This window comes from Vidua macroura, chromosome 6 (assembly GCF_024509145.1).
Source record: "Vidua macroura isolate BioBank_ID:100142 chromosome 6, ASM2450914v1, whole genome shotgun sequence".
NCBI lineage: Eukaryota > Metazoa > Chordata > Aves > Passeriformes > Viduidae > Vidua > Vidua macroura.
In genome coordinates, this window is record NC_071576.1 from 10,027,121 (window position 1) to 10,145,688 (window position 118,568).

Consider the following 118,568-nt stretch of genomic DNA (forward strand, 5'->3'; position numbering starts at 1 on the left):
CTGCTGGGGCTGCCAGCGTTCCCAGGCTGCCGGGCACAGGGTGCCTGCCATTACCGGGAGCTGGCCCAGCCGTGCTGGGCTGGCACTGCCGATCCAGGGGCCGTGCTGGAGCCGGTGACTGAACATGTCCAGGTGGGCAGGAGAGGAGAGGTCTCCAGGGGGAATGGACACAGGAGGGCCCTGGAAGCACTCTGTGCTCAGCAGAGGACATGGAGATGGCTTTGTCTTGGATTGTTGCTGTAACAGCCTCCAAGCTGGAACTTGTCTGGGGAGAAATGGCTCCAGAAATACTTGTGGGAATATGCATGACAAGGGGATTGCAATGGATGGCCCCAGAGTTTCAGCTCCTTTCCATGGGAGAGTCATGGCTGGTGTTTTTTGTTTCTTTTTTTTTTTTTTTTTTTTTTTTTTTTTAATAAGCCATTATTTTAAGGGAAAATGGTATTGAGCATCTTGAGGATGCTCTTTTCCTCGTGGTTGGAATGGGTACCTACCTCCTTCCTTCTGACTCTGGCATGTCTCCCCTTTGCCCCTGTCAGTGCCCCTTCCCCTCCTCCATCTGGTGGGTGGCACAGGGTGCTCCCTGTTCCCACCAAGGGATGGCTAGTGGGGCCCTCAAACTTTGCACTTGCCTAAAGCGTGGGAAGGGCCAGGAGAAATCAAACTGCTCAGTTGTTTCAAGCTGCTGAGAGCTTCGGGAGAGGCTTGAGGGTTTCTTACAGCTGTCCTGGAGGCTGAGGAGAGCTGAGGAGGGAATGCAAGGTCAGGTGTGCAGGGGCTGCAGTGTGCTCAGCTGCCCCAGTGCTCAGCCTCTGTGCCCACCAGGTGCTTGGGCACCTCCTAGATCTGCCTGTGGCTGATCCCCAGCCCACAGTAGTGCTCACAGCATCCCACAGTGTTCATGCTTCCCACTTCCCAACTCTTTTTGAAGCCCTATCCCAGCAGCAGGAGTTAAGTGCTGAGGATGGATACATCTCCCCACAGCCCCAAAAGTCCTGGCCAGAGCCCCCAGCCAGTGGTGACAGTACAGTTTCTCACTGCAAGCCACCTCCTGCCTGCATTAAGTGGAAGAGAGCCAGGTGGATGATCATCAGCAGGGCTGCTCCAGCCAGCCCTGGGCAGGGCCGTGTGAGAGGCACCTAAAGCAGCAGCTGCTGGGAATCACACCTTGCTCACACCGAGCAGCATCCACCTTGGGCAGCAGCTGAGCTGCCCACTGCCCATTTACTGCTGCACTTGCTCCCCCGCATTCCCTGGGGTGCTGTGAAGGGGGGCAGGGATCACCTGGGCTGAGCCAGCAAGCAGGGACTGGCCAGCCCAGAGCCCCAGGCTGTGTGTTTTCTGTTACTTGGTGGTTTGGCCTTCTTCTTTTTCTGTGTGGTTTTTTTTTGTTGTTGTTTTTTGTTTTTTTTTTTTTTTTTTTTTTTTTTGCAATGAACCCTGTGCTTTGCACAGACTTGTCAGCAGGACAGAGACCTTGCAGCTTAGCGTGGGGGGAGCTGCCTGCCTCAGATTGCAGGCAGCAGCCTGGGTCACTGCTGAGTTGAAACAGGGTGCTGAGGACAACCTCAGCGTGGCATGGAGACAGTGCATCTCTGCCTGACCTGTCCCTCGCTGCAGCAGGGCAGCACCCCTGGCACATGGGGCTGATCCTGAGTGTGTCAGTGGGGAAGGGGCCCTGTGGCAGCACGGGACTCTGCCCTGGCTCATGTGCATCACTTCCTGGCAGTAACCTAAATTTTGGACAGAACCAGGCCCCAGTCCCACTGGGAATCATTGGTCTGGCTGCATCCATGGAGCATCCAGCCTCTCTCCCTGCTGGCAGTCACAGATGCTTGGCAGCATTTCGTACTAGTGGTCACTTGTGTCCTCACACAAGCAGCAGGACTGCATGTTTTGGGATGCAGCCCTCAGCTGCTACCCACTACTGTCAGAAAGAGATCGTGTCCCTCTCCTCTCCTGGGGGTACCAGGATGTTTGCAGGGGCAGAGCACCCCTCCCTGCAGCCCCCTCCTGCTCCCTGGAAATGCCTTGGACTCAGGTGGCCCTGCTGCTTGGGCATGACACCCCAGAACCTGTGTCTGGGAAGACCCTTGCACGTGGTATAAGATGCAGCTTTAAAAGCAGATGGAAGCTGTATTTTGTTTTTCCTCACAAGGAATAAAGGATTGTCCCTGTAACAGTATTTATGAGAAATTGCACCAAGCAGTGGGTCAGCTAAGGAGGCAGATGGCCAGTGTATCTTTTCCAAATACTTTTATATGAATCAGTGTCAAACCCAGCAATGACATGTTTTTGTGGTTGGTGTATGGTCTCCATCAGCCTGGACTTTCCTGGGGTATCTGTACAACTGACATGGCCACATGGAGATTATTTTCATACTACTTCAAGACTGAAGCCTCCACCAAGAGCAACTTCCCTGGAGAGCCATCATCTTCTACAGGAGTCGTTTAAGTGCTCACCTGACTTGTCTTTCAGCTCAGTTTATTCACTTCCAGTTAAAGCCAGCCCTGAGCAGGGACCACCAAAGCCAGAGATAAGATTACCTAAAAGGGATTTGGAATAAATGCATCAAAAAGATACAGAAAACCAATGAAATGCATTTATAAACCCAAGAGCTATTTGAGGCTGAATTGGCATGGGGACATGTATTAAAAAGACTCAGAAAACTAGCAAGTGAGGTAAAACAATTTTAAAGGTACTAAGAAACATCTACCAGCAAGGGGGGAAACACTTTGTTGTTGGCCAGCACTTTTAGTCCCATGACACTTCCAAACACAAACCTCCACCATTAAACTTTATTAATCCTCCCTTCTGACTTCTGTGTGGGTCATTTAGAATTACTTAATACTGAGCTTAGGGGAAAACCTAATAAGCCAACCACTAATCTTTGAACTTGGCATAATTCTCTTGGCATAATTCTCTCCTTGCTATTTCTCAACATGTTCTGTCTTGTCCTGCCACCCCACTGAGAAAGCCCCAGAGTGCTGGCAGAGGTGGCCAGTCCAGGCTCACACTGGCACCCAGGGCACGGTGGCCATAGCCAAGGGGCTCCAGTTTCCAAATGAACTGTTGTGGGAGAGGTTTTGGGACTTGGTTTTGGGACTTGGAAATGAACCTCTCAGAAAGGGTAACCTGTGGTGAGAGACTATTGACAAGACTGGGATCTTTGGCAAGTAACACAAGGAAATTAGAGATGTATATATTTGTTTAAAGTAATGGCACTATACTCTGCATGAAGCATGCTTTAGATGCAGATGAAAGCTTGACAGCATTTTCTCTCCAAACTAGAAGAGCCTCCTGACACAGCCCCAGGTGCTGACCCAAGTGAAGGAAATCCCAAAGTCTGTTTTGGAAAACAAAACAAGATTGCTCCTTCAGCTTATGCCAGGCTTAGTGCTAACAGTACTTTGTGCTTCTGTAATGTTGCATTTAGCAAAGCATCATTCAGGCTTTTAACCAGCCCTTGGAGAGTGTCTTAGCCCCATCTCACAGCAGGAAGGAAGCTGCTTTGCTGAGGCTGGGGACAGGGTGACAAAGGTGGCTCTTGGACATGATCCTCTGCTTTGCTGAGGCTGGGGACAGGGTGACAAAGGTGGCTCTTGGATATGATCCTCTGCTGTGCTGCTCACCCTCTTCAGAGGTGAAGGTTAACCTGGTCACTCTTCTTCTCCAGATGGAACATAGAGAAAAGATAAAAACTCCTGGTTTGAGATGCAGAATCCTCCTTTAGCTGAGTGTCTCTCTCATATACAAACTCACCCACAGTGCTGGGCAAGGATTTCAACAAAGTATTTTTGTCCCAACTAGCTGGATTTTATTTATGCTCCTTTTGGTCTGTTCCTTCCTCAAGATTAAAATAAAAACAACAACAAAAGTAAAAATAAAGTACAAAGGTCTCGAGAGAGATCAACCTTTCCTCTCCCTGCTGCCTTTCCTGCAGAAATAGAAAATTCCTGCAGTATTTCTCTTGGGAATGGAAAAGACTGTAAAAAGCAGGCTATCAAAGGTGAAAAGCTGTGTGGTCCACTTGCAGCTGGACACCTTGGTCCCTCCCAAAGGTCACCTCCCACCAGCATGAGGAGAGCATCGAAGGGGGCCCCATCCTGCAACCCAGCTCAGGACAGATCCCTGTGCCAACCCAGGTGCTGGCAGCAGTATCGCCCTACTAGAGATGTGCCTGAACCCCAGATGTGTCTGCAGCCCCCAGCCTCGCTGTTTCAGACACTGGGCTTTATCCTCCAAGCTGTGCCCATTTTGGGGGTGGGACCCTTTGTGCTCCATACCTTGGGGTGCTGGTGGTGGCAGGATGGGACTTTGCTGCCCCAGGAGGGCTCAGAGGGCTTGGAGAGAGCGGGAGAGGTTGCAGAGAGCAGGGGCCACAGCAAGGGGGGACCCCCAAGAAGGAAAGGGGGTAAAAGCAGGGAAAAGCTGGGGAGAAACCTTGCGGGCTGAGAGCGGGGTCAGAAGCCAAGGCCAGAGCTGAGCTGCCGGGGCAGGCTGTGCTCCCATGGAAACAGGAGCGATGCCCACCCGCTCGGCTGTTTTCTCCGGTTATTTTTAAAGGCAGCTCCCGTGTACGCAGAGGAGCGTTCGTCAGCCCCTTCCCGGGGAGGAGCAGGGCAGTGCCGGGCACAGGAGGGAGAGCATTATCTAATCGGGACGGTGGGGGATAAATGGCATAAATGCCATAAATGGCAGCACCGGCAAACCCCGGCCCCGCCGGCCGCGAGGCTCTGGCGGGGCGGGGGCGGCTCCTTGGTCTGCTCTAGGTCAAAGTCACAGCCGGCGGAGCCCAGGAGCAGAGCTGGTGTCTTTCGACTTCCCCTCTACACTGAGCAGGCCAAGCATCCTCTAAATAAAAAAAAACCTCCCTTGGCCTCTGCGTAGGAAGCAGCCGCATTTCGAGCAGCTGGGTCGAGCAAGAGACTTCCAAATCAGGGCATCCCAGTCCGGCCGCGGCCCGGGCGCTGCTGCGTGCGAGCCTCGCTGCAGAGCGCTCCCCGCTCGCTGCGCTGGAAGCGGGAGCCTGCCTGTTCCTATTAAAGGACATTGTTTAATCTCCAGCTGGGCTGCTGCTCACGCAGGCTGGAAGCTGCAGCCCAGTAGAAATCCTTGGCAAGTGTCATTAGGACGTCAGGTCAAACAGGCCGGGTGCTGCTGCTACAGCCAAGGGGGCTGAGCCCCCTTCCCACTGCCTGTGCGGGGCAGCACCCCCTGCCCTGCTCTGGGATAGACCCACACTGGTGTGGGATTGCGAGACCTGCAGCTCTGAGGGATGCTCTGTGAGCCTGGATGTCACTCTGCAGGCGACAAGACCACGTGTCAGGAGAGGGACATGGCCCCCTGAGGTCCGGCAGGACAAGCTCCACCATGGGGGTGACAGGTCGGGTGAGCACCCACAGCCACAGTGTACATTGAGGGGTCACAGCACTGCACCAGGAGCCCCAGCACCTGGCTGGATTTGGGCTGGGCTCCGGGACACTGGGCTGGGCAGGGGAAAGCTGCCTGCACCACGGGCCGTGATCAAACAGTGCCAGCAGGAAGGGCACAGACATTCATTTGACCAGGGTTTCCTGACCTCCAATTTCGCTGCTTTCAGCCCAGGCTCACCCCACAGCAGCAGGCTGTGGACAGGATTCCGCTTGCCTTTGAAGTTCTATTTCCAGACATTCACCTGCAGGCCACATACCTGAGGCCACCATGAGTTACTGCAATTTGTGACTGACCTGTTTTAAACTACAAATGGTCCCTACTGTCACTTCAGAGTCCACCAAGCTGAGTGGGGCCAAACCTGACACCATGTGTCCTGCAAAGCATTAGGATTTCTGCTGATGTTTCACCTCACTGAGGTGTAGTTTGGCTCAGAGGTTCACAAAAGCTATAGCTGATGCTCTCCAGGAGCAGTGAAAGGGGCAAAGAGCTCCCTTGCTTTTTCCTACTCACACACCAAGGCATCAAACTTTGCCTTTAGTTCAGGCACAGCCGGGTCTGGCCACCAGCGCACTGAGCCACCTCCATCCCTCCTGCCCCCTCCTCCTCCCAGCTCCCCAAAGGCAGGGAGGGGTGCAGGCTCATCACAGGAGCAGATGACTTTTTCCACAGAAACAGATGCCTGCTTCAGCCAGCACATTGTCTTTGTGTTGAGCTCGATCCCACCTATTCTGATTGTCACTGTTGTTATTATTTCCATAACTGTTTTTCCTCCAGACTTCTGGCTCCAGGAACAAATTATTTCAGCCCTGCCCACTCCCAGGGCTGTGAGGCTTCAAAAGATGTCTGAAAGACCTGTCTTTCCTGGTGACAAGTGCTCCTTCCTTTGTATTCTCCGGGGACAATGTCTGCAGCATGTCACAGGTAGGGAGGAGCTGCCCAGGAGAGCAGGACCATGGCTGTGGCCATGGCAGGAGGCTCAGAGTTCTGGCAGCCAGCTCAGGAACAGCTCAGGATGGGGCAGGAGGGGAAGGGGTGATGCTCCTGGCTAGCACCAAACCAGAGGTGGCTTCTTTTCTTCTTTGCCAAAGGAGAAAGGTGCCTGTGCTAGAGATTTTTATGGATCACTGCAGGCTAAGAGATTCACAAAACAGTTTGCTGCTTCCTTCAGCAGTGGAAGTGAGGTAGTCACAGTTATCCATCCAGGGAGACTTCAGCATGGGTCCCCCAGCTCCCTCCCTGGGACATGCACAGGATACCCCAGGTCCAGCTGACACAGGCAGCCACGCTTCAGCCACAGCCAGGGCTGTCCATGAGATGCACAGTCCTTTTCAGCAGCTTCAAACAGACACCAGCTCTGTACAGTGCAGATCTGAGGCACTTTCTGGCTCCCCAGAGACATCACTGGCTGACCCTTGGAGCTGACTGAATATTTATGACCTCCAGGAAAAACAGCAGCAGTTTGAACGCCGGACAAATAACCACAGGGCTGTGGTATTGTGCTTCCTCCTAGTTCTTTGCTGAGTCTTATGACTATAAAACAAACCTGAAGGTCCTCCTTGTGAATCCCTTCTCCAGGAGAGAAAATTTCAGGAAATTGTGAAGATGTATCATCTCACTTTGCCGAGAAGAAAATTTGGGACCTTCTCAAACTACTCCACTTACATCTACCAGCAGAATGCTTTTGTTGTCCTACACGTCAGCACAGAGGCCAGACAGAGATCTAACTTGAGCCTTGGGAAAGTCTGACTCCTACTCTTCCTGCCTTGTGACAGACACTTGTACAAGCTGCACCACTCCCTCTGTGTGAGAGAGCAGGACCTTCCCTTCCTCTTTCACACTTGCACCAGTCTTGGCATTGTGGAAGGGCAGCAGAAAAGCATCCAGCCAGCCAAAGAAGAAGTTGGTTTAACAACTAGACAAGAAACCAGAGCTCAGAAGTGTCCTGGCCTCAACCCAGTGTATATTCAGACCAGAACAGAGAAATGAAAGCAGCTGAGACAGGAAGACACTTTTTGCTATCATCAGGCAGAGTTTTGTCCTTCACCCTCCAGCTCGCCCCTGTCTGGGTCAGCTACCACCCCTTCCAGCCAGAGCTCTGTCATACACAGCAGCAGACCAGGGTGCTCTTCTGTGGAAAACCACACCTAGAGAGGGATGTGCCAGTGCCTTGTTTCTTGTGGTGCTCCCCAGGACTGCCAGGCTGGACCCTTGCTGCAGGAAGGAGTGACCACTGTGATTACACACTGGTAGTGGGTCCCTGTCATAAGCACTGGGAGGAGGAACAAGTGACTGTCCTAAAAACTGACCCCATCCTCCAGCAATGCCTGGGAGAAGTGTGCCAAGGGAAGGAGCTGCTGCTACTCCTTTTTCAAATCCGTAGATCTATTCCACCTGCTTGAAAATAGAAGCCAAGATTAGATCACCCCAACCTTTCCTCCTCTAGATTTGCCTCCATTTCTGCTCAGTCTCCTCCATCAGGACATGGCCTATTTAGGGACCCCCATCACCCGCAAAGACAGATTTTAGTACCTTTCCCTAAATCTCAGCACACTCTAGGATTTTCCACATGGCAGCTGGTGAGTGGGATTGCTGGCAGCCCTTTTTGTCTCGGTGGCATCAAGGCTGAGCAGGGCTGTGTTCTAGCTCCTACTGGGTTTAACACCTCATTTCCTTTGCTGTCTGCCCCAGAAACATGAGGAAAGGAGGCTCTGTGCCCTTCAGGCTCAACAGCAAGTTGTACAGCACCCCACAAGCACCAGCAACTATGGGCTGAAGAACTGGTCTGGGAGCCCAGGTTTGCTAGAGACTGCAGACTCTTTGCACATGCACTGATTTCTAAATGAGCACAAGCAGCTCATTGGGTCCTCCCAAGCTGCACAAATTTGGTCTACGAGCTGAAGAATCTGCTCACAGAGTCACAGAATGATTTGGGTTGGAAGGGACCTTAAAGACCATCTGGTTCCACCTCCCCTGCCATGGGCAGGGACACCTTCCATTAGACCAGGCTGCTCAAAGCCTCGTCCAACCTGGCCTTGAACTGTTCCAGAGACAGGGCATCCACAACTGGAGATGGCAACTTTTTCCATGGGCAATCTGTTTTTACACCTCTTGCACCAGAAGCCAGGCTAGAGGGTACTGTGCAGCCAGGTGGGTGTTCAGTCCGCTTTGAGAAGAGACTGAGGCTTAGTTCTCAGCTTGAATGCCATGCCAGCCTTGGTTAATCACCATCAGGACTGGGGGTGCCTCCTCTTCTGCATTGCACTTCCACACCTACAGCCTGGCTGTGAGGCATCCAGAAAATCCTCCAGCATAGCCAGTGTAACAGGTGCAATCAGCATAACCACAAATTTCAATGCAGCACCAGGCTGATCCAGAGCTTTACTTCCAGGCTTTTGGTTTTTCCTTTAGCAGCATGTCTATCTTTGGTTCAGTCCCAATTTAGGACTTGTTTTCATGCCCTGCCTTCCCTGAACTCTGCTGCTAGATCAATGAAACTCAGCTTTGCAATGAAATGTGGAATGCTACTGCTCCCAAGACAAAAAACTGGGAAAAGGCATCATCTGAGTGACAAAAAAAGGCAAGGATGAAACATTCTTTATTCTTATATGTTGTTGGAGGACAGAAGGGGAGGGTAAGGTAGAGCTAATAGTAAGTTAATGAGAAATGCTGGATGCTGGTTAAATAAACAGCATGTGTCTGTCCCTAAAAACCTTGGCTCTCATCCCTCTGCTTTATTTTTATCCTTGATGAATGCTTTTGTCACTGCCTTTACTTCTACTGCTTTGCAAAGGTGGTTCCACAATTCCCCACTTGTCCAGCAGAATTAGCCTGACATAAGACCATTTTTTTGCCTGACTATTTTGCATCATGCAACGCCCACCCTGGCAGACCCAGCTCATAATGTCAGCAGTAGACAGAAAATTGGAGAAGCATCTTTGATATTTTAAACTACCCAAGTTGTTTGGTGCACAAACCAGAGCTCAGCTCCCCTTTGCACCCAGCAGAATTCTTCCCTGTTCCATCAGGATTCACCCCAAGTGCAGCTCTGACCTAAAAAGTGACCTTTAAAGATGAGATGCCTCTTGGCCAGCAGCTCTGGTCCCTGCTGTGAACTGTCACAGTTTTTGGGCTGGTTTCCCAGAGAAACAAGCCTCATCTAACCACACACTGTGTGTGAGAGCTTGGGCTTCTGTACGCTCAGTCTATGCCCCCTGGAGCTGTGGCACCTGCAAGTGAGCAAGGCAGAGGGGTTGGAGGGAAAACTCCCTGCTTGTGCCCTGAGCAGAGCTCAGAGCAGGAATGAGCCCCTCCATGCAGCTCCTGTGGGCTGCAGCTTCACTCCAAGAGCTGTTTGTTCCAACAGACTGTGAGACAATATGGGAAACTGTGCACTGAGCTCCAGACTCAAATCCACACCAGCAAGGGGCCCTTTGAAGTGGTGCTCACTGAGCTCCTCTTCTGTCACTGGTAAGCTCCCATCATGTCTCCCTTTTCACCTTGCAGTTTTCATTTCCATGTCTAAGTGGAGCTGAAGGGCAACCAGGAAGAAAAATGGATGTGGTTTCCCACAGCAACATGGCCAGGACAATTTTTTTCCTCCTGCTTGTGGCAGCCTTGCAGCGAGAGCCCTGTCCGTGAGCACCCAGAGGCCTCCCAGCCCTCACTGGGGTGTTCTGGTGATGTGCTCCTTGCCCATCTCTGCCCCATGCATTACAGAATACACCCAATAAAGAGCGTTCTGGTGAGGTGGTTGATTCCCCAGTGAGAAGACTGGGAAACACCCAGGAACTGAAGGCATCCAGAACTGATGAGTCTCTTTCCCCCTATCCCAGGGACTGCTTTAAATTCTAGATTAATTACAGCCTTGACTTTAATTGAGCCATGCCATCCTGCAGGTCTGGATTCACTTCAGTGACCGAACACTGAGGAGATCCCGTTGCTCTTGCCATGCTGTGCACCATGGACCAGCATGGAGATGCTTCAGGGACCCCAGAGCACTTGTACTCTTTCTCCAGCTGGAAAAGCACTCACAGATCTGGTCTGTAGAGACTGGTGGAGCTCTGGCACCACAGGAGACCTTAAAAAGGGACTGTCCCTTGAAGCAAGGCTTAGCTCAGAAGGGTTGAGCCAAGGCTTGTCTCTGGAGATAAGGAGTAAGCAGCAAGTTTTGAAAGCCAAGGATAAAGAGGTTCATCAAGGGGTCAGTTAGATAAAACCACTAAAATATATTTGACCTAACAAAGTTACTGTGGTGGCTGCTCCCAGATCAGTGATGAGGAACAGAACTTCCCAACAGCAGAACTCTGCTACACACAGCGGGGTGAACCCTGTGCAGACCTCTCACCACAACCAACACTCCAGGAATTGCCTTGGGAGGCTCACAAAAGGGCTCAGCAGCAGCCCATGGTTCTGGGACTGCAGGAAGGAGGGGATGAGACACAGGACTCCTTCACAGAACAAACACCAAGGAGCCTGAAATAAATAGCTTCTCCATTCCCACCTCCCAAGTCCAAACACCCCAGTGATAAATATTAGTACCAGTCACTATTAATCCCACAACAACAAAACTTGGATTACAATATAAGTGAAAGCTGGAGCAAAATATGCAATTTGAAAAAAGCTCCTGAGCAAATAAGGAAGTTTCACTTCTTGCCTACTTGAAGCACATGTGACATGATTTGTTTGAAGAATAAAATAGACTGCAGGCATGGAAAATGCCAGGCATAAAGCTTTAGAGAGTTACTAATACTGTGGAATATAAATGGCAAGCAATCCCAGATTATTTTAGAAAAGGCTGGCTGCAATTTACAGCCTTGATTAGACTGATTACTGAAGGATAAACAGCAAAATAACTTCAGTAATTAAATTTCCGAAGAGGAAACTGAAGGTTCTTACTCATAAAATGAGCAGCAAATGAATTTAAATATTCAATATGACTTTTACCCTTCTCAGGAGAAGAGCATGCTGCCTGACATGGTAATTTTCTAGGAAAGGAGACTGAACAAGGCTTAACAAAGAAGTGAAAAAGGGCTGTGTAGCCCTATAGGTTTTCCATGGGAAAGGTAAAGCCCATTGGAATTACACTTCAGCTCAGAAAGCAATACAACTTAATGGAAAAATAAACATATCATTAGGGTGCATTTCAAGTTAAAAATACAGTTACCATCAATATCTTGTGGTCAGTTTTCCTCCGTAATTAAGTGAAAATTGTCCAAGCAGATGGCAACACCGATAACCAATGTGAAATCGCAAGGAGAGAGTGATCCATGGAGTTCTTTTCTAAAAAAATTCCAAGAGAACCCCAACCAGAGCTGTTTCTGCGTTTGGGAGACATCCTGTGGCTGCTGCAGACACTGCACCGGCCCTCTGCAGCTCGCCTTGCCGTGCAGAAGGGACCGAGCATCCATCCATCCATCCATCCATCCATCCATCCATCCATCCATCCATCCATCCATCCATCCATCCATCCATCCCTCCATCCCTCCATCCCTCCATCCCTCCCTGCCAGGCACCCCTGACATTTCAGCAGGTACCCCCTGCCACCAGCCCCTGCTCCTCTGGGCACCACAGACACAGGACCATTGTAACAATGCCTCCAAGCTCCTATCACTGTGTTTTTCCCATCCGTGTGAAAACACTTCATTTCATGCCTTTTTACTGTGTGAGCCAGGGGAGGAAATTATTCCATGCTCAGAAACTTTGCTGTTTGTAGTGCTCCTGCTGAGGTCTTGGTAAGAGGCACCTCCAAGCAAACAGGATTTTACCTCAAGAAAGGCAAATGACTGAAAACCATGTGATTGAAATGCCAGTAGAATTTTACTTTCTGATTTTGCATCCCCATATGTTTTAACAGAATTATTTTCGTGGTGAGCTATTTTGTTATCTGATTTTATTCACCTAATACATTCAATGTGATCAGCAACTACAAGGAAACATGAACTGTACAAATATTTTGGTTTTATGCTCTGAATTTTTTAAGGATGTTAAATGATAACATAAGTGTATAAATGGAATGAGAACTGCAACATATCTGTGCCTTGAAACTCCATGCTGTGGTTCCCACAGCAACCATAACCATGGCCACTTCTCAGGGATTTTACATCGAGTCTGACGCTGTTCCAAGAGCTCAACACACATAAGCAAAAACCAAGAAAAAGCATTTGTTTTCCCTGCAATAAACATCTTACCTGCTAAGTCACAACCACCACAAGGTGTTAATGGCACTCGTAGGTGAAGGTAAACTCCCAACAGCTGACAATTAATGCCCTGAGTGTGGCTTCTGTGCAGAGATACTTGCAGGATTCATAGTGTTGGTATTGACACCCTTCTGTTTTCTGTTATTGCTGGAACAAGAGCCTTGTACCAAAGGTTAAAGCATTCTTAGAAGGCTAAAAGAGAGCAGTTAAGGGTCTTTCAAATTCTTTTATTTCAAATACCAAACTACTTCAACTTCAGAAGCACTGAGTGGTCAAGAGACTGTTCCTCCATGGTTTTGCTCATTTTATCCAGCCCTTTTGCTTGTAGGCAGTACCTGGTAGTGCACTAAAAAGACACTGGCAGAAACAGGAACACGAAAACCATCAAGTTATCCAAATTTACCGTTTGCCTTTTTCTGCTCTTAAGTTTGTCAAAAGTAAGGAGTATGCACAGAGGCAGCAATTCCTGCATCCCCTTGTTCTTGGTTTTCTTTAAGCATTTACTGCTGTTGCAGTGCAGGACTCTGATTGGTCTTGGGTATGAAAAAGTTGAACTTCCAACAAATTACTCATTTGTCTAGGTTTGGAGTTTTATCCAAAGCTCATGTCCCTTCCTGCTGGATAACAGTTTATTCTCTGAAGTGATAGAATAATTGTCAGTGGTGAAATCAATGAAATAATTCACGGCTACTGGAGGGGAAAAACTCCAGTCAAAGGTGGAATTTTCAAAACTCCACTTCATCAGAATGTCAAATCAGGGGTTTAATTGGCAGCACCAGTGCCCTGTAATAGCATGAGGCTGTCTTTACTGGAAATCTCCAGGGCTTTTCTATGAAAACTTACAGAAGTGAGATAGCATGGACAGTTACAAGCCTACATATTTAAAATTAAATGTTAATCCACAGTGGTACCAGCTTTCCAAAACTGTATTTATTCCTAAACATCTGCAGTGTAAATCAGAAACCAAAATGTTACATTAGTATGACCCCCCCACCCCCACCCCAGATGGCAGAAATACCATCAACTACTGAAATTCTCTAAATATTTAACTCTTTAGGTTACTAAAGAAAAGATGTGGTCTTGGATAGCACAGCAAGAAACACCCAACCAGTCCCCCCCTGAAATACAGAGAGTGACACTGGCTCAAGGGGCCTCTGCCCACCCCCAGGAGGCACCTGAGCCCCTGGGGACAGTGACCACTGTGAGCCAGCAGGTTCCAGCCCAGGGGGCCGGGCACACACTGCTGCTCCAGGGCTGCACAGGGAGAGCAGCTCTCTGGGCTGGCTGCAGGCCTAATTAAATTGCAATCCACAACATGGTCTGTGACACAGCAGCTGTGGGAAATACTGATTAAAAGCATCTACACAATAACCCAACGGGTCCATGTTTAGCTGAGGTTTTAACTGAATTGAGCTCTTATTTAAATTCCAGATATGCCACAGTCTTTCCATATGACTGGGAGGACTACTGAACCCTGCACTTCATTTCTGCAACATAAACATGTAGATATTAATTCCATATTTTTGGAAATAATCTAATTTATCCTGAATTCTGTAATTTAAAAAAATAGGATATATATTGCTATATTTGATCTTGAAGCCTCAGTGTAATGCAAGACAAAAAGCTAAACCTTGCCCAAATCTGTACTAGAAATCTTCAAATCCACAAAGATTGGACCAGATGCCGTAACTTGAACAGAAGCAGTGTGCAAAACACTTAGCCCAGCAGTACTAGCTGTTCCTCCAGCCTACCTCTCTCTCCTTCTTCTCAATACGGTCAAGGACCTCAGGTCTTGTAAAGAGGTCAAATAAACTGAAGTGTTTCAGAAATCCTAAGTACAGGGAAGGTTTGCATAAGAAAAAGTGTATCTGAATTTGTTCCTGCTCAGTGTTCATTGTTTTATGTATGCATCTTTAAATGCTTTTATTAATAAAGTGAAACCCTGCCACCCAAACTCTTAATACATTTTTCTCTGCCAGATCCAGCAATCCAAAGATGTTATCGGTGCTGGCTGACACAGGTTTCAGTGATGCAAACCTTCAGCCATGAGCCCATTACAATCAACCCCTAACACAGCACTTGGACCACATGTTCCAGGACACAGTCATGCCATGAAATAAAAACGCTTCTCGGTTGCTCTTCATGTGTCTCAAAACACCGAGATCTGCTGCTGCCTCCTCACCACACACTGACCTCTGATTATTTTTAAAACTTGCCCCTTAGGTGAGAAAAACCAGGTGAGGTTCTGCAGAGTCCCCTCAGCAGTGGTGCCTGCAAACCTACAGAGATTCCCAAGAAATAAGAACAGGTAAAAAGCCTGTGTTGTGAAAGCAGTTCATCTTTGGTTTGGAGAGCTGAAGAAAGAACTTTCCTTCCCAGGCAGTTCCCAGAGGCTTGAACACCAATCCTACAGGGTGCTAAATATTCTCACAACTTGGTAATTTTACAAGGCATTTGGGAAGGAAGCTGTTAAAAATAATTTTCTGATTATAATAAGTGAATTTTTTAATACCTCAAATAAAGATTTACTGAAAGAACCTTTTGAGAACACTTTAAGAAAAATACCAAAGTACAAACTTTAAATATCCAAAGTATGATACTGGTGCACTTTTTAGAAACACTTACATACTTAACAGGTGAAGTAGGAAGAGAGTATTTCAGAAAACATTTAATATGAAACCTTTTGGAACTTCCATCGAATACAGATTTACATAATTTATCAGAACACCTTTTCAGTTCAGACAACAAAGTGCACTGCCAGGTGAAAAAAATACATTTGGAGGAGTGCTTAAAACGTAGGGAGTGAAAGGATAGGTGACCATTCACCTGAGAAAGTACAACGACTGCCCTGAAATGTCTTATTGCTATTACAAAATGGAGTTTTCATGGAAAAAAACCCATACTGAGCAGCACAGGCATGGGCAGAGCACTGAAAGCCAACTGAACTCTGGTAGCACCCAGAGTTCTCAAGCCATGGCATGATACAGAATATACAGAGAATAAAATGCAAATTCAGGAATATTTACTACATTTAACAACTATGATTACCCTTTAAACTAGCATAATCAATATCAATGCTTAGGGGGAAAGAGAGGGGAAGTCTGCTGCCTTCACAGACTACAGATCACAAGAGCTAACTTGCAAAATATTAAGGACTTTGCATTTTCACCTCGGGTCAAATCTGAACTGTGTACTATGAGTAACTATTAGCTCACTGCAAATTTAAAATGCAAATTTAGGCTCCAGTTTAAAGCACATGTTAAGTACATGCGTAAGTGCTTCACTGAAATATAACCACAAAACATTAATACAAAAAGTCAAGTAGATAATGCAGGATATTATCTACACAAGTCCTCGATGAAATAAACCGAGTATCAGTAGGAAACAACGCGTGAAGAAACCTCCTTGTTGTAGTTTCCAAAATCAAATCTGTTTCACCGCTGTGATGGTTAAAAAGTGGGGGCTATCCCAGAGCAGCTTCACGTCCTACCGAAAGCTAGTTGGCCACCAGAGTTCATCGGGGCAGGTTGCACACTGCACAGGGACAGGGGACAGGGGACTCCCTCGGCAGCACGGCCAGACACGCGCTGGCACAGAGCCATCCAAAGCAGCACAGCCGGAGCCAAGGGAAGCACACTGAAGAGAGCTGCAAGGAAAAGCTCCAACTGCTCCTGCCTATGGCTGTAGTTCAGCAAGCTGGATGTTTGGCCAGAGATCAGTAGCCAGTCTGATTCCCACCTTTGGGTTTCAATGCTGAGGGTGCCCGGAAGGCGAGGGACAGCACGGCCCCATGTGCAGCAAGGCCTCGAACGCACGGAGGCAGGACTCGGACCTGGCCGAGAATGGCCATGGTTTGAGAGTCCCTTTGTGCTTTGTATCAGCCTGACCTAGTCTAACGTGGCAAACCTGCTCTGAAAGAAAACCACTACTCAGCAATCAGCACCTCCTTTTACACTGCCTCATTCCCGAGAGGAACAACAGAGAAATGTTCTTAGCTGCAATCAATACTCATAAGCCAAAAGGACAAAGATACAGTTTTAGTAGTTTAGCAGAAGCAGAAGAATGGAAGCGTTTACCCAAATATTAATGCACAAATTAACTACATTATTAAACTTTGATTCAGACTTAAATAATAAATAGGTGGGCAAAATATAATGCAAGACTTACTCAGTAGAAGTGAATTTTTAATCATCTCATGAGATCTACTTAGAAAACAGAACTAATAATGTTCACAACCATAAATCCAAACCCTTCACACATTTTTTTCTTAACACAGCAGTGAACTGTAAACCTGCGTTTACTGGTTATCGCTTCAGTAATTTTAAATATTAACTCAAGTGTTTCCTCCTTGGCCATTTCAATTTTTAGCACCAAAATCAGCCCAAAAAGAGGTACTGGTACAGCTTGATGTTGTAAATGAATTGTTTACATATAATACTTTATATATTATACACACATACTGTACATTCACACATCCACACAAACAGGAGGCATATTTAAATGAATATATTCTGTGTTTCAATTTGTTGTCAAAGACTTAGGAGCAATGGAAATAAAGCAGAAGGGGTAATATTTTACATAGTAGGCAACTTTAATGCTGTAGTGCACTTATAAAAAAGTCCAACTCTCCCTCCCAGCTCAGCAGCTTTTTTTTTTTAATATCACTATTCAGAAGGATGCAGAAGTTATTGCCTAAATGTTATTCTATACATTTCCATCGGAATTCTCAAAAACACTTTAAATTGCTAACTAATTTACAACTTAACTATTTTTTCTTGTTACAGCTTTAACTCATTGGCAATTTTGGAAGCAATGTTTTTGAAAGCTATGGATGTTCCCGATATCCGCTTAAAGCGAACTCCGTTCAGGGACAGTCTTGGCAGTTTACACACCTCCATCTCCCACTGTACAAGGTTTTCCGCGTGCCCATCTCCATGGACACAGAAAAGCAAGAAACGCTCTCTTTGTTCATAGTCACAGTTATTGGCATCCAGGACCTTTCGTATTTCCCTCATCATGTCATTGGGATCCATGGAGCTGGTGGTTTTCATGCTCCAGGTAAAACGCAGCGACCGAGGCTTGGCTTCCTTGTTCTCGTCCTTCTGATCCACAGCTACATTGCGGCTGAAAGACAGGAATTGCGGAGTGAGCAGGGCCAGCCCCCCCCCCAGGGGCCACCTGAGCGAAGCCCCCACTCAACGCACCCCACCCGGATCAGAGCAGCGCTGGAGGCTCCGGCTGTGGCCAAGCCCCGCTCCCCCAGCTGCTGCACACACACACAGTCAGGGGAAAGCTGTAGCTGCTGGGGCTGGAACAAAGGAATGGCACGAGGTGGGACACAACTGGCACTCACTGGATTCAGGAGCATGGGGGCAATGACCTTCTGGAGGCAGAACTACATGCAGCACCTACAGCTTGATTTTCAGGCAGGTTCTGCTCAAAACTCTACTCTCAGACCACGTGGGCAGCTGAAACATCAGCTCTGTGCTAGAAGTTTCTGGAACATTGAAATAACAGCTCCCTGTGGCAGGAGGGTGCTCAGCCCAGGCCCTGGGAGGTGCCCACTTACACAGAATGGGGCACAAAGGTGCTGGATATTCCTCTGCACCTCCTCCTGGGCAGCAGCTGGACACTGAGCCCTGGGAGCACCCCTGGAGCCCCACAGCAGCTGGCTGCAAGCAGAAGGAAGGACAGCAGGATCAGGGTCACCCACCTGCTGCCCAGGGTCAACCTGAGCCCCCAGACCTGGGCTGGCTCAGTTACACTCTGGCCTTCCTGCACTGGGCGTGTTTGAGATGATCCCTGGGGACACACCACGCTGCAAGCTCTGGGGGCTGCCTCAGACAGGAGATGCTTCCTCCTGAGTTGGTCAGTAATTCATTAAACACTGACCACTGACTGAGGTAAAGTGATGAAATCTTCTGCAGCTACAAGCTCTGCAGTTAAGTGCCTCTGAGGGGGATGTGCATAAAGAGAGCTGGAAGTCACTACTAGACACCTCTTCAACATAGCTTGTAAAGATGATGAGAGGGTACCATTATTGTCACATTTTTAAGAGATGAAACACAAAATATTGAACACAAAATTTGTGTTTCCCAAATCTGCAACTTTTTTTTTTTTTTAAAATACAAAAGCTTTTATTTGGTATGGGTAAGAGAAGTTAAACAGGACAAAGGAAAGAAATGTTCCAGAAATTTCTAGTTTGCAATTATTCTTCTACTTAAATTAAAATCAGTAGTCATGCAGCTAAAGAATAAGGAACTACACTTGGACCTCCAGGGACAAAACACAGATTTGCTTCGTGAATATTTGTACACTGTCAGTCACCTTTTCAAATTTAATTAAATATATTGACTGTCATACTTAACTATTAGCTAACCTAACTGACCCCCAACCATGCAGTTTAGGTCTCATGTGGAACCTCCATATTAAGCCAAGCTGCTCTTTGAAATAGATGGCAATGGTTACACCACATTTTATTTCTACTACCATTAAGCAGGCAATTATGAAAAAGTTAAATAAAAAGTGATAGCAAGGCCACAACTAAATAAATATATTTCTCAAATATAACCCATTTCATAATTATCCTATTAAAAGATTTCTTGTGACTGTGAGAGTCATAAGACTATGCAATGTGATTTGCCAGGTGCTATAAAATTCATCACACAAATTAAAGAGTATTTTGCTTTAAGGTTTTAATTTAATAAGGCTGTAAAGGGCCAGGAAAATCCCCAAGTTTTATTCAATGTTTATTTTATTTTTGGAAGCTTTTTCTACTTGAAAACAGTTGGCAAACCCAGGAGTTTGATAATTTCTATTATTTTTTTTGATATGCTGATTTTGTGAGAAGAGTATAACATGAAAAATATTTAACTACCTGTGATTTTGGAGATGAGAAATATCTTATCACCTTTCAGTGGTTATTCCACACATTTGCAGCCTCACTGGAGACCACTTATCTACACATCTACACAACAACAGCAAATTACAATGACTAAAATGCAAAAAAAAAAAAAAAAAAAAGAAAAACCACACAAGGGAAAAGGCAACAGGAAAGATGAAAGTTTAGAACCAAGTCAGTCAGTGCTTTAATAGCTGTTTTGCAGACAGAAATGCTTCTTTGTTTAGTTCCAATGACTTACATGAAAAAAAAAGCTGCTGCCTGAAGCCACTATGCCACATAATCAAGGGAAGAAAGATTCAAACTCACCTAAGCAACGTTTTAAACAAAAATTTTACCCTCACCTTGAGCCCTCAAATCTCCCGTTCCTCTCATATTCAGTCGGGAGCCTCAATGAAAAGAATGCAGAAGCAAAAGGAAGTGGGAAAGAGAAGACAAATCTTATACTACAATATATAATATCTGAGTAGTTGCTAAAAGATACTGCAATCATACCAAAGGTGTGTTAAAATACAAAACAACAAAGATGTAAAGAACTTGGGAGGTTAGGACAAACTCAGAAAGCAACATATTGTCAAACCAAATGGAAGTCTATAAATTATAGCTTTTAAACTGACCATAACTAATTTTAACAGTATATATTTGTGTATTAAATCTGTAGAACTCACAGAATAAATCTGAAGTTCTAAAAGCAGAAAATGTGAAACTAAAGTTACAAAGCATATTGAAGAGACTGTATTATTTACTAAGTACCTCCTAAAAGAGAAATAACTCCCAAATATTTTTAGCTAATGTTATTTAAAAGTTTTACCTGGAATAAAGTATATATTTGAAAAAATCCCCATAACTGTTTACAGACAAGTCTGATCACCTTGTGTATTTGCATGCTCATCAGATCTGTGTGTTCAAACAATACCAAAATACCTTAATGCAAAAGAAGAAGATGCATATATATTTTAATGGAACTTTAAGAGGTAAATCCAAGATTTCTCAAGCTGTGGTAACTCCATCCTAGTAATTCCACACTGATGCATCTTCCCCACCCAGGAACAAGCTTAAGCTTTCTCTCTTCTTGCAGTGCTTAAGGCTACATTGCTGGTCACTACCATGTATTGAAAGCCCAGGGTCAAGAAGAATTAACGGGAAAATTATCTTTCTCTACCTTCCCATTGTTGAAGGAGGATGGCTCAACATATCAGCATTAACTCTGCTCAGGGGGATGCTGCCTGTACACTGCTTTCATCCAGACTAAGGCAGTACATGGCTTCCCTGAGTAAACAAACACAACAGTTTGGGTGGCAGGTGTCTAGGGACAGGAATGTATGACAGTAACCTTATTTTCTGCTGCAGAGTGATATTTATATCAGGGTGTGGGGGGTGTTACAAGGCGTGATTTCCTCCTTTCCTTCCTCTTGAGAGCTCTGGTGAGGGATCAGCCTTGCAAGGTGACTCTTGGCAGTCTGTGTCACAGGGGACCAGGAGCTGTCCTGGAACTGTGAGGGGCAGGGGGGCAGCAGAACCAGCCCAAATTCAACTCAGGGGCTACTGCAAAGCAACACTGCACTTAACAGGAGGGCAAAGTTGCTCAGCTGAGAGCTGCTGGTCATGGCAGCATCCAAGGAGAACCCTGCTCTCTGAGGTACCACACAGCTCACGGTACAACAGGGACAATGTCACTGGCAAATGAACAGCTGTAAGCAAAAAAAGATACAGAAAAAACGAGAAGAAGACAATTGAAAGTCCCAGTGTAAAGTGAGCAGTTACTGAATTTATTTTCATGAGATCTTGTGCTACTAATCTATGGTGGATATAAGAGAAGGTGGAAAAAGATTTTTCATGCCTGTATATACCAAGAGCATGAAGTCATCCCCTATGAGCTCTACAGGACCAAAAAAGGGGTAGGCAGGAACCACCACATCTGCCAACTGAACTGAATTGATCCTCCCCTTTCAGATGATTGTTTTACTGGGCAAAGCAACCAACAAGTTAGAAAACACTCCTCAACTGAAATATTAAGAGTACTTTAACTTCAAGGAGCCTTCTGTGCTTCTAGGAAGTGGAGGATGGCAGCTTTAAGAGCTGCAAACATTTACAGATTTTTGTTGGGTTTTTGGTGTTTTGTTTTGAAACTTGCCAAAGGTTGTAGAAAATGGGAGCACAACCAGTTTCCCCAACAATGAACAGCTTTACTATTGCTGGAATTTGTCCAGAAAAGTCTGTAAAGAAAAATCTCTAGCGATGCTCTGACACACTTTTCAGTTTGAAATTAAGCCAAAGTGTTCAGTTTGTAAACCACTGTACTCTAAATCTAAGAAAGGTCATTATGTAGAATATACCTGCCACTTTGAAATAATAAACATTCTCATGGAAGCCTCTCAGAAAACCCTCACTTTGCTCAGTTTTTCCATGCATCAATGTTCCATTCATTGAGCAAGAGGAGCTGCATAAAGTGACACACAACCTCAAATGTGAGCCATCATGCCAAGCTTAGGAGAGCTGTGCCAGTCTCTCAAGGTGCTCCTTCCTTCATGACAGACATGGGGATGGTCCAGCCCTACAGCCCAGCACTGCTGCTCTGGGGACAGGCACTTACTGTACTGCCAGGATTGTTTTGGTTGGGGTTTGTGAGTCAGATGCAGCCCTGAGGCCTCCTCACTTGCTAATACAATCTTCACTTCTGTGCTAGTTTATGCTGCTCTAAATTTTCTGCTTTTGCTTGTGTTTTCCATAAACTGATTTTATGGACCAAGATGCTTCTTGGTCTTGAGAATGGAACAAATATACAGACAAGTTCTGTTCTCATTTGTCATGCCATGCCTATACATTATCTACCTTATGGTTTATGAAGGGCTTTCACAAATCTGATTGTTTCCATACATCTGTCCCAGATTATGCTGTGTTTCCTGTTCTTTACATCTTTGTATGCTGTTTTAAATATCCAAGTAAACACAAAGAAAACTGCCTAAAAAGATGCTGAAAATCAACAAAAAGTGCAAGATGATAAAATAAGATCAATTTATAGAAATGGAGAAATGATGCTGCAATAAAATCCAAAACATTGATTCATTTTTGCTGTCGGAAAAAAAAAAAAAGAAGTTAAGACTTCCACAATATGCAGATCGGCAAACACAGTGCATAGTACAAGATATATATATATATATATATATATATATATATACTCACACATATATATATATATATTTGATACCTCTGTATACTGAGCACAATATTAAAACTCAGCAGTTTAACAAGCAGTGACTTTTATCTTTTATTCTTTCATTCAGCTCCCTAGAACTGATGCTGTGGCACTATGTATACATGCTACTGGGTTACTGTAGTTCTTTCAGAACTACAAAGACAGTGAGCTCAGGTAGGATTCATAGCAAATATAGCCAGGAGAAACTGCCAAAATCCCCAGTATTTTCAGTTTTTGTACCTACAGACAGATCAGGTATGGAGGGACATCACACATTCTTAAAACAGAATTTAAAAAGCACACTGCTCCTGTGCAGGTTGTGTAAGACTTTACAAATTTCTTATTCAAAAAGACACATTCATGGAAGCTGTAGCAGATATTTCCACCATGGTCTAAGACTCCTGGCCTCAAGTCAAAGGTAATTTTTAAAAAATTACTTAAAAATTACCTGAAGTCTCAAATTTAAACAGTAACTTTCTAGTTTAAAACTGTACTCATATTATCATTTCCCATCTTTCTTCTGAACAAATGTAGATGCATCCAGCTGTGGAGGGTTGCACAGATCACAGTCCTTTGTTTTAGAAGTGGTCTACACCCCACAGCTCATGATGCATGCTGGGTTAAAGCCACTGTCCCTGCTCAGTTCCAGCTGTATGCTGAGTTGCATGGTTTCTTTCCTTAACTAAGTTGTTGCATTTTCTCAAGTCAGCTGTGACAACGCCAGCCAAGGCAACCAACACCAGTTCCAAACATGGACATGTTTGGAAGAGCACTGATTATCATCACCATGGCATGGGATTTACTCAGTTAATCAGGTGGGGTACCTTTAGCCTTGCACTGTACATAATAAACCCACATTTAGGCAGCAATTTACATACGTCAGGACTCCCTAATCTAAGCATTTCCTTGAAATGGTCTAACTCCAAATTACAGTCACAAGCATAGCCTTGTATTCCGAAGGTTAAAACAGATGCCTGGTTTTTGGCCCCATGTCCCTGGTTTTGATCAGTAGTAGGAAACTGGAAGTACCACCCTTTCAGAAGTTCCAAGATGTGGTACAACTAAACAGGCTATTACAAAACTCTACTGGGAAATTTACCTGCACATCAAAATTGTGTAAGTGATTTTCATGAATCATAGTGGATTAATGAGAAATACAGCAGCTTGATTCATTCCCAAATTGCAAAACTAAATTCAGTCCTTTGGCTTGAAATGTGAATCAGACTTCTGAGCTTTTCCCTTTTGTTGATAAATTTGCATAAATGTTGTACTTTTTGTTTATAACTAAAGAGCTCTATTTGCACTTCAGCTGCAATTGACTTCAACAAATGCACCCCGTGTTAAAATAAATACACAGCTATTGAATCTTCATTCAATCTTTCACACAGAACTGTTCAACTCACAGCTGTGCTCAGCTGCCGGCAATGCTTCAAACCTTTTTTTCTCTTCAACATCATAAAACAGAGAGATAACATAAATTCAACAACACTTACCTTTATTTGCTTGCAACCTTATGTTTTGTTTATACTTTCATCATTGTTATCAAACACCTCATTCTTCAAACATAAGCATGCTAAGTGTATTAGTACAGAGAACAGAATTACTTTGGCACTACCAACTCTATCAAAGAAAGAAGAATTCACGAGGCATGCTTAGCATCTTGTTATACAACACAGATGGTGCCACAGATTCTTAGGTATCGTCATGAGTTAATGGATTTATTCTATGCTTTCCTCTGAAGAAAGAAAGTATTTAGTTCTCAGCAGGAAGTTTAGTTTTCAGAAAACCAAGGCTAGAAAAGCCAAATCTTTTGTTAATTGCAGGAGCCACTTTTTTTTAAATATAAAGAAATCCTACCTTTTGATAAACCTGAATGACATGTTTCTAAAAGAAATTAAGCCAAAATAATAATTAACAAAAAAATTTGTACAAAATAAATTGAAAAAGGCATTTAGAGTGAAACATGCAAAAAAGATCTCATTTTAAATGCACAATTAAATTACACTTCAATATATTCTCAGATTAGGCAGATGATTTAGGGGCTGAAGAGTCAAACTCCTGGCACTGTTACTTTCAATTTTTCTGGGAAATATGTAACCAGTATTTATTATGAATTAAAATATGTACTGGTGTCAAAACATTTTAAAACTCAAAATCTGCAAGGTCAGGTAAAAATATGCTTGTATTTTCTTCATATATTTACCAAAGAACTCAAAAATCAGTAACACTACCATAATTATATCCTGAATATCTTCAGAGTTAGGATTCTTCCTTTCTTCATAACATTAGGTCAGCCATGTTGTGCCAAAAACAGCCTTAAATATTTAGCTATTTTAGTGGCAGAAGCTGTAACAATTCCCTACACCAGAACATAAGTAGTTCATAACCAAAAGAATTCTGATTCCCCATAGAGAATGCTACAATAAATTAATGAGCAATAAGGCTTAAAAAAAATTATTTAACAGGAAGAAACATAACCATGTCCTTCAGTGGCACTATCCACCTCCTCAGTACAGCACTGAATATAACAGAGCCCCAACTGCAAAAGATCCGCCAAGAGCAAACTAATCATCTGTAACTGTGCTATTGTGTTATAACTGCATGTTATTTAATCAAGTCCAGATGGAATTTAAACTACTGTCAAAAGTCGTGGGGAAAGACTTCTTCAAGAAAACCACACTGCACTGCAAAAGTTGAAACTGTGAGGCAATGATAGAAGTTTGAATGCTGCCTAAACAACTGAGTGAAAAGTTTGCATGTTCACAGTTTGAGCATCCACATTTGGAATGTCAAATGGAAAGTTAAGTAAGGATATTACAAACAAAAGTACAGAAAGAAAGATGTGCCAAAAGGATGTAGCTGATTAAGACTTCACTTGACATAAAGCAGATGGCTAACACTTAAAAAGTATTCAAATTAAATTTCTCTCTCTCTCAACATAAAAAGGAAGGGAAAAAACTCAAACCAAATTTCCTACAGCACTGTGTTTCCCAGAGAAGTGTTACCTGGCAGAGAACTGAGCAAATTAAAACATTTATCAAAGGCTAAACTGTCATGTTCTTGTATTGCCAAGAAGCAACTTCTACATTTTTAAAGAAATTCACTCTCTCAACTGAAATCACCCATTTGTGAAAAACTGGAGTGTGGCTTAGCATTATTTTGTAGGAATGGGAGATTGCAAAGGGGATACTGAGAGGGAGGCATCCATAATCATAAAGTAGACAGGAAGGAAATGGCTTGCTGCTGACGTGGTTTAAGCTCAAAACAAAAGCTAGCAGGCCAAGATCCGAATAATCTTGTCCAAAAAACTTAACCTGATAAAGAGTGTACAAAACCTTGATGAATATCTTCATGCAAAGACAAACAAGCTCTCAATTCTGCAAATTCAGGTTGTGGAGATCAATGGTCTGAAGTATGTGGTATGGGAACAGACAGGTTTTAAATACAGAAGAAAAAAGTACAATTTTCAATTTCAGGGTTTGTAGTAACTAATCTAAATCATACATGGATTTGAAACTAGAAGTTCAGTTAGAATAAAAACTGTTAGTGCAGGAGCAAGACCTGCTGAAGCTTGGCTTTGGCTGGACCACACACCTAACACAGAATCTGCACATGAACTAAAGGCCAAAGCAGGAATAAATTTTTCAAGGTTTGACCAGATTCCTGTCTAGACTGAAACACTAATGCTGCCATTCTTTTAAGATGGCCTGTGACAGCACTACTGCCAACAGAAGCTTTTGTCTCCTGCCCCTACCCTTTCACCAGTGATATTTCTATTTCTGTGTTGCCAGCAAGGTTATGCTGGAAACACTGATGGACTAAGTGACTGGGAAACACAACCTGAGCTTCTAATGCTACATCAAATATCTAGACTGGGCTCCTAGTTTGTGCCATTTACTCATGGACTATGCAGCCACTGAGCAGCTTTTCAGCTGAGCTGAAATGTTTCATCTCTGCAGCATTCGTACCTCAGACATGAGGCTGAAGAGCACAGAAGGAAAGCACAGACCAAACTGTCTCCCATTTAATCCCATTTGACTCAACTCCCAAAAACAAATGGCTTCTGTAACCAAAATTGACCTATGAACAAATCATAAGCAACTGCATTTTAAGTTGCAGAACTTCAGCCATTTATCAGTGAACGTGGACAAAATCACCTAAGCAATGAGGTATTTCTAGTACAAAAAGGAAAAAAAGACAGACACAGTGCAGTAGCGTTTTTAAGAGGCTTACCTTCTCGTCAGTTTAGAAGTTAGTTTGCTGAAGAGGTTGGTGGAGCCGCGGGCGCGGGTCTGCGAGAGCGGCGTGGCCTCGTGGGACAGGCTGGGCGAGGCGGGCGGGCCGTTGTAGGTGGCGGTGCGGCGCTCGCGCAGCTGCCCGTGGAACGTGCTCCGGCTGGCCGTTCCTCTGGGGAAACGAATACGGTCAGGGGTGGTCGCACTGCTAATGCTGTGGGTTGAAGCAACGGGAGTTCTCTGATCGGGAATAGTGCTAGGGCAGAAAACAAACAAACAAAAAAACAATGCTAGAACGCCTTCACACGGGCACTGCGGCTCAGCAGGAAACACAAAACACTACGTTCTACAGTAAAGCATAAGCAGACACTTTTATATAGGCCAAGGTTGGGAATACCAACATTATTACAGCACTGTATGGAATCAAAACTTGCAAGAAGTTAGGATTAAGAGGCTGCCGAAACAGAAACCTACATAGGCAGAAAAGTGCAACAGGAGTATCCTGGAAAAGACCAGATAAACCAGGCCTACAGAGTTTCGCTGAGAAGACTGATAAAAGAATAGACCAGTAAAGTTTCCTCCCAGGAAAGAGAATAGGTAACTTTAATGTCTCTCCCTCCACATTCTGTACATACATCTTTGAAAGTCTTGCTAATTTGAAAGTATCCTACACAAAATTCTCTACAAGCGAACTGCTCCAAGTAGTGAAGTCCTTCGGGATATACAGTTAAAGTCTCCCACAAACTTTGACAATAGGGAATGTCCAATACTCCTAACAATAGGAAAAAATTAAGGTTCACTATTGCAGGATTATGTCACAGACAGCCTGACACACCACAAGACAAATGTAAACGAGACTAAAAAAATGAGGAAACACACATCTTGTGGGCAAAATATACTAGAACAATCTAGGACTAAAATTCCACAGCACAAAGTTAAGAAGCAGTGGGTATAAGTTAGTGTCACAACGATTTCTGGTTCTTACATAGGCCTGAAGTTATCTGCGCCATTGTCTATTGGAGGCAACATCATCTTCGTGTGCACAGAGGCTGACATGGACATCGACTTCTGATGTCGCAGCCGAACACTGGAGAAGGATGTGGTACAAACTGAAGCAGGGCTAGCTGCGTAAGCGAACATTTCTGTCAGGCTGCGAGGGGGTTTGGGTTCAGGCAGAGGCAGAAAGAAGAGCATGATGGACCAACAACAAACTACTGCATAGGAAAAAAAAAGCAAACTTTTCCTTCTATTAACTGGTTTATCAAAGAACACGAACTCTAACAGCCCTCCTCTTCTACGTAACAGCAGTAACTGCCCTACACTCCCCTTAAAGAGCATCCTTACATGGCACTGGACATCTGTAAGTGACCATGCTCTTACCATTAGCATTAGTCTGCAGTGATATCCTCCTTGATGTACAGAACCTGAATAACTCAGAATTCTATGCCAAAGCTCTACGATAAAGCACTGATGTAACTTGTATTGCTCTTAACAGTAAACAATGCATTAAAACCCCCACCAAATGCACTTTCCAAAAGACTCATGATAGCTCCAATACTACAGCAAAATCCTTTGTTTTCAGAATGTATCCATGTTAAAAGAAATTAGCGAAAGTTGGGCAAGCTGTCAAATCTACATGAGATAACTGAGAGATTTCACAGGTACAATCAGAACCAAAATACCATGATCCTTAACAACTCCAGAGAGGCCAAAAGAAAAAGGCTGCTAATAATGAACCTGTATGTGTAGTAGGCACTGAACATGCTTGCTGTTCTCTAAAGAAAGAATGACAGTTGAAGAGCATCTTGTATTGCTTTGACCATGAACATTAAATTCTCCAAATTACCATTCAGGCTTTGAAGGAAAGTATAGAGCACTGTCTTAGCAGAATGGCCAGTAAGCTGCCAGCTGCATAATAGTATGTTCAAATAGGAGCATTAAATTTAGTTATTTATTTATTTAGGCCAAAATACTCTTTGCAGCCTTCACATTGTCTAGTAATGATAAGGGTAGGAGAAAAATGAGAAGCCACAAGATGTTTTGGGCCTTTCAGACTACAGCACCACATCATTCATCTGAAGTTTGCTCTAAAAGTAAGATAGCTATAATTCAGAAATTTTGCTCGAGGTTAAGAAATCAATAATTCTCAGTGACAGTTTCATGACACTGCATGTTCACTTCCAAATTACTACTTGGTTATACACAAAATCTCAAGTCCTGTTACCAAATTCGGGTACATCACACTCTGGAGAGAAGAATGCTAGTGCAGCTACAAGTGTCAGCTCCTCCACTTTTCAGGCTTGGCTGCCAAAGCACCAGTGCAAAACACCACACAGCTCAGACATCTGAACTGCTAGCTAAAATGCTTAGCAAAACATACTTGGTTTTGGTTTGATTTTACCTTTGCGGGATCTGAAAAACTTCATTTGAGTCATGCATGCATCTCAACAATGCATAATCCATCAGGATGACAGATACAAGCACTACTTACAATGAAGCCTTCAACACAGGCCCAGCATTTACATTACCCCAGGGTTTTAAGGAATTTTCAGAAAATGAACATTCATCTCAAAACTAATACCCTGAAGTCACAAAATTGGTCACTAGTATCTCAAGCTCTTCCAGCTCATTTCCTCTCTATTTACTACAAAAGATAAAAGAATCTAGTTTTACAACACAGGACCCAAGTTTTTAGTCACCTGCCTCCAAAGATGTGACATCTAAAGGTGTCAATAAAGGACCTTCTCCTCCTCTGATGCTTTGCTAGAAATCAGCTTCTTTGGATTACTGGCCTGGGAACACAGGAACCGTGAACTAACATTCACCAATTACTGCCAAGGCTTATTAAAAATCTGAAGCTGTTGTAAATCATTTGTGTTACAAATGATTTAAAGCAATTGCCTATCATTATGAAGAGTGTTTCATGAGTCCCCAAGTGTGTTAATTAATGCTCAGGCTTTGGAGGAAAGCCAACAGAGTTGTCTCCAGCAGAATGCCTGTGTCAGCCACACAATGTGTTAAAGCAGAGATGAGAGACTCAGAATTCTTTGCTTCTACCAGTCTGGCATGGGTCTTCAAGATTACTCTCTTCAACATCAGACTTACTGACTATTGATTCTTTAAAGTCTCCATACTTTCAGAAATAGTGCCTTCTCAGAATTCAATGTGCAAGATAAAAGCAGAACAAGCAATGTTTTAACGCTTTCTCTACAGAAGAAAAATAGAGATTTTAAATGTGTGCATCTTGCCTTTTATGGCAAGTCTCACAGGTTTTCACTGAGTCACAGTCAGTATCTGAGTAGCTATGGAAAATCTAAAATCTAATCTGTAATAAACCAATTACAGCAATTGCTCTAGCTTGTAACATTTGCCACCAACAGACATTTCAAAAGCATAGAAGTAATTTTTAACTAATCCTTGGTTATGTACAAAGCGCAGGTTCAACTTCAGATCTTGCTTTACAGAAGAAAAAAGAACAAGTTTCTAGAGTTACTTTCTGCCAAGCTGAGAGTACAGTAACATTAAAGATTAATTCTGAAGAGCCAGTCCCATCAGTCACCATGTTGATTTTTCCTGCATTAAAGGTCCCTGCATTTTATGTGACCAGTCAACGCTTTATCCAGTTACAGCAACAAAATACATTCAGATGTAAATTCTGAATTCTGTGCCAAATCACAGTAATCCTGAAACTGTGCCAAAATGAACATGCAGTTTAGTATTGAAGTATTTCAGACAATGAAAGGTCTCCAACTGTAATACAATTAGCAATGTATTCTCATTATCTTTTCTCTTTTTGACCCTCTATAAAAAGTAATGAATGTAGTAATCAAAAAATGCATGATAAAAGCTATAAAGACATTTTTTACCTGTGCAAATATAAATTTTCAGACATTTCAAATGACCCAAATAAGGCTAGTTTGTAGAAAAAGCAAATTATGTTTAAATATCATATTGACAATAAAAGGCAAATTACACATGGGTACCAATTATGAATATAAACCACAACTAATATAGTTGTCAAGTGCTACTCAGTCTTAACTTTGAGTTTAAGGTCTATGTGTGACAAACCAGAAAAACATCAGTTTCTTGAGAAACTCAAAGCTGGGGAAATAAAATTACTTCAAAAGATAGTTCTTTATGAGTATTAACTTACTCCCAAATTAAGGGAACATTTAAATTCCTAGTAAACAGTATCTAGTAGCTTTTAAAAACGTAATAAAGAAATTGTAGGCAAGATATTAGTTTAAGGATGAACAAAAATTGTATTAAACCAAGTTATGCAGTAATAAAAAATTATCAAAACTATTATGGACAGAAAGATTCCATTTTTTCAAAGAGTGTTTGGAAAGAAAAAAAGCTATTAACATATCAAATCAGAGAAAGGATGGTGAGCTTTAACCTAAACAACTTGGTAACATTAACAAGGAGTAACCAGTGAAGGCTGAGACAGACACACTAAGGGACAGTACCAAAGAGCTGTGCTGTACTTCACAAGACAGGTGACTGCAGGCCCAGCTGGCCAACTACACTTTTAGCAGTCTTCAAACTTATATTTGACTCTTTCCTTAATCACTTTCCATTTGCAGAAAGCTAGGAGGAAGAGACAGGGTCAAAATCATGTTCTTTATCCCTAGGTTCCAGGAATCAAACAGGGAATAGACAGGCTTTCCATTCTACATCACAATTCCTCATCAGCTGCCAAAAGGAGGGAAAAAAATTTGTGCAAAAACACAAGTTAGAAAATAGGTATTTTCTTCCCACCCTTTACAAAATAGCATAATATTAGGAAGGGGTGGAGAAAATTGGGAAGCATAGTAGAGGGGTACACATTATTTAAGTACCAGCTATCTGAGTGTTCTCCTGGCAAGGGTTAACTACTTAATTGTTACCATCTTTTGACAGCAGTAAAATTCTGACAAGAAGGGCTGGAAATTAAAATACCTCAGCCAGCCAGGAAATTTGGTGATTTTCCTCTCAACTGCTACTCTGTACCTGATATCTATGTTCACTGTAATATTATTTCTGACAGCCCTCCTGAGTCTACACAGGATGGCAGTAGATGTGACCACAGTGCCAACACATACAGTTGTTAGCTCCAGTTCCACTGCATGCTCTACTCAAGCTTTCATTCAGTAAATTAAAAAGAAATTTGTTATTTCTCTGACTGTTTTCACTCAGAATATGGAGATACCCTGAGGAGGGAAGCAGCTGAGTTCTGTAAATCCTGGGAAACAATTAGACTGCCACAGTATTATCAGCAAGGAACACTCTTAGTCCACTGTTACTAATGGTGGATCACCATTTCATCTTTGCTCAGAAAAAATTACCTTCTCCCTGAGACTTTATAGCAAAAATGGTATTTCAACTAATCCCAGTGAAGCAGAGTTAGAGTGAAATATAAAAAGAGAATGGCTCAAGAGGGATGGACTTTGTAGTCTGACACTGAACAAGGCTCTTCTGCAAGCATATGCTGATTGGCCACAAGAGTTCACAACAGATTTAAGATGAAGGCTGCTACAAATATTTCATGCATTTAACCAAAAATCAGAAACTTCCTTTTAAATTCTAGGTTTAAAGATTATAAAATTAAATATAGGAAAAAACCCCAAGCCCCAGCATACTTACAGGCACTCCATAACCAAGGATCTGTACTCACCTTTCATTATGAATTTCATTAGAATATCACTTATTTTTAAATTAGACATGAGAATTTTTTTGGAAAGGTGAAGACAAGTGACATACACCATAGGAAGACATTTCATATACCTGTTCTCCTTGCCATTTTGTATCACTGAATGCCTATCAGCAGTGGTTCTTTCACTACAAACATATGTGTTGCGCCGCGTCATTGCTCCAGGGGTAGTATTATTCTACAATTAAAAAACATAGGTTTGTTATTCCCCACAGAAGGCTTTTCGGAGGTAAGTCTGCATATAATTGAAGGCTTTTTACTTAATGCTAGTTCTACACAGCTCTAAAACTTACAATAATTAAATAACTTAATATACAAACTCCATCTAGTATTTGTAAAGAACACTGCAATCAGAAAAAATAATTCTAACAAGTTGTTCTTGTATTTCAAATTGATGCCTCAAAATTAATATTCCTTAAAGTTTTTAATTACAAATGTTCTGAATTACAAATTCTGAGTATATACAACATTCTTCTACATTGGCATAGCCTGTGTCTTTATAGCCTATTTTTGAAATACTTTACCACTTGTAGCTTGGAGAATTTTCCTTTAAGTTAAAATCATACCCTTAAACAAGATAGGAAAAGCAAAGACTTAACAAACAAATGTGGTAAAATTCAATGGGAAGGTAAACATGGACTTTTAAATATTAAGATACTATGAAACAGTAGACAGGTTTTGAAAACAGGGAAGAATAAGAGACAAACTGCAGAGAATTTTAGTAAGACATTTTTTAAAATACACATTTCAATACAAGCATAATACATTGAGGACAAGAGAACCAGGGGGACTTAAACTACAGACCTTACTTTAGAGGGGAGAAAAGAAATAGAATTACTTTGCCTCTGTCTTTACAGAGAAAGAGGGTGGAGATATGCCCAAGTTGGCGGTCAATTTTCCAGGAACGACTGAGAAGCTATAGGTAATTCACAGATAACAGAATTATAGAAAGTTAGATACAATTACTGTAGGAAAAGCAGGGTGGTCCAGACAAACATGCACCCCCAGGTCGTAGAGGAAGTAAAAGCTGGCAAGCCTTTGTATTTTTCTCTCCCCACCCCAAGAACAAAACACAGGAAACTGCAAATGGTTGAAAAAGTAGAAAAAAAAACCTTTAAAAGTTTTCTTTAAAGAAAAGGATCACGGGGCAAAGCAGGAAGCAAAAAAGGCTATCAACTTCAAACATCACTGCTGGGGAAAGTCTTGGAGGTCAGCTTAAGGGAATGACTGGTCAGCACCTGGATAAGCACATGTTGAGTAAGGAGGGCCACTAAGAATCAGGCAGGGGACTTCATGCTCAACTAACCTTTTGGAGTTCTTTGAAGAATTATGCTATGGCAGACAAGGGAAACTCAGTGGATTTTAAAAATAGCATTAAGAAAAGGTTTCGCATAAACGGTCACAGGAGAGAATCATGGCAAGAAGGATTAAAAAAAAAGAAAGGAAAAACTAGTTCAAGCACAAAAGCAGAGTAGCCAAACCTTTTTTGTTTCCAAACCTGAAATAAAACTGTTAAAGTGGAGTATTCTCAATACCAAAAGATCCTCCAGCGCCTTAAGGCAAAATATCTGCTATCTAGGGAGTCTCAAGCAATACATTCCCTGAGCTATTTAACCTTGAAGCCATCTTGTCTAAGAGACTGCTGACCTGTTTGTTACACATCTTTTTACACAAATGTACAAATTAAAATTCAACAGTGAAGTGCACAGCCTCCTGGTGTTAAAAAGTACAAAGACATAGGATATGTTAGATGGACAGAACAATTAATTAAATTGTAAGATGCATGCAGCTGTCTGCAGGGTTCTCAAGTATTCTTCACTAGATATTCCTTAGGGATAAGCATGTGCCAAGCATCAGCAGAAGCCTTCCTGGCCCTTTCCTTGTACTTTATTCCTTATACATCCCTTGACTTCATATACATTTATTTATTTAAAAAAAACCCACCACCAATTCTTCCACTTTGACATTTATCACTGTATAAACTGCTCTCTCTTTCTAAGCATGCCAGCAGTGAAAGCTGTGCACCTACAGTGAGTTTTTGTTTATCTGCTCTTGGGAGGTCACACTGTGCAGGACACTTTATGGAGGCTTCACAAACCAGTGAAATATTGCTTATTAGTGTTTGCAGGTCATTTTGTTCTGTGTTCTGAACACACTAGAGGATGAAGCTCCTAAAATATCCAACACTGGTCTTCTGGTGGGAAATAAGCACAATAATCAGTGGCTTCCTTTCCACCTGCTCCCTTTGAACATGCAATATTGGTTTCCCTTGAGAAAACAACACATAACATTACAATGTATTGTCATGTGGCACATCTGGAAAGACAAGACTGCAATCTCTGTGCTGGACCAGACTTTTAAGACTATGCATTTTCGTGTGTGGGAGCAGACAAGTTTTGGTATTCATATCTGAAATGAGAGGACTGCAAGGACACACTCTCCCAACTCATTCTGAAATGCAAAGATGGAAGCATCAGTATACATTTTTTTCCTGTTTGACTCAGATTTCAGAGGTCAGAGGAAGAGATTAAGTACTTCAAGGTTTCAAATTTCAGTTTCAGCAAGAATAGTCTTGGTATTGGGGCCTTTACACTTTCTAGTGTATGACCTTTCACAATTCATCAAGGAAGCTCTTCAGCTGTGACTTTTTGTTCAGCCAATCTACAGACTGTTAATCTCTGGACATGACTAAATAGCACAGGTGCACAGCACTGGAAACTGGTGTGAGCAGCACCTCATTCCCTGATGGAACAGCTCCCAGGGTCAGGGTTAGCTGCCTAAGTTCATCTTCATGGCAGTTCATCCTCTGCAGGAGGAGCTGACACAGCACAGCACATGTTGAGACTTGTGAGCACATGCACAAGGTCCAATCGCAGCGCAAAGGATGAATTTGTGGTACAGAGTCCTCCTCTTTTCCTAGAGAGAGTCTTGTGTGCACTGCTCAGGCAGGCTAGTTCCCATTAGGAGACACCAAGGCAAGGACTGATGAAAAACTTTCATAAAAAACTTCTGACTTAAAACACTGAGCCAATCTATTTAGTTAAGAGCACTACTGTGGTATTTGGTCCTGGATGACTGTTCAAATGTACCACCTAGTCCAGTTTTCTCAAAGCTATTGTAAGGGTTCTGGGACAGCTTTATTACAGCATTGAGGAAAAAATCCACAGCTCTAAGAAACAAACAAGCTCTAAGAAACAAACAAGGAATTATTAAAACACAGATATACCAGCTCCTGCTAACTTTCCCATGTCTGTAGCAGGTTTTCATTATTAATTTGGTATTTGCCCAAATAGCTTGAAGATTTTTGATGTGTACTTGTTCAGCTTGCAGAACAATTTTGTTTACAAGAATTTAAACGCTCTGTCAACTTTAGAAGTACAGCTTGGAGCCCCTCACTCCAGTCCCAGACTCAGCTATCTGCTCTCCAAGCACAACTCTTATCCTTAAGTGCAGGCTTTTACTCTTTGTTACTCAATAACAGTAACACACATCTGACTAAGGGTCTCCAGCAAGGACTGGCTCTACTGCTTTTGCTGTTCTGTCAAAATATTAATTGTTTTTATAGGGTATTTTTCCATCTCTTCAGTGCTTTTTCATCATATTACAGATTTCAGGACTTCAGTGCTCAGTAAAACAGAAACTTTCTTCACCTCAAACTTTTTTCAAACTCAGGACAATATGGTAACTCCTATTTTTTTTTTTTCCTTCTAGATGCATGCCAACACTGTAAGAAACAGAAATGCTGCAGAAAATGAATAGAAACTCAATGCTTCCCTTCATTCCCAACAACCAGAAAGCCAAAGTTTCATCTTTGCAGTCTTTTGCAGGGGAGAGAAAAAGGAAAGAAAAAAAAAAAAAGAGTTTGAACTGTCTGGTGTGAAGAGCTGTAAAGAGAGACAATTTTAAACACTAATTATTGAGTAACAACAAAAATCTGATTTCCTGTTCACCACCTGGTATCACTGCTAGTAAAAGATCTGCTGGACCAGGTGCACACTGAGTCAGGGAAGCATCATATGGTTATGAGCTGAAATTTTATTTCAGGTACAGTAGTAAGAAATTTGAAATAAGCTACTGGAATAAATCCCCAGTATTTGGAAGTGGCACAGAACAGCAGATGAAAAGATACTGAATGCAAAGTATGTTGTAACTGTGACACAAATCTTTGGAATAAGGCACCATACAATACCAAGTGAAGTCCAATGTAGGACAAAACTGATTTGATTATCCTACCATTTTGAGATTCAATAGCTAAGAACTTTCTTTTAAGAGAAAACCAAATCTGAATGGTTTCTGGACTGATCAAGAACAAAGGGAAACTGTGAAGGACCACAAAAATAAAAAAAGAGTCCCCCAAAATCTTGAGTTCTTGTTCACATTTATGAATAACAGCTGTTATAGTAGAAGATGTGTTTTTCCAAGGAAACTCTTGGGCTGATATCCTCGAGCCAAGTCACTACTAGCCACTGACAATACAGGGCCAATAAATTAAAACAAGTTTCATTTCACTTCTTTTGCTCCAGACTGTCCTGCAGCTCAGGAAGTAATGTTCTCATTTGTTGTAAGTAATGGTGCTAATTATTTATATGACCAAAGAACTATGACAGCCTTGTGGGATGAGTTAAGTTAAAAAAAAAAAAAAGTTCTGTTGCAAGTTGAACAAATTGAACAAAAGGACTGAGAATTTTTTCTTCTGAAAAGAAGGAAGTTTTAGAAATGTTACATGACTGAAGCATTATGTGAAAACAGATTTTTTGAGGGAGGAACCACAGAGAACACAGGTTAAAGCCAAAGTGAACAAAGGATTTTCTTTCTTTTGGCACAATGCCTGTTGCTAAACCATGAACATTCACTACTTTTGCTCCTTTAAATGTTTTTTTTTTTGTTGTTGTTGTGGTTTAGAGGCAGGTGGAGGAAGCCCACAAGGACAAAAGCCAGGCACACTCCTTTTGAATACAGGCTGAAATACATATTTGAAGGGTTTTTAGAAGTACATTTCTTTGATAATCTTAACAACATAATTATGACTTAAAATTGTAATGTTTGAGGACAAAGATTAGGTGGCTCCTTATACACATGAAACTATAAAACAGGATAACAAAAATAGAGATTTCATTCTTATGTACAGAGGCCACAGAGGAGTGGTTGGTGATATCAGGAGTAACATAACTAGCTTTTTATGGTTTTACTTTTTTTTAATACCCAAATCATGTCTGTTTACCAAGAGCTACAAATGCTAATTATGAATACTGACTACTTCAAGACTATTAAGAGGTAATGTGAATAGCTGACACTGCAAGGGAAAAAATGCCTACATTTACTCTTGATAAATGAAAAGTAAAATCAACACCACCGAAATCACAAGTTTAACATTTTTTTTGCCTCAAAAAATTAATGGTTTTGATAAATAAACATTTCTACTTACACTAGGGACAGCTGAACTTTTCTTACGTTCAGGAATATCAGCCTTATTGGGATTGCTGGCATTTCCAAGCATTGGGCTAGCTGGTGCAATTCCTCTTCCTGCAACAGCACTACTGCTGGATTTTCTTGACTGAATTCCTTCCTCTTTGAGGTCACTGTCTGTAGTACTAGTCTGGCTTCTTTTAGGATATGCCACTACTGAGGGGATGGATGGTCCAGCTTAACAAACAAAAGAAACAGGAAAAGGATTTTTCTTCTCGGAAGTTCAGTAACTATTTTTTATCACAATGGAAATATATTCACACATGAGAACCAACATAGTTAACACTGGGAACCAGAGTTGCAAAAACATAATTAAATTATTGATATAGATGTATTTCAGGCAACAGTGGAATATTGTGAAAAACAAAAACCTTGTAAGGTGAAGGTATAACTTGATTTCCATTAAAGTTCCAGGAATTTCATTAAGGTTTCTCATTTGGCTTGCTAGAAACTTTGGCTTGCTCCATTTTAGAGACATCTTAAAGACACTTAACAAGTAACTGACTCATTCAAACCAGACCATCCCTCATTAGCACAGTGCTGCCACGAGCTGTTCAAGCCAATTTCCTGAGACAGGCAGGTGGTGACACAGCCCTGGGGCACCAGCAGCACTGATGGCACAGGCACTGGTTCACCACCAGCCTCCCCACGTGTGCCAGGAACAGACAACTGCTCTGACACCTGAGAATCAGGAAGCCCCTTCAACAGTGCCAAGCTCCCTGTTGCTGTAACAGCCTCCTGGACACTGGGCAAAGCCTGTGGGGGTGGGTCAGGATGGTGTTTTCTGACATCTCACACCTCTGAAGAGCTTACATCAAATTACATCAACTTCTTAGTTAAATGTTTTAATTAAGAATTAATCTAAAAGTGTATGTATGCGTATACCCACATATAAAGAATACATAAACATATAAATACATAAACGAAATACATAAACATATAAATATATAATATGTAGCTAAAACATATTTTACAATTATCAAAACCCCCATAATTGGCATCCCCAAGACTCCCCAAGGAAAGCAACCTCTGAATACAGAGAATGTAGGCCTAAACTGGGATTCCTTTCATGAGTTAAGTGTCTGAGCAGGAGTAAGTTTAAGACATTTAGAAAATTCTAATCTACTATATTGCACTCTCATTAAGCAGAAGAGTTTTAAGTTTGTCAGAGTCATTGTTCTTTAGAAATTGAATTCCTGAGGGACAACCAAGTGACACTACCCTCAGGAAACAGGAAACCAGAAATATTGGCAAACTGACATTTCTTCAAGTTTTAGACACAAGCTGACCTACTAGTGTCAAAAGAAAACAAAAGCTGAACAGACATACAAGAGCATGGGGGAGGAGTGCTGTGCTTTTCATGAAAAAGGGGGTTGCAACATTCTCTTCAATTTGTGTAACAAGACTTTGCCAGCACAGTCAGGAATATAAGGGACAACACAAGGCAGAACAAGAGAATTAAGTTGGTGTATTCAGTGTTCCTCTAAAAGCTCTTTTGAAGGCTTTTTAACAAAACCAATTTTAAAAACCAGTTATTCACTAAAATATTTAACCGTGCTGTGAACTATGCTGTTGTCATGCTCCTTACACTTGGGGGATGGAGGCAAATCCAGAAACAGAGCAGCACTGAAGTCACTGTACTCTGCAAGACTGAAAATGAGAAATGCTCACCGTGATCACTGTACCGCCGCTGCTTCTGGCTAGAAGATATGCTTCTCTGAACTTTGTGATGAGGAGATTGTCCAGTGCTATTGTTAAGATCACTACTTGGCCTAACTTTGGCAAGTGAAAGATTGCTGCTGGAGCTTGAATCACTTGCATCCAACTACAATACAAACGAGAGTATTAAAACAAAAAGTTCAGACAAAACGAATTAAAACATGCACCACATTCTGGGAGCAGGAACAGGGAGGTGGAAGATGGCTCTGCTACATGGGAAATTACTGATGGCATGGGCACTTGCTTAGAGGTCCCACCTTCTTTAGGGCTGTTGTACAACTGTCATAAGTAAAACTCAGTGGAATTTGCAGCTCCTCAAAGGATAATCAGTAAAGAAAACCCATTTGTCCTTTCAGAACTCTCCCTTTAGAGTTCTCCAAGATTTTAACAGGAAGAGAGGATACACTTTGTAGAGGCCACCAAACCAACTCCTCCAGCAGAGGAACCAAGAGCAGCTTACTGATGCTGAGCCCTCTCAGCATTGTATGGAAAGGTAATCTACAATGCAAGAACTTTTTCAGGTTGGTCAGTCCTGCTGCTCCTTGCTTCTCTTAAAATAGTTACAGCTGGCACATTCACCTGAGCTCCTAGACTAGCCAGGACAGAAACTGCTGAGCAAACAGGGCAGTTCTGGAGAGCCTAAAGGCAAGAGTTCACTGGCTCAAAATCAGGTGAGAACAAATCTGCTTAATTTGGACTGCTGATGAGTAGAACAACATGACTTTTAAGTGCAATGGATTTTTGTGCAGGAATGCAGTGCCTACAGTAACTGACTTAATTTCTGCTTCTAACTTTGCTAAGGACACTTTCTGATTTGCTTCTTTGCAGTTTTAAGAATGATACTTACCTCTGATGACTTCCTTCCTAGGAGTAAGTATGTAGCTGTGATTTCATCATACTTCATTTTACTAAGGGATTCTTGAATTTCTTCTTGAGAATATCCCATTCCTACCATAATATCTAAAACCAAGCAGACATTCTGTAAGTAACTGAAACTCTCATGTTCAGGCTGGCTGAGTGTTCAAGAGAAAGGATAGAACATTTAAAGAATTAAACCAGAATTATTAATTTTGAGAACATAAACCTGATCAAGTATCAGTTTTAAAGGATTAGTTACTTTTTCCTAATGTCAAACAAATACAGAGTGGTGGTGGAGGAAAAAAACCAAAAACACTCCCACATCATGCAAACAGTATTGTGGTCCTGGAAAGTACTCAATTACCTATTCTTTTCTGGTCCGAGATGTCTAGTTCTGGTTCAACAAAAGGTTTAAGTTCATCCTCCTCATGCCCTGCATTTATCCACCTGTCCTTCATAATTTGCTATGAAAAAAAAAAAAAAGGTTTGTTAGTACAGTACGCTTAGCAGCAGAGAAAACAAGCTGTGAGAAGAACAACTTCTTTATGCAACAAACACTAAGGTCTTTCCTAGTTTTTATTTTCCAGAACATTTCCAACACCTATTGCTTTGCTCCAGTGAGGAGAATCAGCTGTGCACATCAAGCCAAGCTTCTGCCCAGTCAGCTGTACTCCAGCTCACAGCTGAGAGCCAAAAGCCTGCAATACAGACCAGGAGCAGTGTGACAACTTTGACATGGCTTGGAATTCCAAGCTCCACCAACAGAAGTCCAGGGGAGCCCTGTTTTGGTCTTTACTCCTCCATGAGGGTATAAAAGGCAGGCAAAAGTCAACTACAACAGCCAGTACCTCCAGTTCACAACTGAAAATGTGGAAAACAATGTGGTGGATCATCCATTAATGCAGAAATCCACAAGCTCACCACCAAGAAAAGTTATATGACATAGAAAGCATAGGGACACATTGATTTTGAAAGTAAATGGAGTCAGGTGTATTACAAGCCCAGTAAACAATATCTTTGAAGAGTCATGTGCTTTCATCAACAATCCCACCTCCAAAACCCACCCCAAATATGCACAGGAACAGTATGGAAATAATAAGTTACAGCTCAAAAATGCAGTTTGCAAAATATGTTGAGCCTTCTGATGCACCTCATTTGTGCAATTACCTCTAGAGTGCCTCTTTTTGTTGGGTTTAGCACCAGGAAACGTTTGAGGAGGTTTTCACAGTCTGTGGACATGTAGAAGGGAATCCTGTATTTTCCCCTTAGCACTCTTTCTCTAAGTTCCTTGGTAACAGAACAAGAACAGATAGTAAGTTGTAAGCAGCAAGTCACTTAAAATATTAGATAAAATATTAGCTAAACATGTCCAACATAGTCTACCTTTAAGTTCTGTCCATCGAAGGGAAGAGATCCACTCACAAGAGTATAAAGAATAACACCTAAACTCCAAACATCTACTTCAGGTCCATCATATTTCTTCCCTTGAAAGAGCTCTGGAGCAGCATATGGTGGGCTGCCACAAAAGGTGTCCAGTTTATTTCCAACTGTAAACTCATTGCTAAAACCAAAGTCAGCTATTTTAATGTTCATATCTGCATCTAGCAATAGATTTTCAGCCTGGAAGAGAAAGAATGGTTTGTAGATGAATAAAACACTTGATTTAGAATGCTATTGGTTGCTTTTATTCATTCTTAAAGGCAAGAAGCTGAAATAGCCATTAACATTCTCTTCCTTGCAAGATCTTTAGGTGTGCTTTAGTCAATCATTAGCATATCCTGTTTTAAAAATCTCTGTACAATGGCTTCAAACTATGGGAGCTGTTTCACTGCCTGAAAACTTGTTACCATCTGTTTTTCTCCACAGAAATGTATCTTACATTTTGATCTATTCAGATGAAAATAAGATATAGCCTCACTATTCATACTTGATTGCATGTGGTATTCTTGCAATAGTTTGGTAATAAACATAATCTTTAAAGTGTTTTCAAGTGTTCTTTTTTTTAGTGGTGGTATTGTTTTTTGCTTTTTTTAAGTTACAAAGCTAGACAAGTTGAACAACCTATGTAGCAGTACTATTAATATAAAAGTCACAGTTTAAAGAAGAGATATGCTGTTTCATGCCAAGCTACAAAGAAGCCATACTTCAGTTTCATTATCACTACTGGTAAATCATTCTGTTCAACATCAATTCTTGTTATATCTCTATCAAACTACCACTTAAAAAAAAAAACAAAAATAAGATTTCTCAGCTAACACTGACCTGCATCAGATCTGAATGTGACCGCTGGGGGAGAGGTTATCTTTCAGCAGCCCTTAAATGTTTGCATTTAAAAGCCTTATAAATCCTCTTCCTTTTATTTAAAATGGTTCTAAGCTGCAAATATGTCTCAAGACTCGCTATAACATAGGTAAATAAATAAATAAATCAGAAAGCTCAGTATAAACTGTATTTTATAAACAATAAAGGTCACACCCACAGGTACAGAAGCTGACACACATACACTGCACACACTTTTTCCTACTCACCTTGAGATCTCTATGAACAATATGCTTTTGATGGCAATACTGCACTGCAGATACTATCTGGATAGAAAACAAGCCAAATTATGTAAGTGACATCTCAAAAAAGCAGGAGCTTTTATCAAAGATTTCAACATTTATTACTGAAGCTGACATGAAGTTATCCTGTCAGAGCTACATAACCAATTCCTACAGTGACCAGTATATTTGGGAAAAAGCTGCTGAATAACTTCAATGTTATTTGATCTATTTGCTTTCTCCTATACTTGAACGAGGATTTTGTTTTTCCTGTGGGGCTAATTATAGACCAGTAGAAGCAATGACTTTCAGAAAGGTTACTGAAGTATTTCCATTCCAATACTGTATACAGCTATAAAAGCTTTCCCCCTTGACTGAGGTTTTCCAGGCCCTCTCCAAAGGTGATTTTTCATGTCATGCCAGAGAGAAAAGGGTAAGAAATGGGCTTTGGTTACTTGAGAAACTACTGGGAAACAGCTTGTTTGTTAAAATTTATGCCATGAGAAGCAACTATGCATCTGACAGAGATGTGCATATGGTTTAGTGTATTTTGTATACCATAGCAAGCTCAATGGAAAAACTCTCTTATGTCTCTCAAGCATAATGGAATAATTTCTTCCATGATAATTTCCAAATATCATAAAGTTTTGCCTGCTTTATTTAGCAAAGCATATAAGCTGTTTACAGAGTGCAGTGTCATAGTACATTGCTTCTTAGAGCATTAGCACATTGCTTCATAAGCATTGCTTCAGAACTTCACATGTATGGAAAAGCCGGATAAAGTATTATTCTTACACGACCACAAATGCAGTCAAATGCATTTTGTCATGCATGCATGGTCAGAATTGAGGCAGGTGCTATGACTTCTTAAAATAAGTGGAAATACTTCTTAAAATACATAAAAATAGTAACTACATTTAAATAAATATATTTTCAGTCTTCATTCAAGAGTAAGAAGGCTTCCCCAGCAGAAAGATGAGGTAGCATTACTGTTACAAGAAAATAACTCCTGATCAGATCACCAGTTTAGTGTAAGGATCCCCTGTACTGGTAAAGGAGCAAGGGTTCTCTCCCTCAGCATTTAGAGCACATGAAAGGTGTTGGTAGGATCTTGGTAGGTCAAATAACTGATGCACCAGTAAGTTTTGTATTTGAAACTTAAGCACCAAAGTGATCTTTGTGCCCTGTAATATTGAATCACTCACATGCAGAATGTCACCTTAAAAAGCAGAAGGTGGCAAGTTGAAATACTATTTCCATTCCCTACACCTTCCTTCTGGTTTTGCTTTTTCCTTCATGTACTGGCTCCCTCTTTCAGACTCCAAGTTCAGCCTTTTTCAGTTACTGAAACTGCCAAAGTGCTTCCATGCCAACACTTGTCCCATTCTTTTGGTTTCCCTTCCTTTTCTCTCTGCTACCATTATCTCAGTGCCAGTCACAAGCTCACCCTGCAGGGGCTTCCAGTGCTGACAGCATGACAAACACCTCAGGCTTTATTCAGGATTGCAGAGACACAGCACCATCACCACTCACTCCTGAACTGCTTTATTCTGCCTGCCTAAGAGCAGAAGGCTGAGCAGATGATCAATCAGTAGCTTCCTTTGGAGATGCTTTTGAACTCCTCTGCATTGCAACAGGATGGCACAGAGACTGCAGAAGTGAGTCCAATCCACGTGAAGTGAAATAATGAAATGTGTAGGACATTAATAATTGAAGAACATAACTGAATGAAAAATAGCACAAAGCATGGCTGCTCCAGACTGAAACCCTTGTCCTCCACTTTCCATCACTGTTTCCATTGACAGCTCCCTCACTTCTTAACCTTCTTGTGTGAGGAATTTTCTGACACTTGGCAGGTGAAGAGGGGAAAAAGCATCTGAGCTTTTTGCTGGAAGTAACTACTGGAACATTGAAAAATTTTTCTAAAGAGTGATTTTAAAAATCTGTATAAATATAGGTTTTGAAGGAGAAGTTCTCTCTAGGCAGAAGAACTATTCTCTAAAAGGATTAAATGACAAAAGGATGAATGACCTCTCAAGGCCCCTTCCACACTGCTAAGAGCATTCTGTTGCTTTACTGGAACACACCAATAAGATGTATTTTGTGGATTTTATAATTTTCTAAGATCTGTCCTAACATCTACCGGCATTAAGAACTCTAAATTGCTTCAGTAGGGAAACAGTGAGAAGACTGAAGAAGGCCAGATCTTATTGCTTGAAGAAAAGAGAGGGTATTAATACACACAAATGTATGGGGATTTGCTGCTCTGCATCAGATTTTTCTGTGGAAAAAGGATGAAACTGAACCAGAACTGCCTGGAAATCTGTAATGGAAAAGAAGAATTAAGGTGACATTAAGAATGCTAAACATTCTCAATCTGAATTTCTCACACATGGCTACACAAAAGGAGTTTGAAATGGAGAACTGTATAGCACAGTTGTATTCTTAGACTTTGTAACTTCTCCTGTGTTTCTTGTCAAGTGCAACTGAAATAATATGATTACTGTCTTTTACATTCTATTTTCCTGCTAAAAACCTTACATATGTTTAACAAAATGGTCTAAAAAATAGTTCCTTTTTATCTTTAACAAGCAAAGAAGGAAGACTTATCAAATTCTTCTCTTTGCCTGCTAGAGAGGAAGTGTCTCCTCAGACAAAACACAAGTGTTTGATCCAGAAGTCACATCTACTGAAAGAAGAAACATGATCTGAAAACAAGATACAATACAACCTATTGTAAGAACTAATCTCAATACCATGGCACAACTGTTTCTTCAGTTCAGAAAGAGCCACTGTCTGCTAAAACAGTTAACAAATTAAAAAAAAAAAAGAAGACTATTATGTCATAAGTCTCTATCTAACAGAGAACAGCTGCACTGCATCAGATAAAAGGTCTGCAGAGTGCATTCTTCTTCCAACAATGCCCAAAAGCAATACAAAGCTACTCCAGGACTACAGTAAGGTGAAATGAATAGTTTCATGATCTGTGAACCCAGCAAGATCTAGTTTCCTTGTTTCCTCTGACACTGTCCCTCAGCCTGAGCTTTAGCATCTAACAAAATGCCAAGCTCTGATCAAAGTTACCTGACTTTCATCCAGCATGAATGGTTTTCTCTCTAGCTAAGCCCAATCAGCTTGTGCTACAGTTTCTCTCCTCTGCCTATTTCTAGGCTTCTCTCATTTTTCCCAGGAACTGAGGCTTTTGAAGTTTTCAAGAACCTCCCTTCTTTGAGATCAAGGTCCTCTAAAACTGGTTGAGCTCAGCAGCCAGGAAATCAGCTGTTGGGGGAGGACAGAGCACAGCAGTCTTCACCAGCAGACTTACATGAAAAAACTGAAAAATGTATTCCAGTGCATACAAGTGAAGCCATCTATATATCTTTATAAACAGCATTTATTCTACTGAAATACAAAAAAAAAAAAACAAAAACAAAACAAAAAAAAAAAAAACCACAAAAAAAAAAACCACAAAAAAAAACCAACCAACCAAAAAAAAAAAAAAAAAAAAAAACAACCACCAAAAAAACCCCAACAAACCAACTCAAAAAATCATCAGGCTGAGAGTACATAAACCAAATTCTTTATAGGTCAAATACCCAGCTCAGCAGGTAACTTCCTTTTAAATTCTTTTCCTCCACACTTCTTTTTGAAAATGAAGCTACATATATCCTGTACTACCCACATTATCCCATACAATTAAGCACTAAGTGTACTTGTAAAGCATGTTTGACCTGTTTCTGTAAATTTTTACTTAAAGGGGAGTGAAATTGTTAGAAAAAAATAGGTATTTGTTGAAGAAACATGTAATTTTAATGTAATTACTGCAAGATCTTTTTCCACTATCTCCTGACGAAAGAAATTGAGGACTGAGAGCAAATATCAGAAGTTTCCAATATTCACATCTGAGAGAGAACAGTCAATCCTCTCAAGTTACTCTGAAGCTCTTCAAGTGACATTACAAAGGCAACAGCCAGGAATTTAGAAGAGATGGCTGAATGGGAATGACTGTTTCACATCCCACCACTTCTACTCCCAACACAGCACAGAAGCATAAACCAAAAACCTTCAATCACAAAGGAAAACTCTCTACCTACCAGAATATGAAAGTGAAGGCAGCAGCTTCAAAAAGACATGTAAGACTTTGCTGAAGAATAAGAAAAGTTTTCCCTACTGTCAAGCTGTATAACTCCAGTAATCACAAATGACTTCTGGGGAGATGAAGTCTACAGCTGATTTTGGGATGTTTTGTTTGTTTGGTGGTGGTGGTTTTGGTGTGGGTTTTTTCCCCTCAAAAGACTAAAAAGGGTAAATACAAGATTTAATAAGATGAGAGAAAACAAAGCAAAATCATTAATTTAGTTCCTGGAAGTGTCATATCTTACATCAAATTTCTTTCATGTGTGACTGTGCTTTAAAAGTGAAACCATCAGAGCCTCCCCTTCCAACACAGAAACTGACTGACACATCACTGCCATGATCCAGCAGTTCAAAACCCCTACATATCATTCAAAAAAACACTCTTGTCTCTACTCATTATTTTCAAGTGCCATTAAGCTGGAGCAGAATTTCGACATTTATTATTTTTTACAACATTACCGAGGCTATCCAAGTGACCAAAGGGAATAGGCATTTACAAATTTCAGCACAAGAGCAGAAAACAAGTGTGTAAGACTGGTCAGATCTGAAACTCCAGATGCTACAAGAGCAGACATTTGGATTTAAATTACTTATGCAAAAGTATCTGGTTATGTTCAGTACTGCTTGACTGTAGAATGGAAAAGCTTTTTACAGATCAATGAAATTCCAACATCTTGGCAGGGCTAGCTTATTCATCATAAAGAAAGCTAAACTAACAAGTCTAGACATTACTTTTCTGTGACTTTTTAGAACTATTAAACAGTATCTTCTCATGTAAGCAGATGAATGTGAATGGATCCCTACTACATGCACCGTCTGCATTTTGAAACTGGCCTGTTAGTAGCCTGCTACATTTGAACAACTTCCAAAATGTTACAGACCTGCTGAGCTAAGGACATATGAAATCAGCCCAGAGGAAATGTATTTTGGAATGGAATACACTTCCAAACCAAGCAGTCTCTGTGCTCTGGCACTCCTGGACACCCTGGCACTCAGCACTAAGGAAACCAGCACCACTGAACAGATTACTGACTCCTTCAAAGTACTGCTGTGACATAAGGTTTTTCTTACTCAGAGCTACAAGCCCACAACATGCTGAACACTGCTGTAAGTCAAATGCAAAGGACAGCTGTTTTACTCATTTCAGCATTAAAAACAGGGGTGAGGGGAAAGCTGACATCCAGGAATGTTATACATACCTGTCTAAATTTAGCTCTAGCCTCCTTTTCCTTCATTCTTCCATGTGCAACCAGATAGTCAAACACCTCCCCTACAATTCAATAACAAGATACATTAATGCCAATTCCAGAATGTAGAGATTCTTCTCCAGCAGTTGCCCACAGCAGCTTCACTGGAATTACTGTACTTCAAGTTTATGATTACAGGAGAGCTCAAGAGAACAAGGCACAACTGCTGTGCAATTTACTACACCATCATCTCTTTTACAAGAAAATAATGAGTGACTGGATATACACAAAGGAAACCATTTCCTTCCAATTACTTAGGATAGAAACTGAGCAGCATACTTCTGTTTTGTAAACAAAGATGATATCTACCCCTTCACAGACTTTCTCACAAGAGTTTCTTTTGCTTCAGAAAAAAAAAAAAGCTTCATATATGAGAATAGCTGATGACATTTGTAAATGCTATCATACCAACACTAGAATTTTATTTTGTGCATGTGTATAAAATGGTTCTAATCAAAAACCTTAGCTTTAACCTAGGCTTGGAAGAGTACCCACAAGGAGGGTCACAAAAATGAGCACAGCAGGACACACTGATATAATCCCTCACACAACCATCATACCTGTAAAATACACTGAACAAGGCCACTGTTGTACAGCTGTGGATGACTAAAGATTACTGAGGATCTACTGTGTTTCAGTTTTCCCCCTCTTTAATCAATGCGGTCATTTTAGAGCATGTCAATACAGACTACAATGTTTGAGCTTTAGGTGCAAGCCACTGGCCAATGAAGCACTGACATGTTTGTGAAAGCATGGGAGATTTTCTTTACTAGAAACCAACAGTCATGTACATAAGAACTACTAACAGTTTTTAAAAATGCTCAGTAGTATACAAAAACCATAAAAACTTCAGAAGTGGTTCAAATATTTAAACATTCCCTACTGAGCAAGGAAACATGGTTTTGTAGACAGCCACCTCACAAGGGAAGAGCTGAGTAATATCATTTTTTTTTTTTTTAAAGACGCAACTCCACCAGATTGCAATAAAAAAGGAGTCACACTGCAGGGAAGGTAACCACTGAGCTATCTGAGGGAATGTCAGCACTTCCCATAAAATAGTCTTCCCTTTGCAGTGTATTCTTTAATACTCAACTCAGATAACTCTCCCAGCTGTATTTCACAGCTGTTTCTTAAAAAACCTTGAAGCAGCAAACCTGAACATTTCTTCATAATTCAGAGAAAAAGACACCAGGGAAAGAATTATCCCAAATTTATGTGAAGAGTTGCAGCTGTAGCAATAATGTCTTTCATCCTGCAGCCAGAGTTCATGTGCATCAGGATGACCTCTACCTTGATAAAGAGAAAATAAGGAATCTGATGCCTGCCACTGTGATTACCAGCCACTCCAGTCTTGCACAGCATGGCACATCAAAAGTTACTGCTCTTGGCCTTTTAGACCAGTACAGTACTTACCTCTGCCTTATCACCCTAGGAAAGGTCCTCACTCCTCTAGAGAACCACTGGCCTTTCTACCTCGTAGAAGCCAATCACTAGATGGCAATAAGACTTCACTTTTAAGTCTAGTGCTATCAAAGAACACAGAGATGTCTCCCCAAACACCTGTACTAGTCAATATTTTAATGGTATAATACCCACTCTGTTCCTGTTTAAGCAAAACTTGGCTGAGTATTTAGGAAGCTGCTGGAAGAAAACACAGGTGGGTAGAGAATCTTGCTTTATTTGTAGCAATTGATTAAACTTCACATAATCTAATGCAAGAGTCTGAATTCAATGCTGATTTTCTCTGAAAAAAAGCCTACATCCTTCTTAAACCTAAAGAAAAGCCTCAACTGTTTGAGATTCCCAGATGCTGGTGCTCAAGGGTCACACTGACAAGCTGAATGATATTAAGTTCTAGCCAGCAAGGAGTAACTTAAGCCTGAATACTTTAATTCTGGCTCTGGTGAAAATATCTGACACTGCACAATGTGCATTTTTCCATCCCCTCTAGAATCAGGAAGAGCATTTAAGCTCTTTCTAAAATGGCATAAGGCTAAGCCTAACAATTCGTGACAGTAGAAGGCCTGTGATTAAGATATGTAAGATGTCATCAACATCTAAAAACAGAAGTTGCAGTGCTCATGCTTTTGAAAGCAATAATTAAAGAAACAGAAATGTTTAATCTGAACATGATTTTACAAAATAGGACACCAGAGGTAGGGAACTGAATACAGTAAACTGAGAACATTAGTATTTGTTATGGGCAGGAACAATCAGTGGCCAAGATAAGATTCCAAATTAATTTGAGTTGTGAAAAAAAAAAGCAAATGTTACTAAGTTGTAGTCAATTTAGAAGCTGGTTTTACAAGTTACATTTATTATTTAGGTTGACCAAACAAGTCCCAGTGCATATTAAAGATTTTGCTTAATATTTTACACTACCTTGACATAAATATTTGCTGAAAAAGAAAGCAAAACTTTCAAGAAAACAAGTGCTTTCTCTCACTTAGCAATTTGCTTATGTGTGTCACTGCAGCAAAAAGGTACTTACCCCCACTTGCATATTCCATTATTAAATAGAGAGTTTTTTCAGTTTCAATGACTTCAAATAGCTTCACTAGAAAAGAAAGACATTTAGTCACCAGTTAACTAGCTGCAGAAGCATTATGTTAACACCCCACAGAATTCTGTGAGGGAAAAATACCCAAACTGTTTGCCTGCCACTATCAGATTATTTACTCTAAAGAAGCTTTCTGTCCAATGTTCTTAAATAGAAAATACTGTAACACATTTGGTCAACTCATACAGAACAACATGTTCTCAAGAAACAATACTTTGCTTCTTTATGTTCAGGAACATAACTAAACTAAGCAGAACATGCACAGATTTGAGCATCAGCAACAGCCACGCATGTGCACTGAACTGACACACGTGGTGACAAATCAGTTACCAGTCTGCTGACAGTCCCATAGGAGTACCACATCATTTAAATGTACAAACTTGAAAAAATTCTTGACCACTTCTTGGTTTTGGTGTATATGCTAATTTTTAATGAGAGCCTGAATTCAGTCAGAAATCAATACTATACTCAAAAGGAGCAAATTTATCAGTTAGCTATGCAAATAACAGTTCTGTGCAAAGGGATCACAATGTTTGTTTTATGTTTTTAAACACACAATTCTGAAATACCATTTATTACTGCTATCTTAGAGTAAATTCACACTCCAGTGCAAAATAATCTTTTAACCTCATGCCACAACAATCTTAACAGTGAAAAAGCTGAAACTTCTCCAGAAATGGAAATTATGTGAAAGAAACAAGATACCTATATTTGGATGATTTAAGATCTTCATTATTCTTACTTCTCTAAAGAGCTGAAATGAACATAAAACGTGAAATAAGTTAATGAAATCACTAATAAACAACTGTTCTCCTTAAAGACTGATGACTTTGATATAGTCATTTAAACACAAAGAGCAAACATTATTAAACATTATCAATGAAGTTCATGAAATAAGCAATTATTGAAGGGAAGAGTTAAATGCCTGCTTAACACCCCTCCCAGACAAATCAACCCTCAAAAACCTGAAAACACCCAGGAAGAACTCTAGACAGCTCAGGAAAGAAGTGACCTTAGCCCTGTGGTTTGCAGACTTTTGGGGTCAGAAGAGCATTGAGAGCCCATGCAGCTTCCTGCTGACCAGTACATCTCACACATCTTTCACTCCCTTCACAAGAAGTACAGCTCCAAATTTTTGTGAATCCCCACCAGAACACCTTTAGAAGACCACTGCAGTATATTGCTGGTATGAATTCAGCATTGTTCAGTACATTGTCAAAGCCCAAGAATTACTGTGCTACAACAGCAGCTCACAGGTGAAAAGTCAGCTATTTATATTGTGCAAAAACCATGTTATCCAACATCACCAGCAAGGAGCAAGTTCTAAGGAGAGAAGGGAAGACAAGGCCACCCCTCAGCCCTTCAGAAGTATTGCTGCAAGGCAACTGAGGCACAGCAGTCCTGGGTCTGCCAGCACAGCTGCCCTGCCTGAATCCCAGACACAGCCTGAGCCTGCCCGGACAGGGCAACGCGCTGAACGCTCTCGCCAAAGTTAACAGGACAGAACACAAACAGTGTTTTCCTGACCCCATCGTGCTGCTTCCCTTTATGCAAGCACTGGTGTTAACCCTGACTGACACACAAGGTGCAGGAATTATTTAACAGAAAAATCACGGAAAACACACAACTTCCCCATATAAAAGCACTCCATCTCTAGCCCACCCCAGCAGGATGGTGGTGAGGGACAACTGCCCGTTTCAAGCTGCAGGATGACATTATACCCCCTGCCCTAAATCCAGAGATAGTGTACTGATTGTAAAGGTACTGTCATGTTTCATGTCCTGTCTGTCCCTCCCCCACTGCCAATACTCGTGTGAAGAGGGCTTTGCTTGAGTAACTATTTCTGAAGATTTCAACTTTGTCTGTCACACAGATCACACTCTGCCCTTCTGCAACTTAATGAAAATATGGAGTGACATTCAACAAATAGAAATGAAAGCAAAGTCACGACTGAACAGTTTAAATTATTATCACCTCTCAAAACGCTTCTGCAAAAGACTATTGTAAGATATACATAAATTCGTAACCATATCACTAAAAATGCCACAGGTAATGTTTCTGCACTATAAAACATTGCTTTGAACAAAGCTGGTAAATAGCAGATTAATTAAAAGCAGTTCCAAGATAAAATATCATTACAAAAAAACTTGAAGCACAAATATTCTTGTATACAGAAAACCAAAGAATTCTCTTTTTATGCACTACACTACATGGCAGTCAAGTGTGTAGCTGCTCTCCCTTGCAGCTCACCCATGCCAGCCCAAGACTCCAGAGGGCTGATGTTCTTCAGTGCCAATTATTTTCTAACAGCATGCTTCAAAAAGTGGGAGTAATCATGAGGTTTTATTAGAAAATGAACACAAATTTCTACAGGAATATTAGTAACCTAACATCATCTTGAACTTCATGTAAAGAGACTGAAGCAGAATAGAAGTCCACAGCTCCAAGTGAATGCAGACATAGGAAAAAAAACAAGAGTTTTGTAAATACAGGATAGGGATAACAACAGCATTGTTAATTACATCAAGAAAAAAAGTGCTGCTGGAAGATTTGGCTTAGGTCAGATTTCAGATAAAGTGAAGAAATTTGGTATGTCTACACATATTAGTAACAACTCAAAAACTTGTGGGTGTATTTACTCAATAAAAGTAAAGAAAAGGTGAAACTTTGTAATTAAAAAAAAAAAAGGTGAAACATTAGAAACAAACAGAAAACAACCAAAGAGTCAACAAAACAAAATCCTTGTGCCTTTGTGATTTTTAATAAAAGAAAATGCAAGAGGTGGGTTTTAAACTAATCAATAGGAAAAATTCACAAGTTGGAGACCAGCTGTTCTAACCATTCTCTGCTTTCTGATATTTCAGAATCACAGAATTTCTGCAAATGCCAGCATCTGGGGAGCAATCCTCACTGCACTGACCAGGAGACCTTCTCCCTGCTACAGCACCAGCTGGGATTGGCACACTACCTGAACAGAGAAAAAACAGTTTTCCAAATGCTTTTAATTATCTTGTTATCCAGGTCTGTGCCTGACACTTTGCTAGATGACAAGCTGCTTAAATGAAATCACGATTGATTGACCAAGTAAATTATTGGCCATGCAAAATAGTTTCAAAACCTCTGTGGACATGTTTTCTTTATCTTCTAGAGAGGTAAAATTGCCTTATTTTCTTTTTTAAACTATGTTATTTCTGGAGCTTTTTCATATGTAATCAGACAGGGTAGACTACATCATCTCTCTCTTGATCATCAGGAATTTAAAAGCAGTTGAATCTACAGCTATTTTTTCTTGCTTTTCATTCATTTCAGCTAAACTGGTGTATAACATATTCTGAATACTCCATTAATATTTTTAATCACAGCTTATATAACTGAAAGTCTCTTACCAGTTTTTATGGTTTCGAAGAGAGTTTGCTTAATTCACTCTCAATTGGTATCTGATATCTTCCACCCCCAATACCCAGATAAAGCCTGCTGGGTCAGACTCTCACCAAAACACTCTGCTTTTGTAGTCCACAAAATGACTACTCTGCTTTACTAACCTGAATGAATCATGTCAAAAAGCAGCTTCTACTTCATGAGCCATTTGTTCAAGTGGGTGACTAGGAACAAGCTCTTTTAAAAAACAGACTATTTCTGCCTCAGAGGAAATTAAAAATAAAAATACTTGAGAACAGGATACAATACCACCACCAAACTGTAATTTTAGTCAGAAAAATGCACTTTAGATTGTGCACTCTTAGTCAATTTATCTGTTATATGTTGCATATTGACACAGATGGGGATATCTGCAAATTCCTGACACTGTAATATGTATTACAGTCTATTTCTGATAGAGGGATAAAATGTACATCGTACAACTTTCCCAAAGTATGCTGGATAAAGGTTTTACAGATTTCATTCCCCCAAAATATTATGTGCATCAGCTTCTAGGAAATAATGTAGTAACTATCATCACACAATAAAATCCATTGCAAACAGCCAGGTATGATAAAACCTGACATCTCTGAGGTTCCCTGCCCACAGGAACACAGAACAAGGCGTAATATCAGGAAATGTAACACGAAGGTTCTCAATACAGAAAATTATTTTCTTAGTATTAGAAAATTACTTGTCATAATGAAACTAGAAAGGCAGACAAACAACTGAAAACAGTTCTCATCAGTTTAATTTCTAATACTGAGATCCAAAGCTACTCCCAGCTTGTTGAACAGCTCATTTTCCGTCAACAGGAGCTCTACAAACGTTTCCAGGCAAAGACAAACATCCTTAGTCTGCCAAACAAATGGCTTTCAGCTTTGTTGTGGTCTGGTCCTTTGAGTGTAAGCCATGTCAGATACAGGAAAAGAATGCCATTTAATTAATGCTGTGAGCCAAAGTGTTGAATATAAACACCCCAACGCACCAGCAATGGAAGCTGGTTCTTTTAGGCTAACTCTCTTTGAACACAGCAAGAGACAGACTAGAAGTGCTCCCACAGTAGCTATCACAAGACTGTAACAAATATTTTAAAAATGCTGAAAAAGTTTGCTAAAAAGTGACTCAGTGCCAGCTGCAGAGCACCAACTTCTCCTGGTCACCTTCTCCCTTAAAGGAGGAGGCTTTTCACAGGATGTTGTCCCAAGCCAGCTCAAGCCTGACCTGTGTATTAGGCTTCTCCTGGTAATTGCTCACTGAAATATGTCCTACATCTAATAAAGAGCCTCAAGCAAAAAGCCTTTACACAATACAAGTTTGCCTCAAACTAAGCATAACTTGCAAACAGAAAGAAAGACTCACTGCAAACAGAAAAGCCTGAGCATTTAAAATTCTTATCCTTTTCTTGCAATTCTTAACACACTGATTGACCCATGGTCAGAAAGGACATGAACCATGTTAAAATTGTTGTTTAAGAACACTTAAGCACTTTAACAATAAGTATTGCCCAAGTAAGTGGCAAAACATCTGCACATAATGAATAAAAATATTTGGCTGAGGAGCCGAGTTCTAAAACAGGAAAATGAGAAATAATTTAGTGCTATTACATGAGCTTGCAAAAAAAACCCTTGCATATAATGGCATTGGTAACTCAAAAGAAAAAAAAATCAAACTATTTTATTTTTTGTCTAGGAGGAAGTGAACTTTGTAGCATCAGCACTTGTTTGCAGTGAGACCAATATCCACTGGAATTGCATACACAAGTCCATTTGTGGAGAACAGTGATTATGACTAACACCACAAACATGGGAAAAAACTTCTAAGAATTCCCTTTTCTTTCAAAGCAGGGAAGTACCAGTTACAGCTTCCTCCTCACTAAGCAAGAGCAGCAGAGCAGTAATTAGGTCCTAAAACAACAGTGAAGAGTAGCTGCATGTGGCTGCCACAGAACTTCCTCAGCAGCAGACAAGAAACCCGACCCTTCAGAGCTGTGCTGCTGAGTATCAGTATGGAGCTGTCAGGGCTGCAGCGAGGGCATACCAAGAATTACTGCTCCGGAAAGCAAAGCAAGTCCTTAACAAGGTTAACTTCTTCCTGGCAGCTGAAGTATCGATGTGCAAGATGGAACACAAAGAAATCAGAACTGGCAGCCTTTAATCACCATTTGTTTCCCCACCTAAGGATGACTCGGGCATGCAGCTACACCGCAGCTGAGACGCTGTACACCACACCCTCTTCTGGGCACAGCCCTTCCCTCCCCACCATACCTCAAATATTTTATCTCTCTCTCCAGAAGTGCAAGATCAGAAGCACTTCCATCTTAGCCTCCCCCGCATCCACGGGTCGCGCGTGCAGTTGGCTCCAAAGGCACCGAGGCTGCGGCACTGCCGGCAGTGCTGGGGGAAAGGGGGCAAAGGCTTGCAAAATAAAAAGCCTTGGTCAGGCAAAGCTGGCAAGTTGTATGTTGTCCATTCACTCTGCTTCCTATGGCAAGCAGGCATTTAATTTTAATAAAACTGCTTTCAGTTTTTGAATTGAAAACTGATACACCTTACGAAAATCTTTTTGTGCTCGTATAACAAATGAGCTTAGAGATGAGAGCACATTAGCAATTTCACTCCACAAATTTGATCTGATATCTGCCCTGCTATTTCGGTACTATTCTTCCAGACTCCCAGTTAAGAAATCCAGTGGTACACAAGACCACACTACAAATCACACTTCCTAATCTAATTTTATAAATTGTAAGTAAAAATTAAATTACAACAGAGATGGAGCCATGACCCAGCTGAAACCCAGTAATCAAAGGCCCATCATGCACACTCTGTGGCTTTTCCAACTGAACATCTGTGACTTGTAAAAGGTTTGTATTGTACCCCAATATGAGCTCAAACTGGCATTACAGCCCAATCTCAAGTAATACCATTTGAAGGACTATGATTTTACATTTTTAACTGAAAACATGGCCTCTTTAGCTCTCACTGACCATTCTTCCCACGCCCTGATATTTCCCCTTTTAATCACACCGTTTTTGTTTCACTTTTTCAAGTGTTTCAAGCATTCAACTATTTTTATTTAGGTATTCCAAGTTGCAATCTGCCACAGAAATCAACTTTTTCTAATCCATCACATTAACTAATTTGCACTTTATTTTCACCTTGCTTACTCAGAAACCACCAATAACCTCAGGGACTAAACTGAGAAAAATTCTGAGAAAAATGGAACCAGATTATCTACTTTTACCCTGTCTACAGAGTCATACAAAGCTGCCACCTGCTCGGATGACGGAGCCTTTCTTCTACAGGTTATTCTTTGCCTCTCAGCTAAACCATAAAATGTAAGAACTTGTGTGTTTTTCCAATTTACTTTTGCACCATTACTCTTGATAAAAAATCTAGTCACATGATCTTTTTAGTATTTCCATAAAATACAAATGTGTATATTCTCCAGTTTACTCTAGTTACTCTCTTTCATTTTGTTTGCAGGTAAATCCTGCGTATTCTCTTGTTCAAACAGAAATATTTCAAGGGGTTTTATCAAAGTACTCAAAAGTAAACAAAAAGCCTTTGACTGCAGAACTTAAAAGGACAGAGTTAGAGAAGTCCCAAGTAAAAGTAACATTTAAATGCACTTCCTGCACGGACTCCCAAACAGACTGGGTTGCTTAATGAAAGAGCAGGGTTTATCACTCTGTACTAAAAAGATAAGGTGATACAACTGTAACAGCACATTAAACATTCAGAGCTAGAAGGAAGAAACCAGAATAGCCATGGCCCAATTTGTTTCATACAACTGCATCACTGCTCCTGCTGCAAGCTACATGAAAGGCACAGATACTGCCTGGCCTTCAGTCCACAGGCAGTATTTGCAAGGACAGTTTAAGAGGACAGAACATAAGTTCTGCATTTCTAAGTTCAAGAAAGCAACTGGCACAAAGGAGACATGGGGGCATGACACCAAACCACAGACGTCCTCTCTACAGAGTCAGCTCTGCTTGGAAGACAAAGGAAGTGGCAAATACCACTGTTTTCTCAGTTTACAGCTCTGTATGAGTTCAGCTTGAACAACTGCAGGGTTGTCAGAAATATCTGTTACAAAACCAGTTATTAAATACAGTGGTCAGACGTGTGCAAAGGTATGCAATGCTTCAGATTCTCCAGCATAGGCATTCAGGGTTAATGGAAGGAGGTGGGGAAGCGAACAAGTCATAATACAGTTGAAAGATTAAAGGTAAAAACATACCTTTTGTAGACTAGTTGGGTTCAGCTGTGTTTTGTCAATTATTTTTATGGCAACCTAAAGGAAGAGTTCATGATCAGTATTTTCCATAGGAACAATACCACGTTATTACAACATGCTCAAATCCAGTAACAGACATGGAAAACATGAAAATTACACAAAAAACTCTTAAGTTCCTTCTGCAAATTATATTATTGTATTTAAACTAGAAGCAGGAATGGAAAAAAAAACCTGGTATTTTAAGGATATTAAGATGAGAAGCTTGCTGAGTCTTTGACTTGACATTAAGACCATCACACTCATGACAGTGGAAGCTCCAACAGCAGACAGTGCCCCGATAGAGAGCAGTGCGCCTACAGATAATATTTACACAGTATAATTACACAACAGATTACACAGTAGTGACTGGGCATTGGCAGTTTCTAAAAGCAGAGATTTCAGAGCATATTGAAAGCATTTCCACACAAATTTGGCAAGAAGTAAATTCATCTTTGGAAATTCACTAAATATTTGTGTCAATTTCCTCCCTGATGGGTATTAAAAAAGTATCGCTTGGAAATCAACAAAAACACGTTGGCCGTAGTACAACACTTTGGGTAAGTACATTACTTTACTTGTTCTCTTCTTTTCAGTAAATGCTGCACAGAAATATTAAAGAACAAAATAAAAATTTCACATAATAAGCAGAAGAGAAATTCCATACCATGCTAACTACTCAGACCCTGAAGATTTGAAGCAATGAATAGGCAACAGAAACTTCAGTGCAATGCAGTTTGGATACTGGATGAAGTAGAATAAGAAATGAGAATCTTCCTAGAATTACACACCAATTGGTATTTTTCCTTTCTAAATTAGAGACTAAACATACCAGAATAAGCTCTACAGAAGGAGATGGTGCCTCTCAAAGAGGCAAGATGCTGCAACTCAGCTGATTATAATACCTCCCTGGTGCAAAGCAAAGGCTTTCAACTCCACTTCAATTTTTGGCTCAAACAGTAGATGCTGCTCCTTCCCATGCCACAGCTCCCATTTCTCTGCATCACTTTGAGCTATCTTTGTCACCTCATTAACTTGGGGTTGGTGACATATGGAATAAAGAATATCTTATATCATAGCCAATTTAAATCCCTACATTCAAGTGCAAAAACACAGGGATGGATTGTCACGATGGAGAGGGTAAGAGGGGAACAGTGTTCAACGCTTGGGTGCATCACAGAATTATATAATGGATATGGTGTTTTCTGAAACTGATATTCAAGATTTATTTTGAGCTCTTCTAGCTGCAAGATACGATGAGACATGACTGAGAAGCCATCTAAGAATGCTTTTACTCTGGGGAGTGTTTTCTTCTAAGACAAGCTACTGAAATTATAGATCACTATTTCCTGAGGCAAAATTCCATTGCAAAACCTTGAGAAATCACTTCAAAATACAAACAAGAGAGAAAGACATTAAGCAACAGGTATTTTTATATTAGCAGCTGTGTACGAAACCAAGAAAGATTTTTATCTCTACCTTTTTGCCTGTTGTTAACTTTGTGACAATAGTTCAAAGTTACTCGCTTCCTGCAATCTCTTGTAATTCTGGATTATAATGCTGGACTCTTATAATGCTGGATGTAGCGAGCACTGCCTTTGTCAACAGAAGATAAAGTTATTTGAAAGTGACCTGGTGCCCCAAGACTACCCATAGCTGTTCACTTAGTAAGCACATTCCATGCAGAAAAGTTTGCATTTTTGTTCTTGACTGTACCATTCTGGTCAATCTTTAAAAGATGTAAACTTTTTTCAATCCATCAAGCCTTAAGGTGCCATGTTACTGCAAAACCAGCTCACCTCAGTGTGCACTTGGTGCCAGATCACCAGAAAGGTCTCTGACACTGTCAAACAAATTCAGCCCTGGAGATGCAGGGAAGGTACAGATCTCAGTTTCCAAAAGACAGACTCTCAGGCCTGTTCAGTGCACTAATTATAGCCCTAAAGGCAGGATGAATTTAGAGAATTCCTATCCACATGAACACTGAGAGTACAATGTGTTAACACGGGTTGGGTTGTGAGAGCTTGAACCCATCATCAGAACAGGGAACAACTTCAGGTGCCTTGATAAGGTCTCCAAAGCACAGCCAAAGGCAGCCTGCCCTCAAGAACAGTTCTGACAAGCCTGAGAAAGTTAAATGGAGAATTTTCTAAGTACAGTTAACAAAACATTAAATTGCCTTTCAAAGCAGAACCTTTGCTTTCTTTACATAAAGTGCATTTGGAATGGTTTCATGTACTGTGAGCTAGGGCCAGTGCTGGAAAAATGCAAGTCCACCTACACTATTACACCACTGCCATGATATTCTGTGTGAAATAGTTAATAGAATTAAAACTGAGTTTGCTTCCACCATTCACAATAATGTGACTTAAAACATTTCCCCTACATGATTTGAAATAAGGGAGTTAAAGAAATCAGAGTTTGGGACACTGAGCAAATTGGCCAAACTGCTACTATTCAGAATGCTTTCTCCCTCTTAAATTTCACTTTTTCCAAGAGAAGAACAGAAAGAAGATGACAATAGATTCCTTGGAGTCAGACATGGGTTCTGAAAGAATTCAGCCTCACTGGGAAACTTCGGCTCCCTGCCTATTAACGGAAGACATCTTTAAAAAAGCAGAAGGGTCCATAATAATTTTGGCTACCTCAATAATAGCAGAAGGTAGTTTTATATTTTAGATTCATTTTGGCAGGTACAGAAAACTTGTCAGAGGAAACACCTTTTGATAAAACTACAACAGAAAATACATGGATTGCAGTAAAGAATTAAGAAAAGCAGATTGACAGTGAAGACTTGTGGTTTCAAAAGGGCAGACAGCCTACAAATAACACTCTCCTAGGCAGAGGACCAAGAAGGATGGTGTGTCCAAGCACCAGTCCTAATGCAGTGATGCTAATCTCTGGCCACACGCTCCTTGCAAGACAATTCAACCCCCCCAAATTAGGCTGATGTTCTGATCATCCCCTGAAGGGCTAAACATTTCTTCCTTTCAGTAATTTGAAGATGGGCACTCATTATGCATCCTGCAGACACACTAAAAATGGAAATGAAAAAGAGTCCTAGAATTCCCAACTTCCAGTTGGAAATATGAAATCTTCATCTCAAGCAACAGGAAAATTCCCAGGGAAGGACTCCAGATGCAAGGAGATGAGCAACTACTCTAAAAGAATGCTTAAACAAACATATCCTCCTCCCAGGAAGTGACAGAAAAGTACTGATCTGCTTCAGGATTTGGAAGCTACTCAGCACAGAGATATAAAGAAGGAATTGCCAAAAAGTGAACCTGACATGGTCACTTAAAAGGACATTCAGAACAGAGACACAGATAACAAGGAAAAGATAAGTGTGGTTCAAATACAGCAAGAACATTGCTGCAGAGATGAAAACTCATTTAGCAGAGCTGAAAACTCATTTAAGTGTAACTCCCAAACTAAGCATTTAGTTTAGGTTTTGGTACATAAGATGGAAAAAAGAACAGAAGCAAAGACAGAACAGGCTGCAGGAGAAAGTGTGTAAAGCAGGAAATCAAAAATTCAGAAAGCTAAGTGCCATCTGGCTGAGGCCAGGCTGAGAATATGACCCTGGAACTCTTACAAGAGGCAGGTTTTCAAAGGAGAAAGAAAAAAAAGCATTCTTGCAGCACAGGTTCCTAGCATCTACCAAGAACAGAACAGCACAGCAGGGTTTAGAAATGAGCAGACATTTTTTTTTCCAATTCATCATAAAATTCCTGATCTCAAAACTGGCAGGGAAAAAACAAGGAAAGAGAAGGTTTAAATGCAACATATTTTCCTACAGTTAACTGTACCCTATGGAAATACACAAGATATGACTACCTGGACTAATGAAAAGCCTCATCTAAGAGGATGAATGGAAATTTTTCAACTAGATAAGCTGAAAAGTGCACAGAGTTGTTTTTGTTTGTTTGTTTGTTTCCTAAAAAAAGAGGCTAAAGAGATATTAGGTTGGAAATAAATGAGTAAGAGTTTTTCAAGGACAAAATTTTGGGACCAGTCTTGTTTAATATCTGTATCAGTGGCCTTGGCACAGGATGTCAAAGCATAATGTTTAAGACTGTTGAAGGAGTTAAGAGGCACCATCAAATACAAATTGGAAAACCAATTTAAACAACCTTGGAGATGAGTTAGCAATGAAACTGAGATTCAACATACAAGGTTGGTGCTGCTGCTGATCACAAGCAAAACACATCAATTTAACAGCCACGAGAAAGGCTAGCACAATCTGAAGATTGATCAGATAAATACTTCTCTAAGGGCAAGGGTGAAGTAATGACATTGGGGAAATTGCTATCCAAAATATTGGAAATAATTCTGGTCACAGACATCTAAAATTATCAATGTTGTACAGTTTATCTAGCAAGAAGAGAAATTTTACTCTTCTCCCTCTTAAAAAAAAAAAAAATTAAATATCTTGAAGATATTCCTATAAAATTAGTTTAATTGTTCCCTTCTAAGGAATAACTCTCATTCCAATGGTCACAACCCAGAAAGTATTTATGCTCTGAATTGATTGAACTACATAAATTCTGTGAGAGTGGAAGAAACTTAATATTCAAACCTTTCCAAATTTAGCTAAAAATTTTACACTGTTCCCTTTATTTGTTGAAATTTCAAACAAAAATGATGAACCAGGGGTCAACACAGTTATCTGCAAGTAAAGAAAAATGTACTTCACTTTTTTCAAAGTGTGACACATATCTATCTCCAAGTTCTAAACCTATAGCAATAGCAAAGAAATATTAACCAAGTGCTTGCATATCCCATCTTAAGTATCAGTAAAAAAAGGAGGGAACTTAAGTGGAAAGGAATTAACCAAAAACTTTGTCTACAAATGAGAACTAACTTTAACATCAGAAAACAATGGGAACTGTTAGTCAAAAAAAAAAAATCTATCTCAACAGCTCTTGCAAAACAATGTCTCCCCTCTTTTTCCCTCTGTTCCTGCTACTAAACCCTGTATTAGCTCAGAAGAGAAATTCCCTTAAAGCACTGCAGTCAGCAACACAGCTTCTGTAAAAGTCCTTGCTGGTATCAGCAAACATTTACTTCATCAGACAGGTTTGGCAAGAAAAGGTTAGCAAGGTGCTTCTCCCTCTTTCAGTACTTCAAAGTTGCTTTTAATAAAACAGCACTAAGAAACACATTCTTGTAACAAGCAGACAGGACTATAGCTCACCAAATCAGAACCACCATTAAGTGCAAGTGATTAATTACATTGCAGTGGCATGCAGAAACTGAATACGGAGCTGAGTTCGACTCCAAGAAGAGATGCAAAAGAAAGCTGGTCTATACTGCACACATTGAGCAAACTGTCACTGACACAGACTATCCCTGAACAAACTGAAGCATCCTCCCAAAGCCACCCAGCACTGCAGACACCATGGGATGATCCACCCTAGGATTCCTGGGAGATACATGGCTCTGGCAAGAAAATACTGCATTTGGGCTACTTGGAACATAATTAAGACAGCATTTAGTTCTCATGCCCGACTTCGCCTCCAATAACTGCAGTATAGAGACACTAAGAGGCAGTCTTTCCAACAAGCTTATTTAATTGCTGTATATTGATCTGGTTTTTAAAAATGGAGGATTTATCCAATAATATTAGTAGCAAACTTTAACATACTTCAGCTGGACAGAGACTTGCCAAAAATACAAGTTTATTAAACCATTTCCAAGAGAAATTGTTTTGTAATCGTTACTAAAAAAATAGTTTTCAATTTCTGCTTTTTTCTACATCAGTGGCAATCTCTCTAGTAAAATGTGCTCTATGTTCACCGACTTAGATGATGCTATTCCAAGAACACCCTCACACCTAGAGCAACTCACTGCTGTTTATACCCATACCACTTTACCTCTCTGCCAGTTAGGATGTGCCTTGCCAGTTTCACTTTTGCAAAATTCCCCTTTCCAATAGTTTTAAGGAGTCTGTAATTTCCAATATGCGGCTGCTCATCAGCACAGGAGGCTATGGAGTTCCTGCAGCGAGCTCCAGAGCGCCCAGTTCGAGAGGAAACTTCCTGCCGTCCGTCTCCATGGGACGTGTGCTGCAACAAAAACATACACGGTAAGGCTGAGGAATAAAGACAAAACACATCAGTGATGAGAAGCATACAACATTCAAAAACATCAGCAATGCCTTTGAAGAAATCTTCAAAGGACCCAACTGAAACTTCACACTCACACTGGACTTTGTTCTGATGGGGGCAATAAAGTGGTGCCCAGTTCATGACACAACGTTCACCTCATCACCTGGTCAAGACAGTGGAACATCATGTGCACTGCAGCAACAACTGAGCATTTCTAAGTAACTTACATAGACTGCCAGATCAGGTACAAAATATGGAGCTGTTTAATATTATCTCCCATTTGCATTACTGTGCATAACTAGTGCAGAAAGCCTTTGGAAAGGAAACACAAATACATATTTTCTAAGATCACAAATCGTTAACCCTTATTGGACAACTTATACTAATTTTAAAAAAGGTTTTTTTTTTCTTTTCTGTGGTACTAAACTTTTGTTCCTACAGACCCACATGACTGAAAACACCCAGGATGACCTGGAGAACAAGGGAAGAAATCTTACCTAATGTACTGAAACCTTGAACATTGATAACCTGAAAGCCAGTTACAGAGATTTGAGACACTGTCTGCAATCTTTCAAGTTTCTTTCACTCTCATTTCCCTGAATAGCTACTGATTGCAAAAAGGAATGGTCATACATTATCTATAGCAGTCTTTACTCATTAGATCACATGGTTAAGATTTAAGTATTTTTTCACTTCCTGATAGCCTGTTTATGAAAGAGCAGGTGCCCTCTTACATTCTTAAATCATGGTCGAGGTCCATACACCAACCACACTCATTAAAGTATTAGTTAGAAATGTTTAGGGGCCTCCAAACGTGGAACAAATAGCTGGCTCCACCGAAGATGACACATTAAATTCATAGTCATCCCAGAAACCCCAGATCTTGCTCTTCTACTACTACTCCTCTTGCTGAAACCCATTTGGGACAACCAGGAAACTGGCATACAGCAACATTCAGTCTGCAAATCACTGTAGTGTGAGGATGAGATCATACCTCAAGAGCTAACAACCATGGTACAGGCACAAATGAACAAATCCGTGCTTGCATGACACTTGGCAAGTTTCATTTGCCTGACATAACCATGTGACCATATACTCTCACATCTTAGCTTCTTTGATTTGTTAGTTTGAATGCAACAATTGTGATCAAATTATTTTTAAAAACACTTTCATTTAAGAAATCCTACTGATAGGAGTCTATGGCAACTCCTAGAAAATTGCTTCAATAGTTACTATTTTAAAAACCATACAATGTTTTAGTATCAATCTGGCTTTAGCTTCTCCTTACTGCCTGGCTACTGAATTGCCACAAGACTTGCACTTCCCATAGAGGTACTTAATTTCTAGGATCACAATACCTTTTCACTTCAGTGGTATGTATATTGAGCACCCTAAACAGGCTGGTGTAGGAATGATTAAAGACAAGGAAACACTTCCTGTACTTCTGTTGAGAACCCTCCTCTATTTTTCCAACATCTTTTTGTGGGGCTCACGGTAGGCATGGATCTACCATACCAGGAGTAGGTGCAGCAGGACTAAACACAGAGGCTGCATCTTCTGTTCAACACCCCACTGATTTCACAGGGGCAGAACTAATCCTCTTTGCAGAAGACCATCTGTACCTGACCACCCAACACCAACCCTGATTTACTGCTTCTCATTCCTGGATCCTTACATGCATGATCACATTTGGCTGAAGTGAAATGCAAAGTTTCTTTTCATGCAGAATATCAAGTGTTCCTAATGAGAGGCCCATCCTGCCCTATTTCATAGTCTAGCAATTTTATCACAGTTTTCAGGAGCAAGAGTACACGTTTTTTCCAAACCACTAATAACTGGCACAAGAACAAGAAGCAATCCGTAACAACATCCAGTAAAAATTCAAGGCTTGATAATAATTCAGTGTTCTCAATAATATCTTGAGACCTGCAACAATTGGGTGTTTATCAATCAGTAATTCTCAAGGAGAGGAATGATGAGCAATCAACAACTGAAGGACATACTAAAGTCAGGGAAATCCTATATTAACAATTTCAGTATTTTGCATGTCCTTAATGTCAGGCTGGTGCTGATTGTTCAGGCCATCTTAGCCACCCCTGTGTGTACTGGCACAGCAATGCCAATCCTCTGTATTTCCCTAAACTTTGACTTCTAACAAACCTTGCAACACACAACATAGAGAACTTCTCTGTCAGCTCCTTTCATACCTTTCAGTGTCAAATTATTCAGACCAGCTAGAAAAAAGCAGCAACTGCTGATTCTAGATGCTAACATCCTCCTACATCCTCCCTGGTGATCAGGGACCAGGATGTTCTGTACAGGGCCATAAGGATATTTCTTGGATATACAGAGGAAGGTTCATTTCAGTTCAAGTACAGCATCCCAGGAATACTGTAGTACTTACATTGCACTTCACTGAGTTGATAACTTTCCTCAGAAAAAGAAGTGTATCAGAACTATTTAAACTACCGCCCTTCCACACCTGGGCACTCAGCACAAGCTGGCTTCAGCAGGAACCAGACTGCCTCCCAGCAGGGCTTGTTAGCTTAGGCTCTCCAGCAGACAGATTCAACAACTTGAATTCAACAGCTTTTGAACCACACAGCTGACTGATATCACAGTAGTTGTGCTGCCTTGTGCTTGAACTAAAACACTGTTAGTCCTGAGCTAGCCTAAGAAGCAGCTGAGATGTGGGCATCAGGCATGACATAGCTGCAAGCCAGAGAACAGGTTAGCCAAAATTGATCTCATACCCTACTTCACATAAGGACTATCAGGAAAAGGAAAGATTCTGTTATACTAACAAACTCTATCCCACCCAGTAATTGTGTCTTGAGAGCTTCACTGTCCTCTTGTTGAGAAATTACTTGTGTCCTACAATTTTTTCATGCTTCCTAGCTTTGCATTTGAAGGGCAGCATTAAAAGCTGTGAACTCATTTGGACTAGGGTTGATAAACTGAACACAATCTCCTTGTATGGAGGTTTGCATTTCCACCCCAACCCAGATGATTTCTTTTCAAGAATATGACCTTTTTCAGCTGTGGGTTTTAAGTATCAAGCTGTGTGTTCCTAAGCAGTTCAGTTCTCTCCAACTGATTTGCTCAAAGCCATGTTTCACTCTGTACAAATCCAGACATTTGCAACCATATCTAATTTGGACTATATTCCACTTTACATAAATAAATCTATCAGCAAGTCCTTCCTCTGTCAGTTACATTATTATAAGGAACAGACAACAAGCTTTCTAAAAACCACAGAAAACAGATTGTCCATTTCAACATGGATTTTCTTTTGCATATGGAAATGAAGAGCATAAACTCAAAACTGAGTGAAAGTGTTTCTCCCAACCTAGTCATTTTCAAGAAGCCATGATAGGCAGATGGAAAGCTAAATGGTGTAGGCAAAAAGCAAAATATAGGTGGTCCAATAAAAGCTCAAATCATGCATTGGCTTGTACAGCATCTGGCTGTGCTCAAGTACTTCCCAGGACAGTTTCCTCAGCAAACAGGTTAACAGTGCCAATCTCAGCCCAGAGAAATGGCAATAGCATCCTCTGCTTTTCAAACTGAGATGCATGTCATTTGTCTTTTCCCCTCAACTCTACAGATTTTGCCTTCCTCACTACACTGACCCCTCAAAACTATGTTCAATTTCAAGCTTCTTTTCCAGGTCCAAATTTATATGGTTTCAAGAAGACACAGGCTTTGTCTTAAAAACATAAAATCAGCATGTGTTTATTTGTAATAAGTTTCCATACATTGTGGTAGGTGAGTTCTATTTCCTGGAGGTGTTTTCTGTGTAAGAATAACACTTGCAAATGAACTCAACAGGGCTGAGTGATTCCCCAAATATCTGTCTTCATGTTAAGTAAGACCATTACACTGTAGAGGGAAACTGAGGCAAGGAAATTGGGTACTTTGTGCAACTTCAGGTTTGCCAGTTACCACCTCTTTTAAAAGAAGTTTCCTGAAATCCACTCCTGACAATAAAGCACTTTCTTCCATATCTTGGCATGCGTCAGGTTGCACTTAAGAATCTTTTAAATACTTGAAATGTTTGTTCTTTTTTTGCACCATCCATTTTCAAGCTAACAGGACAACCTTCATCATTAAAAAAACCCCAAAACAAAGCATTTTCCTCCTCCCCTCAGCCCCACCCTATTATTACTCAACCCAGAAGGAAATTAAGTAAAACATCTCCATTTGTGAGAGACCTTACTGCAAGGGAGGGACTGAACCCAAGACCAACTACATTTGGAACACAACACAAAACCCACCTTTTCGCAAAAGCCTTCCCCCAATGATGAGCCGACATCCTTTCATAGCCAGATAATGATTAGCATGAAGAGAAAGAAAAAAGAAAAGGAAAAAAAGTAAAAAGCAAATGAAGTATGAGGGTGTCAACAACTGAAATTTTTTTTTGGTAGATGTTAGTTTTATCCATTATCTGTATGGTTTCAGATATCTTAACATTCAGAGAATTAGAAACACACAGGGCACACGATGACTAGTATCAAAGTACTTGATCTGCTTAAGAAGGTGCCAAAAGTTGAGGAAAAACCTGAAAGAAACAGAATCTGATATCCATTCAAGAGCTGAAAAATGGTAAGAAATCAGAATGTCCAAGACCTGCAAAAATCCATGTTTAATTACAGTAAATAGGAAACTCTTTCTGAAATGTGGGGGACAAATGGCATCAACTTTTAAAAAGTGTTTATTTAATCAAATAGTGAGAACTAGCTTATCATCAGCAAAAATGAACTAATAAAATTTAGTCTTACTGAAGTCTCCAGGAATGTTTATTACCTTAGCTGTTACCTAACCTCTGCATGAAATACTACAAAGTGATATTATAGAATTTCTTGGAAAGCTGTCAGACCAGTAACAGTCATGACAGTCTCATTTCATTCAGTTTTTTTAATTGTAATAAGAAAAAACTGTACTTAAAGCCTATACCTTATAATATTAATAATGTAAGCATTCCAGGACATGAACATTTGAGACACTAAATTGCTTCACTGCCTTAACCTGGGCACACAATATATAAATAAATGGTAATTTCTGGCTGTGCACTTCCCACTAGCACTCTCATTTACAGAAAAACTTAACAGGAAACATACCATAGTTTGTTTTTTTAAAAAAACTCAGAAATATATTAAATCAAACATGCAAATACAAAATATCACTGCAGCCCTTCCCAACAATGTGTTGCATTTTATTTCCCATTGTCATTAACATCTTTAAGAACACACAGAGTGCTGAGTACTACTCAGTGTAAGAGCAAAAAGGTAGCCCTAAGGATATGCACAGAGGTAGCATCTTACTGAGCACAGATATCCCTGAAACAGCACAGCAGGGCATCCTGCAACTGCTGACGAAGGAATTCTACTGGAAAGTCAAAACAGAGACTTACGTTTCTGGCAGCCACCAAAGGGTGTCACAGCAAACACTCAACCACAATTGTTTATAGTGCAGTTACTGCTCTGGGATTCCCTAAATCATCATGTATTATATATTATATGATTTTCCTAGATTACAAAACAGGAACGCATCAGCTGAAGATGTCCTGTACTCGTCCTGATTTTACTTCCCTCCTACCAGTGACCAAGGCACAAATCAGGATATGGAGCGAGGTAGGTTTTGTCAGACCCAGTTATGCATATGTTGATGTTTGCATAACCAATTACTTGGTTCCAACACATACAATTAAAAGGCAGTTTTTAGACTAGCTTGCTCCATAATCAATCTTAAGGATAAACAGTCATGGCTTCCATCTCACAAAATTTTAAAGGGTCTCCAATGAAGAAAAATGCTATCCACCTAAAGTGGCACTGAAGTTATCAACCCATGAGGGCAGATTTATTCACTGATATGGGCTACAGTCCAACCATTATGGATGTTGCAATCGAGTGGAACAACTGAAAGGGTCAGAATTCATCAAGGGAGACAAGCAGACCTTCTAGAAATAGAATATAGATGTTAAGGGAAAGAAAACACTAATTGGGATGCTTCCATTGTCAAAAGGGGAAGATTTCACTGCGCAGTTCTCAGCCTGTCATAGTGTTCATTCATGTAATTGGTATGACATTCATGAAAACGAGTGGCTCTTTTAATTAGGTCAGATCTGTCAAACCACCGGATTAAAGGGGGAACCTGAAGAGTAAACAGCCTTTAGCACATGGAAGCTATACCTCTGACACACATTCCTAGTTCCTCCACACCTCAGTGGGGAAGGCAAAATAAAAGAAAAAAACAGGAGTGACACTCAGGACACAGCAGACCCAGCTCAAAATGAGCACAGCAATGGAACCCCCTACACTAGGCAGCCTAATGGAGGTGGACAGCAGGGACACAGAACACCTTCACCTGGCACAGGGAACACTGCTACCCAAAGCAACACTTGCACACTCCTAATTCTGGCTACTGACCAGCAGTGGGAATTGCAGTGGGAATTACTAGTGACAAGTGCAGCAGTGCCCTGAAGACCAGAGTGGGCAAGTGCTGACAGCAAAGCACTAACAGTCTTCAGCAAAGGCAGGATCTGTCTCAAGAGTCCTCCCATGAAAATCACTACAGCCTCTGCAATGTGTTTGGCAGTATTTGGTTCATGGTCTATACAGCATATGAAAGAGAGTGAATCTGTAATTCCATGATTAGCACTGAATAACACAACAGTGAAGAAATCCTGCTTATATAATCAAAAAGATAAGTCTGGTGCCGGTTAGAAAAGCTCTTTAAAAGCTCTTTTGTTGCTTCACATTATCAAGATCTGACATTCATCATATCTTTCCAGCCAAAGTTCCTTTACTGCTGATTAAAATGGATATTTATTGACATCAGCCTGGGGAATAATAGCTGAAGAGCCAACCATATTCTATTCTTCATCAACAATACTGCCAACTAAGTTGTTTCCAGAATCATCACTGTCAGTAATTACATGCTAAACAAAAAAGAAAAAACCCCAACCACCTCACAGTTGGTTTTCAAAAACCACATTGAGCTTGTAGATAGAAAGCTTTGCTTTGGCTTTAACCCTGCAGGAGCAAATTTTATTTTAAAATCAATTTCTATTTATATGTATATATATACATATTGAGCTCAGCAACTTGCTGCTTTATGGGGCAAGAATTCCTCCTAACACAAGGGTTTCTCCCTCATCACAGGTGTGCTCAGTATCTTTCAGGTTTATGTTTTAAGAGCAGTACACACTTATTTATCGTTATGTTCTAAAACATTTTAGTGGCAGATGATCTCCACGCTAAGCAAAGCCAACCTTGATATGCCATGAGCCTAAAAAAAAAAGTGACCTCCATTTTTGATCTGGCTGACACCCATGAGGCAGCATTACTTGACTGAGGAGAAGAGGAAGTTGCAAACACATGCTACTTATATGTCATATGAAATGGAGATTGGGAGAGACAAATGCCTCCACTCTTTGAATTCCTTTGACTTGAGTCACCTGAGATATGCTGTCAACAGGAACTGTCCGCTTACATCAACATGAATATATCTTTTGGCTAGAACTAAAATGGAGAGTCGAGCAGGTAAGGATACCAGGTGAGTGGGTAACAAGAGCTAGGAAGAAGACTGTGACGTTCAGTGTACTAAATACTGTATTTACTCTCATTTATTTTCTTTCAGCAGTTCCTGTAGCTATGTTCTGTTTTTCAGACTGCCACTTCTAAGACCACAACATAAGCCACCTTTGGTGGTGCTAACGAATAAAGTCTAACTATGTAACATTTTCTAGAGTAAGGTCCTGCAATCTAGTTTTTCTGAGTTATTGAAACAATGTAAGAAAGAGGGGAGAAAAGTTTATTTCCAGGAATAAACTATCCCAAATTACACTCTTGTAAATATGTATCTGTTTGTAGTTGTGGCACAACTCAAGTTACCCTAGCCGTAGGGTACTGTGCTACAACTGGCTTAATTCAAACCAAAACAAAAACACTAGGAAGCATTTCTACCCTTCCCCATTTGAACTGGACATTCTGTTTACAGCCACAGAATGGGGATAACTCCACTTTTCTTAAGGGTTTATACCAGTTGGATCAGAACTGACCAGACTCATCTCACAGCCCCACGATAATTAGTGCTGGCACAAACCGCGGGTGGGAAAGGGCACCCGAGGCTGATGCCCCCAGCAGCCTCCCATCAGTGCGAGCTGACTGAAACCAACTGATTAAACAGCACAGCACAGGCTGCTCAGCACAGCTGAGAATTCAATGTCTCACTGTAAAAATGTGAAAATACTAGCAGCTGATGACTCGCAATGTCATGCAGCCTCACCAGGTACTTTTGAGGACACAGTACCAGGCCTATTGGGCGTCGGCGTTTTTTTTCTGCTCTGGGGAATTTTGGCACTAAAAAATACATGCCAGGTGAATTCCTAAAATATTTTTTATTTCTAGTTATTTTGCCATCTTCGCCCACTTTAATTCAAACCAGAATATTTATTACAACTGGTGAAAAATATGGAATAGTGTAGATGGTCCTGTAGAAGAAAATCTGTCAGAACTCTTGGCCACAGGAACACTTCCCTCCTCAGTTCCCTTCTTTAAAAGAACCCACAGGATTTCATGCTACGGAAGAAAGCATTCAAATTACAGATCTATCTGTAATAGGAGAAGACTGATAAATAATATATAGAACAATGCAAGCTTGCATATTGTCTGCAAATGCTCTAATGCATTTCATAGTTAATTGGTAATAAACCAAGACATACTGCACTAACTTTCCCAGTATCTTAGGTACATTTTTGTACCTAACCCTGCCTTTACTAAATCTTTTTAAAAGAAAAAAAAAAAAAAAAAAAGGTGGTACTTCTGCTGCACAAAATCCTTTTGTGCAAGCACAGTTGCCATCACGCTGGTATTTTTCAATAGCAAATTTTTCACATTAGGCACAGTCATGGAGATAAGAGTATATTTTAGTCTTGCTTTTCCTCAAATTACTTAAATTTTTAATTCAGATTGGCCTGCAGAACCAACACATTCAAAACAGTTACCCTTTTTCCCCCAAAAAAAAACACAGCTGTGCAGTGAACAGAGGTTTTAATTAAACTCTTTAATCCAAGATTTTTCTTTTCTATTTCATGCTGTTAAAAAAAGTAATCTTCCAACCTCCATACCACCTGTATTTCCTTGTTTCTATCTATAGTTTGCTATCATCTTCCCACTCTTTGAATATTTTTTTAATGAATAGTTGTCCTACTCCTCACAATCTTGTTCCTTCTGCTCCTATTTCTTTGTCACTGGTTGTCCTCCATCCTGCCATATGCACATTCCTCTGTGACTCCTCTCATCTTTTGTCTTCCACTGTGTTTCCACACTATTCTCCTCCATCTTCTCTCCCTTCCTTCTCATCACTAGTAAAACAGGTTTACTCATTCTTCTGTCATCTAAAGTCCTTCTTCTGTGTCTACCCTGTCTCCCAGATTTACATGAAGGAGGTCTCTGCTGTCTCTGTTGCTTTCTTTCTCACGTACAGGACATATTTTGAAAAAAGACAGAAGATCTGATCCTGTCCTACACTTCTGTCCCCTAAGCAGCTGGCAGCCACTGCTGCACAAGACATGGCCAGAGAGGAGCTGCTCTGCCTCTGTGGTGAGGAGCCAGCTCATTGCAGGCCAACAGCCAGCTTCCAACTGTCCAAGTGTGAAGTTCCTATGATCACAGGTCATCTGGGATGCCTTTCCTCTCAAAACCAGGTGACTCGGAGCCAAATTCTTTAATCTCAAAGGCACTAAAGGCTTGGTAGCTCTGAGTAGCTTTTGGGGAAAAGCTGTCACTGTGACAGTATTTCCACTTCAGCATGTCTTGATAAGAAGCCTTAGGAAAAAAAAATAAAAATCAAGTACTGGCAATTACACTTTTTTATTCAACAGGACCTGCCAACCGCTGAACGTGGTTAACTGCAAGCACAGACAATGGTAATTTACACTCACTGTCATTCTGGAGGCTAACTTCATTTTCAAAACTGCAAGTATAGGCATGGATAAGCTATGATCAGCACACTTCCACCAGATTCAACACCAGCCAAGCCTTTGTCAGCAGTGGTAACCTTCCAAGCCGAGAGAAGGCATTAATGGGGTCCACAACCATGGCCCAAAGGCTAGCTGAATACCTTGGCACCTCCTAAGCCTCTTCAAAGAGTCCTCTGAATATTAAATAATTAGACTTCTCTTATGTGAAAGAGAATGAACCAAGGCTCAATTTACCTGCCAACATAACACACCCAGATTTGGGGTAAAGAACAGTTAGCTGAAGTATCAAAATTATTGCATTTGGTATTGCACAGCTGTAGGGGTAATTCAGACAGACTAAATGTCAGATTTAAATTTAGTTTTTAAGGCATAACAAAATAGTTTGGTAAATTTCTAGATAGCTGATGGCCAAAACATCAGAGAGCTTCCTGAGGAATATGGTATTGTACTGGGTGGGGGGCTTGGCTCACTGGATCTGGCAAGTACTTGGATAAATCACTCCCTGTCAATATCACTACCTACAGCTATTTCTGTGGACACTGGCACAGAATACAGCAGTTGAAAAATATGCCTTATTCTAAACCTAAGGCAATTTATCTGCAAGCAAGACAATCCATGTATGTCAAATTATGAAGATAACTAAACAGAAGTGTTAGACCAATATTTTGAAGTGAGAACAAGGCACCTTAAGTGGAAGACATGTAAAAACCTAACTTCAAGTGCTAGAACACACAGCTTATGAATAATTATGTTTCCTTGAGCACATTATTAGGTCTTTCCACTGTTAAGTTATCCACAGTAAAGTTTGAATTAATTGGGGAATCTGATCTGAACACTTTCTAAAATGATTTACTATGTGGCCTCCATACATTCACATGGAGCTTGAAAACCCCAGTTGGGTTTGGTATAGACTAAAACAATCATCCAAATAAACTCTGCACAGTATTTTGTAGAGTATGTTTCAACTTCAACTCTCCCCATGGCATAGGAAGGGCTGCATAATATTTTAATTATTTTCTTCCACAAGACAGGAAGCTCATTGAGATTTTACAACCAAATATGCTTAGTTGGCTTTTTGCTCAATACAGCCCTTAGCCTGCAGGTTGCATGTAGTGCTAAAGCAAATAAAGATCACAGAAGTTAGAAGTGCCTATTATGTCAATAAAATCTAAATCCCTAGTAATGCAGTAATTGTTCTATGCAGCATGTTTTCTAACGCTTTGTCTGGTCTTGTTTTAAACAATGGGGCTACCATCACTTTTCTCGGACTATTTATGGTCTGGAACAATCCAACAGCTTTTCCTGATCTTTAACCAAAGTTTCCACCTTTTATGCCTGTCCAAAACATAAGAAGCCCTCGCAAAAAAAAAAAAAACAAAAAACAAAAAAACAAAAAACAAAAAACCCCGCCTCCTCCATCAAGCTTAGCATCTGTCTTGTAAAGAATATCAGATAGCCTTTACAAAAAGCTGAATACAAAGTTCACCGATCAACTCATTTTAGACTACAGTGAGTGACAACTCCCTTCTGTTTATCATTTGGAGACATGTCAGAACCTATGCAGAAAAATGGTTAGACAGGATACACCAGGATCAAGTAAGTTTTAACTTAAGAGAAACACAGTTTCTATCTGCAGAAAGGGAGTCTCCTACCGAGCTTCGTTTGTTGCTATACGCTCATGTGGTAGGACTAGTTTATTTTTTTTTTTTGTTCTTTCTTCCTCTAGCATTCGACCTTTGCGACTGACTTAATTTTGTAAATAAAATGTCAATTCCTAAACCTTGGCTTTGTCAAGGTAAAAAAAAAAAAAAGGGGGGGGGTATTCGGTGTGAAGGGAACAGGCTCCCTTGCGCAAAGGGTAATTCCAATAAAGAAACCCTTTTAATGTCATCTGAACAGGTGACTAGCCTAACAGCGTCATTACCATCCAGAACCCTGCAAATTAAGCAGGGAAGAGGCCTATTATCTAGGTCACCTAGCCCACCCCTAGCCAAGCTGAATTATTCCCATCTGTTTACTAGAGGTTTATTGGGGTGCTTTAGCAGTAACTTTGCATATCAGGAGAAGGCAGCACCACCCCCCCCAGCACTCCCCTCCCCACCGTGGATCCCCGTTAGCGACATAACCAACCCGATCCTCGCAGCCTGCGACACTCAAATAATACAGAGGGAATTAAAGAGAGGACACCGGGTTTGGGAGGGGGAGGGATGCCCGCAAACGCCACGGAGCCGGCGAACCGTGCTGTGGAGGGGTTAAAAAAATAATCAATTCAGAATAAATCGGCAATTTGGGCAGCGTACAGGCGGCGGGCGGTTGCTGACAGCGCCCCGCGGGGCGATGCCCGCGCGGCGGGGCCGGGCGGCGCGGGGCCGGGTGCGGTGCGGCGGGTCCCCCGCGGCCGCGGTACTCACATTCTCCGTGTCGCGCTCGTTCACCGTGGGCAATGGAGTCCGAGTGGACATTTTCCCTCACTCGGGCGGCCGCGGCGGCGGCGCGCACAGACACACACACGGGCCCCGGGCTGCGCGTCTGCTCCGAGATGGTGGTCGCAGGGAGCCACCATGAAGGACGAGGTGCCTGGCGGGGGGCGGCGTCGCGTCGGTGCCCCCCCACTAGATCCTCCTCAGGGAGCGGAGCGGCCTCGCCCCTTCCGAGTCCTTCGGGCTCATCCTACAGCCGGGGTCCGCAGGGGTCAGCAGCGGGCAGGGGGCCGCCTCATCCAGCGGGGAGGGGATGGAGCCGAGGGAAGGGATGGAGCCGGGGAAAGGGAGGCGGCGAGGGAGCGGCTCCGGGGGGGAGGGGGTGAGCGCAGGGCGGGCGGGAGGAGGCGGCAGCGGGGCGCCGCGCAGCCCGGCTTCTCTCCGCTGCCGCCGGGGCACGGCTAGCGCAGGCCCGCCGCCCGGGGGGCTGCCCTCTCCTTCCCCCGCCGCGGCCCCGCTTCACCGCGCCGCCGCTCGCATCGCGGCCCGCCCCAGGCTCCGAAAAGGCCGGCGCCCCACGGGCTGCGGACGCTCGGTGGGTACCCGCCCGCCGCTCCCTCCCTCCCTGCCTGCCCCCCGCCCGCCCCGCCGCTGCTCCCGGACGAGGCAAGATGGCCGCGCTGCTCCTCCGCGCCAGCCCAGCGCCGACATGAACCGGAAGGTCCCGCCCCCCGCCCGGCGTGTGCGGGGGCCTCGGGGCCGGGACCGGCCCTGCCCTCCGTGCCGGCCCCGCTGTCCTCGGGGGATCGGCCCCTGCCCTCCCGGGGACCGGCCCTGCCCTCCGTGCCGGCCCCGCTGTCCTCGGGGGATCGGCCCCTGCCCTCCCGGGGACCGGCCCTGCCCTCCGTGCCGGCCCCGCTGTACTCCGGGGATCGGAGCGGCCTCGGGGCGGCACAGCTTGGAGCAGGGTTCGCTTTTGTGAGACCCCGCCTGGAGCACTGCATCCAGTTCTGGTGTCCCCAACACAAGGAGGACCTGGAACTGTTGGAGCAAGTCCAGAGGGGACCTTGAAGTTGATAAGAGGACTGGAGCATTTCCGCAACACAGATCGAGAAAGTTGGGGCTGTTCAGCCTGGAGAAGAGAAGGTGGTGTGGGGACCTCAGCAACCTTCCAGTATCTGAGAGGGGCTACAGGGAAGCTAGAGAGGGACGCTCCATGAGGAGCTGTAGTGATAGGACAAACAGTAATGGGTACAGACTGAAAGAGGGGAAAATTGGATTAGATATTAGCAAGAATTTTTTTTTACCGTGAGGGTGGTTAGGCACAAGAACAGGTTACTCAGAGAAACAATGGATGCCCCATCCCTGCAAGTGTTGAAGCCCAGCCTGGATAGGGCTTTGAGCAACCTGGTCTAGTGGGAGATGTCCCTGCCCATGGCAGGGGGTTGGCACTGTGTTCTTCCAACCCCCTAAAAGTCTCTGATTTTGATTCTATAAAGAGTCCCTCAGGGAGCTGTGCCCCCCCCCGGCGTGGCAGGAGATGTGGTGTGGTGGGGAGCTCAGGTTTTGGGGAGCGCCGTGGTGCAGAGGGGATGGTGCTGCAGAGTGGCTGGAGAAAGGGCAGATCTCCCTACAGAACCAGCCCTTAGCTGGGGAAGGGGACAGACCCCACTGCCCACTCACAGCCAGGGGAAGGGACACAGGCCAGCGTAGTCCAGCAATGGGCATCCATGTTCAGGGTTCTGTCCTTGGGCCATCTGCCAAAGCATGTCGTTCCTTTTCTTGGGCTTCCTCAGCCCAGAGGATGGTGTGTGTTACAGAAGGAAGCTCACACCTGGCAGGGGTCTGAGGCTGCTGTTGGCAGATCTCACCTGGTGCCATCAGACACCCATACAGTGTTACAGCACTGTATTTTCATACCAGCTTGATGCTTGGCTCATTTGTTGATGAAGGGTGGAAGCCTGGGCTATCAAAACATTCTTTGTGTATCCAGTAGTTACTCTGCATAATCCCTTTTAAGTTTATAAAGAAGATCTTGGTGTAGTCATGAGTAGATCTAATTATGAATGAAAAACAAGAAATTACTTCTGTATATTCAGTATGTAGGTGGTTTAAAACCAAACCTATTTCTCTCTCTCTTTTTTTTTTTTTTTTTTTTTTTTTTTTTTTTTTTTTTTTTAACAGAAAAAATGCAAACCCCTGTAGAAAAAAAGTTGGGTCTGGTGGGATTTGTAGAAACTTGGCATATCTGTGGATCTGGCAGCCTAGCAGTAACATTTTGTCTTTCTAAAGTGGAAAGACTAAACTAGACTTCTAAACTTTATGGCTCTCATAAATATTTGCCAGCTCAGCCCCAAAATCCATCCTATAATGTAGGTGATATTTTCCTTGCTTTTAGAGACATGAGCAAGGAAAGAGGGCCTTTGAATGCCACCCAATAACGTGTATGTCTGTTGCTTCATCATCAGGACTACAAAATGCTCTACAACATCTGACCTGCAGATTTTCCTTCCAAACTCTCATTAAGCTGATGTCTTGCTCTGTGTCAATGACAGGAATTTTGGATTTCAGGACTCACCTCTTGTGCAAGTGTTTGTATTTCTGTGTGTACATGCACATCCACGTGTGTCTTTGCTCGGACCATACATAGTCATAGCAGAGCCACTGTCCCTGGGAAGCAGGCAGGACCCTTTGCACAGAGCAGGGAGTGGGTTTTGTCTGTATCCAATTTGTCAAGGTCAGTCACGAAGTCTAAAGCAAAGCCAGAAAAAGTATCCAGATCTCCTGACTCTGCTTTTGCCACAGGGCTGCTGCTTCATCTTTTTCTTTTTGGTTGCCAGTAGAATATGTTCTTTACAATGTGTTTGTAAAAAATTGTAATTGAGTTATGGCAGAGTCAGAAAAAGGGTAACAATTGGGCAGAGGTTTCTTTGGGTTGTTACCAGCCTAGAGCTCTCACTCCAGCCAGCATGGGAAGGCTGAGCTGCCCACGTTGGAGCGATTGGCAGAGTGTGAGAAGTACACGTAATGCTGTTTGCACCTAGGAGTGTGCCTGTCCTGATCTGTGGAAGTTCTGTGCACGGGCATGAAGAGGCATTAAACTTAGCATTGTGTTTTACATACTTGCATTTCTGCTCTGTGGAAGCAGTAGTCACTCTGATAAAATCTGAACTGTACAATGGTGGATAGATGGAATTCCTGGGCCTGTTGATACAGTAGGAGTTCCACTATTGCCCTTGATAAAGCCTACATTTAATACTTGCAGTCCATTTGAAGGGGCTGGGGAAAGGGCACAGGGAGCAAGGGAGCTGTAGGGGGGATGGCTGTATCTTTCAGAGTCATGTTTTTGATTGGCAAAGGGATTTTGAAGTAAGAACTTCTGAAGAAGTGCTTAAGACCACAAAAATAACAGTAGCTGATTTTGCTATTTTATTGCCATTAAATGACAACATTGATTAGAGCTGGTTTTACTGTGTAACAAAACTTGCACAGGGAATGATAAACTGCGTAGCAGGTGCTTTCTTCTACATTTCATTGTTGCTATATTCTACTTCTCCCATTTAAACAGATTAGTTAATTTCAAAATGTATTCATGTTCTTCTTAGAAATTGGGCCATAGAAAAAAAGCTGAATGTATGGGTTTCATCTTTCTTTGTTGTCCATAAATATTCTGTATTGTCAGGTATTATTTAAGCCACATTCACAAATCAAAAGGTGATTTCTTTTCCTATGTAAAGGTTTTGAAAATTCAGAAAGCACTCTGATAATCCTGTCATGCTTTCTAGTTCTTGTGCTATCACTAGTAATAGTGGCAGAGATTTTGTAAGGGGGACTTTGATGATAATGTTTGTATCTTACCAGAATAGTCTGCAATTTGTGTTTTGAGCTGTACTGTCTACATTGCTAGCAGTTATAAAAACTTGGTTTTGGCAATAGAGCTGGAGAATATGACTCAAAAACATACAGGAAGCAGATTCTGCTAGTTAAGGTGCCTTTTTTATGTCACTCATTTGGCTGCCACCTCACAGAGAAAACAATAAGATACAGAACAGCATCACTGTGGTGGAGAATTTAGAATTTTTTTTCTTCTGGACATTAAAAGCCACACTAAGAACCTCTTAACACTGCACTGCACAGAGTAGACTCCAACAGCATTTGCAGTCAGAGCAAAAAATGTTGGACTTGATTACAACTGCTGGGCAAAACATAAGGATTAAGTTTAATGTATTCATATGCACAGGTTTTGAGCCTTAATTCTGGAAGAAGGATTACAAATGCAGAACTGACTGAGGAATTTGTATTCCACTCACTGCTCTTTAAAGGCTGGGGACTGAAAGACATCCATTGGTAGAGACAAGTAGAGAATCAGCTAATGTAATTGTTATAGGTGCTCTGTTGTGCTCTGCAGCTATGACAGTGCTTACCAGCTGGAAACCTGCCCAGGTATTAAATCATTTCAGTTTATACAAAAATTCCAGTTTAGATTGATAGTCGTTAACCCTGATGAAACTTTTTGGGTTTTTCCTTAAGCCTTTGAAAAACACATTTTAAAATATGTTACATCCATTGGAATATAGCTAATATTATTCATTCTTATTCCAATGCCTTTTTTCTTGTAGACATTCTAAGGTAATTCCATGCAATGAAAGATTTCCAGGATTGTTTTATCATTAGTGCTGTCTTTAGAACTGAAGTCACTCCTTGCATTTGAAATCAATATTTGTATTTGGTTTTAAAATCTTAACTTCCAGACAATACATAATCTTAAAAAGGTTTTATGGTAGGAAGAAGCATGTGATTTTTAAAATGTCAATGACAAAGCTATTGATAGAAAAGGACTGATTACAGTCTGCAACCTGAATCAATAGTCCATGCTCAGTTATGATGAGGCCCAAGTGCAACCCCCTGCAAGGCCAGAGCAAAATGTGGTGTTGGCAGCAGAGAAAACCTTGGATAGGGAAAAGATCTTCCTTCTCAGCTTCATGTCAAGCAGAGACTGAGATCTGAGAGGTGGGAGAAGATTTTGTGTGTGTTAACTTCTCCCTTTGGTCCATACAAGTGCCTGGGGACAGCAGAGTGGCTGTGGCACTGTGATGCGTTGCTCAGGTGAGGAGAGGTTCAGGCGCTGGGCTGCAGCCGAGGGCAAACAGGAGCAAACACTGGTCGTTCCTGAACTGCATGCCTCAGTTACTTCCCTTCCCGTAGGCGGGGCATGCTGTGCTTTGCCTGCAGAGCCATATAGAGTGGTGCATGACACATGAACCTTCATGGTGGCATCGCTATCAAGTGCCTGAACTGCACTAATTCCAGTGCCATTTGACGTAAATGCCTGTATGGATCATAGCTCCAGGACAGAATCACAGTGCTGTGGGGAGCCGGTGAGAGCATTGCTCTCATGGCATGGCACAAGGTCACTGTTTAGAGAAGCAGAGGATTGAAAATACCTCCTTGGCTTTCCATGACCCTGACGCCATGTGGGTTACGAAGGCAATGCAAAGGACAAGTAGCCAGTTGGTGGTGATGCTAGTTCTGAATTTAACTCTGTATGTTTGAAGCTAAAATATGTGTTTTATAGCAAGCCTCTTCCATTCTTTGCACATGACCCCACCAAAGCAATATCCTAGACGCTTTGCCATCTAAGTCAGGCATGTTACTGTGCCTCCTATGCCATTTCCTGTGTGGTTGATACTGAATCAATGACTCTATTCACAATGAGGGGAAAAGAATAGATGACTCCTGAACATGTCATATTTTCAAGTGCTGGTTAAGAATTGGTGTGCCCAAGCAATAGTGGGAAGTAATTGTTTTCTAGCAGTAAGAAAAATTCCAGGGCTTTTGGGTACAGGGTACCCTAAAAATTGGTATGGTCCACAGTTGTTAAATCCACTTTGTTCATACAAGATTGTGTGTCGAGGTCCAGACATAGGCTGAGCTTCGGTATTTTCTGAAGGCACTTCAGGTGAAGACTCAGGTTGTTGCTCATATAGTCTTCAAATTTTTAGCAGAACCAAGCCCTGAAGTTCCTCTGTGTATTTCCCTGAAGTAAGTTGTGTTTGATTTGGATTGCATCTTTTATTTAAATATTACCAGAGGCAAGGAATCAGTGAGTGATTTAGGACGACTGTCCATGTGATTGTTCCTCCTTGCTTTTAGAAACCTTTGCTTCTGTTCTGGATATGCCTACTAATGACATCTTTCAGCTATGGGAACTTTCCCACACTGGTTTTGTGTCATGGATGATCAGACTTTTACTCCAAATCGGGACCTAGCTCAGCCCACATCCATCTCTTCAAGAGACTAAAGAGATTGAAGTCTTGGGGTCTGTTATCAAAAGGCATCCTATCCAAATTTGTAAGCAGTAGCATGCATGTTTCATCTGATTCATTTCTACCTTATCCATTGGTTTGTGCTGTGGATACCAGATGTGAACATGGTTTTTTGTCTGTAATAATGTGAAACCCAAATGCAGACATGATGTAGGTTATTTAGCTGATGCCACAGCCAAAGAACCCATTTAGCCCTCTCAGATACTGTAAATGAACTCTGGAAACTCACATTCAGCTGTGTCTCATGTGCCCTTTTCAGTATCTCTGACCTTTCCCTTCCATATGGTATCTCCTATATTGAAACTACCCTTTATTATTATTATTATTCCTACAGGTGTGATTTTTACCTTTGGTCATACTCAAATATGTATTGTTCATCTGAATGTAATTTTGTAAACTGGTCTGCTTGTACTGGTGACACATCCTTTATTTTTTACCTTTTTTCTCTGTCTTGGTGTCATCCACAAACCTTATCAGCAATCCTTTTGTTTCTGTACAGTTCTTGGTAAAATATCAGCTGCTGAAGATGAAGAACCAATTGTGCAGGGTTATGGGACCATATTGCATTTTTCTGATGTTAAAAAATTGTCAGTAAGTAATTGCTACCTTGAAAATTCACACAATGCACAGGTCATCCAGGGTGGGAAAGGAAAAAATAAACAACTCTGAGAAAACACAGCTGATTAGTGAGGTCTTCCAGCAAGCAAAGGGAAGGGGTGCAAGGACTGAGGACTGAATAAATGGTTAGGGTGGGACACTGAGCTGAGGGTCCCAGGGTGGCACCCAGGGAGCAATGCCTGCTGCTCACAATGCCCTGAGCACCCTTCCAGGAACCCCGTGGTGGTGTCTCAGGGATGAGTAGTTAGACAATCAATTTGTATGTGTCACGTTGGCTTTGGATTGTTCCGGTTTCTTAATCACCTTGTCTTGCTGCAACAAGTTGAAGGCCTTAAAGAAATCCAAGTGTTTTACATCAGCTTTGTTACATTTATCACTCAACCTTACAATCTCCTTGGTGAAAGGTAACAAGTCAGTTTGAAAGGGTCTCTTTCCATAAACTCCTGCTGATTGGCATTAATGATATTTTCGTCCTTTGATTCTTTGTTAATCTGGATCCATATGAGTCATTCCATTATATTGCTGGGACTCGTGTCAGGAGACAGGCCTATAATTACTTAGATCCTTCTCTCTACCTTTTCCAAAGCCTTTTCCAACATCTGCTTTCCTTTGGAGCTTTCCCACTGCCCAAAAAGTTACTGGATATCACAGGCATCTCTATTGCTGTGCTTATGTGTTGAAGGCATCCTTGATAATTACCCAGACAAAGTCAGCAACATTATATGTGCTACTGAAACAAGGGGGGGGGGGGGGTTTGAACTATGAATTAACTCTATAATCATAAACAACAAAAAATTTCTTCTTTGCAAAAGCAAAGAAGAAATACTTTATTTGCATGTTTATCCTGAATTTCTTTATCACAACCTAGTGTTATGGCTACAAAGGGTAGAAGGTCAATAGCTTCAAACCGAATTGGAAAAATATCACATTAATGTTATTGCCTCAATCCTGATTATAATTCACATCACACAGGAACATAAAAACACTTTTGGAGGGAGAGGGGATGTTTTATCATCTAAGCACAGGACAGTTTTCAAGATGCATAGAAAAGCAAAATGAATTAGAAGGAATGCTTTATTATTATCAAAATGAAAAGCAAGAATCAAGACTATTATAATTTCAAACACACACAAAAAATAAACTCAAGTCCTTTATTCATCTGCATCTGTATTTATCTGAACAGGCATCTGAAGTTGCTGTAGAGGGCCAGGTTCCCCCTGGCTGCCCCTGCAGCCAGCCTGGCTGGTGCTTCCCAGTGGGAAAGACGTACTCTCAGCTCAGGCTTTGGAGGAACAGGACGTCTTTGTCCCAAAATAGTCAGGGCACCAGCTCTGCTTCTTCCTGGCCAAGAGTGCCTGTCACAGCTTAGCCTTTTTTCACTGATGACAATAAACATTCTGGGATTAGGTCTGTGGTCTGTATGAATCACAGAGCTTTGTAGGACTTGTTTCAAGTGCCTGGCACTATATAACCATAATAAATGAATAGTCCCTGTTGGCAGTGAAGTCCATGCATGCTGCAGGTATTCTGAGCAGAGAAAATCAAGCCTGTGGTGTACAGCTGAAGAGTTTTCTCCATATGTGATGGAGTTTCCCCTTGAATAACTTGCTTCAATTTTCTTTTAATGTTACACACCATCACATGATTTATAAGCAAGCATCTACCTACAACTACATAGCATTAATCACCTTTCACTGCTTTTATTCTCTTTTGCCCTTCTCTCTCTTAGCCCAGTACTTCTGTGACTGGTTGGGCCAAAGTCTCCTTTCACCATTCATAAAAATACCATCAGAGCGGCCACAGCTGTGAGCTGCTCTGAGCAGGGCAGGACGGGAGCCCTGGGAACCCCCTTGCCTGGGGAGTGCTGCTTTTCTGGGGGCTCTGCACCCCTCCCTTGCCCTCAGTGAATGCCCACTTTGCCACCTACCTTCTCCTTGGCCCCTTAGCTAGTCTGTCAACAGAGCGATAATTCTTGCTGGCTGGATTTACCCTTGCAAATATAGGATCCCGTTGAGCTAATAAATACTTCCTGTCATTGCCTAGGGTTGCCAACAGTAACATTCCCTTCCCCTTTTATAGGAGATGCTGAATCTGGCATTGGTACTATTAACACCTTTAATGTTTCTCCCATTAACATTTTCTGCCTGTAAAAGGATTTTCATATTTTCTGTTGCTTCTGGTTTTACTTTCTTTGGTGGCTACTGAATCCTGGACCACCTGAACTTCAAGGAATCAGACCTTTACATTTTTTTTTAAACTTTTACAATAATTGTAGATTTTTCAGTCTGACTTTGAAAAGCAAGATAATATTGGAGAGAAATGTGGGTGTACGACTCCAAATGCTTTAGGAACCTTTTATATTTACCCTTTTTTTTCAGCAGCAATATGGAATCAAATAGCCATAAAAAAAGAGACATCAATAATTATTAATACAAGACTTTTCTGTAGAAAAAAAGGGAAATAAAAGAGGGAAGATTGAAAAAAGGGAAAATAACAGAATGGAGAGGATTTTGCAAGTTTCTAAAGGTTCAATAAATGCTTGCTCATGTTTTTCAAACAGCATTTGCTGAAAGCACTTCTACATTAGCAGATGAGATGGTTTTAGCCCCAGTAAGCAGGGACACAGGAGCAGTGCTGGTTCCTGCTGCCTTGCCCCAGGAGGGGAAATGAAGGATGGCATTAGAGGAGCTGGGTGGGCTGTGGGAGGCTTCCCAATGGGAGAGGAGAAAGGGAACACACATGTGGACATAAATGAAGAACTGACAGACTGAAAAGGCATATGGATCTGAGGGATGGGGAGAGAGAGCTAGCAGCTGGAAAAACATGCAGACACTAACCCTGGGATTAAATCTGCTCTTCTCACAAAGAGGAATGAACTCAGAGGCTACATTAGGTCCCACGCTGGGTGTGATCCTGGGTGGTTTGAGTTCTTGTTTCCTCATCCTACTGGGCTTCAGTGAATATTGCAATTGGTTATTATGGGGCTGAGCCTCTAGGACACCCTTTAAGAGGAGGAATAGCGTTTTGCCTTCTTATATGAGGGAGAGGACCTGTGAAGGCACTTGTCTCCAGGGGACACTGCTGAAGGTCAGAAGCATCACCTTTAGTCACCTGAGACCGAGCCTGGGCTCACCTGGGGCCAAGGTCTGACTGCAGTGAGTTGAGCAAGGATGTTTGGAGGGCATTGAAGGGCTCCTTTAGTGGGGCTCTCCATTAGAGAAAAATGTGTTTTTTCCACTGGGCTACATTTGCCATTCAGTGCCATGTCCTGCAGGCCTCTCCATGGCGCTGTGCCATAGATTTCAGGAACTCTGGGCTTCTCTGGGAAGACCCAGAACAGACTGGGAGAGGACTCAGGAAATGCACTCTGTCCTCAAGAGACAGCAGTGTAGGGCGGGCACAACCAATGCTCCTTGGCAATGCTGACAAATGCTGTGTAAGCATGCATACACACACACCACACACACACACATTTATATTCCTCTGTGTCTGCATACATATAGCACAAAATCTTTTGCTCCCCCTCATAACAGACCCTCGTGGTATCTCTAACCATGACACACACTCCCTTTAGGAGTCCATGGAGGCTGTAATGTCTAACAGGGTAGGATTTATCTCCTTCTCTAACACCTAGGGGAAAGATTAATACCATTTGCTGAAGTGCTGCATTGTTTTTTGGGTTCATCTATATTGCTTTTAATATTTTATGTATATGAATGTGATGTACTGCAATGAAAACACCCTTATATCTTTTTCTAGTAAATGCGTCTTTCAGAACTAGCAATGATGTCAAATGATGGAGAGGAGCTCTGGGTCTGGAAGGCACAAGGAAATGCATAAAAGATGAAGGCCTATTTATGTTTCTCACACGCACAAAAAACCCTCCAACCAAAAAAACAACCCACCTACATTAAAGGAACACTATTCAAGCTACAAAGAAAACCAGCCAGCATGTGGTCTCTCAGTACTTGCACATTAGGATCCAGGCTTTAATTACACGAGTTCATGTTGCCTTCCCAGAGGCCCCTGCACACTCTCCCTGCACTGGGAGCAGAGCTGTGTGTAGGAGAGGAATCCCCTTTGCTGGGTTAGCTGGGTTACAGCGAGTACCTCTACCAGGAACAATATAAATGCAATATTAGTACAACAGAATGGGCTGATTTCCTCTATGCTCAGCAGTTACACTGCTTTAGGGCTCACACAGAGCTGCTTCAGGTATCTCTCCGAGCAGGATTGTGGCTCTGGTGTTGTTCTGCTGGTAGGAACCATCCATGTTGTGCATGGAGATGAGCCTGGGTGGGGAGCTTTGAGGAAACAGTGAAATGGGAAACCTGCAGAGGCAGCTTTGCTCAGTTTTTTGTGCCCCTGGAGTGGCCGGCTGTGTGACCTCAGCTCTCTGAAGGTCACTTGCACACATGCTCACATCTGTGGGGCTGCTCCTGGGTTCCAGCAGAGCACATGGGAGTCCCCAGCAGGCCCACCTGGGGGCTGACAGGGCCGGCAGCACAGATGGAGTACATAGGCCAGCAGGGAGAAGTGTGATGGGATCTAGCAGTGTGTTTGTCCCAGTGAAAGGCTGCTGTCCACAAAGTGTCAGCCAATGAGAGACATGGGACCAGAAGGTTCCAGCTAATGATGGAGGAGAAACACAGGTGGGAGTATGTGATTCTTCCCAGACACTGCTGAGGACACATCCTAATGGGGAGAAGGGACTCCTCTTTCCTGCTGTCCCATGTCCTCTGAGGTCCACTCCTTCCTTTCCCCTAGCTCCTTATCCCAACTTGTCCCTCCTCAGCCATCCCACCCCATCTCAGATGTTCCCCCTCTGTTCCCAGGATGCCCACATCTCTTCTCTTTACCTCTTCATCCCAGAGCTATGCCAAAAGGTCAGGGACAAAATATGTCTTCTCCCAGCTTCACCCTTGCCAAACTACCTTGACTGAGATCTCCTGGTGTGGCAGCCAGCTGACATATCTAGGGCCAGCCCTGGTGGTTAGAGCCTGACAAAATATGTCTGAAACGGGTTTTACAGAAAGAACCCCGTGCCATGGTGACAGCAGGCAGTGCTGCCAGTCAGCAGAGACATCCTGTGCCTGAGCAGCCTGCAAGGCTGGCAAAGGCAGGGCATGTTCCTGCAGGCTTGGTTCCGTGTGGTTGTAGCCGTTTAGAGCACGACTTGAGGATCATTCTGCCTTATTAATCGGAGAAAATAATTGGCTTGCTTCTCATGAATATCCTTCAATTCCACCAGTGCTGGGCTTCATGGTGAGCTGGTTCTGGAAACCACTTCTGCAGTTAGGAACAGACATTCCTGCTGAAGTCAGTGGCTTCTACTTTCCATCAGGCAAGGTTCTAGCTCTGAAATTCTTTGCAGTTGCCCTCTTTCCTGAGGAAGCTGAGTCTGTGCATGGTTTTGTGGGCTTGTGAGCATTTCATAACTTAATAATAGGTCACATTAATTCATTTTTTGGTCTGCCTTTACTCTTTAGAAAGATGGAAGTTATTTTTTAAAAATAAAGCATTGCATATGCTGTATGTGGGAAGTGGTGATTTCTAGCTACGGACTGAGGGGGCAAAATAGTATAATTTATAACTGTATAAAAAATAATGAGTCTGATGCCTGTGTTACTGTGATTTTATACAAGTCTAAGAGTGGAGTCCTGAAGCCAAGACTCAGCCCTAATATGTTATCACTCCATTGCAGAGCTACAATACAGTGGAAAACAGATCCTTAGTTAAACAAGAAGAGTTTCTTTAACTTTATTTATTTAACTTTAACTTTATTCAGTTCAGCTTATGAGCCAGGCAATAAATCCATTGCATGATTCAAACCTATCACTTTTGCACTAGAAGATAGGCTGGGGTAGGTGTGGAGTCCTGGACAGGAATCAAGGACTGGCAAGACGTCAGGAAAATACCTGCTCATCTGGACTGCCTCAGGGCAGCTCCTCTCACTTGTCCCAGCTGATGAGCTGGCCCTGAAGTCACAAGGCAGCACCAAACCTGCAGCATGCTGCTCTTTGCCTCTCATTTCTTTGACAGACATGAGTGCAAGGCAGGATGAAGTCTGAACTTTCTCAGCACTGTGAGTTCAGAGAAGCAGAGGTTGCTGCTGACTTGCCAGTTCTCAGCCTTCCTCAAACATACCCACAATACTGTAACTCTGCTGCCTTGAGGGGCTGAGATGGTTGAGCTGGATTCACAGCACATGCATTCAAACACAGAATATGGGCAGGGTGAAAATCCAAACCAAACAACAGCCACAGAAAATGCCAAGGTACAGCTGTCCAGGTGATAGTTGTGTCCAGCAAGTGTATACTCCAGCAACTGCAGAGTCTGAATAGGAGGGAAGCTGAGGCCCTCTGCTCTGTGCTGCTGGGGATGCTGTCCCAGGAGATGGCAACACATGGCAGACTGGACCTGTGTGCAAGGAGCCCTGGGCAGACTGCTCCTCAGTATACAGGCACAGTCCCCCTCCTTCCCAGCCTCTCACACTGAGACAGAGACACATGTGATTTGTCCCCATGGGCTTATCCACCCTGACACCCTTGGCTGTTCTGTCCCCACCCCACTGCTGGGAAGATTGTCCCCACTTCCAATGCAGCTCCCCCTGGGTGCTTGCACCCCTCACTGCCTCTTGCTGTGCCCACAGGTTCCCGGAGCTCCTCAAAGGCCTGATCCTCCTTTTGTCCCAGAGGGACAGTCAGTATCTCCACTGCTGGCTGCAAAGTCTATCCTGATGTTTCCATGCTTAAACAAGAGAAAGCTCAGTCTCCTTCACTGTAGGAAGAAGGTTCCCTGGACAAGGGAAGAAGATATCCCTATTCTTGTTCTCCTACCAGTGAACCCTTTAATTACAAGCAGACCTTTCACTACAGCACACAACAGGGAAAACCATAGGTTTGAATGCCAACTAGAAATTTTCTAGTCTCACAGATTCCACACTTTTCATCTCCCTGACCATCCCTCCAGTTGCAGGATCAACACTGCAGCAGGACTCCTTCGTCTCCATGTGTGAGAGGGATGGGAAGGTCCTTCAGTGGGTTTGCCTTTCCCTGGGAAGGGAGATCTTTAGGGCCATGGCTCCCCATCCCTGCAGCAGCTCTCCATCCCTGCGGCTGGCCGCTGCGTGCTTTCCCAGTGAGGTTACACAACGGCTGTGGGGAACGGCGTGTTAGGACAAGGCATGTGAGTCACCAAAGGTACCAGAGTCTTACATAACCTCAGCGTACATTTTTGGAGTACACTTCATCTGAAGGGGTTGTCAGGAGCCCTGACTAAAGTGACAGCCTGGGAGGAGCAGGGCAGAAGAAACCTAATACTTCTGTTCCTTTTCCTCCACTCCTTATATTTGATCCCCCTGGCAAGACCTTCTCTAGATCCAGGAGGCCTTGGTCAGTCAGAGGACCAGGGCAGTTTCAGTGTGTCCCACAATGTGTGACAGCATCTTCCCCAGGATGGGCTTCACTGTGGTGTTTTGGACAACCAAACCACCAATGAACTTCAGATCTACATAAACAGAATTAATTTACCTCTAAACCCTCTGTCTTCTGATTCTGACTTTGCCTCCTTTTCTATCAGCTGAGCCTGCACCACCCCATTCTCCCCTCTCTGCTCCTCACTGAGCTGGTATCATGAGCCTTTCCTTGGATTCCTGCCATCCCATCTGTACAAGCTCTGGGTCTACTGGAGTACAGCAATAGCAGGGATGATAAGATATGTCTGAACTCCCTTGTACAGGACCTACGTTGGGATCTCAGCAGAGTTTACTGGGCAGAAGGACTTTGCTTGGCTCACAATCCGTTCTGCTCATTGGCAGAGGGACACAACCCAGCTTCCAGCCTGGGAGTGTGGCACACTCAGAGATATAGTTTGGGAGAGTGTAGGTGGGGATCAGAAGAGTTTCCAAGTGATGGGGTTAATTTCTGATTGCTTTAACTGTGAACTGAATACATCTTCCAGTTCCCACATCAAGTCTCATGGTGCAGCCAATATTTCATGTTTCAGGTTCAACTAGAGTTTCATCAGACAGCTCTTCTGGCTCCAGGATAGACTCTTTAGGCAAATCCAGGACCAGAGGAGTGTGAAGGGTTATGGCATTAGCTTCTTGCGTAGGGGAGAAAGTGGCAAATGAAGGAATCTCTTGTTATGGTTTGGATAATTTCTGCATAAACAAACCTTTAAGAAAGTCTTGGCTCCCTCCCAGCATGGAAGGGGAACGCTGCCTGCAGCCTCTATATTATGGGCTCCCCCGATGGCTGAGGTTTCCTGCAGAGCAGCAGAGCATGGCAGCTGTGGAGGCACCAGCAGGGCCAGGGGCTGACTCACCAGCAGCCAGGAATGATGACACATGGACTGGGGAAAAGCAGGCACAGCTTGGAGCTGGACTTTGCACAGCAGTGTCCCCCGCGAACACCAGCATGGGCTGGCATCTTTGTAGGGAAGCAGGGACTGGCCCCTGGCACAGCTCCCTCTTACCTTGCTGGGGTTTTCTCTCCATGGAAAAGTGTTTCAGGGTTAAGTTTGGAGGCTGCATGTATCATGTAATGAATGGAGCATGTTCCCAGATGCCTTTTCCAGACCCGTCCTAGCTCATTCTAGGGCACTCTTTGTAGCACCTTTCCCCCACAATGTTCAAAGGCAGTGAGGAGACTGAGCTGCCTTTTCACAGGTGAAAAGCCCCTCTGCTTCCACTCAAAAGGACCTAAAGGTCTCCCACACACTTGAATGCCATGAACTCAAGTTCCATACCTGCATATCTCCATATTTCACAAACACAAGCCAGCCCTGCAGTCATTACTCATTCCGGTGAGCCTGGAGGGGTCGGAGGGGTCGTGTGAAAGAGCCATCAGCTCCCACAGCTGGAGGGAAATGATGCACTTGGCAGCACACGCCGCAGGGTGCAGAATGAAATGTGAGTGCACACACCAGCACTGAGCATCCCTGCTTCCCTGGCAGCCTGGGCTTGGGAAGAAGCAGGGCTGAGAACTGACAACCTCCTCACTGTGATGGGGCTGCCTGGCCAGAGCCTGAGGCTGCCTGGGGATCAGATGGCAAAGTGCCACCACACCATATAGGGCTGGTTTGCTGTGGCTCTTTCCCCACTGGGCCAAGAGCAAACCCTGGGCTTCTGGGCCAAGCAAACCCATCAGGGGAGTTGGCCATTTGGGGTTTTGCAAATTTTGACAGCCCAAGGTGTGTCCCAAAGCAGGACAGCCAGGTGCCCCTGCTACAGAGCAGGGAGGGATGGCTCCAGAGTCAGGGCTCCCCTTCCCTGTGAAGCAGCTAATCTTAACTGGGTACATGAGTGTCAACAGGTGCCATGGAGAGAAGAGGGACGAGGGGATATTGGTGCAGCTGGAGGAAGTATTTATAGCTGCTTTTTAAAAACCCTGTATAGATCACATCTCTGTTAACGTATGTAACACAATCGGGAACCTGAGCTTTTCATGATCCCATGGCTGCAGGATTTCCTGTGGAATCCTCTATGGGCCACAAAAACAAGCTAAAAATAAGTGCATTAAGAAGAGACACATACTGAAACATGTGCGTGCCTGTGCCTCCTCTCCGGCCAATGAATTGGATCGTGGCAAGCAGAGTAGGGAAGGGGACAGTCCCTGGAAAACCCCCTGTAGTGACTCCTCTGGTGAGACACAGACCTCAAAGGGTTCCAGGCATGCAAAGGTGAGAGCACACACTGTTGGCTGGGGTTTCAGGAGTCCCAAACACAAGCAGGAGTTATGGACAAGTCCATCAGAAGAGAACAGAAACACGTAGGGATTCCCCCAGCTGGAAGGCAAACCTGGAGAGCCTGTGTCTCTCCTGTGCAGGCTGGTCCTCAGCTCCTTCCAGCAGCCACACAGCAGAGCCAACAGTTACACAACCCCGGGCTCTGGAGAAGCAGACCTGCACATTTGGCACTGCCATGTATTTTAGGAAAAGATGCAGAAGTTATATTTTCTTGTGCACTGAGAGATGGAAAAGGCCACCAGTTCATCCTTCACAGCTACTCAGCTCCTGTCAGGCTGGCCAGCAAAAGGCAAGAGGAGGGTTTTGGCACTGTTGTGATGCTCATGGTCCCCCAGAGACAGCCCCATCACTGCTCTGCAGCATCTCCCAAGCCCACATTGGCACAATAGCTTGTCACTGCCACATCCCCACAGCCAGGCCCTGGGCACCAGCTCCATTCAAAATCATGGCTGAGATAGGATGCAGTTGAGCTCAGGAGGGATCAGTGGGGAGCAGACAGGACCTGGAGATGGTGACAGCATCACCTGGCAGCTCAGCTTCTCACCCTCCCTTGGGCTCCCCAGGGTACCAGGACACCTCCTCCCCTCCGAGGATGCAAAACCATCACCTTGCTGCTGCTGCCTGAACCACGCATTCCTGACACCTGCATTCACTGTGCAGGATCAGCCATTAACAGGATACGTCGTTAAGAGCTTGTCGAGCTACAAAAGGTGTTTGGAAGGGGGGTAGTGAGATTCCCTGCAGCTAAGCAAGATTCCTTGAGCTGAGCCCAAGCTTCATGCCCTCTAATTGCCCCAGGCTGTCCTTTCAGCAAATGCCCTGCAGGCAGCAATGATGGAAGGCGGTTCTTCCTGCAGATCTATTCAGCCTCTGCCTTTCTTCCAGCACTGTCGTGCTGCACAGCAGCTGCCTACCCCGCACACTCCCGGAGGGACTTGTGTCAGGAACATGTGCTCCTGGCTGCATCCAGCCTGTGCTTTTTGTGGTATCGCTCCACACAGAGGTGTTCCCTGTCCCATCATGGAGCTGCCTCCTGCAACCCACACAGAGGCAAAAGCATCCCTTACAGCATGGAGAGAGGGGAGATATTCCTGTACCTCCCTGGCCATATATCAAGCCCTCTCTCTTGCTAGGGGGGCAGGTAATGGGATTAGTAAGAAGGCACTTTAGCTGAGCTGCTTTGGCATATGTTCCCTTCCCCCAGCACTCTGCTATTAGCTGCCAGAGATGAAAAGCTGCAATGTGCAGAAAGACAGCTGGAGGTGTCAAAGATGTCACCTGCAAGCTGCTCTTTGTGGGGATCGGGATTGGACGGAGATGGCAACGGAGATGGGTGAGAACAACCAGCTGGAGGAACCAGAGCAGCCTCATACCACAGGGGTTGGGGCTGCTCAGCCTTCTCCCACCCTGCATCCCCACCTCTGGCCCCACTTGTGCCTGCATCCCCACCACTGCAGGGGGGTGAGCCTCTGGCACTGTGGGAGTGCCTCCATGGGCAGGAGCAGTGGGAGGGAAAGGGGCTGCTGCAGCACAACTGCTGGGGGGCTCTAAAAGGATTTCCTGCCATCACCAGTAAAACTCCCTTCCCAATGGGGTGTCTTGTGCAGAACAAGCTACAGATGTAAGGACTGACCTGTCTTTATTATTTTTTGGGTGATTTTAAAGCAGCACCCAGGGAAAGGAGACAACCCATTGAGAGAGAAATAGTTTTAACCATTCTGTGCTGGGGGGAAAGAAGGTCTATAGGGATAAAAGCTGTTGGTGTACCTCTGTTCACAGTGTTTGGAAGTCAGACCCTGTCTGCTTGGTTATTTTTGGATATACATAGAGAAGAATAGGAGAAGGTCCTTCATGTCTAGGCCAGCATCATCTCTCATCTTACATGCTTTAACCTCTCTGGCTCTGATGCATCCCCTGTCACAGCATGTGCAGCCATTCAAAGCACTTCTGCAAAGCTGCTTTTCCTGGCTTGGTGCATTGACAGGTTTTCTTTGTATCGCTTCCCTGGCTCTTCTTTCCTCCTTGCATTCAGGAAAAAGTGATCTGCCTTTTACAGGAAGGCCCTTTATAACATTTTCACAACAAACCTGAACTGCCAGCCAGAGACCAAGTGTTCCTTTGTATCCCAACAAATAATCTTCTTCCTGCAGAGGTATTTCTTCCTCACAAAAAGGTTCTTCCAAATACCTCATCTTCTTTTCAGGCCTTCTTAAACAACCTTACATTAAACATTAAGCAAACTTAGACATGTGCAAAGTCCCACTATCTGCTGCAGCTGTGACCCTCCAGTAGGTCTGAACCACCCCTCAGCCCCATACATGGCTGCCCCACACAAGGCATGGCCTTTTTGGGTTTTCCTCTCCTGCAGCACTTCTGTGAGTCTTGAGTAGCCTCAGGAGCTCCTTGAACCCACTTTGAAACCAAACCAGCCCAGCCTCTGCCACCATCCTTGTTGAACGTCCTGCTTTCTCAGCAACAAAATTGAGGTGAATCAGCCCCAAAACACCCTCCCACCCAGGGCTGATATGCTCAGAATAGCACTCAAAAAAGCACTGTGCTATTAATACAGAAGGGAAGGGGAAGGCATTGTTTTTCAGAGATGGATTTGGGGTTGTTTGAATAAGAAAGACTTAGAGTCAGTGTATGGCATCATGGCTGCTCTGGAGGCAGACTCATCAGTTAGATCTCTCCCTGTCCAGCTGGATGGACTAGGCAGAATCCAGTCCTCACAGGACTGCAAGGCTGGGGTTATTTTTCTGTAGAATTAGAATTCTGTAGAATTAACCATTAAAGCCTGCAGCTTCTCTCTGTCCCCCAATAAAACCAAATTCCTATGAAGCTGGAAAGCTTGATTAGCAGCCTGCTAGGAGAAACAAATCCCTGGGGTTTTACTGTATGTCCAGAAGACACTACTCCAGGGTAAATCTATGCTTCATTTTGCTCTGCAAGAGAGAAAGAACTGAGCTGTCTTCAAGGAAGCCTACAGATTCACAGGAAAAACTAGGAAAAAAAAAAAAAAAAAAGGTAGTTTCTTTGGAAGTCATTTTCTCTTAAGAAGTTCTGTCTGCATTTTTTATTAATGATACAACACCCTGGATGTGTCAAAAAAATATGAGAATACATTTCCTAGTGGGGAGCTCCAACCTTGCAGAGTCAGGCAGTGCAGCTGGGCTGTCATTTGCTTCTTGGAATTTCATTTCCTAATCAACACATCCATGAAATGACTGTATTTTCAAAGCTTAGTTTCCAGAGCTGCTGTGATCAAAGACTGGGGAGGTGGGGGGAAAGCAGGGAGGGGGAACCTGCCATCCCCATCAGCGCCCCAGCACAGAGAAGTTACCTGCCTGAGAAAGCCTAAACAAAGGATGGTTTAAGGCCCTGACCAGGCTTTAATGTTTCAGAGCCAAACAAGAAAATGGGGATGCAGAGACCCAACTTTCATCATATTCCTGCTTTGGTGGGAAAAAAAAAAAAAAATCTACTTCTTAGAAATGTGGGGACCACCTTGAGATTTGCAGGATCTGGCTGTCCCCTTCTGGGGTGAGACTGTGATGGAGAGCCCTGGAGCAGAGGGGAGGGGCCTGCAGGGACCCTCCTGAGCCACCCTGTGCTGTTGAGGGTGACACCAGTCCCTGTCTTCACCCTGTCCCTGCAAGCAGCATCCATCACCCAGGTGCAGGATCATACCTCACCTGCCTTTTTGCCTTTGGTGTCCAGCTGGTCCCATGGACAGACTTGTGGCCACCCAGCCTTTCTGTGAGCATCTGACATTACAATTGTCAAGCAAGAGGAGCTCAAACACACTAAAATTGCCCCAGTCTGACCCAGGTAATCAGAGTTTTGCTTCTTGGACACCTGCAAGGCCATAAATTCACTTGTCTGGCAGTCACCTTAAAGCCCTCCCACAAGCAGGCTATACTTGTCTTTGAAGAATTTAGGAAGACTGGGAAAAATAGTTCTGTAAAAACACACAGACCCCTCTGGCGTCTTCATTTATCAGGAAAAGTGGATGTGCACTCACTGCTGATTTACAGATAATTTTTAGATAGTAGCTTTGTCTGTCCTTTCACCCTGTCTGGCAGAGCTACATGGGTGCAGCCAGATGCCAATGGATTTTGGACAGCTCAGCCTCCACCAACCCATCCCACCACCCTGCACCACCTCCCTCACTGCCCAAGCAAAGCCAAGATGCTGAACCCTGCTTCCCAGGACCAGCTTGAGGCAGGATCATGTGGGGAGCTCTCTCTTCCTGCACTTCTGATACTCTTGGCTGTTGTACTTTTCATTTCAGTTTTGCTCTGAGCAACATGATCACAGAAAAATAACATAAGAGCAAAATGAAGAAAAAGGAATGGATTCTCAGATTCCCCCCATTGGACTGCTGAGCAGGAGATGGATGGTGTTGCCATCAGTTTTATTTTCTCTGTGGCTCCCTGCAGCTCTGGGTATGTCCATGCTAACACAGCTCTTCAGAGGTGTTTAATTACAGCATCCTGGGTACCAGAAATGCAGGTGGAGGGGAGGCCATGGAGCTGCATGGCGCTGCATGGTGAGTCACTGCTGCGTGAGAGAGGGCATCAGCTTCTTCCCAGCACACATCCCGTGCTGGAGGAGGAAACCTGAGCTCCTAAGATCAGCAGGACAGGGCAGGCATCCATGCAGGCAAAGCAGCCACTGGCTGTGTGTGCAGGACCTCCTCACGTGACATTTGGGTGAGTGCAGCTGGCAAAATGGCTCATTACAAGACATGTTACTGGGAATGAGTCAGGTAACACGCAGATGTGGAGATGAGGTAGTTTGTTCCTGCAGGTAAAAGTGCTGCTGAGGGTCAGCAGGCTGCAAGTGACCTGAATATTTCCTCCAGTGATGCCAAAGGCATCACTTTGCCCTCAAAGCATGTGCACTGAGATTACATGGACCAGGGCTTTAAGAACATTCTGATGACAGAGGTTGGACAATATAAAAAAGCAAGTTCTCCCTGAGTGTGACATGGATGTACCCATGGACTGCGTGTGATGGACAGACAGCTGCAGCTCTCCCTCTATCTCTCTCTTTCAAGTATTTTCTTGACAGTACTTTCAACAAAGCATTATTTTCACTGCCTTCATGCCCTTCCATATCACACTGCTCTCCACTGTTTCCTTCCAGAGAGACATCTCCCTCACCGCAATGACCGAGCCACCCTAGGGCAGAGGGTGACAAGGCAGGTGCCACCTCCCTGTGCCAAGGCTCCGCACACCTCTTGGGGCTCTGCAGCAGGTGTGACCCCAGCAGGAGCAGGTGTGAGGCCGGGAACCCCCTTTCCATCCAAAGACAGTTTTGCATTTATTCCACAAAGATGTGCATCAGGCAGCCTGAGCTCAGTGGTGTTGGGAGGGAGAAGTACAACCCTGGCAGATCTGGAGCCAGACAATATTCAGGAGGGTGAAAATTGGAAGGAGGACGATATTTTGGGTGGTTTTCCTTTTTCTTTAATTCGTGCTATTTAAATTTTTTTTTCCTTGTTTTTATTTTCTGGACTTTTTTTGTTTGTTTGGTTGGTTGGTTGGTTGGTTTGGTTTGTTTTTTCTTTGGTTTATATTTTTATTCTTTTTTCTCCCTTTCGTTCCCCCCCGGGTCCGTCACCGCCTCGGGGCCGCTTTGGGCCGGGGCGGCGCCGTCGGCGCGCGGGCGCCCCCTGGCGGCCACGTCGCTTCGGGCGGCGAGGGGCGGGGCCGGGGCCGCGCCTCACCGGCACCCCGCAGCACCGGCACCCCGCAATACCGGCACCCCGCAATACCGGCACCCCGCAGCACCGGCACCCCGCAATACCGGGATCCCTCACTCCCGACACCCCGCAGCACCGGCACCCCGCAGCACCGGCACCCCGCAATACCGGCACCCCGCAGCACCGGCACCCCGCAATACCGGCACCCCGCAATACCGGCACCCCGCAGCACCGGCACCCCGCAGCACCGGCACCCCGCAGCACCGGCACTCCGCAGCAACAGCACCCTGCAATACCGGCACCCCGCAGCACCGGCACCCCGCAGCACCGGCACCCCGCAATACCGGCACCCCGCAATACCGGGATCCCTCACTCCCGACACCCCGCAGCACCGGCACCCCGCAGCACCGGCACTCCGCAATACCGGCACCCCGCAGCACCGGCGCCCCGCACTCCCGGCACTCAACACTCCCAGGATCCCGCACTCCTGGTACCCCGCACTCCAGGCACCCCGCATCCCCGGCACCCCGCACTCCCGGGATCCCGCACTCCAGGCACCCCGCATTCCCGGCACCCCGCATCCCTGGCACCCCGCATTGCCTCGCCGCAGGCGCGCTAGTGCCCGGCCCCAGCCCGGCCCTGGCCCCAGCTCCCCCAGCCTGATCCCGCAGTCCCAGCCACGATCTCGGCCACGATCCGCGATCTAGGATGGTCCCTGTGCCCCACTCAGCCCTGCCCCGGCGAGAGTGGCGGATGCTCGGGGTCACAGGTGGCACCCATGCCTTTTGGCAGATCAAAATGTGTCCCTGTGCCCTCCCCATCCTGCCTGCCCGCCTGGGCTGTGCTCCCGCACGGCGCTGGGGGGCCGTGCATGTGTTACGGTGATGGGGGGAGCAAGGTCAGCCCCGGCTGGGATCCCTCCTGCAGCCTGGGGACGTTCCTGGGAATGTTCCTGGGGAATGGGTCTCTGCCACTGTCACAAAACAGAATTTTGGGAGGAAAAGTAGGTCACAGAAAATTCCCAGCACTGGTAGCTTCTGTGACACCTAAGTGCCTCCTCAGGACACGGCCCATGATGTCAGCCCTCTGACAGCTACAGACATCTCCCTTATAAACTCCAAATCCACCACTGCTGACCAGGCCAGACCAAGGCACGCACAGGCTGTTTGACACCACAGCAGAGCAAGTCCCATGGAGCAGGAAAGGCAGGAGATCTTCCTTCCAGTTGCTCCTTGAGGGTTATCAGGTCATGCCCTGAACAGTACCTGGTCTCTTTGACCAGAGCTGAAAAGGGTTCATGGGAAAGGGGAAAGACAGGAAGGAGCCTGTCATCCCCCATCACCCTCTGGCCTTCTGTGCGCAGGGCAGGCTGGGTCATGAGTCCTTCCCCATCCTGCACACATCTGCAGGTTTTCCTGCAGAACAGGTTTTCTGGTATTAGCGATACCGCTGCTTCTTTCTGTCTCCCAGTCCCACCCCACAGTGCTGAGGTGAAAAAAAGGAACAAAGGCAGAGACGGTATCATAAGAGAGTAAAAATAAAAAGAAGAAACTGCAGCAGTCAGTGCCTCGCATTAGTGAAGCTCCACAGCTCCTAAGTGCACATCCCTGAACGCCTCCAGAAAGGCTCTCACAACAGACAGGTACCTGCTCTCCCACTTTTCCTCCCACCAGGAACACTCAGTTCCCCTTCAGTGATTCAGATAAAACCACCCCCTTGCCCAGGAAAAGCCTCTTGGTGTTACAAACAGGAAAGCCTCACCGATCACCTCTCAATCCTCACCACCCACACACCACAGCCACCTTCACTTCCTGGCTTCCCTCTCAGGGACCCGGAGCAGGATGCAGCCAGCCATGCCTGTGCTGCTGAGCCTGGCTTCCCTGTGTCTCTCTCCCAGCCCACATTCTCCTGTCCTCTCCCAGGAACAGGTCTGGAGCAGATGTTTCACCCAGGCACACAAACCTGGCCATGCAAAGCTGGGAGCACGCCCAGGTCTCCACAGGTGAGGAGGTTCACAGAGGCTGGTTACCCACCTGCACAGCTCTGGGGACTCCAGGAACACCTCTTGCTTCCTACAGCATTTTTTTGCCCAAGTCAAATGCACTGCTCCTGTCTTCTGGTATCAGGATTGACCAGATGCTGATTAGGAGGACTCATCACCCCTCCATCTCCTTGATTTTTAGTCAGCATGAGGAGTGCACTGTTGATTATTTCTCTCTATATGTTACTGTTTTTTATGGGGGGCTTTTTTTCATCCCTGGACTCACCTTCAGCAAGTTGTGCTACTTGATAAAACTTTGGCCCCTTCATTGACTGCAAGGTGAAGGTGTTGCTCTTCAGTGACCTCTGTTGGGTAGGCTCCAACCCACTTTCCTCACGGAGAGGTTTTCCCCTCCCTGTTTCTGTACTGCTCCACCTAAGCAGGGGTTTTGCTCTTTAGAGGTGGTGTGTTCCTGACAGCAGCCCAAGTGGCTGCAGCTACCACATCGTTCATCTTGTCTAAATTGTTTATTGGGATTTTGATTAAGTCCACCAATAGTCAAGGGGTTTTATTTATTTTCATTAAAATTTCCTCTTCAGCATTCTGGATCTTTTATAAGCATCTTTCAGCAGAATAAAAACTAAAATCTAGCCAATCCTGTTCATGGAGAAGGTATAGAGAATGCAAACTCCTGTATTAAATGTCAGCCAATAAATAAGAATCTAAAATATATTGTTTAAAATCCCATTAATTTTTCTACACAGAACAGTGTTTTTCTGTCATTGGAGCTGTGCTCGTGTTTGCAATTTTCCCTGAGTGTGCTTGCCCACCATCCGCAATCACCCCAAATTCCACAGCACATCCAGCTGCAACCACCAGCTCCTCTGGCTTGTGATACAGAATGTGAGCACAGGCTGAAGGAACAAAGGAGGCAGAGATGGTAGCTTTTAAATCCAGTTTTCCCAACCCCAGAGACCACCCTTAGTCTTTTCATTTAGTATTTCACTTCTTTATTTAGTCTTTTCCTATGCGAACTGCTCTGTTCACGATTTGCATACCTGTGACTTTGTCCGTAGGAGTGATAATTGATTAATAAATAATTTATTAACAATTCCCTGACAAGAAAGAGATAGGATTCTCCTGGGGAAGTATACTTTCCTCATGTTTCTTTTAAAGATGTCAGATGTCTACCTTAATTGCACAGAATCAAAGCCAAACTCCATTGACGTCAATGCAGTTACTTGGGTTTTATTAATATCAGATAAATATAAAAAACAGTATCAAGCACAAATTCACAGAGAATAATAAAACACCCACACAAATCTCCAGTTGAGTTGCTCCTGGTGCTGATACTTCCCTCATTTGGAATGTATGGCTGTAGTGCCTGCAACTCTGTGCTCAGACCAGAGAACTCCTTTGAATAATCTCTTTTCCCCTTGAGAAAATAATGTGCAGAAAATGCCCCTAATACCATGGTAATGGGGTGAGATTAGCACCAGAAAGAAAACAGCTCTAAACTCAGAAAATATCAGGGACCTGGGAGCAGGAGCAGGCTCTGCAACCCTTTCCCCTCCTTGCAGGTGCAGGACTGCCTGCGTTCAAGCTCCAGTGTGGTGCAGCTGAGTAACCTTGGAGCTGAGTGACGTGGAAGGACCAGTGGGAGAAAGTCCTGAGAGGAAACATCTGGGGCCAAGGCACCTTGGCACTTGGGCAGGGGCCCTTGTAAATGTCGTGCACCCCCACGGGCAGGCCTGTGCCCAGCCCTGTGCCTTGCTGGTCCCAGCCTTGCCTTACTGACCCAGCTGCCTGGCTTCACTCTGAACCTGTCCTGTCACAGCTGATCTGTGTGGCCAGCACTGGAAGCCACTGCCATCTCACCCCCAGGACACCCAGGACTGGTAATTTAGCCACAACAAACTAGCTTAAAGAGCCCTTACTATTGAGTAAGCAATGACTTGGGGGCACATGCAAGTAGAAAAACTGATGAGCAGAAAAGATGGTTTAGCACTCATTTGACACTAATTACAACAGTAAGAAGAGTTCCCTCTGTTTGAGTGAATCTGCTCCTTAGAGGTTCCTAACCCAAACTATCAAGATGTTTTTTAGTTTGCTCTGAAAAAAATTGAGAGGTTTTAGAATTTTACTGAATAAAAGCAACATAACCTGGGCACTGGGGCCATGCCCTTGATTGGTCAGCTGAAGTAGCTCTAAGGAAGCTGTGGAGATACCCTGGTGCTGGTCTGCCCTAGGGAAGGAAGGGACATCCTGGGAAAGCTGCTTGTCAGTGGTGTCAGAACATCTCCTCAGCAATTCCAGGTCAAGAGACAGATTCTGACACCTCTGTGGCAGCAAGATGATAATTTCCAAAATGAAAAACACAGACAACACCAGCAGCCTGTCAAGCAAGTAAGTAAGCCCAACAGCTCCAACAACTTTATAAACCTTAAGCTGAAATTGAACCATGCAGTGTTTCACAGATAAGGCTTAAGAGCATTAAATTTCATTGTTTTCAAGCTGCCTTTTTTTTTTTTTTCTTTACTTCTGGGTTTTCTGTTCCAGGATTTCACGGTTCAGTGGTGTTACCAAATGGCAAGGAGTCAGTCCTCAGTAACAGGCCTCTGAGGGAGGCTCTTTGGGACTAATTAGTTTGAGAATAGCTGCCACAGTTTGGAAAGACTAATTGGGGGTCAGCTACTTTTGTTCCATCTCTCCTTGCCATGTCCAGTCCCTGCTTTCACTGGGAGTCCAGAGGTCCTGTGATCTTTATTACAACTTCATAGCAGCCCTCAAATGAAAGAACAGTTCATTACAGATCGTTACATTAACTACTTTTCAGAGGTGCCTCTCCTTTTCAAACAGCAAGGTTCAGAACTTTCACAACTGGAAGATACCAACGTGCTAAGCATTATTTATTATCAACTATTTAAACTCTGTGGTACATCTGAACAGCAACAAATCAACCGAGCTGTTTGACTTGGGTGGAGATCATGATCTTTCCACAAGCCTCTTACCCCAGGGAACAAGGCAGATCTTAGCTGGGGAGGAATGACAGCCTTGTGGCAATGCCTCAGGCAAGTGGCCTGGCAGAGGTGACCTCTGGGGGAACACCACATCACAGGTACACTGGCAAGGGAAGCCACTACCACAGCAAGGTAAAACAAAAGCATCGAGCACATTCCTCTGCCTACTGCAATCCCTTCAAATCATTTTTCTCATCTTTAGCCCTCACCTCACTACAAGCCTGAGCTGTGCACGCTCAGGAGCAAAGAGCACACTTTTATCTAACAGATACCTAACCAGATCCAGCTGAGGAGGCACTGGCCTCTAATGACAACTTGTAGGTTTTAACGGATAAAAGTAAAACCAGGCATTCTTACTTCTTACATGCACAACAGTCAGGATTTCAAACCCTGGTTGAAGCTACTGAGCCCCAAGCAGAGCTGGCAGCTGAGCAGCTCCTTGTCATGCTGGATGAAGAGAAACTGCTGCCAGAGGCTGCCAAGCTGCAGCAAAGCTCCCAATCTCAGGCTCCTGCAAAGAGATGAGGGTTTGAAAAGCCGAGGCTGATGGACCTGCCACGAGACCCTGCACCTGCCCAAGGGCAGCGTTCACACTGAGGTTTTCTAACAGAGACACGGTACAGCACCAAGTGAGGGGAATCACCCAGCACTGTTTCTTTCCTGGGTGCCAGAAGTCTAACTTTGAAGCCTGGAGCAGGTTTTATCTGAACTCCAAGTTGCCTTTTGAAGATGTACTTGTTATTTTTAATCAGATAGCAGAGGCAATACATTCAAAGACTCATGAAAGTTTTATGTCAGACTTCCTTCCCTAAAGAAATAATCACACAATAAACACTCAATTTTTATGAGCTGGTGGAATCATCAGTTAATAATCTGAGACAGAAACAGCAATAAGAATGTGAAAACAGGGTCAGAAGTGTAACTCAGTACCAGGAATTTCATAGTGGCAGCCTCAGCACTTCTAGAAGCCTCCACCATGGCTGAATTATGGTACCACTTTGTGATACACTCACTCTGATCCACCTGTGGGTTACTACAGACAAGAACACCTCTCTTTCCTGCATACTCCCACCATGTTTTACACCAAATCTACCATCCTATAGCTTTGGTATGACAATCACTTCACTGACCCTACAAAAAGCTTTTTTGGGTAATTTATTTCCTACTTTCCCTGCAGGAAGGAACAGGTATGTCTTGCTAGTCGTTACAGCCTGGGGGGGAAAAACCAAACAGCCAGAGATTATCCCTATGGGTTGAAGCTTGCAATTGCCATCAAGTCAGCCCTGAAATGTGACTGACCACCCCTGAAATGGTACTTCACTGGTGTCACCTTTCACAGCAGCCAATACCACAAAAAATCTACTTCAGGCAGAAACCTTCTAGTCATGAGTAACACTTACCAGGGTGTGCTCACAAGTTACACAAGGGAGGCACGTGCCTGCACCAGAAGGAACAGATGTGCTCCTGAGAGGGTACACAGGGACTAGTAATCAATCTTCTGTGTTCCCAAACACGCATGAAAATGGGCATTTTGGTAATACAAACCTCATTTAAACCCAATGGAGAACAGATTTTCTTTTAGACAAAAGAAGCTAGGAATAAACCTGTCTCTAAATTAAAAATTGTGGGTTTGTATTACAGCAATAAAAATCCACATAAAAAGGCATTTTGAAATGTTCCATGGCTTTACCCCATGGTTCTAGCACTATTTGCCACAGCTGCTAGTGCCCAGTGATGACTCACTGCCAGGGCCACATGCAACACAAGACACTGCAGAACAGAACCTGCAGCTCAAGGAATCCCTGCTGCAATTACCCAAACACAGTCTTTGCTTTTGTCCAATTCCAAGTTCTGTCAGAACAACCTGACCAGAAAAAGCAGCTCACCATGCACTGCAGCCTTGATCTCTCAAAACTTCTTATATTGAATCCAACAAAAAAACCCAAAACACTCTTGATTTTCCTGGCAGGCAGCTGTGAAGGACAACAAAACCCCCACCCTTAACTCCTTCCTGGCCAAAACTTGTCACACACCATGTCATACCAGGTTCCTGATTTTGATGGACCAGGTTTTAAGTTATCCTGCTTCTAAAGGAATCTGATCCCTCAACATTGGTATTTAAGACACTTCCAGAGATAAGCAGGTGAACTTTAGAGACCTCTGCACTCAGGGTGCCAGATCTCCTCTGCCCCTCCCTCCCCAAATGAGGCTGGAGCTGGACACTGCTTGGCCTGTGCTGTGGTGGCACTGCACAGCTGGACCCATGACAACAGCCAGGTCTTCAGGGGCAGCACACACCAACTGCAGCAGTACCAGCTCCTGCTGCTTTAATCCTGGATTTGGAGCTGTTGTAAAGCACAGGAAAGGAAAAACCCAAGCCAAAACCCAACTCATGTATGATTACAACTGAAGTTTGTTTAAAAAACTCCAAGCATCCAAAGATCAAAATACAGACACAGCTGTCCTGCTTTAAGAAGCTGGCAGTTGCACACTGTTGATTACCCAACACGTGCTTCTTGCCCAGGTTTCAAATCTCCACTGTTGGAACAGCATCTAGGGTTAAGGTGGGATTTTGTCTCATTCAAGAGATTGTCACTGTGTGATCAGCTTCACAAATTTCATTGAGCTGTGTAAATACTTACTTGGAAAAGCAATAAGGGGGTTGAATCACAAATGAAGATTGACCAAAACCAAATCCTTTATTTCCACAACTGTATAAATGTGCTCCAAGTATGTGTCCAACACAAGTTAGAAAAACAAAATAGAACATGCCAGTTGCAAACTAGATCAGTTCACCGACGTGCTGACTCCTTGGTATTAGGCTTAGTTACACAAGACCAGTCACAGTAAAAAGATACATTTTAGAGTACAAAGTAGCAGGATGTTAAGCCATTTCAGCTTGTGCACGTACAAGTCACACTTCTGGCAGAAAATGCAGAGAATTTTGCATTACTACGCTGGAAGCTATGTTGCATCACTTTAAATGGCATCAATATCGATATCATCATCTTTATTGTTTGCAGGCTTCACAGTTTCAACTTTAGGTACACTGGCAGTTGTGGAGTACACCACCTGTGGAGACAAGACACTTCCTTTAACTACAGCACCTACTGCCACTAAGCACTGGAGTAATTCCAACACCCAACCACCCTCCTGACCACGGCCATGAATCCCTGCTTTGTAAGGCAGAGCTGTGCATGTACATCTGGGGGAAGCAGCATCTCCTACTCAGGAGCAGGACAATACAATGCTGGGAGGAGAACAACCAACCAATCCCTGTGTAAAAACACTCCCAGCACAGCCAGCTGGAGTGTAACCAACAGATTTTACCTAGGCCTAAACTGTGAGGAAAATGGTCAGTTATTCTTCCATCAGCTTATCTAACAAACACACCCCCACTAACTCATCTACAACATGAGACATGATGCTTGATGCCTCCTGTCAACCTTGCACTACATGAGCTGCTACTGTCACTGTAGAATGGCACAATCTTGGGCCACCCAGGTGCAACTGTATTACAGTGATCTCACGTAGACAATTAGCAACACTTAACAAAGCATTGTAAATGGAGCGTTCCTCCTGTTCCCAGCATGCACAGTAATACCCCAAGTAATCCATCTCAGAGTGCAACCGAACAAGGTTACAAGACTTAAGCATGCAGGAGCAGTGCAGCCTTGGAGCTGCTGACAGTAAGCAAGCCTTTCCTACCTCTATATTTTCATCTTCATCCTCTTCTTCATTACCGGAAGATTCTTCTTCAGCTTCCTTTAGCCATTTAATAAATGGTTCTGCTTTGACACGGATTTCTTTGGCAAGCTCCTTTGAAACGTATTTCTTTGAGGCCTGAAAGACAGATACTTTGTGTGAACACTGAAGGAGTTTACACCAGATTGTACCCAAATACTGCCTAAACAGGAACAATCTCACCCACTGCCTTCCACACCACATTTTTGTGGAAGAGGCCTCTTACTGCACAAGCTACACCAGGAATGGAGAAGCCAGATGCAATAGGTGACCTTTAGGTACTTAATTGCAACCGTACATTACAAACTGCCCTTTACCTTTTCTGCCCAGCCAAGGATGACTTCTTCTTCCAGAAGATCTGCGTCATACATTTCCTTCAAAATATGTGGTATTTTTGAAATAAGCTGAGACTGATGCATAGCTACCACACACTCGAAGCCATGGAGAAGGTACCTCTGAGCTTTCTTGTTGTTGTGGCAGAACTAGAATATAAAAGCAAAAGTGATTGAATGAGCTTTTTTACCCTCTCTCCAGACTCTATAAGAAGCAGCTCTGTAAGATTGCAAAGTTTACAATAATTCGTACTATCTCTTCCCAGCAGCTCCCCCTAGCCAAGGAGAAGTCTAAAAATAAAACACTACAAAAAGTCCTTCCCCACAGTACCAAGCAACTGCTACAAAAAACTCCTGCGCTCATTGTGACCACTGTTCGAAGAGATAGCTTACACGAAGGAAGTGACGTCTGTATTTTCTGATTTGTTCACGAATCTTTTCGTCAAAAAGGACTTCAGTGAGAACAAGTGGGCCCATAGCCTTTACATCCAGTCTCTCTGCTTCTGCTACAATGTCTTTGTCAGAAGTATCGATGACACCTTCTTCCTTCTTTTTCTAGAGGGAAACAGGTATAGAGAGAAACATTTTAAGGCCACTTGAGGTCTGCATTAATGCTCTTTGCAGTCGTCCCTTCCCACTGGTGGTAGAGACAGTACTTTGCAGAAGCTCGAGTAAGTTGCTTTTAGTTTCCTTACAAACATTTTGTACAATTACAGCTGAGTGATTACATCAAGCCAACAACCAGAGAATAGTTACCTTTACAAAATCAAATAGCAAGTTGACTCTCTCCTCTATAGTTCTTTCCAGGTCTTCACTAAGTGTGAGGTTCTTCGCATGGTCACTGATTTCATCCATTCTACGCCTCTGGGCTTCTTCTGTTGTGTCCTCACCCCAGTCATCATCATCCTCCTCCTCCTACAATACAAAACCAAAACAAGAGATCCACAAAATATTACTGCAAGCTTAGTATTACCTGAGGATAGAAATAATACGGATTTGACAGCCTGAAGAAATGTTTAGAATAAAATTTGCAAGTCAAAGATCATGGAGAAAGTGCAAATATAGGAAGTAAGTACTCTATAGCCATCTGCAGGGCTACTTGAACTGCAGTTCAACCACTCTACCTAGTACACAGGAGACAATCCAGATGCCTGAAAAGGAGTGATAAAGGATAGGCAGCCTTCACTTAGCAAGGAGCACAAATGCTGGTACTGGTGAGTTGATAAAGATGCTACAGAAAATCAGGGACCCTTGTATCCCAGCACGAAATTCTGGATACACTAAGACTTTTAGGTGCAATGTTGACCAGCAAGGAATGCCAGTGACTTCAGAGGTTTAAATCTGAGCAACACACCACACACCCTTATCTCCCCACTTTCCCTTCTACTTACCACAACCTGTGGAGGAGTAATCTCCTCTGGTGGTGGGGGTGGAAGTGTCTCATTGCTGGACACAGAACCATTCTCTTTGTCCTTGCCTTTTCTGTTCTTCTTCTCCTTTTCTTTCTTTCCTGTACCAGTGTCACCACTTTCTGCAAGTGAATTTTAATGTTTTGTTCTATGAACTAGAGCAAACTAGAAAGTCCCTGCACCTCTGCCAAATCCCCAAGTGGGTTTGGATGCTGTCATTAGCTGCAAGTTATGGGTAGTACCCATCCCCAGACACACTCAGGGATATGTACATTTGGTGGGGAAACCCCCAGCTGCAGTCAAAGTCTTGCTTGTCACCAAAATTGTCCAAGTCTATATAACAGGTGACCTCACAAAGCAGAGACCCCTGGAATAGGTTAGACTTTTCTATTCTAGCAAGCTTAAATTGCAGCAGGCAACTAGATGCTTACTACAGAGTGTTGCTTGCACAGATCACAGTTTGCACTTACTACAGCTTTTACTTCCTACTCTCACATTTCATGCTGACCTAAAGCTAACTACCTTCCTTCCTTGTAAGTTTTGTCCTGCACAGGCAAATCCAGCTTTTAACGAACAGCTCTACTTGGAAGGACACATTGTAAGGAGGAAAGACATTACCAGCACAGCTCCATCTTGATTCCCAAACACACTCTAGGAGTATGCTGGTGCCTTTTTACATTTCTATTAGATGTGAGCTATTTATTTTTCTACTTCCATAACACCACTAATGCAGAAGTTCTCTTTATCCCCAGAAGTAAGTAAAGGCACTTACCAGGTGGGTTTTTGAGAATGAACGTGCAGAGTTTATGGTTTGTGTCAAGCATGCCTCGATAGCCACAGGCTTTGCAAGAGTTACCTATAGTTTGTTTCTTAGGATTGACATGCTGTAAAGAGAACAACCTCCAGTTAATTTACTACTTACAGAACAACTGCATTAAAGCCTGATGTCTACATTTTAAGCCAGAGGTTTAAATACTTTGTATCACCCTCTAAAGACAAAGTTTAGAAGTAGCAATTTATTCCAGAAGTTATGAACTGTTAAGAGACGAAAACCTTCCCAAAGGGTGCAAGAATGTGTACTTGATTTTCTGTTCATAGATATTGAAGTCTTTTAACTTCGCACTGCTTTCACAAACGTCTAACACAGTGTTTCCATGGTGTCATTGTTAATGCACACAGAGCACTCACCAGATCAGTTTCAGGATTCTCACACTCAGGACAGAGAACAAATTTTTTAATGAATCCATCCAACATGTCTTGCAGCTTATTCGCCTCATGAGATCCATTGACAATGTAACGGTCATTCTTAACATCAAACTGGGTCTGTGCTCCCAGCTCACAACCAAAAAATTTGGTAGGATCTGTAAAGGAAAAATATAGCCACTACCACATTCATATCTTTGTTGTGATTCTTGAACAGCCAGTAAAAAGGCTACTGGTTCTTTCTGGCCATTCTTTAATCCTGAGATAATGACATTTTTTTCTTATAAATCTTTAAGGAACAGTATTAATGCTTTACTAGCCAATTAACACTACCACTTCATACAGAAAAGCATTACAAAATGCTGTGTCATTCCACAATACTTACACGTTGGAGGCCGATTAAGCGCCTTTGCAACGTCAACCATGTTGACTATAACCGTCTTTATTCCATTTCCTTTGCCCTCCACCTAAAGAAAACAAATAATATTTTAAGGTTAAACACTTGCAACAGCCAAACCCAGTGGGCATTTCCCATTTAACTACACCAAAATTCTGCTTTGAAGTGCATCTCCTTCCAAGACTACCATCCACTTAGTGTGGACTGAAGGAGCGCACACCCTCCCTGCCCTGAGTGGCCAAGCGTTATCATGACCTCTCTTTCCCCTCCTGGGAGAACACTCCCTGCTTCCAGCTGCTGCTTAGGAAGTTACCTTGGCAATCAGACGGGGCATTTTGTAGCGATAGAACTGATCTGAAACACTGCGGTTGACGTTGACAGACATTTTGCCTTATTAGTAGCTTTATCAATAAGATGAAGAGATCTTTGATTGCAGTTTTTTGGTATCTTCTGTCTGGAGAAGACGGGATGACATAAACGACTGCAAGAGTTCTCGGTCTCTGACATGAAAAAATTTTCGCCACTGAGGCTGTAAGGTTCTTGCTTGTATGCTATGTTTCCCCAATACAGGTACCAGTGGCTGCGCAACAGCTCTGCAAATGTTAACACACAAAAAAATTAAGTTTAGCTTAATGTACACCAATCCACTCTTGCTACAAAGCTATATAATGGATGATATTTAGGGTGAGAAAAAGGGAAAAGTACATTTGCTATGCTATGGTTTTCTTCAACCTATGGAACTGAAATCCATCCTTGGCTTGCACTGCGCTAAGGAACTTTTCTTTAACTGCACCACCACGCTTCCCACCCTCTCTTACTACCCTAAAACCACTGAACAGCTTACAACTACTTTTTTATTCAATTAATTCCAGCAGGAGTTCTGGGATCACTAAGGAAGGGCACACTCCTCGAATTATTATGCAGACCAGCGACTTGCACCATAAGGGTCACGTGGTATGGTTTCAGGCTGAAGGGCACAGGAAATCAGGAGAAATATTTGGAAATCCATTTCAAATTCCACATCATGAACCTATCACAAACTGAAGTCTGCCAAAATGTTGCAAAATATAACTAAGATGAAGCAGCAGCAATCTGTAGCCCAACATAAGTTTCTACACGGCTTACCAGTTTTTGAATCGGAGTGGAAAAGAGTTGAAAATTACGTAATTCTCCCTCTCACTTATGGATTCTCATAGCAGCTTCTGTTGAGTTCTGACTTAACAATAAGCCTGATAAAGTCTGACAGAAGTTGCTTCACTGTAGAAAGCCTAGCAATGCAGAGGTACAGAGCAGTGCAGCAGCTTTTCCAGTTGATTTTTTCTTGGGGGAAATGGAGGAGGGGGAGGAAGGGGAAGGAGGATGAATCCTATTATTAACGTTGCCTTGAGCAGTATTTACATATTTAAATTAACACGTGCCTCTATAATCAGATCTAAGAGTACTTAAGCCACAATTGGTTGACTACACAGGCAACCCTGACTACAGAGCGTGGCTATTCTGACACGTCATCATGTTGTTATCGTTAATGACAAGCGCTGACACATTAAAAAAGCCTTCTTAGTATTTATGTGGAAGAGCGTGCCTATGGTGCAACATGATCGAGTCCCTCTGGTCAGGTTTACAACTCCTTTACACAATAAGAACGTAGATCTCTACGTGCCTTAGAGATTACATTACATTAGCCCTGATACAATTTTATCCTTCCTCAGCAAAAAGTACACCGCGGACTCCGTTTAAAACACACCATTTCCTTCCCCAGGATGTCTAAAAAGAGCCACCGTGTAACCTGACCACGTGTTTGAAGAAATGCTGAGGAAGCAGCTCTCTCAGTGACCGAGATCCCAGAAGGAGCGCACCGTTTTTCCCTCCTTCCAGAGCGCAGCATTTGTCCGCTGCAGGCTGAAGCTCCCTCTCCTGGTCCCTACGACACCTCATCCCAAGCACCACCCCCTCCATATGCCGCGCACGGAGGAAAGAGCGGGAAGGCACATCGACTCCCTGCCGCACAGCGCCGCGTCCCCGCCCCGCTCGCGGTGAGTCATAAATGCAGCAATCAAGCACTGAGTCAGCGCCGGGAGCCATGGGGGAGTCACCGCCGGCCGCGCATGCGCCCCGCCGCGGGACGGGGGAGCCCCACCGCCCCCCCCCCAGCCCGGGCCGCCCCCCGAGTGTCCCCCGGGGCCGCCCCTCGGGAGCGCGGCCGAGCGCCCCCGCCCGCGGCCGGTGGGAACTGCGCCACTGCCCCCCCGGCACAGCGCGGGAGGCGCGGCCCCGCCGCCGCCATCTTGTCTCGTCGCATGGCGGCGGCGAAATGAATACAAATAATTAAAAAAAAAAAAAAAAAAAAAAGCCTCGGCCCCCCAAACCCCAAACAATAACCCCACAGCTGAAGGTCTGCTGCTTTTAGAGTTGAATTTTGTTGTGCGTTTTTATGTTGTTTGTTCCCCCGCCCCCCCGTCTCCGCGTTGCTTCTCTTCCCCCGCCCGTCAAAGTGCCGGACGCTTCGTTACACAAAACCTCTGCAAATATCCACCGTTCACCCACAGGCTGAGGCCCCAGCCCAGCCCAAACCACCCGCCTGCCTGCCCCCCCGACCCTTACCCCGCTGCCTTCACCCGCCCTAGCCCACTATTAGCACTCACCGTTTTCGTCCAATAAAGACATAAACCCAACGCTGCTCGCCCCGGGCTGCGACGAAGCCGATTGTGAGAGGAGAACAGGGCCGAGGGGGCGCTTATATCCAGACGGAGAGGGAGGCGGAGGCGGACGCCGCAGCCTCCGGGTCCCGGCGTCCTGGGGCGGGCGGTATCACCAGGGAGAGCGGTGCCGGGCAATCTGCGGGCAAAACACAATCAGGAGCATCGTTAGCGGCGGCACCTGTGAGGAAGAGGGAAGAGGAGGGGGGAGAAGAGGGAAGGGGGGAGGGAGAGGCGGCGAGAAGCGCGCAGCTGAGGCAGGAGGGGCCGGCGGACGGGACCCGGCAATGGCTGCCCCGTACTCACCTCTAGAATGTTCTCGCTCCGACTGAACAACGCCAGAGCTGGGATCAATCAGCCAGCGGTGCGCCCCGCCCCCCACTATCGCCATTGGCTCACCGCTCCCCTCGCTGTGAAGCTATTGGCTAAAACCTCGCTGCTCCCCTCGCCTATTGGTGAAAGCCGCTGTCAATCAAGGCTTTGCCTCCCTCCCCCGTGCCCTCCCCCTCGCCAGTGCCCCAAAGGACATCGCGTCTACAGCGACCGAGTCTCGCGAGAGAGCGCGGGGCGGGGGGGCCGCGGCCGGGCCGGTGCGGCGGGGCCGGGGCTGAGGGGCCGGGGCCGGGGCCGAGGGCGCTCCCGGGGGCTGAGGGGACTCCCAGCTTCCCCCGGCCCCTCCGTCCTGCCCGGTGTGCCCAAACTCTGCCCCGGGGTGGGAGGTGAGCTACTCCCGGGCGGGCAGTGACCCAGTGCTTGACATCTCATCAACTATGTTACAAGTAATAATACAAAGAATTCAAAGCAATTAAGTTGCTGAATCAGTTGTGTTTTTCCTGCACAGCCAGCTTTTGGGGTTGGGGAAGAGCCTGCTATTCACCTGCAGTGTCATAAAGGCTCAGCGCTGGGTGGCTCTGGGTGCCTGGGCTGCCTTACAAAGAATGACACAAGTGTCATATGCATGTACTCTGTTCTTAGTGGAAAATGTTGCCCGCCCTATGTAGCTGGATTGGGACCCTGAATGAAATGCATATCTTGATTTATTTTCACTCAAAAAGCAGAAAACTTGCATCCTTTCTTCCCTGTTTCTTGTTCTTTCCCATCTTCTTCCATCTACTCCCCCAGTATCACAGGAGTTATATGTTTTGGGTATTTTAGAGCATCAATAATGTTCAAGTGCCAAAGAATTTTTCCCTGACTTTATGAACTGAGTGGGCAACCAGCTCTGTTACCCCTATAAACACTCCCCAGCAGAGCAATGCTCCTCAGTTCCTGTCACTCTCTTACTGAGTAATGTTGTAAAGCTTCTTGATGGCTCTGTGGGAGTATAGAGGAAAAGAGAGGGAATGACAGTAAAACTAGTAGTGACATTAAATAATGCTATATACTCTAAATCTCGTCCTGCCTAAAGTTAGTTTTAATGCATAATTTTCCTGCCTTTGATATCACATTGATGTAGTCAAAGGAGAGATCCCTCCTGTTGAACCTTGAAGTACATATTGAAAGTTTTTGGTCTGATATGCAGAACTGCACTCAGGGCGGTGGCTGATAAATGATGTTTTCTTAGATGTCATGAAAGCAGGACTACTGCCACTTCCAGTAGCACACAGGGACAATGAAAAAGCAACCAGAGATAAATATGCATATCTTGGTGCTTTCTATCAAAACCCTCATTGTGGCAGCTGCCCTTGCTACATGTCTCCTTTCAGTATGTGGAATAGCTGGTCATCCTAGCCAGGACACTCTCCTGTAAAGAATCATGGAATGGTTTGGGTTGGAAGGGACCTTAAGGATCATCTAGTGCTAACCCCTCACCACAGGCAGGAACACCATCCACCAGATCAGCCACATCCAACCTGGCCTTGGACACCTCTGGGGATGGAGGATCCATCATATAAGGTTGTCTTGGACTTCACTATCAGCATTTGAAAAAGTAAACATTCTTCAGGATATGTAAAATGTCTCCTTGATAAATGCACAGCAACACTTTCTGAAATGGGAGAGAGTGTGTTAGGGCAAAATAAGGAAGCATCTCCAAAGTATGCCGGGCTTGGCAGTTAGCAGGAGGGGAAAAAGTCATTAAAAAAGTGTGAGGCAAGAAAAGCACAGCAGAAAATCCTTTGCTGTGAAACTATGTGGCACATATAACTTGCAAAATGCCTCCTGACTGTGGCTTTAGCTATGTATTACAACACCTAGGGGGTTAATAAATTACAAGTGTTAAAGTATACTGTTGCCAACACCACTTAGTGAGCTGCTGGGAAAGAGACCCTGGATTTGGTACTATTTGACATTATGAATAACTCTGAACCCTTACAATTAATAGCATAAAGATAGTTTTTAAATATAGTATATAAATTGACAAAAGTTAAAGAGGTACCTTTTAAGATGGTGTTTTTTCTGTAAAAAGCAGGTCTCATCCAGGTGAAATCACATGACATTCTCCTGGATTATGCAAATCAGACTAAAACTGTGGATTATTGACTTCATGGTGCCTAGTTGTTGATTTTTTTCCTCAGCAGAAAATTAATTAATATTAAATGTTGGATTCCAAATATTTTTTACTGAATCTTAATATTTACAGTTTGTTCATTTTAATATTTCATGGTATGGACAAGACAGAAAAATATTTTCTCTCCTCCCATTTTAAAATGTCACAATTTCATGAATCCTGAAGTTCATAGTTCACATTGCTTGTGTGACCTTCAAAATACAGACTGCTTGTGTACTTTGCATTTTATTGACAGAAACTATGCAGGTTTTATACATACTTTTGTAGATATGACATTTTAAATGACATCAGTAAGTCGGGTTTTCCAAATGTTTTCACGTCTAAGAATAGGAAATTTTCCACTGTTGAATTCTCCTTATCACAGAAATGCTTTATTATTGCTGAGTTCAGCCTTGAACAAACCAAGTTTGTTCCATGTTGCCTTAGCTGGTTTTTATTAGAAATAACCAAGAGTCAATGACTGTGACAATGCAGCAAAATCAAAACTCTATTGAAATTCTTAACATATTTAACATCTTCAGAATTAGGTTTGTAATCTGAACAATTACAATGTGTGCTTTTAATCCCTGATTGGCAACTTGATGTCCTTCTGTGGTTTATTCAGCGAGTTTGTCCTCCCTCAGTGGTGCAGCTGGCTGCAAACATAACCCTAATTCAATGCCCTCTTGGTAACCTTGGCCTTGAAGAATGTTTTGTCTCTGCTGTGTGTGTTCTCTCCCAGAGGCTGGGTCAGAGCTCTTATTTCGTCCAGTGCAGGCAGGAACATTAGCACCTGAGTAAGGGATTCCTCCTCCTGCCGGCTTTGGCTGTAATTTCAGGAGATGGAAGGAGGGACAAGCTTATCTATAGTTACGTGGAATAGCAATAGCCTTTCTTCTTCCTATCTTGGCAATGTGTAGAAAAAGTTTAATTATTTACATGTCAGGTTGGAATAGGTAACCTATAGGGAAGGGGGGGTCTGAAATCCATCGGGATTGACACTAGACGTTGATCATTCACAAGGGCAGAGGTTAATTCTGGTTTTACTGTTCAGGAGCTTCAGAGTCGTTTCTGTCCGGCACCTCACTGGCCATCTTGGGGAGGTTCACTTTGTGAAATGCTTTTCTTTCCATGCTCTGTAGCACCATCATTCCTGTTAGCTATTATTAGTAGCTCAGGAATTAGTAAACAGAGAAAATCATGAAAGCAAGTGTGTGATGTTACACACACACATAGCCATTATTTATGGAAGCTATTTTTGTTGCTTCTATTACTATGCAGAAATGCTAAAATCTCCCAGCTAGTATTTGGGTCTGAGTGCTCTGAAAGGGCTCAGTGTTAGCTGACAGCATGAGCTCTACCCCAGATCTGGTCTTGTCACTAGTGAGGTTCCCTGTACCCCTCCCTCTTTCTCTTCCAGTGTATATCTGCCTATACAAGGGAGTCACCACAGCAAGGAGAGGCAAACAGCTTCTCTGCAGAATACAAACCAGTGTTTGATAGCAGT

At 43.2% G+C, this 118,568-nt stretch overlaps 2 protein-coding genes, 1 long non-coding RNA gene and 1 other non-coding gene across 17 annotated transcripts; all 4 read right to left on the reverse strand.

The window, feature by feature from the left end:
* Positions 1-12,308: 12,308 nt before the first annotated feature.
* On the reverse strand, positions 12,309-77,977 carry MARK3 (microtubule affinity regulating kinase 3). Of its 12 annotated transcripts, none has more exons than XM_053979246.1 (20): positions 77,382-77,977; positions 69,263-69,301; positions 64,752-64,943; positions 58,843-58,896; positions 51,889-51,937; positions 51,115-51,180; positions 48,576-48,646; positions 43,228-43,284; positions 42,083-42,319; positions 41,867-41,986; positions 41,064-41,163; positions 40,689-40,801; positions 39,794-39,947; positions 38,082-38,299; positions 32,731-32,834; positions 27,950-28,114; positions 26,963-27,136; positions 24,587-24,613; positions 19,878-19,922; positions 12,309-17,756 (listed from the first exon to the last, which is right to left on the reverse strand). In XM_053979246.1, exons 1-20 carry the CDS (start codon positions 77,430-77,432, stop codon positions 17,411-17,413), a joined length of 2,382 nt encoding a protein of 793 aa, XP_053835221.1. In that variant the 5' UTR covers positions 77,433-77,977; the 3' UTR covers positions 12,309-17,410. The 12 variants fall into 12 exon arrangements, with proteins under 12 accessions (XP_053835221.1, XP_053835216.1, XP_053835218.1 ...); XM_053979241.1 differs by having other exon boundaries at positions 26,963-27,220; XM_053979243.1 differs by lacking the exon at positions 69,263-69,301 and having other exon boundaries at positions 26,963-27,220; positions 77,382-77,976.
* On the reverse strand, positions 74,024-77,312 carry LOC128808313 (uncharacterized). The gene is made up of 2 exons (XR_008437437.1): positions 77,101-77,312; positions 74,024-74,815 (listed from the first exon to the last, which is right to left on the reverse strand). It is a non-coding gene; the product is annotated as an uncharacterized LOC128808313 (long non-coding RNA).
* Positions 77,978-107,466: 29,489 nt separating the features above from the next.
* EIF5 (eukaryotic translation initiation factor 5) lies at positions 107,467-114,959 on the reverse strand. 3 transcript variants are annotated; one of them, XM_053980093.1, is made up of 12 exons: positions 114,880-114,959; positions 114,520-114,712; positions 112,191-112,470; positions 111,866-111,947; positions 111,466-111,638; positions 111,050-111,161; positions 110,260-110,399; positions 109,625-109,783; positions 109,262-109,423; positions 108,854-109,018; positions 108,501-108,635; positions 107,467-107,864 (listed from the first exon to the last, which is right to left on the reverse strand). In XM_053980093.1, exons 3-12 carry the CDS (start codon positions 112,260-112,262, stop codon positions 107,772-107,774), a joined length of 1,293 nt encoding a protein of 430 aa, XP_053836068.1. In that variant the 5' UTR covers positions 112,263-112,470; positions 114,520-114,712; positions 114,880-114,959; the 3' UTR covers positions 107,467-107,771. The 3 variants fall into 3 exon arrangements, with proteins under 3 accessions (XP_053836068.1, XP_053836069.1, XP_053836067.1); XM_053980094.1 differs by lacking the exon at positions 114,880-114,959 and adding an exon at positions 113,003-113,197 and having other exon boundaries at positions 114,520-114,807; XM_053980092.1 differs by lacking the exon at positions 114,880-114,959 and having other exon boundaries at positions 114,520-114,807.
* Positions 110,600-110,723, reverse strand: LOC128809622 (small nucleolar RNA SNORA28). Its single transcript, XR_008437801.1, has one exon. It is a non-coding gene; the product is annotated as a small nucleolar RNA SNORA28 (small nucleolar RNA).
* Positions 114,960-118,568: the final 3,609 nt, after the last annotated feature.

What these genes read in the sequence shown, in the direction of transcription:
- MARK3 (XM_053979241.1), bottom strand. Translation starts at nt 77,432, where the DNA reads ATGTCCACTCGGACTCCATTGCCCACGGTGAACGAGCGCGACACGGAG. An exon ending in ACGAGCGCGACACGGAGAAT is followed by an intron (nt 69,302 to 77,381) that starts GTGAGTACCGCG and finishes TGGCTATGAAAG; the next exon opens with GATGTCGGCTCATCATTGGG. An exon ending in AAAGTTCAGCTGTCCCTAGT is followed by an intron (nt 32,835 to 38,081) that starts GTAAGTAGAAAT and finishes TTTTAATTGTAG; the next exon opens with AATAATACTACCCCTGGAGC.
- EIF5 (XM_053980093.1), bottom strand. Translation starts at nt 112,262, where the DNA reads ATGTCTGTCAACGTCAACCGCAGTGTTTCAGATCAGTTCTATCGCTAC. An exon ending in AGAATCCTGAAACTGATCTG is followed by an intron (nt 111,162 to 111,465) that starts GTGAGTGCTCTG and finishes TTCTCTTTACAG; the next exon opens with CATGTCAATCCTAAGAAACA. An exon ending in CATTCTCAAAAACCCACCTG is followed by an intron (nt 110,400 to 111,049) that starts GTAAGTGCCTTT and finishes ATTCACTTGCAG; the next exon opens with AAAGTGGTGACACTGGTACA.